Source organism: Ceratotherium simum, chromosome 34 (assembly GCF_057802395.1).
Source record: "Ceratotherium simum simum isolate JZ-2026a chromosome 34, ASM5780239v1, whole genome shotgun sequence".
NCBI lineage: Eukaryota > Metazoa > Chordata > Mammalia > Perissodactyla > Rhinocerotidae > Ceratotherium > Ceratotherium simum.
Window position 1 is genome coordinate 11,722,581 of NC_141933.1, and position 121,896 is coordinate 11,844,476.

The 121,896-nt window shown below is 57.6% G+C and overlaps 3 protein-coding genes across 7 annotated transcripts; 1 reads left to right on the top strand and 2 right to left on the bottom strand.

Moving 5' to 3' along the window:
- Positions 1 to 30,728: 30,728 nt before the first annotated feature.
- On the top strand, positions 30,729 to 89,806 carry SYT7 (synaptotagmin 7). Of its 4 annotated transcripts, XM_087422817.1 has the most exons (13): positions 30,729 to 31,102; positions 55,091 to 55,194; positions 59,393 to 59,472; positions 63,553 to 63,684; positions 64,572 to 64,796; positions 68,213 to 68,581; positions 72,527 to 72,649; positions 77,571 to 77,706; positions 81,880 to 82,150; positions 85,271 to 85,440; positions 85,853 to 85,967; positions 86,501 to 86,700; positions 88,980 to 89,806. In XM_087422817.1, exons 1-13 carry the CDS (start codon positions 31,072 to 31,074, stop codon positions 89,082 to 89,084), a joined length of 2,061 nt encoding a protein of 686 aa, XP_087278943.1. In that variant the 5' UTR covers positions 30,729 to 31,071; the 3' UTR covers positions 89,085 to 89,806. The 4 variants fall into 4 exon arrangements, with proteins under 4 accessions (XP_087278943.1, XP_087278940.1, XP_087278941.1 ...); XM_087422814.1 differs by lacking the exons at positions 68,213 to 68,581; positions 72,527 to 72,649 and having other exon boundaries at positions 30,735 to 31,102; XM_087422815.1 differs by lacking the exons at positions 64,572 to 64,796; positions 68,213 to 68,581; positions 72,527 to 72,649 and having other exon boundaries at positions 30,739 to 31,102.
- Positions 89,807 to 96,259: 6,453 nt separating this feature from the next.
- On the bottom strand, positions 96,260 to 98,456 carry LRRC10B (leucine rich repeat containing 10B). Its single transcript, XM_087422819.1, has one exon. It carries the CDS (start codon positions 98,265 to 98,267, stop codon positions 97,389 to 97,391), a length of 879 nt encoding a protein of 292 aa, XP_087278945.1. The 5' UTR covers positions 98,268 to 98,456; the 3' UTR covers positions 96,260 to 97,388.
- A 15,438-nt stretch (positions 98,457 to 113,894) lies between these two features.
- Positions 113,895 to 121,533, bottom strand: SAXO4 (stabilizer of axonemal microtubules 4). Of its 2 annotated transcripts, XM_004437456.3 has the most exons (12): positions 121,425 to 121,533; positions 120,853 to 120,970; positions 120,402 to 120,555; positions 118,806 to 118,934; positions 118,130 to 118,193; positions 117,560 to 117,672; positions 117,100 to 117,159; positions 116,895 to 116,981; positions 116,463 to 116,576; positions 116,288 to 116,382; positions 114,482 to 114,646; positions 113,895 to 113,964 (listed from the first exon to the last, which is right to left on the bottom strand). In XM_004437456.3, the coding sequence occupies exons 1-12, from the start codon at positions 121,531 to 121,533 to the stop codon at positions 113,895 to 113,897; spliced, it is 1,278 nt and encodes a 425-aa protein (XP_004437513.1). The 2 variants fall into 2 exon arrangements, with proteins under 2 accessions (XP_004437513.1, XP_087279359.1); XM_087423233.1 differs by lacking the exon at positions 117,100 to 117,159.
- Positions 121,534 to 121,896: the final 363 nt, after the last annotated feature.

A 121,896-nucleotide genomic window follows, 5' to 3' on the forward strand; every position in this document is an offset into this window, starting at 1 on the left:
TGGGAAGTGACAGCTAATGGGTGCAGGGCTTCTTTCGGGGGTGATGTAAATGTTCTGGCATAAGATGGTGGTGGTAGATGTATAACTTTATAAATATACTAAAAACCATGGAACTGTACACTTTAAAAGAGTGAACTTTATGGTATGTGAATTATATATCAATAAAGCTGTTATTAAAAAAAAATCTCTCTCTAATGCTTGCAAGAGCACAAATGGAGACCCACATACCATATGCCTAAATATTTAAAAATCAAGCAAACAAGCTGTTAAATAAAATATGTTCCCTTCTCTTACCTTGACAAATATACCTCCATCGTGGAAAAATTTAAAACTACATATAAAGCTATGGTTTTTACATGCTTGAAAGCTGGCGTGTTTGGGTATTCTGTTGATGGACCGGCTGTGTTTGGACAAGTGATAAAATAAAGACATACATAATTCATAAATTATTATAGTTTTATTCCATAAAAATGTTCATGCTTTCATTTCACCAAAATTACTAATTTGTGTTCTAGTAACAGGAGTGAGTGATCAAAAAGGCTCAAGAAATAAAATACAGTTTTCACCAAAAAGATAAACTATAGTAAAAGTAAAATTTTAAAAATATTTTTCGAAAAGGTGTATTTCCAAAATCTTCAAAATTATTTATTGACATTAAAAGGCAGAATACAAATTATAATTCATATAACATTTTAAATCAAATCTGAATTTTTATTAATTTTTTGAAATTTTTTAAAAATGTTATTAAACATTTTTAAAAGAATAGCACTATTAGCATTTCCAGCATTCAGCACCCATCTGGTTGGTAATGAAAAGGATTCCATGCCCGTTATATCTAAATTTTTATATACAAATTTAAGAGTAACATGAATTGTTCGAACATTGCAAGATAATGTTCCTCGGCCGCCGTGGACATCGTTGTGAATGTGGCATTAATTCACAAGAACTGCTGGAACCAAGAGTTAGTGTATGGGAAAAAAAAAAAAGCAGGAAAACAGATCCCTGAGCCCTAGTCTGAGGGTGAGACTGAGAGAAATTGCAGACCTTCCCTGGGGCACCCATTCCTGAGGGTTAATTCTCAGGACTGTTTCTACCCGGCTGGTACCCATTTTTGCATATTAGCTATGGCCTCAGAGACTCAGAACATTTTAGCTTGGAGAGACCTGAGGGATGCTCCGAATGCTGGCCCAATGCCTGTCCCCTCCTGGCTTGAACATTCGGAGTCTGTGTGGCCACTGCCCCCCCCCCCACATCCCCACACCTCCATGTCACACGATGTGGCTCCTCCAGTCCCAGGGACCAGCCCTTGCTTACCTCCCAGCCCCCTCTCTCTCCTCTGCCCCTCACTCTGAACCACTCTGCCTGCTGAGCCAGCCAGGCCTTTGCCCATGTGGGTGCCACTCCCTGGACACTCTTTCCCTTTCTCTTCCTTGGGCTCTTGCTCTCGCCTTCCCCTGGCCCTCCTCCTCTGGGATGGGGGCCCCTCCCGTGGGCTTCCTCGCCTCTCTGGGCTTACCTCTAGTACAAGCTCCTGGAGGGCAGGCACCTGCTGCCTCGCTCTCGGCTCCCCCCAGAACAGGGCCCTGGCCAAGTTCACTGGGCAAGGGAATGCCGCCATGTAAGCGGGCCAGGAGAGGGGCTGGGCCCGGCCTCTTCCACAGCCTTCTCCTCTATGGTGGCATCTCTGAGGAACAAGTGGGGTCCTCCCAGAGGAGTCTGGGGAGCAGTTGGGGCCAGTGGGTGGCACCTTGTGGTACCCTCATGATCTGATCACCCAGGCCAGAGGCCCTGGGGACAGACTCCTTGTTGCCTGGTCCACTGTAGGCCCTTTGACTCCCTCCTCCCAGGCCCCCTCTTTCAGCCTCCTCTGACTTCCAGCCCTCAGCTCCCCATGCTCAGCACAGCTGCACATGACAGCTGAGATTTGGGGGGCCCCAGGGCCACCCTGTCCAACTAGGCCACCCTCCCTCCCTATCTGTTCTTTGGCCGAAAGACAAAATGATCAAGCTGGTTCCCTCGACCTGAGGGTGTGAGGTGAGGGGAACAGAAGGTGCGTGTGGGAGCCCACACACCTGGGTCAAACTCCAGCACCTACCAGCTCTGTGACCCAGTCTGAGCCTCAGTTTTCTCGATCCATTAAATGGGGACAGTTAGGGTTCTACTTGTGTTCATAGTGTTGCTGTGAGGATTAAATGAGATAATGCTTCATATAGAGGGTATAGCAAGTCCTCAATACATGGGGTTATAATAATAATAATAATGTGACAAACATTATTATCATGAACTTGTATAAACTTGATCCTTACTACTCACTCAGAGTGTCAATCGGTCAGTCAGTCACTCAGCAGGTATGTAATACAGTAATGCCACCAAGCACAGGCTCCAAATATCCTAAAGTGGCCTAGAGCAATGGAGACATCCACAGACAGATTCTAATCTGCATCTGTGAGAACCCATTTGGTCTCAAGTCAAAGAAAACCTGGAAACTGTGGCTTAAACATTTCGGAGCTTCCTCTTCTCACATAACAAGGAATCTAGAAGTAAGCTGCCCAGGGCTGGTGCGCTGGCCTCATCATGTTTTCCACCAGCCTTAGATGTTGGCTTTCAACCTTATGGTGCCATAGTGGCTGCCACACTTCCAGACATCACGTCTAGGTTCCTGGAAAGAGAAAGGGAGTTTGGAGTCAAAAGGAACCCTATCAGTCTGGTCTGCCCCTTATTTAAAAAAGCAAACTCTCTCCTGAAACCCCACACAGTCAACTTCTGTTTATGCCTCATTGGTCAGCCATAGACTCAGGGGAAGCTGGGAAATTGGGGAGCATGATTAGCTCAGACTAGCCCTGATCCATCCATGGGGATGAGGGATCCCCAAGGCTCTGACACCCAGAATCCTTCAGGAGGAGGAGAGACATTGGCCACAGTGGGACATGAAGAAGTCCTCCCCCACTGTCACCAACCCCCAAGGGCAGAGCCAGCTCCTCGTGGTGGCTAGCTGGCAGGCAGCTAATTACCCTTGTCACCCACTCTTTTCTGGGAGACACAGCCATATAATCTGCCTGTCAGCTGAGGAGAGGGGTGGCCCCCTTCTCCACCCCCTGCTGAGGCTGACACTTGGCAGACGGGGGGTGAGGGAGGAGGTGATGGGGGGCCAGCTGGTAGGCAGATGGACAAGTGAGAGAAGACAGTGGGACCAGGGGCAGAGCCAGGATACCGCGTGCCACAGCACAGTCAGGATGGGTAAACTGAGGCAGGACAGGGTAGACGCCTGCCCCAGGGGTAGAGTGAACTGAGATGTAGGACTTCTCTTGTTGATGGATCTCCAGGCTCTCGGAGAGACGTCCCTGGTGGGGATCACCTACCCCAGGTTGGGGGGTGAGGGCAGGGCAGGGGATGCTCCAAGTTGGAAGAAGCCAAGAAGGGAGGGAAAGGCATCCCAGGCAGAGGGAACAGCAGGAGCATCCCACTTGTGTTTAAAACGATCCTTAATTCTCTTTCTAAACACCCCCCCCACCCCATATCCTTTATTTTCCTGTCTGCTTCCTTCAGAGGGGCATAGAGCGATGGTCAAGCGTGTGGGATCTGGAGCCAAGTGGCCTGGGTTCAAAGCCTTTCCCTGCCCTATACCAGCTGTGTGACCTCAGGCAAGTTACACTACTCTTCTGTACCTCAGCTTCTTCATCTGTAAAATGGACATTCCAAGAGTACCTAGTTCATAGTTTGGGTGTGAGGATTAAAAGAGTTATATATAAAGTCTTGTAACAGGGCCAGGCAGGTAGGGAACGCTCAGAAAGGTCAGCCAGGATTCCCAGAGTGCCTTGTTTTGTGATTATGTATTTATTTGTTTGTTACTTGCTTCAAGGTCTTGTCTTCTCTTGCTACACTGTAAGCTCCAGCCACCTAAGACATGTTACTGGTTGTGTTCATTTCCCAGGGCTGCTGTAACAAAGAACCACATACTGGGTGCCTTACGACCACAAAAATGTAACTTCTCACAGTTCTGAAGGCCAAAAGTCTGAAATCCAGGTGTCAGCAGGGCCCTGCTGCCCCTGAAACCTGTGGGGGAGAATCCCCCTTGCATCTTCCTAGCTTCTGGTGGTTGCTGGCAATCCTTTGTGTTCCGGGACTCGGAGCTGGATCCCTCCAGCCCCTGCCTCTGTCACATGGCGCTCTCTGCTTGTGTCTGCCTCTGCACATGGCCATCCTCCCTCTTCTTATAAGGACACCAGTCAAATTGGATTAAAGGTCACCCTACTTCATTCAGTATGGTCTCATCTTAACTTGATTACATCTGCAATGAACCTATTTCCAAACAAGATCATATTCTGAGGTCCTGGGGGTTAGGACTTGAGCATATCCTTTAGGGGGACACAGTTCAACACATAACATGCGTCAAAGCATCCCCAGCAGCTGACCTAAGAAATATTCGTGGGATGGACAATAAAAAGGAATAAATGGGGTCTTCTGATTGTGGGCCCCCCCGGGGCAGGGCTCAGTGTCCCCATCTCCGTGTTCCTGGGGCCCAGGACAGAGCCTGCTCTCCTGGAGGGCCTGTAGATGGATTTTAATTTAGATGCATCTTGGGGAATTTGCTCAGACAGCTGGCTGACCAAGCCACCTGTGACAAGAGTCCCCTGGGGCGGGGAGCGGGTAGCGGTGGGCTGGGGAGGGGTTTCCCCCCCTCAGAGAGTCAGGCCGGACTGCTGAGCCCAGAAAAGCTGACAGCGTGCTCAGCATTGCTGCCACTCAGCACAGATGGGGCAATCCCCAGGGAGACGTCACAGGCAGCCGAGGGTGACAGATATCCTGGTGACATTGCTAATCCGGGGGCCCAGGCTGCCGGTGCGTCAGGCAGTGACTCACAGAGGGGGACCGAGGGGATTCTGGCTTGGGGGGAGGCAGCTGATGCTGAGTCAGGAGACAGTGGGCTCCCCCTGCCTGGGTGAAGAGGGGAGGGCAAGCTGGTTTCTGCAGGGCCCACTTCCCAGGCCCCCTGCCCAGTGGACCCTGGTGCCCCAGCCCTGCACCTCTCTTGCTGTTCTACAAGGTTCCAGCATCCAATGGCCAGCCTGGCTGAGCTTGGAGGCCTGGAAAGGGAAGAAAGACCGAGAAGCCGCTGTAAATGTCAGCGGCTCTTGGGGCTGGGAGCATCCATGATGCAAATGTGGAATTTACACATCCGAGTGTCCGCTGGCCAGCCCGCCTGCCCGTATGCCAGCCAGCAGCCTGGGCAGCACAGGCACAGCAGATGTCCCGGACCCTGCCATGAAGCGGGTGGCTCTGGGACTCCCCACTGTTGCTGTACCTCCCAAGGGGGGCCCCGGTCTATGCATGGGGGGCTGGGCAGCACTGTTCTGGCTGGCCGGGTGGGGCGCCCGTCCTGCTGGACCCAGGCTGTCTGCCTGGTACTTCCACCATCGGCTCTCCTGGCTCCGTGGCTGAAAGATCCCAGGGGTCAGACATGGGAAGAACAACTGGACACCAACCAGTCTTGTCTATCTGGCTTCGCTCAAATTCTTTCCAGGGCCAAGTCCATTCAGCCAGACTTGGCTGATCTTCCCGTGTACCCGGGGTGAGGGGCAGGGAAGGCAGAATCGTGGAGCCCTGCTACGGGCCCGGGGCTTTCCTTTGAACTTCCTAACATCCTGCTGCCCCAGGAGGGGAAACTGAGGTTCGCAGAAGAAAGGCCCCTGACCAGATCACACAGCCGGAGAAGGGTGGACTCTCCATCATCTCCCACACGCAAGGAGCTGGGCTCTCATCTTTACTCAGCCTCCACTCTTCCTGGCTGCCTTCCCTCAAATTGCTTAGTCTAGCAGACCTGGAAAGGTGGCCTCCATACCTGGCACCAGGCACCGAGAGTGTGTGTGTGTGAGTGTGTGTGTGTGTGTGTGTGTGTGTGTCCCATTTAGCTGTGCAGTACGTGGTTCTGTGCAGTGAGCACTGGGCCAGGAGTCCAGGGTTCAGGACCAGATCTGTGCCTGGCTTGCTGAGTGACCTCGAGACCTTCACGTAGCCTCTCTGGGCCTCAGATTCATGAGCGACCCAAGGGCTTGGGTCAGGGATCTTTCTAAGTCGGCCCCTGCCTGCTCCTCCTTGTGTCTGGAACTCCCAGGGTTGAGTAACCTCTTTCTTTCTTTGCCTGCCAGCTCCCGCCTGCCCCCAGCAACCAGTGTGGAGTTTGACACCCCGTGGGTGCTTGATACAGCTTGTCCTTGCCCGAGTGACAAACCTGCTATTCTGAGTCCCTGGGAACCCCGTCCACAGCCTCCTCAGAAAGGTTCCCAGGGCAGAACGCTTCTCAGTGCTCCATCTTCGTTTGCAAACTTACTCATTCTCACTCGCGCACTCTCTGTCTCTCTCTCTCTCACACACACACACACACACACACACACACGCCCTCGCCTCAGGGAGCCCTTCTCCACTGTCCATCATATCACATCACGTCACACTCCACTACTGGACCATCAGAGCCTTTAATCCTATTGACATTCTGTTAAGGAGTTTCTGCTGCTGTTGACAGAACTCCCCGCCCCACCTGTGCTGCACAGGCTGGGATCAGAGTTCAGAATTGTTGTTGGGTCATTTGGGGCCTGGGCGGGAGGAGAGCAGGGAAAAAGCCCTAGTAGTGAAGAGTCCAAGAGCCGCTTGGTGGGTGGTACAGGGAGAATAGCCCTTCGTGGCTGGTGGAGCCACAGCCTCGCTTGGGACAGAGGCCAGCCCAGGAAGAGCTGGCAGATGGAGGAGGCACTTGACAGTTTGCAGGAGGCCGTGGGTGAGGCGAGGCCTGGGAGAGGCAGAGGGACGGGCCCAAGGCCACACAGTGAGGTGGGCTCCTGATTCTGGGCTCAGTACCCTCCTTCCTCCACCTCTGGGCTCAACAGGAGAATCCGGAAACACACACCATTTTGTTGTTAGTTGTGCCAGAGAGATCTGGGGTCATGGACGCAGAGGGGCCAGGCCTGAGGGACCCAGCACTAAATGTGGATGGGCCGCTGGGGCTGTGGGTTGCCTGGGGAGGGCTCCGGAAAGGGAGAGGCCTGGGGGAGCAGCCTGCGAAAGTGGCTGCTGGGAAACAAACCCCTGTGGGTGCCAGGGGAGCTGGTGTTGGCTCTGCCCTCCGGGATGTCAGCCTGCCTAGAGCTTAGGAGCAGCAGAACCCACCTCCCACTGAGCCTCTGCCCTGGGGGGCAGAACTGGGGCTCTGGGAGTCCTTCTCAGGGAGCCTCCAGCCCTAGGCGGGGCAGTGGGGACAAAGTCTTCATCTATCACCCACTCCTGGGGAGCAATGTCCCTGGGTGGGCCCAAAGCCTGGGTGGGGTTGAGGAGGGGAGGGGAGTGGTCCCCATACTTGGGGAATCTTTAGCAGCCCATCACTGAAAGGCAGCCAGAAATGAGGAAGGAGCATGGGCTCCAGGCAGACCATTTGGGTTCAAATCTCCACTCTGCCTCTTCAAGGCTGTGGGACCTTAGGGAAGTACTTAACCTCTCTGGGCTTCTCCTGTATAAAATGGGACAACTACTATTTGCTTCTAATGATTCTTTGTGAGAAATGAGCACAATGTCACGTGTGACGTGCTTGGCACGATGCCCTCCTGCTCAGTAAACAGCATTATTCAAATATCAGATTGGCAAAGCTCACAGAGGTTGATAAAACACTGTGCTGGCAAAACTATGGGAGAAAAGGCAAATGCAGACACAGCTCGTGGGAGTGTAGCACGTGCCACCTCGGGAAAGGCAACTGGACCCTCTCCATCCCTTTACGGCTGCACGTAGACACATCCGACGCAGCTGTTCCGCTCGTGGGAATTTCTCTGCAGGTTCGCTAGCACACATTTGAAGTGGCACACGTACAAGGTTACCTATTGCCACGTTTCATGTAATTGCCAAAGACTGAAAGCTAGCTAAATGTGCAACGATAGGAGATCAGTTAAATAATTTGTGGTCCCTCCATACAATGAAGGAAGATGCAGCGTTAAAATAAGAATGAGGAACAGTTTTTCATCTTCCATACAACAATAACCAAGATATATTTTTAAGGGAAGAAAGCCAAGGACAGAGCAGAATGTGTATGCATTTTAAAAGGGTAGCGAATGAGAACACGTATGAAGGTGACGGTTTATACATAGAACATCTCCGGAAGACGTGCAAGAACTCAGGACAATGCTTCTCTCTGGAGGGCGAGCTGGGTGGCCGGGCGGAGTGGAGGGACGACTTTGTATTGTATGTCCATTTTGAATTTTGAATTGTGAATCATGTGAATGCATTACCCATTCAAAATATAAATGGAAATTATTACTGATTGTTTTTATTTTATCTGGAATTATGAAATTATGAATGTGAAATTATTTTTTACATATCTATTTTATTCTTAGACCCTCCTGACTGAGACTGAGCTTCTCAGATGTGTGTTTGGCTTCAGATGTGTGTTTCCAGAGGTGGGAATGGCAACTAGGGAACCTCAGAAACTGGGCTCAGGGGTCGAGGCTGTGAGGTGGGACCCCCAGGAGTTGGATGGGCCAGGTCTGGGACCTCGAGCCCACCCCAAAGGCGGGGAAAGGTTGGGACTGAGGAGCCACATCAACACCTGCCGGATCATGGCCCCAAAGCCAGTCTGAAGTCCTTGAGGGCAGATCTGCCCTCATTACGTCCTGCCCTGTCCAGCCGAGGCTGGCACAGAACGGGCACGCCGAGGGGTTGTGGGTGGGTGTGAACGGGTGCAAGAGGGTCCTGGGGTTGAGGTCACCACTGCCCCTCATGTGAGGAAGGATTGAACATTCTACATCCTCCCAACAGCCTTGTCAAATGCCCACCCCTTCCCCCAGGGATTCTGGCCCTGCAGGGACCCACAGTGTTCAGAATCCCACGAAGGAAGGTTCTCCCCACTCACTGAGCGCCTGCTGTATATCTGCTATGCCAGATGCTTTCCCTCACAGTGGCACAGGCCCAGGGCAGCCAGGATGGCCCACACTCCCTGGGGGGTGTGCCATGCTGGCAACTGCCCCCCGGCCAGCGGGTATCTGGGGCTGGCCCTGTCTCCAGCCTCCCTGGCTGGGCCCCCTGCACACTCCCAGGGTCTATTCAGCACTGATGCTGAGTTCCTGCGGCCCCCGGGCGTGGCAGCATCGCAGATACCCGTATGGGGCGGGCGGGTGGAGCTCGGCTGCCAGGAGACCGTCTCCCTGGATTCTGACTCTTCAAGGCAGCAGCTATGTGGAGGAGGGAGGGTGCCGCCCACTCCTTCCGGGGCGGGGGGGGGGGGGTGGCTGGTGCTGGGCGCCCAGAGATGGGCGGAGGGCCCTCTGCCAGGACTGGTCACTGGGGCTGCCAGGTGCACAGAAACCCCTTCCCGGCCCTGTTGTTAGTGGTGGGACCAGAGCAGAGAGGCACTGAGGGTAGGTGGCTCCAGGACAATGGCCTCAGGTGATGGCTTTTCCTGCATTGCTAACACCAGAGGGTCTTCGATGGACTTCACAAATGGAGGAGGGGGTCTCCCCACACCTGTCACAACAGCTGGTTATGGACCTATCGTGTGCCAGGACCGTCACATCATTAAACCTCAGGAAAAGCTGGGATGGATGAATATTTCCATTTTGCAGAAACTGAGGGCCCAGAGAGATGGTGACTTGCCTGAAAGTCACATACCTGCCCCCAAAGCCCCCGATCTCTTTTCTGCCTGCCCTTACTGCCTCCTCTTGCCTCTGTAGGTGCTTCTATGTCCTGGGTCAGCTCAGAAACACAGGCCAGGTGGCATTGGAGCCACCTACAGGAATAAGCCACTTACAGGCACAGCCGACGCAAAAGCATAGGGGGGACCGTTCAGAAAGTGGACAAGAAGTGTGGGATGCAAGCCAAGTCTTGACAGTGTGGGGGACGAGCATCGGGAATGGAGGGAGGCTGGAAGGCTAGTTGGGAAGGATGGGGTTTGAATGCCAGGAAAGAAGCCTGTTCAGTGAGCAGGCTTCACTGGGGCACCATGGGAGGTGTCTGTTTGGGCGACAGGCATGATGAGAAGTGTCTTTCCAGAAGATGATTGCCAGAGGAGATGAGCAGGGTGACAGTGGGAAACCAGGCAGAGAGGCCCTGGGCAGGTGCAGTGACAAGCAGAACGTGGTAATTGAAAGAGAGGCTTCTGGAGTAAGGATGCTTGGACCGAAGCCCAGCTGTACTGCTCACCAGCTGTGTGACTTTGGGCCAGTTACTTAACCCCTCTGGGCCTAAGTCATCTCATCTATAAAACGGAGATGATGATAATGCACCTCATAGGGCTGTTGTGAAGACAAAGTGAATCACATCTGTCCAGAGCAGTGCCTGTTAGAACTCAGTACACACCAGGTCTCAGCTGTTATTTGTTATTATTACTGTCAACCTGGCACTCGGCCCTGAGCTCTGTGACATGTTGGTTCTGTGTTCCTGCTCTGAGGGTGAAGCAGATGGGAAGACATGAGGCCCAGTGGGAAAGGAGGAGCTGCCCTAACTGCAGAGCAAGGTGTCCCTGGCCGAGATCTAGGGGGCCCCCACTGTTTTCAGACCCCGGACAGGCAAGGACTGGCCCTGCTGGCTGGGTCCCTGCCACACCCTGTCCTTACCCCAGTGGACGGGGGGACTTTATGCCAGTTTCCCTGGGCAGGGATCACTGTGTCCACTGGTCAAGCCTCCATGTCGGGCTCTAGCCCCCGCCAAGTCCAGGAAAATGGGGGAGGGGCGATGTCTGGGCAGTAGGCAATGGGCACGTCCAGGAGGCTCTAATGAGACGTGTGAAGGCCGCAGAGCTGCCTAGGAGTCACGGCCCGTGCAAGGGCAGGGGCGAGGCGGGCCTGGCGTGACAGCCACGTGTGATCAGCTCTCCGCTGGCGGTTGCTGGGGTGAGCAAGTACACGCCGAGTCACTCGGCTGTAATAACTCTAATCCGCTCATTACCACGCTGGGGCTGACAGGTGACTCAGACCCAGGCTGCCAAGGGCTGCTGCCTTCCTACCCCCCGTTCCACCTCCCCCTCCGCTCACATCTGTGCAGCAGCTGGGCTCCGGGACAGCCGGTTCTGGGCGGGCTCGGCACCATCTGCTTCCCCTGGGGAGTCAGGCTCCGCAGAGTGTGTGCCCAGGGTGGTCAGGCCCCCTGGGTGGAGCTAAGGTACACCTGGCCCGTGTTAGGGAGCTCTGAGCCTCGTCTGCTCCCCGCAAATGGGGCAGGGGTCCAGGCTGGGGCTCAGGAGGCCTGGAGTCTCTCCCTGGCCCCTGATGGATGTTAAATGACTTGTTTCCACTGTTGAATGACAGTGTTTCCAGCCGCATGATGGAATGGCTGTCTGGCTCCCTCCCTGCTTCTCCAGACAACAAGGCCTAGTGGTGGAAGTGTTTTTCCGACAGGAGGCCTGGGGCTCCTGCGTGTGTGGGAGTCCATCAGGGGACAATTGAACTGCTGACTTTTTTGGGGTGTGGATGGGGCACAGCAGAGAGGGATGAAGGGCGTCGGCATCCCCTCCTACGACGTTTTAGCTCCATCCAACCCCAGGCTGCCTACCCGCTTTGGGGCCCTCAGTCCCCTCTCTCCCACCCCTGCCTGGATCAGCGGACTTTTTTTCCATGGCTGCCCCTTCCAAGAACTGGGAGGAGCCATCAGGATCCTCGTAACAACAACAGCAGCTCAGGCTGTTCGAGCACACACCACGCACCTTTGAAGGGCTTTATGCCAGGTGGTCTCACACGCAGGTGGGGTGGTCCCCCTCCTCCCCAGTCCACAGACAAGGGATCTGTGGCACAAAAGGTTATGTAAGATCACACGGCCAGCAAGTGATAGCACTGGGGTGTGAACCACAGTTTGTGGGACTCTGGAGCCTTCTCACAGAACTACAGAGCCATGCGTGGCCCCAGTGCAGGCTTGGGATTGGGGGCTGCCCTTCTAAAGAGGGAACTCATTGAGGCTGGAAAATCTGGCTGTCCCATTTGACTCTGTATCCACCAGGCAGGGAGCAGGCACTCAGCAACTGCTCAGCACAGGAAGGAATTATCAAGCAAAGTGTTACAGCAAAACGGCTCTGGCCAAAGCCATGACGGAGGTCCTGTTGGAAAATGGCTAATGTGCTCTCTCCCTGCCTCTCATTTTCAGAGAGTAAAACTGAAGTCAAGAGAAGGAAGGGATTGACCCAGGGTCACCCATCAAGTTGGTGGCAGAGCCAAGACTAGAACCCAGATGAGAGCGATTGGAGATGTCAGGAGCTCTCTCCCTCCTAGAGGGGTATGGCCATGCTCCCTGCCCCTTTCCTCAGGCTGAGCCAGAGCCAAGGGACAGGCCTTGGAGACCCAGCCTGAGCGGCGCTCCAAGCACCTCCATTAACAGGTGTGTTGGGTGTGTTGGGTGTGTTGGGTGTCTTGAGTGTGTTGGGTGTGTTGGGTGTATTGCGTGTGTTGAGTGTATTGGGTGTGTCGGGTGTATTGGGTGTGTTGGGTATATTGGGTGTCTTGGGTGTGTTAGGTGTCTTGGGTGTGTTGGGTGTTTGGGTGTCTTGGGTGTATTGGGTATATTGGGTGTGTTGAGTGTGTTGGGTGTGTTGAGTGTATCACCCATGGATTCCCACCAGCCAGCGCCCTGCACGATGCTCCCATGACTCGCTCCAGGGACAGCCCGTGTGTATGCAGTCCAGGGCCACCTCACTCCCCACTGTTGACACACCTGACTCCCTTATTCTGTCAGCAAACATTGGGCCCGGAGAGACAGTCTAATTGGCTGGTAGCGCCCCACTCCCAGATCCCCTCCTTGCCTAAACAGACAACCCTGTTTGTCCTGTCTGCCCAGCCACCAGGACCTCACTGTTGCCCAGATCCCTGCCCCATCGGCCACTCACCCCCCTCTCGCTCCCACAGAATCCCTGTCGGAGCAGGAGAGGCCCATGGAAAACTTTTAGGACTAGCCCTAAGCACCTACCCAAGCAATATCACCCCCACTTTTACAGATGAAGCAACCTGAGAGGGGAGGGCGTGGCTGGAAGGCACAGAGCTGGAGGGCGGGGCCGGCAGCCAACCACTCTCTGTTGTTTGAGCACAGCCTCTGTCTTTGCATATGCTGTTCCTTTTGCCAGGAAAGCCCTTCGTCCCTGAAGCCTCAGCCCACCGAATGAATGACTACCTCAGCTGCACCCTCACATCACCCCCATGGCTGCCTCCATTATAGCCCATTATACCCACTACCTTCTGCATCACTCTGTAGGCTCCTGAAGGCCGAGAGTTGGGCTAATTCATCCCAGGGCCCCCAGCTCCCAGCCCAGGGTGCCCAGAGTGAGGCCCTGATAAAGGGCTAGCAATGAGAGAATCAGCGGGCTTGAGCCAGAGCAGATCCTCTCAATCCTGGCCCAGCCCCGCTGATCCTTGGCCCACCCCAAATTCCTATGCCTGCTCCCCTGTGCCAGGGCTATTCTGGGAGGCCTTTCGCCCCCTCCCACACACACCTTGTTCCAGGATCCCAGTGGGGTTTTAAGACTGTGGTCTCCCTCACTTCCCTGTGCCTGGGCCCAGCCTGGGCAGAGCCTTCTCTGGGCTGCTATGGGTGAGTCACGGGCCGACTGTAAACAACTCACAGAGCACCGGCTGTACCACCGAGGCCCTGGCACTGGTCCTAGCCACACCAGGGGGATCTAAAAGAAGACACACTGGCTCCCACGCACCCACTATGGAAAGAAGAAGGTGGAATAGACACAGGGGAGGCTTCCAGATTTGCATATCAACACGTGCACAGCAGTCTGTAGGGACAGAACAGAAGCTGGGGGATGGAGGGGGCGTTAATCTGGAAGGGACCTGTCGCTGGGAGGTGGGGTGCCTGCTGGGCGTTGAAAAGCCACCAATATTTATTAAGCACCTACTATGAAGTAGGCAGAGCTGTACTCTGTTGGACCCCACAGTGATCAAACTAAAGACCCCTCTGCTGCCCAGAACAGGAAAAGCAGAGCAGGGTCAGAGAGGGGGCAGGGCGGTGGCTTGATCATCCTTTGTAAGATACAAATAGAAGGATGTACCTTAGAAGATAGAGATGTAGAAGGATGGGATCTTGGAGAGCTTTCCAGCCTCTTGAGAGATGGGGAAACTGAGGCTCAGGAGGGCTGAGGATTTGCCTGAGATGGCACAGGAGACAGAGCAGAGGCAGGACCTAAGGCCTGTGGAGCCTCATTTCCATGGTAGTGGTGGGGGGCGCTGGATGCTGGATGAGGGCAGGACCCCTCTACTCTGCCCTTGGGGAAGGGGTGCCCGGGCACTCAGCAGAAGCACAGGCTTATGGGTAGAACCAGGCTCTGAGGTCACTCAGCGCTGGGTTCCCACGGCTCGCCCCCTCCGCCTCCCCACATGTTAATGGGCAGCTCTGACTCCGTGCCCCTCTCCAAGACCAAACAAGATGTTTTTTTTACTCCCCGGGGAGCAGCCAGTGGGGCTGCCAGGTTGGTCTGGCGTCTGAAAACTCTCCCACCTACACCGCAGCCCGGGCACTGAGCCCTAGGAATGCTGAGTGACTCCCTGTCCGCGGCTTCCTCAGCCTTGGCTGCCGCAGGGTCAGACCGTGAGCGCCGTCATTTCGGAGGTGCACGCTCTGCTAAGTGAACATGAGACACAGATTACTTAGCCGCTGAAATCTAGGCTGCCTCCTACATGCTGTTTGATAGGCTTTTACTGTACCTCCCTCTGGTCCTGCATCCCTGGGGCCTGGGGCAGCTGGTTTCCCCAGAGCGGAGAGGCTGCCAGGTGGGAGGGCGGGGCAGTGGATGGTGCAGGGCCCTGGCTGGAAGCCGCTGCCCGGCTGTGTTACCTTGAGCCCAGTGCTTGCCCTTTCTGATCTCACCTCGAAGTGGCTCTCCATATGTGACCCAGCTTCCCTGTCCAGTCGTCCCTTCACTGATCTGCTCTTGTCCTGCGTGCTATCCCAGGTTTGGGACAAAGCAACCTATTCTTGGGTCACTAAGCCGGCCCACTGCCCCCCAAGTCCTAAGCCCTGACCCAAAGTATTTGTTGTTCCAGGCCCCTTGCATCTCTTCCCAAAGCTTCCTAGGATCCCTTGTCCAGTGCTACCCCTCCCTTCTCTGAGCTCACAGCACATCTTATCCAGGCTCACTCTGGACAATGCCCTGGACCACTGTGCACGTGGGTGCTCCATGGGGCTGGGTCTTATTAGCTTTTGGACCCCCTGCACAGGCCTGGGACATAGTTGATCTCTATAAATGTCCATTCAGTCATTCAACAAACATCTCTTAGGGCAAACTGTGTATCCCGCTCCGTGCTGGGTAGCGGGATATAGATGTTAGAGGCTAATAAGGCACAGCCTTACCCTCCAAGAGCTTCCAGACTAATGAGGAGAAATACAACTACATAGCAGGTGATTAGACCCCGCTGGGGGAGCCAGGGAGCAGCGGAGCACACGTCAGGGCTTCTTGGAAAAGCAGGGAGGGTTTCCTGGAGGAGGCAACATCTAAACTATGACTTGAAGGATCACTAGGAGTTAGCCAGGGGGAGGAAAGAGTTCCAGGAAGAGGGAACAGCCCAGGCAGTGGTCTGGAGTGTAGAGGACATGTGGTGCATTCTGGGAATGCTCAGTGGTTTGGCTGGCCTCTGTGCTCCTAATTACATTACTGCCTGGCTCTTTTTCACCCCTCTAATAAAAGAAGAGGAGATCATTCTCTCCCATTGGGTGAGCTTCCCAAACCGCTATCCTGCCTAAAGAGCCCAGAGAACTCCCAGGAGGCTGGCCACTTGCCCCAGGCCCCCGATCTGCCAGTCACTTCTCTGCTCTGAGCCTCAGTTGCCTCATCTGTTAAATGGGGTGGGGCTCTCAGGCCCACGGGATTAATATTAGGAGAGACCTGAAGGCAAGCAGAGCAGTCCCAGGCCTCCCCCTGCCCGGCCAGGGGGTGCAGCCTGGATAGGCGCCTGGGTCTGCAGGGGTGGGATTGGGGGAGACCCTGGGTGCTGGTGCCCACCGTCTGAGCCCAGGCTGTGGAGCCCTGTCTCCCATCTCGGGAGTCTGTCTTCCTGCCCACCCCCCAACTTCCAGCCACTTTGGACGGGGATAAAAAAAGAAAAGAAAGAAATGGTCCTCCCACCACCTGGCAGGCGCGCCCGCGATGTGAGATGCCTTTCTGCTGAGCGTGGTCTCCCTGGAGCCCTCGCTACCATCCGGCCCTACCTGACTTGATCTTCTGCCCACCCCATCATCTCCACCCCCGACTGATGGGGGAGGGGGTGGGGAAGACATCCCTCATGGAGTGGGCGAGGGGTGAGAGGGGAGCCCCAGGGCCCACTTGAGATGGTTCATTCTTCCCTTCCTGGTTGATAGGAAGAGTGTGGGGCGGGGGAGGGGGGCAGGAGTGGAGGCCACGACCAGGGGACACACTGAGCTTGGCTCGGTTCCCAGAAAGGGCCGGGCCCGGGCCCCCGTGAAGGGCTCAACAAGCTTAGGGAATCAGATTGGCAGAGTCAGGGGGGACTTCAGACATGGTCTCATCCAATAAACGTGAAAACTAAGGCCCAGAGAGGGTCCTGGGCTTCCCCAAGGTAACCCAGCAAGGTAGAGGAGGCGGAGGCAGAACTAGAACTCAGGGCTTCTGAGTCCAGGCCCAGGGCTGTGACTGTGGCAAAGCCAGGCCAGGCTGCTACTGGGTCAGGGTCAAGCCTGACCACAGCTTCTATCCCTCCCCTATGCTGCAAAGGTTGGTCCAGGGGTGGGCTGGCTTCCTGTCCCAACACCCAGGGTGCAGTGGCAGAGAGAAGAGGAATTCCTGCCTGGATCCTCCAGACTTCCAGGTCTTCTGACCTTTCAGAATTGCAGAAATGCTGGAAGGAACATTCTGGATCACCTATGGATGAGTGAGGCCTGGCGCTGGGGGGAAACTGACCTGAAGCCCAGACTCCAGTGAGTGGCCAGTGCATGTCTCCTGACCCCCAGTCCAGGCTCCTCTTGGTCTATAGAGTGGTTAGGGGCCGGGCTGTGGATGGAGTCTGACAGTCCTGGGCTCAAATCCCCGCTCTGCTGCTCCCTGGCTCTTGGGCCTCACTTCACTGTCTAGTCTCTCTGAGCCTCAGTTTCTCCATCTGTAAACTGGAGACAGCAACACCGACCACATAGTCCGTTATAAGGATTTAATGCAATAAAGGGGGCCCCACAAGGGTAGACTTGGCCTCATTCAGCACTGTGTTCCTAGCACCCAGAACACCTCCTGACACATGGCAGGCCCTCCATGAAAGGGAACAGTTATCATTACCCTGTACTATGCCATTTCTGGTTTGACGTCACTAGTGGAAGAAGCAAAGGGTAACTTCTTTAATTCCATAGTCCCTGACGGGAAGCAGAGGAGTCTGGCTGTTGAAAAGGGAGGCAGCCGCTATCCTAGAAAGAATGGCTGTGCATCCTTAGGCAAGCCCCATGCCCTTTCTGTGTGGTTTCTCCTCACAGTACAGGGAGGGCACGGCTAAGTGATGACGGAAGTCCCCCAGCTCCAGACCCGGCCCCTGGACCCTGTGCCATGGCCCTGCCTGCGGGCACTGACTCTTACCCTCTGGGGCACCCAGAGGGAGGGGCCGAGGGGCAGGGCTGGACATGAGGGGTGGAAAGCGCTCAGTGACCAGTCTCCGAGAGGCTCCCTGGAGCCGGGGCTCTATTAGGCTGGCTGCTTGCGGGACACATGAGTGATCAGGACAGTCAGGCATCAGCGCCAGCCTCCGCCAGGCCTGAGCACCAAGCTGACGGTGGATGCCGGCTAGTTCATTAAGGGGTGAGGGGGAGGGCCAGGGCCTCGCTGAGCACTTCATGGGCCCCCACCCCCACTCCAGCCTTAACACCACCTGGCACTTAGCAGCTCCCTCCCCAACCCTCCCTGCCAGGCATCTGGGAATGGTAAGGAACATTGTGGATCTCATAACAGCCTACAGAACCCATTCTGGCCATTAGCTCTTGCTCCTTGCAGGCTTCCCGTGACGGAGTCTTTATTGCTACCTCCAGGTTGCAGCGGGGAGGGAGAAGGAGTGAAGTTCTGGGGGCAAGATGCCCCAGCTGGGCACGGCAGAGCAGGTCCCACGCCAGGGCTGTGAGCCCCCTCCCAGATGCCAGCTTCTATCCCATAGTCTTTCCATGGTGTGTTGCCAGCCAGTTGGAGAGGGCAAGGCCCTGCCTACACACACACAGACACACACACACCCCCACACACACACACTCTTTCAGCAGAGCCCCCTGTATCACAGCCCCCGGGGGAGGGGCTCGCCAGTGGGCTATTTTCTAGATGGACCCAAAGGCCCAGATCTGGAAGTTTGCAAGTCCAGACAGCTCTGGGCTCTGGTGAGAGAAAGCTACATCCTGTCCTGACCTCTTGGAGGAAATGGCTTCAAGGGCCTGGGAGGAAAAACAGGAAGAGGCAGGCCTGGGAGGAAGTCCTGAGGGTGGGGGCCCGGGGAGAGGCCCCAACTCCAGCCCTTCTCTCCTTCCTTCACTGATGGGCTCTGCTGGCTGTGGGCTGAGTTAGGGACTATCCTGGACTGCACCGGTGGGTCTGTCCGCAGTTGGCCACTGCCCACCTGAGAGCTATGTTAGGGCCCCCAGCTCACACTCCGGGAGCTGAGCACTGGGGTTGGGGGCACAGAGTCCTCTGTCAGCGGGGCATAGATCTGACACCTGCCCTCTTCTCCCCACTCCTTGGCAGGCAGGGGCCCAGAGCAAACTCCCCTCCCCTCACTCACGCCTTCGCTCTTCATTTACTGAGCCCTCCTCCGTTCCAAGCAATGGGTACAACATTGCAACAACACAGACTACATACTCCTACCATTGTCCCTATTTCACAGATGAGAAAACTGAGGCATGGGTTCATTTAATACTTGCCCAAGGTTACAGAACAAGTGAGTGGTGGAGGAGAATTCAAACGCTGGCTGCCTGAGGGCACAGCCCTTGCCAGAACTGGAATGCCAAGGAAAGGGAGAGACCCTTTCCTGGAGAAAACAGAGCAGTGAGTACCTAAAATTCAGCGGAATGGGGAGCCTGGGAGCCCGGAGGTGGGCGCTGACCTGGGCCCCGGGTGGGGCAGGAGGGCTCACAGCTGCAGATCCCTTCACACCCACCACCTCTGCTGGTGGGTGACTGTTCCTCATGATCTCCTCTCCTCGCACCCCACCCCCGCCTCCCCTGCCCTCCCTCTCAGCTGTTGACCTTGTTTCCCACTCCCAGAAGAATCTCACAAGTGCTTCCAGATTCGCAAGGCACATCCGCCCCCACCAGCATCTGCACCCACACGCTCTGCCTCCCTGGTCCTAGGAGACACAACCACCCACGCGCCCACCGCCACTCGGGCACCGGAGCCCAGCCCTCTGCTCCGCTCAAGGACGTGGCTCCAGTAACTCCTCCCGCGGGCGGGTGCTCTCTCTACCTCCTGCATCGTCAATTCTGCCCTCTCCACCAGATCCTTTCCATCTGTGAACAGACTCGCCGTTCTTCTTCCCACCTTACACAAACCTGTCCCCATCCCACCTTCCCCACCAGCTACCACCCATTTCCCTGCTCCCCTCTGCAGGGAACCGCCTCGGAGTCGTCTGGATCCGCTATCATCCGTTCCTCTCCTCCTGTTTCTCTCAGACCCACTCCAATCTGGCTGTCACCCCACCACTCCATCAAAAGTGCTCCTGTCGGCCGGCCCCGTGGCTTGGTGGTTAAGTGCGCGCGCTCCAATGCTGATGGCCCGGGTTCGGATCCCGGGTGCGCACCGAGGCACCACTTCTCCGTCCATCCTGAGGCCGAGTCCCACATACAGCAACTAGAAGGATGTGCAGCTATGACATACAACTATCTACTGGGGCTTTGGGGGGAAAAAATAAATAAAATCTTTAAAAAAAAAAAAAAAAAAAAAGTGCTCCTGTCAGGATCTCCAGTGACCTCCTCGTGGCTAAGCCCAGCGGTCACTTCTCAGTCTTGCTGCCACTGGCCATCCCGCAGCGTGTGACAGTTTGGGACTCCCTCTCCGGAAGCACCCTTTCTCCTTGGCTTCCAGGCCGGCTGTTGGCTCACTTGGTTTTCTCCAATCTCCCTGACCCTTCCTTCTTGGTCTCCTCTGCTGCTTCCTCCTCTTCTCCCAGACATCTCAACGTGGGGGGCCCAAGCCCAGTCTCTGGTCCTGGTCTCTCTCTGTACTCACTCCCCAGCCATCTCACCCCGTCTCGCTGCTTTAAGCTCCATCTGTATGCCGATGACCCCCAAACCCATTCCTCCAGCCTGGACCTCGGATGCCCAGCTGCCTCCTCGACCCCTCCTCCCTGGAGTAGACAGCTTGAAGCCAACCTGTGCCAACCTGAGCTCCTGCTCTGCCTTGCATACAACTTGCTCTAACACACGCATCTCTGCCGGGGCGCCATCTCCCCCAAGGGGGCGAAAATTGGTTCTTGGGGGACAAAAACTCAGATATTGCAGTGGTTTGTGACTCTCAAAGGGCCAAAGCACATAAACATATATACGTTATAGCTGTGGTATTAAAATTTCATAGGGAGAGGGTGATTGGAGAAAAAGTCTAAAAAGGTTCCTTGGGGGTGGGTGATAAAGGAAAAAAGATTGAGAAACGGCGCGGCTCTAACACAAACTCCCCATTCCAACCAGTGGCAATCTTGTTCCACTGCTCAGGCCAAAACCATGGAGGTAAAGTCTCCTTCTCCCTTTTTCTCACAACCCACATCCAACCCATCAGGAAATCCTGTTGGTTCTGCCTTCAAAATAGATCCAGAATCCAACCACACCCCACCACCCCCATGGCGTCGACCCTGGTCTGAGCCGCCTTGTTTCCGGCCTGGATTATTGCAACAGCCTCCTAACTGGTCTCCCTGTCCCCACACCCTCAACACACAGCCAGAGTGATCCTTTTACAGGATAAGTCAGCTCATGTCCCTCCTCTTCACAAAACACTCCAGAAGCTTCCTACCTTTCCAAGTTCTTACAATGACCCGCCCTCCCCACTCACCCTTACTCTCCTGACCTCCCCTGCTATCCCTCTCTCCCTCCATCACTTTGCTGCAGCCCCACATGCCTCCTGGCTATTCCTCAAACCCTCCAAGCATAGTCCTACCTCAGGGCCTTTGCACTGGCTGTTCCCTATCTTGGTACACTGTTACCCAGATAACCACAGGGCTAAATCCCTCACTTCCCTTAAGTCCTTGCTCAGATGTCACTTTCTCAATGAGGCCTGCCCTGACTACCCTGTCTTAACATTGCACTCTGTCCCCAGCATTCCAGATAAGGCTTGCTTCTCCCTACCCTTTATTTTTCCACAACACTCATCACCTTCTAACGTATTATGATATTTACATATTTTGTTTATCACTCATTGCCTACCTCCCCCTGCTAGACGCCAGCTCCCCAAGGGAATCTTTGTTTTGGACACTGCTGTAGGCCCAGCATAAGAATAGTGCCTGGACCACAGAAAGTGTGTCTGATAACCCCTAGACACCCACCCCAGTCAGGTTTCTGACTTTTCCCACACCAGGCTCCAACACGTCTCCCCCGCTTTGTACACACCGTTCCCTCTCTCTGAGGTGCGCCCAACACCATCCTTTAGCAAGTGCTTCCTCACCCTCAGGACCCTCTCAAAGACCACCTCACCTCTCTGGATAGGTCAGGAAGGGGCCTGCCTGCCAGACAGGGAGTGAGCTTTTCCCCAAGAGCAAGGGGGTCCATGGAAGGGCTTTGAGCTGAAGAGTGACATGGTCGCACTTGTGCTTTGATGCCCGTAGGTCAGGGGATTGGGGGGAAGCCAGCTGGAGGCAGGGGAGGGGACCCAGGGAGGAAGCTGGTGAGAGATGAGAGCACCTGGGCTAGGGTAGTGGCTGCGGGGCAGGGGGAGGCTGAGAGGACAGGAGAGATAGCCAGGAAGGGGGGAAGGCCAGGCCTTGTCACCAATTAAATGTGCGCAGTAAGGGAAAGAGGGAGGTAGGGACACAGGCAATGTGTCTGATTCATACGGGGGTGGGGGGTGGCATGACACATCAGAGGGGGTAAGGAGGTTTATGGTAGAAGCTTCTGTCCCCCCACTACAGCCTCCATCCCCTTTCACTGGGGGCATCTTGTACCCCATCACTTCTGGCCATAAAGACAGAAGCCCATGGGGATTTGGAGAAGGATGGGGCTTCCCCAGGGGAACCTAGACCTTGGACCTGGGATGGAGGGGAGGGGCCCACAGAGGGGGCTTTTTCAGAATCCAGGCCTGAAGCCTGTGCCCCCAAATTTATAGGAGAACTTCCGGCCGAAAAGTCCACACTTGCCTCACTTTCTGCATGGCCTTGTTTGACCAGAAAGACAAACAGGACAGGGAGTGGCCTTCGTGACATCACGGCGACACCTGAGCTCAGCCCAGGGTGTGGTGGGCAGGCGAGGACAGAGGGTGTCTCCTGTGGTCAGACACAGCTGTCCCACAGAGCATCACCCTGGAGAAGCAGAGTCAGTCAGGACCATCTCATCCCACATCCTTATGATGAAAATGGAGAAACGGGCCCAGAGAGAGAACCAAGTTGTCATAGGGTACACCTGATTTTCCCAGGGGGAAACTGAGGCTTCCTGGAAAGAAGGACGCACTGGTCTGATGGGGATAGACTAATAATATCACCGGTACATATATATAGCTCCTTTCTTCTCGAGAGTTCAGAGCCCTGCACATCCATGATCTCATTTGTCCACAAGTCATTCCTCTGCCATGGGTGGCAGGACCACCAGGTGCAAATGTTGTGAAAATGCTCCGTCATTGTCCTCCCCTCCATCACCTTCCTTCTTCAGTCTCTATTATGTCCCCTTTCTTCCCTCCACCCAATTTAATTCAGCAAAGACTTAAGAGGCTCTCACTTTGTGCAAGGACTGGGCATTGGGATGCTTCTGGATTTCCCCAGGGCCAAAGTCATTGTTCTGTCTTCTATGGCTTCAGAGCACTGTGTTCCTCCCTCCATTTGTACACATATTATATTGTTTCTATATTTACAATCCTGGCGGGCAGAGCTGGGTCTTACTCAAGCTTGCATTCCCCCAGAGTGCCCAGGCCAGGGCCTGGCATTCGGGAGCCTGGAGAAATGCTTGCCCAGGGTGAAGCTACCCCCAAATGTGTCCTGAGCATCCCTCCATTAGTGCACTTGTCCAACTGTATGCAATTACCCAGAGCGGGAGCCCAGAGGAGGGATTCTGTATATATAGCAGCTAGCACATAGGAGCTACTCCATGTCTGCTAAATGGATCAATAAAAAAAATGAAGGAAGGAAGATGAAGATGGATAGTAATGGGAGAGCCTTGCCTTTAAAGAGCTACTGATCCATTGCATGGGTGGGGGAGGTGGGCAGAGAGCAGGATTGGAGAGGTGTACGAAATAGTATTGAAGTAGACAATTCCATCAGAGCAGTGCTGAGGAAGTACCGTGGGGCTACAGAGGGGTTAAACTCACCTGGGAGAATGAGGGAGGGCTCCCTGGAAGAAGCAGCATTTGAGGGGCTTCGAAGGGTGGAAACACATGGCACAGTTTTTAGCTGAAGGTAGGGCATTGGGCAAGACAAGGAGGGCGGGGTCCTCATACTGGGGAGGACTCCGTTTCAGGCAAAGTTTCTCATACCCGATTCCACAGGCAGTAGGGTGCCATCGAAGGCCTCGGAGCCGGGGAGCTGGGGAGCAGCACGATCAGATCTTGTCTCGGAACAGCACAGTGAGGGAGGGCACTAGATTGGAATGGAGGAGAGGCAACTGGTGAGGAGCTGCTGCTGAGGCCCAGGGTGAGAGGGCTGTGAGTGTGTGACTTAGGGAGGCAGCTGCCAAGTTTGCAATGAGGATGTGAGAGGCTCCACAAAGGGTCTGAAGGATCTGGAAACCAATTCGATGTGGGGGAAGAGCCCCAGGAGGCTTTGGGGAACTGATTTGGAGCTTGGGAGAGTAATGGGGTCTTAAGAGGCTTGGAGTGGTCCCAGGGAGGGGCTTCCAAGGATGGTAGTGAGTTCAGCCCACCTGGATGGAGATGCTTCATGAAGAAGGCAGGTGCCAGCTTTGGAGGAGGTCAGGGCCCCCCAGACAGAGTTGGGAGTCGGGCTGAAGCAAAGGCTGAGGCTGTGGGAGTGGATGAGCTCACACAGGAGAGAGTGTGGGATGAGAGAGAAGATGGTGGCTGAGGACAGAGCCCTGGGGATGCCCACAGTTGGAGGGGTGGGAGTAGGAAGACAGGGGATCCAGGAGGAAATGGAGCAGCCTGGAGAGGTGGGGGCTGGTCCCCCATCTTCTCCCTCTTTTCCGTGCTGCCCCACCTCTGCTCCCCCCTCATCTCCTATGAGCTGGGTCAGACTGGGCTGAAGAGCAGACCCTGGCACCTGCCCAGCCGCTAGAAAGCTCCAAGGTGAAAGGTAGCAAAGCCCAGTGGTTGAATGCTTGGGCTCTAGAACTGGTCAGAGCTAGGTGGGCTGCCAGCCCCCCCCCCCTCACCCTTCCTGGCTGTGTGACTTGAGGCAAGCCACACCCACTCTGATCCAATCCTCAGCCTCTTCACCTTCCCGAGGGGATCATAATGGGGCTTCTTCATAGGGCTGCTGTGACTATTAAGCGGGATAATGCGTGTTATGCACTTGGCACTCGGGCCTGGCAAGCCCTCAGAGCTCAATAAACGGTGGCTGCTGCTATTTTGTATTACAGGGTCGGGATTGGATTCTGGCGCTCGGTCTGGTCGGGCCAAAGAGCCCAGTAGCCCCCAGAGCCCTGAGCGAAGGAGGCGGCCTGGCGACCTGAACTCCCCCGTCTCCCGGAGTGCAAGGGCCCCTCCAGTGCTCCCAAGCGCAGAGCCAGGCACCGTGGAACTGGGGCAGTCCCAGCTCTCTCAGCCCTGATAACCCTTTCACCCACTGAGATGTGGGACCCCACCCCCCCTGCGGTCTTTAACTCCAGCTGCGGGGCGGGATGGAGCCTCAGACCCAGGGCGTGTCATGCCCCCAGGCCCGTGCACCGGCGGCGCCGCCTGCTCCGGGCCGACGTGTCCTCTCCAGGACGCAGTAATTCACCAGCTCACGCGGGCTCCGGGGCGCCCCCTTCGCGCACGCGCATCTCCGCCCCGGCCCCCGCCCGGCCCGAGACTCGGAGCGCTCTGGGTGGGTCCCTCCAAGTTGGCGAGAAGGGCGGCTGCGCCGGGTGCGCCCGTCGCTGGGCGGTGGCAGCCCTGAGCCGGATGCCTCGACCCCCGCCCCCCACGGATTCTGCGGCTGGGGGCCTTCTGCGCAGCCCTGGAGGAGCAGGAGCGCAGGGGGCGAGTGGCTCCGGCTGTGATGCGAGCTTGCGGAGCGGGCGATGGTCTTGAGTCGGTGGGTGCCGGCTCCTGTCCCTCACACCCCGAGGCCTGTACCCGGGACTTCTCAAACCCTCAGTTTCCCTTTCTCAGCCTCAGGCTAAGGGATCTTGTTACTGCACCCTGGAAACAGGGTAATGGATCCCGTGGGCCACATGCCCGTCTATGCAACCTCATTTGGGCGGGAAGAAGAGGCGTGTTGCGCCAGAATCTGGGGGACCTTTACTCCGACCCCATCCTACCCGGACTGGGCGGGGGCTCTCTGGGAGGAGCGAGGCTTGACCGAAAGCGGCCCTCTACCAGCTGGGCTCGGGTCTGGGGTCCCACAGTTGCAGGCGGGAACTGCCTAGCGCTTGGAGGCCCCCATAACTAGGCCACCGCTAGAGGCGGGCGGTGGCGGTGGCGGTCGGAGCGCTGACCGGCTTGGGCCCCCAGGGGAGGTGGCCGCAAGGGCCAAGGCTTTGAACAAACCACAGAAGGTTTCTGCAATATCAAAAGAGCTCTTAGTCACTAATATATGGGGGGAGGGGGGCCGTTGTGAAAGAGCCTCTGCTTGGTTTCCATCAGCGGAGGATCAAAAAGCACTTGGTCAAAGAACCTTTAAATACCTTGAAAGGCAGGTGAAGCCTGTTCAGTGGGCTCCAAGAGAGATTGAAACGCTGGTCTGAGCTGCCAGCAAGCTGGCCCCAGCCACAGCGAGCGCTGGAGGCTGGGAGGGCAATGAGGTAAGAGGGAGAAATGGTGGGGATAGACCACCAGCCCACGGCCACCGTGACCCAGGAATCACTGTGATGAGGGTGAGTAGGGCAGAGAACGTCTCAGACTGTCAGAGCTGGAAGCCACCTTGTAGGCCTCTGGGCTGGGGATTTTTATCTGGAGCCTGTAAGATTCCCCCCTCCCCCCCAATTATGGGAAAAATGTTGTGTCTATATTTGGATATGCATGTTTCTGGGGAGGAGAGGTCCATGGGGTTCATTAGATTCCCAAAGGAGTCCAAGGCCAAATCATGATTAAACACCACCATCCTTGCGGTACGGACTGGTAAACTGAGGCTTGAGATTGAGTGATTTACCCCAGGTCACTCAGCTGTAACGGACAAGCCAAGGCGCTTCCACAGTGCATCCTGACAAGGGTGTCTCACTGGTTCCTATGCTCTCAGTCAGTCTCAGGGTCCCAGAGTTGCCAAGAGAGGTAGGGGGTGTCTTGAAACAGAGGCCTAAGGCCAAGATTCTGACCAGGGCTGGGGCTGTGCTAAGCAGGGGCTGGCCGGGAGAAGGGGCACCAGCTTCATCTTTTGGGGTGGCAAAGGGTTTGAAGGGCTGAGCCAAGCACATGGTGGGTGTCAGGGTGACCCTGGGCCAGAATCTGGATGGGGAGGAGGTCACAGGGAGAAAAGACCGGGGTGGGTGGGGAGTGGGGAAGGGGTTTTTGGCAAGAGAATGCTTCTGGCCGTGCAACATGGCCTGAGGACATGGAATGGGGACCCAGGGCTACAGAAGGTCAGCTTGGGGCAGGATCTTTGGTGGCTGGGGTCACTCCCAGGGAGCCTAGAAAGACGCCAGCCCTTGCCTTGCCATCTCCATAGTGTATTCTCACGTACCTATGTAGTGCAATTATTAGCTTTATTTTATAGATGAGAAAATTGAGGCCCAGTGGCATCGAGTAACTGGCCAGGGCCAAACAGCTAGCTAGTGGCAGAGGCAGGACCGGAATTCAAGTCTAGGATGCTTCCCTGGATGCTGTGGGCCAGACCCTGCCTCTTTAGTATCAGGCCTTCAAAGCAGGGCCCAGCAGAAGTGTGACATGTGACCCGCAGTAGGCCTGCGAGAGTCGAGAGTCGGTGGTGACTGGGTCTGAAGAGAAGAAGTAATTGATCAGCAAGCATTGAGTCAGTCACCAGGGGGAAGAGGAGGACAGGGGAGGGGGAGCTGCAGGGACCAGTGGCAGAGCTGGTTCTTGCTCCCAGTCTGGCACATCAGCGAGCTCTGCTATTGCCCTTCACAGCGGCCTTCTGGCTGGTCTCTGAGCCTGTCCCTCTGGGATCAGGCCAATGCTCAGCTTGAGTCTCTTGCCACACGGATGGTGGCGAGGAGAGAGGTGTGTTTGTTCTGTCATGTGAGCTGCACAAACAGCTTCTTCAGCATTTTTATTAATAATTCAGCCGTGGCCAAGGGGGTAGGGTAGGGGGGACAGGAGCCGTGGGGAGACAGCAGCAATGGAGACTGTGCCAGGTGGAGGCCAGAGGCGAACCAGGAGCCCTGCCTCCCAGCCGTGGCCTAGCAACAGAGCCCGGCGGCCTCAGGGGCCCTGTTTAGGAGAGTGCAGGCCTGGCATCTGTTCCTGAGGGACAGAATGTCCCTCCCAAAGCCGACCCAGGACACCTGGCCCCTGATGACAGCACCAGATCTGAAACAGGCCTGAGGGGTCCACAGCACGCAGTGTGGCAGTCCTTGGGGGACCAGGTGCTGCCAGCATTTCCTGCCACATCACGGAACCCCGGACACAGGGCCCAGCAGCATCACAGAATGAGAGGGGAGAGGCAGGCCCTCACCTGCAAAGGGCAGGACGTGAGGGCGTGAGGGCCGGACAGGGTGATTCACACCCTCTGGTCACACCCTCTGAAGTCTGCTCACTCCCGAAGGCTTCACTTCCTGCCTGTGCCCAGTCCTCTGTGAGTGCTCAGAAGAGAGAAACTCACAGTTGGCTTGGCTCTCATTGATGCTCCAGCAGGAAAGAGTAGCCTTCAAATGCAGCAGAATGGTTCGAGGTTAGACATCTGGAAGAACTTCCCTGACAGGCAAAACATGGGAGTATGTAGTGTCTCTGTTAAGGATAAACAACAATAATGGCATTCAGTATCTATCAAGAATAAGTTCTATGCTCCAAGTATCATTTTAAGCACTTTAATTATATCATCTCATTTAATCTTTATACTAATAGAAGGAAATAGACACTATTATTATCTCCATTGTATGGATGAGGAAACTGAGGCCCAAATGTGTCAAGTAGTCTGCCCAGAGTCACACAGCTATGAATGATAGAATCACACAAATCTGTATTCTTTTCTCTTTCCAATGACTCTGCATCCCCTAGACAAAGTGACTGAGGCCCAGAGAAAGGGTGTCCTCAAAGCTTTTCCTGTGTCAATGATACAGGCAGGGACTAAAACCCACCCAAGGTTCCCAGTGCCCCAGAGCCTCAGTTTCCACAACTATATCTCATGGTGTTTGACCTAGTACATCTGAGGGGCTGTCCAGCTCTGACATTCTGGAACAATGGCTGTCTAAGACCTGCTGGGAGTGATTGAAGTTGGAATTTTTATTTGTAGGGGATGGGCTGTAAGCTCTCGGATGGAGCGAGCACCGAGTCTTCTCACGAATCCCACAGTGGTTCGAAAAAGGCTGGGACTCAGGATCAAGGCTTCTGCTCCTGGTTCTCTCTCCAGCTCCCTGGGCTGTCAGCTCTGGGGCCTTTAGCTCCCTGGGTCAGTTCCTTCCCCTCTAGAGGCCTTGTCTTCACCATCTGTCACCTGAGGGGTGGCCTGGGTCATCTCTCAGATGTCCTCTCCCTGCCAACTCTGAAAAACTCCATGATTTGAGATGCTCATGAAGACCTGTTGAGTTGCAGTGATGAATTCTCTGGACTCTCAGGTTGATGGGGGGGTGGGGGGAGATTCCTGGACGGGGAACCTTTCTGTGTGGTTCCCTGATGACAGGGGTGGGGGTGAGGGGGTGAAAGGGGTAGGGGTGGGAAGGGGTGCATTATTTGTTCTTTACTGGGGCAATGAGAGAGGCAGCTGAGGGAAGGAGCAGGAACAAACCGAGGCTGGAGACCCTGGAGTCCCAGCCCGTTGGTTCAGCTTTCTGTGGTTTGCCAAAAAGGGGCACATAGGTAGCTTCTGGATTCTTGGCTGCACGTGGGTCTATGAAACATAATGGCCCTTGACCAGAGGCTGAGGGCTGAGATTTTTGCCCCCTGAGGAATTATGAGCTAGAACCTACAGATGCCTTTTTTCCCTTCCATTTTTAATTAGAACATTTAATCCAAGGAAATCTGTTCTCCACCGGAACAGTCTTCATGGAGGTTTGCTTGGGGGAATTTCTTTATCTGTTTCTCAACCGGAAAAACTGTGGGTGGAGGTGTGTGCGTGTGTGTAATAGGCTCCATGTGAGTTCAAGGGGATGGTGTGTGTGCGTTGGGGGAGACTTGAGACGGAGGTTTGTCCCTACGGGTGCTGGCTGCCTACTGCACTGTGGGAAGGTAGAGGGGTGGCTGGGTGTCAACTGTGCAGTGTAAAGTCAGTTAAGTGGATTTCTTGGGGTGGGAGTGGGAATTCTTGACTCTGGAAAGCCTGGTTCACCCTCGAACTGCATTCTCAGTGGAGGAAAAGGCAGGATGTTGCGGCAGGCCTGGGGGTTTTGTCCTGCCTGCCCTCCTTCAGTTCAGGGTTGGTGCAGGCCCTATCCTGTGTGAAGCTGCAGTGTCTATCTTGTTGTGTGGGAGATGTGTTTGTGTGCTTGTGTGTGTTAGGCAGGTGGTGTAGCTGATTAGGTGTGTAGGTGCGTGCAGGGAGGTCTCTGTACCTGAAATCAATGGTTCTGTTCCAGGCCTTTCAAATCCTTGGGAGAAGGACCCCCTCTCCACGGCCCCCACCCCCAGTCAAACAGTTCCAACTCTGGAGAGAAAGGAGAACTAGAGTTCACCTGATTTGGACTATGCTGAGCTGACAGAGGGCAGAGAGGACCAAGACAGCCCCAGAGTTGGAAGAGGAAAGAGGGGTTTCCTTTCTACCCACTGAAGTGCTGGGATCAAGGAAAAGCGGGGGGCAGTGGAGGAGCGGTGCAGGACAGGGATGAGCAGAAGCTGAAAGGTCTGTTTCTTTCTTTTGTGCGGCTGGGTTAAGTGGGGAGGCTCAGTAGTCCTCGTCCCCAGCGAGGTGGCGATCCTAGACCTTGCCGCTCCAGCTGTGTGCAAGCTCCGCGGACGGCCAGAGTGGCGGACCCAGGCTCAGCGCCGGCACAATCTCCACTCCTGGTTTTTGCACACACCAGCCCGTCTTCCCGGGACCGCCGCTTGTGTCGAGCCCGGAGCTGACGCCCTCGAGCCGCCACTCAGCGGAAAACCAGGAGTGGATTTCCACACCTTTTGGAGCGGAGTCAAAGGGCACCTCGGAGGAGGTGGCCGGCTCCGCGGCCCTGCCAGGTTCCAAGCCGCTGCCATCGGGGGCGCACCGGCCGGGTCGGTCGCGCAGTGTGGCTCGCAAAGCCCAGCCGTAGGGCTCCGTGCCCTCCCCGCGGGCGGGCGGGGCGCGCGGGGCGGCGGCGGTGCCCTCGGGGCGGCTCCGGGCAGCGGCGGGCGCGGGCTGCAGTGCGGGGCGCGGCCGGCAGCGGGCAGCAGCGGGCGCAGGCGGTGGCGGTGGCGGTGGCCGCGGCGCTCGGCAGCGGGCGGGCGGGCGGCGCCGGCGGTGCCCTGGGCGCGCTCGCACACGCGCTCACACACACACATACACACGGCCTCGTACACACTCACACACGCTCCGGCGCGCACACGCGGCGCGCAGGCCGGAGGGAGGAGGCTCGGCGGCGGCGGCAGCGTGCTCGGCGGGCGGGCGGCAGGGCTGGCGGGCGGCCCCCGCTCCCCGGCTCGGCGGCTCGGTGCAGCCCGCGCGGCCCCCGCCCTCGGACCCGCCCCCGGGGGTCGCCCGGCCCCATGCCCTGCAGCGGCGGCGGAGCAGCGCGCGGCCGCGGGCGGCTCTGAGGAGCCCGGAGGGAGCCGGCGACGAGGGGACCATGTACCGGGACCCGGAGGCGGCCAGCCCAGGTAAGCGCGGCCCCGCGCGGGCTGGGGCGCCCCGCTCCGGCGGGCAGGACGGCGGCAGCGCCCGGCGCCGTCTCGGAGCCCCAGCCCGGGGCTGCTGTCCGCCGGAGCCGCACGGACTCCCCCCGCGGTCATCGCAGCCCCGGGGGCGCGGGCTGGAGCGGCAGCGGATCGGACCTCGGCCCCCTGCAGTCCGGGCACTGTCAGGCTTGATGCCGGGCGCCCGCTTCGCAGTGTCCCCACAAGGACCTCCCCGCCACCCCCAGCAGCCCAAGGACAACGTGTGTGGCGGAGCGAGGAGCCGCTGCCCCCCGCGGGAGCCGGGCATTGCCCTCAGAGGCACCCCCGGGTCCCCAGCACCAGAGCCCCGGGGGTGCCAGCGCTGGGGGACCCCAGGGCAAGGATCCCGGGCAGCTTTTGGCCAAGGTTGTGGGCACAGGGGAGCGGAGTGACATCGGCGGTGCCAACTGTGAATTGAGAGGGTGCCAGGGGGCAAGTGGGAATCTGGTGCAGCGGCAGGGGAGAGGGGCTTCTGGGAGGGTGGGGAGCTGCAGGAGCGGTGAGGAGGGAGGCAGGAGTATACTGAAGGGGAAGAGAGCAGAGACTGGTGAGAATAGGGGTGCCAGGGGAATGTTCTCCTGGGCTTGGGGAGGGGGGAAGCAAAGAACCCCAAACTCACTCCAGTCCTTTCGGGGGAGGGAGGGGGAGGGGCCGCACTCCTTTGCATTTCTCCCGAGCCCAGGGAGTGGCCTGGGAGCCCACGTCTGCTCGGCAGGCATCCTGGAAGCCAAGCCGAGGAATCTTTCCTCCTTCCTTGGGAAATTGCTCTGCCATTTCCTCCTTGGTTCCTGACGCCTCCTCACACAGTGCCCACCTGTAGGCAGGTCCCCCACAGCTCCTGCCCAGGCTCAGACTCAGCTCCCACAGGCGGTGCCCCACCCCAGACCCAGCACCCCCAGTCTGCTAGTTCTGGCATCAGGGTCTCCATTTCTGGGTTTCTCTCTGATGGTAAAAGCACGACACCCCAGCCTGAAGACTTGCTCCCAGATGAAGAGTCTCCGGGCTTACTGCCTGCCACCCTGACCTGGGGATGGGGGTGCTGGGGAGAGGGACACCTCTGAGACCCTCCACAGAAGGGGCCCAGAGCCCAAGGCTTTTGAGGGCAGACCAGTGGGCACCAACTTTGCCTGTTCCTGCCCCAGCCCCACGTTTACTCTTTCCCTCTAGGGGCAGCCTCAGCCTGTCTCTGCCTCCTGAAGAGTCGGCTCTCACCCCCAAAGTCACTGCAGCCCCAGTCCGCTAAGGAGGACCTACTGGGTGCCAGCCATTGCACTCACTGAGCACTCAGGTATCAGGGTGGAAGAGACTCAGTCTCCCTCTCTGGAACCTCACGCCCATCTATGAATGTCCTCTAGGTGATGGCTGAAGGGACATTGCGTTTGGAGACCCCCTCCCTTCATCTGTCTGTACCCAGGTCACCTACCCTGGCATCTTCCCCCAAGAGGCTGCCAGCCTCCAGCACTTGGAACGAGGGCAGAGGCATTCTCTTGTTGGGATCACCCTCTCAGGAGCCAAGAGCTTAGTTCAGAGCCCAGCTCTGGGGTATGAGGATGGAAGGGGGGAGGCGGTGAGGACACTTGCCTACCCTTGCCCTGCCAGGCTAGCAGCATCCCCCTTCCTGTTAGGCCAGTGGCCTGGGGCCCTGCCCTCATCCCTTCTCCCTCTCTCCCCTTCCCTCCCACGCCTGGGCACCATGACATCAGCACACTCCAAGCCCCTCTGCCCTCTCCGCGGAGGCCAACTTGACGTGCTTGGCATCTTCTGGGCAAAGGGCCTGGAACCCAGTGCTGCTGGCCCCCAGACCTTTTCCTCTGCCCCTCCTCGAATGGGCCTCCCCATCTGGGATGGAGACCTGTCTTGCCCACTCCAGCTGCAGCTGCGGGGCCCACCAGTGCCTGTGGCAGGGGCAGCTCTGACTGCGAAACAGGCCGGCTTGAGGTTCCCTTCTCTCTGGTGTGGGCACTGGGCTGGGTGGGGTCAGAAATAGGCTGGAGAGAGCAGAGTCCGCTTTTGATCCTGGTCCCCTGGGGATCTCTGAGGGGCCAGAGACCTCAGTCTGGCCTTGGTGCCCCATGGCATCCCCACCCACCTGCTAGAATCCCTACAGCTCCAGGCCAGACTTCCCCTTTCCCCACCTAGCTCACCCCAGGCCCTCCAGACTCTGCTCCCCCAGTCAGGGCTGGGTGTCCTCCAGTTTCTTTCCCCCATCTCCCTCTTGGCTGGCACCAGGTGGGAGTGAGATATGCAAATTAACTTCTGTGTGATTCAGGCCGTCCCTCTGTTCCCCCAGGGGCCAGTACCTTTTACATCCTGATCCCCTCATCCCACTCCCAGGAACACCTGCGGCCCAATCCTTTAAAAAATTTTTAATCTCCTGTCGTGTCCTGCTCCTCCATGTCCCAGGCTGATTCCAGAGGGTCCCTGTGGTACCCCCTCCCTCATCCCACTCACTCTGTGAGTCCCCACAGGGCTCAGCCTACTGTTAAGACCCTTACTCAACAGGTGCAGTTCCCTCCCCACTTGGGGCCCTGACATCCCACCCTCCACAGGCAGCTGTCTTCCTGCTCTATCCTGGCTGAGGAAAGGGACAAGACCAGCTCTCCTCCCACACCCCCTCATCGGCTTCTGCTCCCAATTCTGCCCAGCCTCCCTCAGCCATGCCTGCAGCTTCCCCTCTGCCCCCTCCCATAGACATGCAGCCCTCTCCTTGCCCTCAGCCTTCATCCTCTGTCCGTCCCAAAGCTCGCCTGGCCAGGCCTGTCTGTGTCCCTTGGACCACTTGTCCCCAGGCCGGGCAGGGCCTCAGCAGGCCTGCAGGGGTCAGCGTTGCAGTGGCAGGCAGGATGGCAGCAGGGAGGGAGGGAGGGAGAGAGAGGTGACCTTGCGGTGAGCGAGTGTGCAAGGCCAGAGAGGGAAAGTCGGCCGGTGCAGCCGTGCCTGGGAGAGAGGTCAGGTCCTGAGGCTGCCTGCCCTGCCCCCAGCCTTCTTTGAGCTTGTCCCTGGGGGTGGCAGTGCTTGAAGTCTCGTCTGTCCCACCTGTTAGTAGGCTCTGCCCCCTACAGCAACTTTCCCGGGCAGGGCATTCTTAGGGAGGGTGGGGGCACATGGCATGGGACAGAGGTCCTTGGTGCAGTGGGTCTCCTCTTTCAAGGCAGAAGGACCCATGAGATTGTCCAGGCCAACCCTCCACCCGCTGGGCACAAGTTAGGGGCAGAGGCTCTTGGGTGATGTGTGGGTAGGAATTAGGGGTATGCTATGAGGGCCATCAGGGTTAGGGACCTGGGCTGGGGGTGGGGCAGTCCAAGGAGGCCTGACTCTGTCAGACCACTTTACTGACAAACTCTCCCCCAACCCCATCTACCCCTCTGCCCCCCGCGCCCCCTTGCCCCGTCTGTACAGGCCCAGGCCTCCCTGGCCTGCATCCTGGGCTCAGGTCAGAGTCTGGAACTGAAGATCAATGATCTTCCAACAGGCCATGGCCAGGAGGGGGACCTGGGCTGAGCAGGGCGGGAGGGATGGCTTCTGTGGGGCATGGATCAAGGTAGCTAGTGCCCCCAAGCTGTAGTGTTTCCCTGGAGACAGGACCTCTCCTTGGCCTTGGGTCATGCTGTTCTGTGGCCTTGTGGGGACAGCTTGACCAACCAGCTGGGCGCTCAAGGACTGGGGGATGTGGGGAGGGAGACAGCCTTAGAGCCCCTCCTGGTTGGGGAAGGAGGGCTAGAGCAGGCTGGATTGGGGTGGGACATACACGCCAGCAGGTGACAGGTGAAGGACAGCTGGAAGGCAGGGGAACAGGTGGGTGTTAGGTGAGCAAAGACAGGCCCTGCTCCTGGCTGACCCCAAGCTCAGCCCCAAGGGGCTGAAGGCAGCATAGCGTGCCAGTGGAGGGCCATCCCTGTCCCTGTCTCACCCCTCCGGCCGTGCTGTTGCAGGAGGTCTGGAGGGACCTGCAGAGGAGGAGTGGCTGGTTCCCTCCTCCCCCCACCCTCCCTCACTCCCCGCCCACCCACCCCCTATTCTCTCAGGAACTTTGAATCCTCATTGAATCTGATGGACCGTTTTCAATAACTGCTGCCCCCAGGGAGTGAGGCTGGAACAGCAGGGAGAGGAGTGGGGAGGGGAACCCCATGGGGGGCGGGAGGCCCCGTCCTGAGCTGAGGACTGGGCTGGAAGAACAGTTGCTGCACAGGCTCCTCAGAGGCACCGAGGCATCCTGGGTAGGCTAGGGCAGCCCCACATGGAGCCAGACCCCTGTTCCATGGGCAGTGCCTGGCAGGTGGCACATGCAGCTGCGGAGGTCAGCTCTCTGTTGGGGCGGTCACTGGTCTGGCCAGGTGCCAGAGCTAGCTTGTGCCAGGCCCAGCCCGGGTGCCCGCCTGCCTTGCCAGGGAACCCTAGCCGGTGGTGCCAGGCGGATTGTGCCAGTTGCCTAGACATGGAGGTTCCTGACCTTCCAGGCATCAGGGGCAGCCTTGCTGGGCCCCATCCAGCTTGTGTCTAGAGGGCAGGGCTTTGGTCTCACCCAGCAGAATTCCCCAAGGGTTGGAACGGAGTTGGCAGACAGCATGGGACCTGTGGAAGGGGCTGGATGGCGCCCAGAGCCGGCACCTGGAATTCGGGACCCAGTGGGTTGGAAGGTGGGATGGCATGCCGGGCCTGCTCTAGGGGGGGCTCTGCAGCATCCACCTGGAAGGGGCTCTTGGCAGAAGTGTGTCGCCTGTGGGGCTGGGCAGGGAGCTGACTTGTATCGAGAGCTGGGATGTTTGGGGAATTGATGTATTCGCGGGATGGAGTGTGTGGGGCCAAGGACCGGTGGAGAGGGAGGGCGGGGCCGGTGGGGAGAAGCGCTGTGCTGTGTGTGTACCTCCGTGCGCGGGCGGGCGGCAGGTGGACGGCCGTAATAGCTGCGCTCATCTGAGTGCCGTGCCCGCTGTAAACAGCAGCTAATGAGTGTGTTTGTAGCGAGGTGCGTCGAGGTGCGCAGGGAGCTGTGATGGAAAACGTTGGGGAGGGCGCCTCCCCTGGCCCTGTACCCAGCCAGGCAGGGCCTGTGTCCTCCAGGGACCCCATCTGCCCCCTGCCACACCCTCCTACCTGCCGGCGTGGCTGCCTCCAAGGCCTCCATCTGCTGGGAGCAGGGCCTCACCTGGCTGTGCAGCATCCATGGGTGGGGACGGGGGTGCTAGAGCTTTGGTGTGTATGGATACGGGCATTTCCACGACATCGTGTGCATCTGTTAGCGTGCATGTGTTTGTATGTGTGTGTCTGGGTCGAGCTGGGCACGTCTGTGTGTTTGTGACTATGTCTGATTCTGTGCATGCGTGTGTGTGTGTGTATGCACACACCCCTTCCCTGGAGTCCTGAGAGAACTGCACCCCGCCCCCCATCTTGGTAGTGGTCCTGCTCCTTTGATGCCCTTCCTGGAGTGCCGGAAGCTGGGGGCTCTCGGGCTGGCTGGGGGAGAGAAGGAGGTGACCCGTTTTGCCCATCAGTGGAGACAGGAGGGAGAGGTCTGACCCCCACCCCAGGGGGCTCCCATAGTTGTTGCTTGGGTCAGAGAAAGGGGAGAAGTTGGGGCCTGCAGAACCCAGCCAGCCTTCTGGTTTGAGAGCCCCAGGAGCCCCCGGAATGAGAGAGGAGGGGTGCTGAGGGGTTGGTCCCAGCAGGTGGGGGCCTCACGGTGCTAGCTGGGGAGGCCTGCACCTGCCCCCAGCCAGGGCAGGGTGGCATGGGGCGTGGGAGGCCACGAGGGGCGCCTGCGTGAAGCCTTGCACAAGGGGAGTGGAGGAGAGAGCTGTGTGGCTAATGTGTCCAATTAAATTACTTCAAACCCTGCCGCGGCAGCTGCTCCCGGTGGGGCCCTGGGTACAAATTGGATCCGTCTCATTACCAGAGGGTGGTGGCAGCGGGGCCGGAGAGCAGTGGCCAGCTCAGCCAGCACAGGGCAGGCCCTCTCCCCCTCTGCTCAACCTGGGCCTGCGACAGCCCCTCAGAGCATTTGTTCACTCCAGCATCCCTCAGGTTCCCCAGGTCCACTGGGTCCAGATACTGGGTTTTCCCTGCACACCTCTCTGCCATCCTGAACCCCATCCCTGGCATTCCAAAGGCCCCTCTGAGCCCTCTCTTTCTCCAGGAATGGAGGTCTCATGCTTTTTAGGGGGTCCAGCCTAAGGTTGTCCCTCCCAGGTCACTCCACACACCCCATCCCCTCCCCTGATAATAACAATAGCACAATAACAGCCAGTTCTTACTTGTGGAGCACTCAGTATATACTAAGCACTTATGTGCAGCAGAGGATGGCTGTCTTAAGCTAGGTCTCTGGAGTTGAACAGCTGTCTGTTTGAATTCTGGCAGAGATGCTGCTGTGTCCCTGGAGCAAGTTATGCCACCACTGGCCTCAGTTTCCTCCTCTGTTAAATGGGTATGATGATGATTTCACCTCCCAGGGGGTTGGAGGATGAGGCGAGATATGGCGGGAAGCATCTTTAGCAGAGAGCTCAGCACATAGTAAACACTAGCCAAAGGCAGCTGTCATCTACATCATCCTGCACTGAGTGATTGACATGTGGGATGAAGGGGCTGGAAGCGTCGAGGAAGACATGCCTGCTGCAGCCCTGGTGGATGGGAGTTGGGGAGGGCTTCACCGAGGCGGCTTCCATCAGTTACCATCAGAACAGCAAAGATGAGCTGAGTGTCACTGTGTGCTAGGTGCTGTTCCGAGCACAGAACGGATGTCAGCTCGTCCGTCCTCAGACCACCCCGGGAAGGGGGGACTCGCAGTTAAGAGTCAGTTTGGAATTCCAGCCACACCGCCAGCATCCACCTGGAAGGGGCTCTTGGCAGAGGTGTGTCGCCTGTGGGGCTTTGGGTCCAGGGCCTTGGGTCTTGAAGGCAGAATAAGAGCTTGCCATGTGAGCAGGCAGGGGTGAGGCATTCGGGGTGGTGGGGACAGAGCACACGGTGGCCTGGAGGTGTGATGGGTCTCAGCCAGTTGAGGCCACAGTGGGTGTTTGACTGTGGCGGGAAGGGAGGCTTTTGGGGGGCAGTAGCAGGAGTTGAGGCTTGGGAAAGGTAGGTTGAGCCAGATTATGAAGGTCCTGGCATTCCGATAGGAAAACTGGATTTTTTTTTTTTTTAATTAGGGCAATGGAGAGCCATGGATGACTTTCATGGATCTCTGTAAACAACTTTAACTCTGCAGCAGAGTGGAGAGTGGGAAGCCTGGAGGCTGGCAGGTATATGGACCCAGAGTCCCAGCTGTTAACGTACCTGTCCCCACCTCTGCCTAGCTCCTCCTTGGTCTCTTATGTGCCCAGGGCTGAATCCACCCACACCAGGAGGTCTGCAGCGTCCAGCTGGACTGGGGCCTGCCCTTGGAAAGCTCGTGGTGGGTAATGGACAGTCAAGAGTCAGCGTGGTGCAGATGGGCATGAATGGACACCCCCAGGGGGCTTACCTAGGGGGCTGGGGTATCAGAGAAAGCTTTCCAGGGAGGGATGTAGAGCCAAGGTGGGCAGGCCCAGGGCTCAGTGGACACAGTTAATGCTCCTAAGGATTGGATCTGCAGTGGACACAGTTAATGCTCCTAAGGATTGGATCTGCACCCCACTCCCCACCGTGGGCATCAGGGCTGGCCCTGGGGGAGCCACACGGCTCACATTCCAGCTGCCAGGCCTGAGCTCCAGAGCCCCACCAGAGCCAACCTGTCTCCACGGCAACCCGCCCCCCTCTCTGTGCCCACGGCCCCTGGCACAGGGGCCCATTCACAGCAGGGCCTAGGTACGCCTGCCCACTTCCCACAGGGGTCATCCCAGGGCAAACACCCTCACACCCAGGCGCTAGCAGCACACATGCGTGGTGGTATTTGGGTTCATGTGCACACATATTGTGTGTGTGTGCCCTGCAGCAGGAAGTAGGGGGGCGAGGATGGTCTCCATTGCCTACCCACCTTAGCGGGGGACTTGTTCCTCTGGGGGGAGGGTCAGGCAGGCACCAAAGACCCTGATGCCTGGCTGAACTGTAGCCCCACCTCAAAGATCATGGTAAGAAAGGCAGCCCTGAGAAGGAGCAATTAGGAAGATTTGCAGGTTAGGGCAGCAAGGGAGAAGCTCCTAGCAGTGCCTGGACGGTCCACAGACCACCTTGTTCTTCACATACATCATTTCATTTAATCTTCACAGCAGTCCCACAGGGAGAGATCATTATCACTTGTACAGATGAGGAAACTGAGGCTCTGAGAGGTGGAGTGTCTCACCAGGTCACTCAGTAGAGCAGGGATGAGATTTCAAGTCAGCCTCACTGCAAAGCCTAGGTCTTAACCACTGGGATACCCTGCCCAGTGCCTCCTGTATCCCACTAGGATCCAAGCCAGCCTGTCTCTCAGCCCGTCGCTCAGAAGGGAGTGCTGGCTGCAGAGCTGGACTCAAGGGTGTCCCCAGTGCCTCATTTAGTGCTCGAGGAGTCCCCCAAAGGCTTTATTCTCAAGTCCCTGGAGCGGGGTAGTGCCTCCTTCCCACCCTGTCTCCTCTCCCTCTCTACAGGCACTATGGAAGGATCCTCTCACTCGAGGGGAGGCACCCCTCACTCCCTGCTTGGCACCTGACGGCCCTGGAGGAGCCTGATGAATTGGCTTGTGTGCCCCTCCCCAACCCCATTCCTCCTTCTCCAGCCCCCGCCTGGTTGGGGAGGTGCGAAGGGAGTGATTTCACAGCCTGTCAGCTGAGGCCTAAAAATACCCAGAACTCTGAGATGCTTGGGCAGGGGGAGGAGAGAGCAGGGACCAGGGAGAGGGTTGGGGGGGGTGCAGTGGTAACTTGGCCAGAGAAGCCCTCCTGGTACCACAGTCCTGCTTGGGAGTGATGGGCAGACCCTCTGTCCCCAGGTCCCCCATCTGGCCCCATATCTGGCAATGAGAAAGAGGGGCTGGCATCTCTAGCGTCTTGAGAGCTCAGCTCTGGCACTCAGACCTAAGGGAGGGCTTAGTCTCAGACAAGAACCGTGGACCCCAGGCCCCCCAGAGCCTCTGGTCCATGCCTCTTTCTCCCTCTCCACCCCCGGGTTGGCTGGCATCTTCAGACCGTGGGAGCCAGGCTGGGCCTGTGCCTGCTTCCTGCCTGGAGAAGGTGCCCGCTTCTGTTCGGGGAGAGGCGTGAGGAAGGCAACGTGGATGGGGGTGCCGACAGGTGTGCGATGTGACGTGTGAGCCACCCAGGCACTAGAGGGGGGCAGAGGAGAAGGGGTGTGGTGGCTCACATCACCGCCACGTGGCTATGTGCTGAAGCATAGCGCAGGGCCCCCATAAGTCAGCCAGCTCCCGCAAAGGGGGACATGTGTGTGCGTGTGTGTGGACCTGATGGAGTTGGCCTGTTCTTGGGTGCCAGAATGCACTAAGGTGGAAATGTATGTCCGAGTGTGGCCATTTGAGACAGAAATGGGGTGAAAGCATAGGAGGGGGGATGGAAGCATGAGCAAGCATGTCATGTCATACAGACACATGACAGTGTGTGTACCTCCATGTGGAAACTTGATGGCCTGTGTGCCTGTGCAGAGGGATATAGGCAGACCTCTCTGGGGCACCATTAGAGAAATAATGCAGAGTGGCAGCCAGAGCATGGGCTCTGGATCAAAAGTAATGGGTTCAAATCCCAGATCTGCCATGTATTGATCAGCTCTGTGACCTTGGGCAAGTTGCTTAACCCTTCATTGCCTCATTTCCCCATCTGTAAGATGGAGACAATAATGCACCTACTTCAGGGCGCTGCTGGGAGGATGCGATGAGTGATGTATGTAAACTGCTAGAACCGGGCCTGCCACAGAGTTAGCACCATGTGTGTACTCACTCTTATTGTTGGTTCTGCCTTTGATAATATAGATGGGAGCACCAAGCCCAGAGAGGGCAAATGATCTGCCCAAAGTCACACAGTAAGTTCGTGGCAGAGCCAGGACTAGAACCCAGACTGTAGTGCCTTAAGACAGGGCTTGTTCAAGTCTAGGACCTCATGACACTGCCCTCCGCCCTTCAGCCACAAGAGGCCCCCGCAATGCAAGACTGTAACCACATTGGCCTCTGGGGCCTAGATTCTGCCAGGGCTGGGCTGGGATCTTGGGAACTTGGGGGTCTCAGCATCTTCGGATAATGCTGGGGTGGAGGGGTCCTCAGCACAGTGGCCAGCCGCCTGAATTAGAACCATGCCACTTGTTAGCCTGCGGACTTGGCCAGTTACTCAACCCCGCAAGTCTCAGTTTCTCCCCCATAATGGAATAACAGTAACACATACTTATAGGGTTATCGTAGGGATTAAGTGAGGTCCTGCATGCAATGTCTTAAGTGGCTGGAACACTGTACCTAGTAAGTGCTCAATAATGTTAGCTGCAATTATAACCCATGCAGAACCCTCCCACCCAGTGCTCCATAAATGGTGACTTCCTTTGCTTCTCTGGCTACCCTGGCTCCCTTCCACCTGCCACCCCACACTCCACAGGGCTTAGACTGATCAGGGACTGACTTGCTGGCAACAAAGACCTGTCTTTGTCTCCTGTTATTGGCTTTGCCCAGGAGGGAACAGGACGCACCACTGGGACTTAGCCCCCGAGCCCTCTGCATCTGGCCTCATCATTCATTTGCTATATGACCTTGGACGTGCACCATTTCCTCTCTGGACCTTGATCCTCCCTCTGTAAAGTGGAGAGGGTGGACCACACACAGTCCCAGAGCCTCCTGGTCTTGTTGCTCTGTGACCCAGGAGGGTCCCTGGCTCACCCCCTGGAGGGGTGGCAGGTTGGTAGGAAGAGAGGTGGGCCGGCTGCCCTGGGTGAGTGGAGCATCTGGGGCCTGAGCCGGCTGGTGGCCTGCCATCATGCCCGCCCGCACCTGTGGCTGCGTAGGAGGGTGTGCAGGCCCAACTGGCTGGGCACTGACATTGGGGAGGCTCAAGGACAATGACGAAGAAAGAGCCCTTCTTGGGGCCCTGGGAGCTGCCACTCCAGCCATCCTCCCCCGCTCTCCTCCCCTTCTCCTCGGGGCTTTCCTTCAGCAGTTCCTCCTTCCTCCCTGTCCTTCCTCTCTCCTTCCCCTTCCTGGAGTCTCCCAGGATCTCCCCCTCTCTGCCTCTTCCACTTCTGTAGTCTTGACCATTTTCCAGGGTGCCTTCTTCCTTCCTCTCCCCCCTGGAGAGGGGAGATATCTCCCCCCTCCTCTGTCTCTGCTTCCTGAGATTCCTCCTTTTTCCTTCCTACGACATGTCTCTGTTTCTCTGGATCTTCCTGGCTCCTCCTGCTGCTCCGAAGCTTAGGTCTCTCTCTTACTCGGCACGTCTAGGCTCCTTCCAGCTTCTTGTTCCCTGGCTGTCTCCCACTTCAAAGTCACCCTCACCCCACCTCCCTGCTTCCAGCTCCTTGGGGCTCCTTACTCCTCCACCAGCCCCCCTGCCCTCAAAAGTTTTCTGGCCTCCTTCAGCCGACCGACCCAGGCAGTTTCTGTGGCTGGTGCTGCTACACAGTACCTCAAAAACCTCCCACCCCTGTGAGTTGAGAAAAGGGGTCAGCCCAGGGCCCAGGGACTGGCAGCCTTGCCTCCTAATTAGCAGGAAGTAATTGCCTGGGAAAATAAAATTCATTTAGAATGAGACTCCCGGACTCCAAGTTAGAGCTGAGCCAACTGACAGCCCCTAGGAAGCAGGAAGAGGGAAACAGCCCAGGTCAGGGCCTCAGGAAGCCCCTCAGGAGATGAAGGCCCTTAGGACCCCCTCCCTGGCTTGCCCCCAAAACCCTAGCCTTGTGGATGTGGGGAGAGAGCACTTGGCTGAGAGTCCCACCATCTTCATCTGAGTTCTGGCTCCACTACTCACTGTGTGAATTGGGGCAAGCGACTTATCCCTTTGAGCCCTAGTTCTCTCTCTTGTAAAATCAGAAGAGGGCCTCAGTATCATGAGGGTTGATTCAGACAGTGACTATAAAAGCACTTTGCAGGCTGTAAAGTGATGTGAGAGTGTGAGGTGTTACTGGCTTCCTCCATGTGGCTCTCAGCAGAGACTCGAGGATGATGGAGGGGTGGGTTGGTCTTGGAAACACCTAAGGGGCAGTGAGGCTTCCAGAACATTGAAAGATGGTGATGTGGATCCAGCCGAGCTGCAAGATTAAGGGCACATAGATGTGGTTTCCCATGCCAGCCTCAACACTCGCCAGCTGCACCACCCCGAGTGGTCACCTCACTTCTCTGAACCCCACTTTCCTCATCTGTAGGATGCTGATCATGCTTCCTCCCGAGGGGGTTGTAAGGCTAAATAAGATAATGTTTGCTGGACTCTAAGCGCAGTGCTTGGTGTCTAGTAATTGCTCAATAAAAAGATATTAGCTATATCTACTTTAATTAAAGGCTATCATCTTTACTGCCCGCTTGGATCCAGAGAAGCTATGATTTTGGGTGTTGTCTTCGGGTGGTTTTGTTTGTTTTGCTGTTTGTTTTTGGAAGGAGGGGAATTTCTACCCCCAGTGAGGCTAATATCAAGCAGTCCCTGGAAAGACCAGGCAGATCTGCTTCTCAGAGAGCCCCCACCTGTGGAGTAGGGGAATAGGAGTGGGCTGCAGCTGTGGCCCTCTCCGCCGACCTGGGGGTCTTATGGAGAGGCTGTGGGCAAATTTATTTGGGTGGGTGTGAGGTAGGGAGCCTCTGTCCTGGGGGAGGTGTATTACAGGCCTTTGTGTTCATCTTAATAGGAAAGGCCCCGCAGCACGAGGAAAGGTTGCATTTGTTTAAACAGGTCTACTCCACCCACCTTGGAGGAGGGAGCAGGAAGTTTCGCCTAGTCAGTCCGACCACCAGGGTTGCGTCTTTGCTGTGAAGCGGCAGCATGGCGCCCCAAGGCGGCGGGAACACAGTCGGACAGCCTGGAGCGTGCGGGTGTTGGGCAGCGCTGCAAGCTCAGAGCGCCAGATTGCCCCGGGAGAGGTGAGGGGGCGGCGGGGGCGGGCCGTCTGCCGCTCCTTCCCCACCCGCCCAGCACCACCTCTGGGGACCTTCTGTGTTCCTGCCCTGAGCGCAGTACCCGCGCCAGCCGCCAGGAGGCAGTACAGCGGGCTCACTTTGAGGGGTTGGGATGTGGCACTTACATTAGCGGGGAGGCTCTTTTTGTCCCAAGTCGGGCTGCTGACTGGGTTGCTTGGCATCTGAGGCCCTCACCAGAGAAAGAGGACTCTTGAGGTCAGCTAGTCGCTGTCCTGGCTTCAGCTCGGGGCTGATCAGGGTGGAATTGGCAGAGGAAGGTGGGACCACTAAGCTGCAGTCCCTGAAAAAGGTTCCGGTGGCTTGGATCCCGCTCGGCGCGGGCAATGCACAGGGCGGCCTAAAGGAGAGCGCACTGAGTCCTGTTTCAGAACCAAGGACAGAGGCGGCGGGCTGATCGCGGTTTCAGCACCATGGACAGAGTTCAGGGCGGCGCGCTCACTGGCTCCCTCCTATTTTTGGTGCAAATGGTACCCGAGTATGGTAGAATGGCACCTCCGAGAGGGACTCTCAGACACCCTATTTCTAACGAGGAGACTTAGGACTGAGAGTTGAGTTAGTTGCCTAAGGTCACACAGCCACAGTGACACTGGGTGGCAGAACCGGATTCAGATCCCCAGTGGTCTCCATCCATCTCTCTCACACCTGGATTCCCAGTAATCTCCCTTCTTCCTAAGCATCTCTGAGAGCAGCTTCACATTATGTTGCGTGTCTGAGAGCCCTTGAGCTGGCAAAGATTAAGTGCACCCCCTGTCCCTCTCAAAAGCCCAGGTCAAGAATCTGAATCCCAGGATGGAATATTCCTAGTTCCTGTTGCTTTCATGGCTCCAGGCCTCAGGTAGGAGGGTGTCAGAGCAGGACAGGTGCCCTAGCCTGTAAGGAAGCCTGTGACTTGGGGAAGTAGAGTTGAGTCATCAGCATGAGGAACTCTTAAGTGCTCTGAGATCTTCGAATAAAATATAGCTCACCATTCCAACCCCAGCTTCTTTGCAGCCGTGTATTATTAATAACAATAAGATGCTGATTTAGGCCAAGGCACAACAATGCATTATTCATAGGAGTAACTGGTGGTCAAGGCCTGCACTTAATCATCACACGTCCCTGATCCTGCCCCCGCTCCACACTCCTGGAGAAGAGGCCCTCCATCTGAGCTCCTCTTTTCCTGGGCTCCTGCTGCTGTGACAGACGTGATCGTTTTCATGGCTGCCCAGGCGGCTCATCAGCTTTGGGATAAGGGTGGGTGGGGAGGGTGGCAGGTTCTGGGCTAAATCCTGGCTGGACACCTTTCAGCCTGGGCTTCCTGCTCAGAGCCAGCACCTGGCCCTGTCCATCCCGAATGGCTTTGACTCTGGTGACTTCTGTATTCGGCAGCTCTCTGGGGTCTGCAGATGGCCTGTCTCCCCCTCCCCCTCCTTTGAGGCTGAAGACTGAAGCCAGGTGCAGCAGACTTCCCTAAGCCAGGAATTGTGGGAGGTGGGGGGTGGCTGTGGTGAGGGGAGGGGATCACTAAGCAGAAAGTACTCCCTTCACCTCCATTAAATACAACAATGGATTTGAAACCCTTGGTAAACTCTGGAATACTTTGTAAACTGTTCTGCACTGAACAAATGTGAGCCATTATTACAAAGGCCATGTCTCTGCTGATGGAGGGTGGGTGCCTGGGGCTGGACAGAGTAGGAGCAGGAAGAGGAGGTGGGTGGGCTGCCCGAGCACATGCCCAGGGCCCTATCTCTGGTGCTGACTAGCGTGCAACCACTATTCCAGAGATAAAGCGAGTGATGTTGGGGGTGGTTGGGGCTACCCAACCAAGAGACAGCAGAGGTAGAGAAGGCTCACCAGGCCCCACTCCCTGATGAGGAGTCGGAGTGCTTGCGGATCCTGACATGTCCCCGTCCAATTTCTTGCTGGAATGGCTCCTGGCCCATCCGGATAATCCTTCATTCGCTGTTTACTCACTTGGCATCTCCCCTGAATTCTAAACCGTCTGCATCCAGCCGGCCTCTGTGGCCCTGCCAGCACTCTCTCCTAGCTCACTCACGCATTATCTGTTTTTATTACAGTCAAGGTTGAGGAGGCTTGCTCGTGCTAAGCCCCTATTTTGAGCTACACATAACTTTCCAAAACAATTCCCCTCGGGCCTCCTCTTTTGCCAGCCTTGTTCCTGCCCCCGGTTGAGGCCAGAGGGATTGTGGGCGCCTCCAGGCGGCCTTCTGAAGGACACTCAGAGAGACTGTCCGAGGGCATGGGGCTGGGCCAAGGCCCAGCTTTCCTGGGAACTGAGTGCCTGGCTCTGTTTCCTCCTTTTTATTTTTTCCTTCTATCCACCCGTCTCTTTTCTGTTTCCTATTGCAAGGGATGAGCTGCCTATTCCCAAGGTGGGTGGCCTGGAGGGGGTAGTTTTAGAGTGGAGAGAGGGCAGAACATGGAGCATGACAGGAGGCTTGGAGCTTTGCCTGGCTGTCTGGGGTTCAGAGTTTAGCTCGTAGGTTTCCTGTTGCTTTTTCCCCAACTCTGCCTTTTTCTGGCTTTTTTGTGAATGTAGTGTCAGGAGGAGGAAGGGAGGTGGGATAGGCACCAAAAATGTCCCCCCTCCCCGTGTCTAAATCGCCCTGTGGCTGGTAGGCTCTGCACTTGTAAATACCCTCCCACTTTCCCCCATTTCCATCTGCTCAGCATGCACGTGGAGGGGTGCCTCCTATGGAAACCTGTGACTCCAGCTTTCATTGCCGTCCGCCTTGAACGTCATCCTGCAGCCGCCAAAGGATGAGGGGAGGTGCTGGGGCATGGTACGTCCTGGTGCAGAATCAGGTGGGAGGAGGCGGGATCAGGATGGGAACACGCTGGCAGAGGTAGCCCCAACCACCCCCAACATCACTCGCTTTATCTCTGGAATAGTGGTTGCACGCTAGTCAGCACCAGAGATAGGGCCCTGGGCATGTGCTCGGGCAGCCCACCCACCTCCTCTTCCTGCTCCTACTCTGTCCAGCCCCAGGCACCCACCCTCCAACCTGTTCTGAGACCTTTAGGTGGATTGAACCTCTAGCTAATGAAGGTGATTTACTGAGGCCAAGAGCTGGGCCAGTGGAGGGAGGAAGGAGCTCCCAGAAAGCTGTGCGTGGGAGAGGGGTCTCTGACGTGCTTGGAGTAACGCGGGTTTGGCTCTCTTTGGTAAAACTCTTGGGGAAGTGGCAGCCCTTTCCCTGGCTGCTCCTTATTTTGGTTTCACTTGGTTTCTTTCTTTTCTTGCCTCTGTCCTCGGAGCCACTTGTTTCAAGGCTCCACCCACACCGGGGGTGGGGGTGGTGTGAAACAAGAGTGAGAGCTACAGGGTTTGAGGTCCAATCCTGGCTTTACCTCTCTTCTGCTGTGTGCTCTTGGGCGAGTATTTAACCCTTCTGAGCCTCGGTTTCCTTCTTTGTAAAATGAGCTTAAGAGTGTTTATCTTCAGAGGGGTGCTGAGGGCTGTGAACATGATTCAATGTTGAGCATTGCTTAGTTACTGTGATTAAAGGCACTTGGTAAGGAGAGCCAGACCCTGGGATCTGGGGGTGCCCGAAAGAGGAGAGCAGGCTAGATTGGGAGGGTGTGGGGGTGATGGGACAACTTGGAAAGGGTTGGATATGGGGAGTGTGAAATCTGAGTGTGAAAGAGCAAGTGAATTCTAAGGGAAAGAGCCTATGCACAGAGATTACCAGCGTGTCCAACAGCTTCTTGGTATCGTGTTCTGGGCTATGGGCTGCGAGAAACCCCGAGCAATGGGGAAACAGGATCTTACCCCATTGGCCCTGCTTGGCGGACAGGCCTACCCCCAAGAAAAGGGGATTAGACAGAGGGTCAGTTAATTCACATTTGGAGAAGGAAGAGACTGCTGTGAGTGCTTGTCATCAGGGAGGCCTTCCTGCAAGAGGTGGGCTTCCCTGGGGCCTTGAATAATTTCATGCACTTACTTATCTAGCCTCTCCTATGTGCCAGACTTTGGGCTACAGAGATGAGTGATCTGGTGTCTCAGTCCTCCAGGTGCTCCCAGTGGGGGAAAGACATAGAAAGTGCAAATGATTAACCTACAGTGAAGAAATGCCGCAGTTACAGGAGAAGCAGAAAGAAATGTGAGAGGGAATGAAGACCATCTTGTCTAGGGATCTTGAGGGTAGACAGTAGAAGGAAGGGCATTCCAGGCAGAGGGAACAGCTTATGCAAAGCGTCATGTGTGCAAGAGGTTGGCCTTCTGGAAGGAAGGAGAAAAGTTAGGTGTGGCTCGGGCATGCAGTATAGCACATTCCAGAATGCTGACCCATCCCTCGGCTCAGAGGGAGGCGGCTGCAGCTGTGGTAAAGGACAGGCTCAAGTTGCCTTAATTCTCCATGCCCCTTTCTTCCTCTGTGAAGTGAAAATAATGGTACAAGGTTGTGGGGACCCCATGAGATGGTGCATATAATCTTCTGGGCACAGTGTCTGCCACAAACGGTGCGTGCGCAGTTAATGTTAGCTGTTATTTGCTTCTGACAGGATGCCAGCAGGGGAGGTCAGGGGTTATGATCATCATTTGAAGGTAAAGCACTGAGGCCCAGGATGGGCTTGCCCAGGGTCACTGGCCAGAGGCAGGGGTGGGACTTGAATCCAGGTCATTTGTCTCTAAGTCTACTTCCTGTCCTGCTGCTCTGCCTCCAGGGACAGACAGAATTTGAGTAGACGAATAATGGGCAGAGGGAGAGAATTCCAGGCCAGAGGAAGTGCATGAATGCCTAGACCTCGTGGACGGCAGAGTGGGCTGGGCATCTGCTCCGGGCGATGGCCATGGGTGTAGGTGTGTGTGTGTGTGTGTGTGTGTGTGTGTGTGAGCACGGGTATCTGTGCAAGAGGTGAGTCTCTGTGGCTTGTGTGTGTTTTTTTGCATGCGTGGGTGTCTGTGCGTGTGTGTGTGTGTGAGTGTGAGCACAGGTGTCCGTGCAAGGGGTGAATCTCCGTGCAGTGTGTGTGTGAGCCATGAGTGTCCGTGTCTGTGGCCTGTGTGTGTGTACCTCCTCCCCCTCTGGCTCCCCTCCCATTCCCCCCTGGGCAGCTGGTGCGCTTGCCCTCAGAAGTCCATTCCCTCTCCGGCAGCTCCCCAGGGCATCTCAGCAGCCAGCGGCCCTGTTTGATTTTGCTCATCCATAAATCATGGCTTGCTGAGGAGATGAGAAGGAGTTGGGAGTGGGGGCAGAACCCTGGCAAGGGACGGGGTCAGGTCTGCAGTTCACACCTGAAGCCCAGCCTGGCTTCCAGCTGTCACCCCCTCCCCCTAACACCCCCATGTCTCCGCCCTCCCCGTTCCTTGCCTTAGGCGTTCACTGGTGCTTACTCTTGGTCAAGCCTTGGGCCAGGTCCTGGGGCAGGATTGGGGGTGCACAGAATTGAGTAAGGCATGACTTCTGCTGTCCTGTGGGGAAAACTCGATGTGTATCTAGTTCAGTATTTCATTCAACACTCGTTGAGTGCCAACTCCATGTCCCAGATGTCTCTAATACAGGGCGCAATGTGGTGATGCCAGGATAATAGCCAGCATTTATTGCCTCTTATTCTGTCAGCCACTGCGCTAAGCGTATTATATGCGCTAATTCCTTTAAACCTCACAGTAGTTTTATGAGGCCTGTACCATTATTAGCCCCGGTTTATAGATGGGGAAACCAAGGCACGCAGAAATTAGGTCACACAGCTTAGAAGAATAAGAGTCAGAATTTAAGCCTGGAAAGCCTGGCTCCAGAGCCCTGGTACTTAATCACTGCCTCCTAAAAGAAGGGTGCAGGCACAGTGTGATGGGAGCTCAGAGGCAGGAGACATTAATTCCCACTGGGGAGATTATGGAAGGCTTCCTGGAGGAGGTGCTTTTCATCTGGGTCAAGAAAAATCAAGAATTGTCAGGCAAAGATGGGCATGGAGGAAGAAGGGAGTGGTCCTGGGGTGTGCGTGTGTGTGTGTGTGTGTGTGTAAAAGATAGAGGCTCTCAAACTCTATCATGCAGCCACTCCCATCTCTTCTCTCCCATCTTGTTTGGGAGACAAGTGAGATAACATATGCAAGCATTGAACATTCATCGAATATTTACTGAGCCCCTCCTGTGTGTCAGCCTGTCACAGAGAATACCAGAATGAGCAAAGCAGATACAGCCCCTGCCTTAGTGGACCCTGTAGTCCGGTACGCAGTAGCTGCTTAATAGTGGTAGCCTCTATTATTATGATTATTCCTAGAGGCTAGGATTCCTTCTCAATCATTCTTTCAACAAGCATTTATCTAGCACCTGCTATATGCCCGGCTCTGTCCTTGGTGCTGGGAAGACAGTGGTGAGCCTGAGAGCGAGCCCTGACCACAGGGAGCTAACATTCTAGAAGAGATGACTGTGTGTGGGTATCTTGTCCACCCTCAGAGGTGGGCTGGCTCCCCGGGCACACAGGCTTTATCCTGGGAGCTCTTTGCAGGTGGAGGGGTGGTGTGATCAGAAGCACAGGCTCTGCCCACAGGACTTTGCTGGGTCATCATTAATCCTGGGCTCTTTAATCAGCTGACATGCCTGCCACAGGCCTGGGCAGAGGGGCAGCGACATGTCAGAGCCCACACCTCATTCCCAGGACCCCCTGGGATGGGACCCAGGAGGCCTGGCTCTCCTCATTCCCGGATCACCCTAGCTCCCAGGTCTCCCAATGTCATGTGTCTGCCCTTGTCTGTGTCTCCCCCGCTGGGGCCCAGGATGTCTCCTCTGCCCAAGGATAGGTCGTGGAACTCAGCTCTGTCAGAAGGCCGACTAGAGCTGCAATATTTTCTTTCCCCAGTGTTAATATGCTGACGCTAAGGGGACTTGAAACCATGTATGTCATCAGAGGAAGGGTTAGAAGGGCCGGGCGGCTTTGCCTGGAGAAGACTGGGAGGGGACATGAGAGCTGTCAACAAGGATTTGGAGGCCTGTCATGTGGCAGAGGGAGCCGACTTGTTCCCGGCAGCCCCAGAGGGCAAGCTTAGGACCAGGGGGAACATTCTAGGGAGAAAGATCCAGCCCAGGGCAAGGCACAGCAGCCCTCCCTAATGATGCCTGTTCATGGAGGGCCTGCCTCCTGCAGAAGCAGCTTCCTGTCACCAACAGGGCTGCCCAGGGGGGTTGCGCATTGATGGGCCCTGACTCCATGACTTCCGAGGTCCCTTCCAGCCTGAGACACGGTGACTGCAAGCTCCTGGAATGGTTCCCCTCTGGCTGGCAGACGAGAACGTGCTGGTACCCCTGGATGGCAGCATGACGTGCTGGCCGATGCCATCATGTCACTTGTTCATGGCACCAGTGCAATTTGCAATGGCAAGTGTTTGTGTCATCCTGGCTTCAAGGGCTGTCCGAGGGATGCTGGGGAGCCTGGGGGATCTTGGGGAGGAGGGGTCAGCTGCCTGGAGGATGATAGCATCTACCCATGCTGCAGGGGGTCCCAGGGTCACCAATCCCAGGGGGTTCCACTTTCCTTAGCCGCACATCCCTTTCTTCAAATGGAATTTTCTGCGAAAGCCCAAGATGTGAAACAGAGAAATGATGCTTTGGTTGAGGAGGACTTGAGGACCACAGCCTCATCTATTCAGCATCCATCTCTGTAGCCCCTGAGAAATTCCTGAGAACCCTAGGGGTTCCAAAGAGCACATAAAGAGTGTAGACTGTGAGCCAGACTGCCTGGGTTTGAACCCTGGCTTCACCACCTACTAGCTGAATGACCTTGGACAAGGTACTTGACCCCTCTATTCCTAGTTTTCCCCATCTGTAAAATGGGGACATTCGTAATGCTTACCTCAGTTCTTGTTGTGAGGACTAAGTTACTTCATGTGGAACACCTAGAACATCTGCTCTTCTTCAGAGCAGGGAATGGTCAGCTCTTCCACAGTTGAAGGCACTGACGTCCGAGAGGTTGCGAGCCTTGCCCACAGCCATACAGCTGGTTAGTGGCCAAAATAGGGCCTCAGCCTAGTTCTCCTAGACTCCAAGCCCAGTGCTCATTCTGCATGCCCACAGAATGATAATAGCTAAAGATGGGCATTCCCTGGGTCTCTAGAGACCGTTCAGAGTGTGACCACTGGCTTCTGGGATTGACAAGCCCTGTCCTCAGGGGCTCTCCAGCCTACAGCAGGGATTGAGGAGAAGTTTTTGAGAAGAACCTTGTTTGGCAAAGAGGAGTTTGCTCAGGGGAGGTGACCCCTTGGAGAATTGCCCCGTTGCTAAGAGGTGCATGGGGGAGAGGGCACATGGAGAGGGTACCAGGGCAGAGGAACCCACCTGGACCTCCAACTGGCCCCCTCCCACAGCTACCAGATCACAACCCTAACACCCTCTCTGATCCTGCCCCTACCCTCCTCAAAAACCTTCCATGGCCTACAGAACACAACAAGACCCTCAGTCTGATAGACAAGCCTCTTCCCTATTAGGCCTTACTCTCATTCCCAGGCCCTACATCTCCCATAACCTAGTCCAGCTCCTCAAACAACATGCCTGACCCTTCTTCCCCCTCCTTGCCTTTACTCTTGCTCTTCCCTCTGCCCAGAATGTCCTACCCTCTCCTCACCCCCGTCTTCCAAATATCACCTCCTCAGGGAAGCCTTCCCAGATAGCTCCCTAGTCCAGCAGTCACCTCTTCATTTGTGCTCAGAGCCCTCTGTTTACTCCTGAGAGCAAACTAACACCAACAGCCCTAATAATCATGTCTGTCTATTGAGTGCTAACAACAACCCCATGGGGTGGCTCATTATTATCTTCACTTTATAAAGGAGAAAATGGAGACACTGAATAGTTAAGACACTTGTCCAAGGCCACACAGCTATTCAGAGGCAGAGGCTGTACTCACACTTGGGTCTTTTCTTGGGTATTTTGGAGTCTGGAGCCCCAGGCTGGGTGTCCTGCCGCTCGCTGGTTCTGGGGCACCTGACATGCTAAGAAATAATTTGTGCCTGTCCCCTGTCCCTCATGATAGATGCTCAAAAGATAGCGGTTGAAGAAAGCTCGGCCCAAGAATGGAATGTACTTTATTTAAAAGTGAGTTCAACAAAGGAAGGTGTGGATCGCCTGCTTTCCCAAGCCTCACAGCACCCCCAGACCCTTCCAGCAGGCCAGGGCAGTTCCTGTGGGAGCCCTGGAGGAAATGCAGGCCCCCTTCCCGGGAGGCACATCGCCCATCTCTTGACCAGAGGCCTGAGTCTTGGGGCCCTGGTGGTGTGCCCTGTGGTATTTTGGCCATCACTCTGCCCACTCTTCTTGCCCCCCTCTCCCTCGGAAGCCTGGAGGTTAAAGATAGAGGCCTCCCATTTGGCCTGGGAACTTTGGCAAATGTGACCCCTCCAGCCTTGCAGAGCTGTGCTCCTCTGCCCCGGGGAGGGAGGGGCAGGACCAGTTCCTTGGTGTCTGTAGGTTGGCCAGGTCTGGGTGCTGTGGACCCTGAGGTTGACAGTGAACTGGGTGCAGGAGCTTCCTGGCGGCCGAGGCTGTGAACTCAGGACAGGAGGAAACTTAGCAGGCCTGGTAGGTGGACAGGTGGGGGCCGGGCGAGGGGGGCCGTTTCCCGGAGCTGGGAGGCTCAGGAAGTTGGGAGGGAGAGCCGGGGCCCCAGCGATTCTAGGGAAAGCAGATAGCAAACCAGCTGCCCAGGGCGCTGGAGTGGTGGTGGGAGGGAGCCCAGGGGCCCTGAGAGCTGGGGCTGACCGCTGAGCCCTCCTCCGTGAGGCCCCGCGGCAGAGCAAGAGAGATGGGGATCGCAGAAGCTAAAACGGCAGGAACCAGGACCAGACAGATATTGTCAACTCTTAATTACCGCCATCACTGGCACTGAAAAGCCCACGCAGGCTCTTCTGTAAACAAACAGTGGCTCCTTGACTTCAGGATGCATCCGATGCACACATATTTACAGAGCGTGCGGGATCCACGCCGTTCTCTCCTGACTCACTCCCCCACATGATCATTGCTGGTCAAGTGTTGCCTTCCTTATGTCTGGCTTGGGCTCCTGTTTACAACCACCTGTGAGAAGGGAGGGAGGAGGTTTAATCCACTTTTACAGGGGGAGGAAACTGAGTCGTTATGTGACTCGTCCAAAGCCACACAGCTAGCCAGTGGCAGGATTTGCACAGACACCTGGGGTTTTCCTCCCAGGACAGGTCTGTCAAGGTACAGGACCCAGAGCTCTTGGAATGGAAACTGGGGTTGCTGCTGTGAGCATTTAGGACATTGTAAACCATGTAGGTGAGGCCAGAGCTGATGGGATGGGAGGACTACAGGCGAGCTCAGGGGCTAAGGGGTGGTAGGGCAAGGTGTGCCGAGGACAGCTGAGTGGACATCCTGCCCCAGGACAGCTGAGCTAAAGGGAGCGAGGGCTGGTCAGTGGGTTTCAGAGATCCCCTCTCTGATGACACAAGTGGCTGTTGAGTCTTGGCCAGACACTCAAGAGGGTCTGTTAGTGCCCATGGGACAGATGTGCTCAGAGGGACTGTAGGAATAATAATAACCCTTTGGGCAAATTTGGCTGGAGTACTGGCTCAGAGTATGTGTGTGGAGGGGATGCAGCTGGAAGAATGCTGGACAGGAAGGCTGTGCAGAAGCAGTGGCTCTTTTAGAGGGACTCGAAGGGCCCGCTGAGGCCTGGCTGGGCTAGGGGCACACTTGGCCTCTCCCCTTGAGGGTGTCAAGTTTGGAGGATGGTGCGGATCCCATGGACTCATACAGGGCCCATTCAGGGATGGACTGGGAGAAACATCAACCTGCACAATTCCCCCATTATACAGATGAGAAAACTGAGGGAAGAGAAGGGAAGAGAGTTCCCAAGGTCAGCCAGCAAGCCAGGCTGGGGGCCAGATGGAAGGGTAGGGAGGTGGTTCTGCCGGGGCTCTGGGCTCAAGAAGGGTGGCTGGCCCTAGCCAATGAAGGTCTGACCTGTGCCTGTCCTCCCCAGGGGCACCCACCCGCGATGTCCTGCTGGTCTCTGCCATCATCACCGTCAGCCTTAGCGTCACTGTCGTCCTCTGCGGCCTCTGCCATTGGTGTCAGCGCAAACTGGTGAGGCTCCTGAGGGCCCCCGGGGCGGGGCCTGGCCCTGCACTCTGCCCGCCACAATTACAGGCTCGTGACCGCTCTCGAGGGCGCGGGCAGATGACCCACCTGCCCACGTAGTGAGGCACGCTTCTGTGGAAATTCACACCGCACGCGTGCACGCACTGTATTTGCCTCGGTGTTGGCCCCCATGTCTGTGCGTGCCCAGAGGCACACCCCTAGGGACACATTTGTGGACAGACGTGGGTCCCACAGGCATTCGCACGCTTGCAACTACACGCACACACGCCCCACCTCCTGCAGAAAGAACCGCAGGCACACACGCGCAGACACGGAATCCGAGCCCCCGCAAACCCAGCGCCGCGCGCCCCCTCCCCTCCGCCCGCTCTCCCCCCAGGGCTGGGCGTGGCCGAGCCCGGCCTCCCGGCCAATGAGGAGACGCTGCCCACCCCGCCCCACCCCCAGCGCCCACACATCCATCCTGGTTCTCCGGGTTTGTACAAGCACAAACGGCTTCTTTTCATTTTTAACGAGGGCTGGGGAATTAACGAGCAGGATTAGGCCATTAATAAGTAACGAGACCATCAGGAGGGACATTCGTCACCTGAGGGCGCGGGGAGGAGGACCCGAGCTGAGCAGCCCGCCCCACCCGCAGCCCGCAGCTCCACGAAGCCCTCCCTTACCCCGTCCTGCTGCCCCAGCCCAGAAGAGCGGTGGGGACTTTCGGGGGCACCCCCAAAAGTGGGCCTGGAGGTGTCCCAGGCGTGGGGCCTTCCCCGGGGTTAGGTGGTGAAGGGTCCCTGGCAGGCACCTTCCATCCCCGAGATTGAGCTCCATTCTTCTCCCTGCCCAGCCACAGAGGGCCTTCAGGACAAGGCGGGGGGGGGGGGGGGGGGGGGGAGGCTTGTATGGTGGGGGCTTCACCATACAGGGGACACATGCCTCTGGGGAGCACCGAAAAAGCCCATAACCCAGCATGCCTCCTTCGAGAAAGGCAAACTCAGGAATTGGGAGCATGACACTCCGTCCTGGGATGTTCAGCTCCAGGCAGCTCCTTCCCCTGGGGAGGAGCCACGGAGAAGGCCAGCTCTGCCCCACGTGTGTGTGTGTGAGTGTGTGCTAGTGTGTGCATGACCCGGGCCCGCTCCTTACGCACAGGTGTGTGGAGCCAGCCTGGCTGCCCTGCATTGTTCCCGGATCTCCTGTGTCTGTGTCTGTCTCAGAATTTCAGGGGCGGTGGAGAGGGGGCTTGGCCACGTGCCTGTGTGCACGAGTGTCCTTAGAAGCCGTGGGAGTGGCTGAGCACACACTGCAGCCCTGTGCGTCTTGCTGCAGGCCCCGTTAGGCTGTCTATCTGTATTTGAAGGCAGGGGAGGGTTGTATGAGCAGGCGCTGCTGGTGGTCTTGAATGGGGGGTCTTTTGTGCTGAGTGTGTGGACTTTGAGGGTATTGGTGCAGTGTATGTGTGTCTGTTGGCCCTTGCCTGGTGGGATGTGGATCATCTCATCAGATCCCCGTGTGAGCTGATGCTTATGTCTGCCCCACTGTCCTGGCCTCCCCTGGTAAGTGCTGCAGTGTGTGTGTGTGTGTGTGTGTGTGTGTGTGTGTGTGTGTGGTGAGAGCCTCACCCCCACCCCCACTCACCTGGGGACAGCAGGTCAAAGATGACAGCTTTTGTAGCAGGTGGGGGGCCGTCAGTGCAGGAAGTGCCTTGAGCAGCTGAGAGGTGCAGAGTCTTCCTGGCCCCAGCCCCTCCTCCCAACCTCCAGCCAGGAACTTCCCCAGGGGTCCAGACCACAGTCTGTCCCTCTCTACTTGCTCCCCTGAGCTGCTGATAGACAGTTGCTTTGCCCAGCCCCACAACCCTGCCACCACCCCTCCCCCACGCCCCAGGTTTCAGAAGCCAGGGAGCTTTCTGCCAGAGCTGTCTCCGTGCTCCACGGAAGGGGCTTTAAAATGCCCCCTGCACAGTTCTCTCCTTGCAGCAGTGACATGACACCTGACAGCCCAGATCCCATTTCCAAACATTAATAACTTCTTTAATCTCCAGCTGGCTTTTTCCAGATCAGCCTGGCCAGCCCCCTCCCTGATGAGCAGGCTGGTGGGATTTGGAGCCGCCTGATGTCTCCTGGACCCCCCCTGGGGTTCCTATCATTGCCCCCTTAACTTTCCCCTGCCCCCCAAATCAAGTCCTGCCCTGGTCCCTGCCCCTATAGCACCCCAGCGCCTGCTGCAGAGTGATCGTGGCAGCCAGAGGGGAAGGCTCTCTGAGCTGTGGAAGGAAGAAGGGCTGGCAGAAACTCCCAGAATGCCCTGGGTGAACTAGGGGCCCAGTCTTGGGGAAGGGGCAGCTGACCAAGACTAGGAAGAAAGAGGAGAGGGGGTGAGGGGTGGCGATGGGGGCCCTCCTTGCCCCACTGCCTGAAGTGCTGGAGAACACTTAGGGTGGGGCTCCTGCCTGAGGGTCCTGTCCAAGAAGGGCCCTTGGCCACAATGGAGGGGCTCCAGGCCCCTGATCTTCCCAGTCAGAACTGGGAATTGTTGGGGATTTGAACTTCTGGGTAGCGATGGGAGGGATCAGAGAGGCAGCTGAGAGAGGGCTCTGTTTTTTAACTCTTCAAGGTCTAGTTCAGAGGCAACAGCCCAGGGCTCGGACCCCAGGGTGGGTGGGGCACCAGAGGGGCGCTTGCACTGGATGGTTTTTGAGAACTGCGGGGTACCAGGTTCCACACAAAGTCAAACCAGACAGTCCCTGCCATTTCTGGCTACATTCCTGGGGGTGGGAGCTGAAGTAAGAAAGGAGAGGATAGTGTCTCTGATGAGAGCCTTGAAGGATGAGGGACCTGGGGCTCATCCCGTGACACCATACCATTTCAGAAAGGAGGCCAGAGAGGGCAAGGGACTTCACCAGGGTGACCCGGGGAACATGGGGCACAGCTGGGACCAAGAGCCTGGTGCCTCTGAGAGGTAGGGGCAGTGGAGATGGAATGAGTGCCCTCCACCCCCTCCAAACCCCTCCAGGGAGCCCTGCTGCTGTTCTCCCTAAACACGCGTCTCTCGTGCTGCGAAGGGGCTGCAGCTGGCAGGAGCATCGGGGAACGTGGCTGTGCGGCTTTTATTTTGCTTTAGGGAGAATGGAATAATTGACTGTTGTGGCTGTGGCGTTGGTGCACATGACGGCTGTTGGGGAAATGTGTGTGTGTGTGTGTGTGTGTGTGTGTCTGTCTGTCTGTCTGTCTGTCTGTCCCCACTGGGCTGGGTAGGGGTAGGCCAGTGCCCAGTGGGAGAATGGGCTGTGGGGGCAGCCCCAGCCCCGCACCGCCTGCATCAGCCCTGGGCGTGGCCCATGGGTGTGCGTGAGGATGCTTGGTGGCAGCCAGGAATGTTAATGGTGCTGGGCTCTGCATAAGCTAAATTTAGAAACCCAAACCGAGAAGGTGAATGGTGCTCACCTTCCCGGCAGCAGGCCCAGTTGCCTCTGCAGCCGGGGCTCTTCCCCTAGCCAGGGGACCTGGCCTGGCGTGCCCACCCTGTCCTGCCCTGCCCCTTCCCCCACTCATGCTGGTGTGAGGAACTCTGGGGGGCTGGCCCAGGCTGCCCTCCAGCCTCAGAGTCAGTGGGCAGCCTCCCTTCCTACAAAGGAGAATGCTCAGGCCTGGCCCTACCTCCTATCCCCAGAGCAGGAGGACCCCAGGGAGCCCCCAAACAGTGATGGACACAGCTCTGGGCAGGACTGGGCAAGGGGCCCTCTCTCCACCCCCGCCACTCGTGTCACTGGCTGCTGCCAATCTTGCCCTGCAGGATGCCACCCCCACCATCTGGGGGCGGTGACGTGGCCACTGTGACGTGGCCAGGCTCCTGAGAGCTGTCTGCCCATGGCAGAGGGAGATGTGTTTCTGGGAGCTGGGCCAGAGCCCCAGGAGACAGGAGGACAGGAGGGGCCCCATCCCTGGGGGTCAGGGATGAGGGGCAGGTCAACGGGGTGGGGCAGATCCAGAGCCCAGTGGGGCCCAGGAGTTGCCAACCAGGGAGCAGGTATCGGTGGGGCTGGCACCCCACAGTGGTGACACCCTCACAGGTTGGCCCCAGACCTTGTTGCCAAGGCTGGGCTCCAGTGTACACCCCTCCCGCCGGGGCCCCACTCTGGGGAGGCAGGGAGGGTGCAGCCCTGTCTCCCAGGAGTGACCCTGTGCTGTCTCCACAGGGCAAACGCTACAAGAACTCCTTGGAGACCGTGGGCACACCAGACTCAGGGCGTGGGCGCAGTGAGAAGAAGGCCATCAAGTAGGTGCCAGGCTTTGAGTTGGGGGTGGGGGCCCACAGGCCGCCCAAGTGGGAAGAGCCCCTCTCCTCCCCAGATCTGGCCACACACACAGCCAGTTCCCCCTCACATCCCGGGGCCATGCTGTCTCTCCCCACACACACTCCCAGCACCCTGGGGTAGCTCTGGGGCTCCACATTTCCTCCCTGTGGCCCGCAGACCCTCACAATGTTCCAGGGCCCCCACCCCCATTTTCTGGCTGCTCTCACTCCCAGCACTGTCTGCCTCCCCCCTCCCCCCCAATTCTGGTTCCTCCATCCAACCTGCATGTCACATACACAGTCTCCAACCCCCTCCCCGCTCCCCTGTACTTCTAATCTTCTCCCCCAGCCCCTGCGCTGGAGAGCCCCTCTCCAGGGGGCTCATGCTCTTTTCTGAGACCCCACCAAAATGTTCTGAGGGTGACCTGGAAGTGGGGGCAGACCCTGGTCTGGGCCATTCAGAGGAAGTGGAGTGATCAGGAGAGAGACTTCCCTCCCTGTCACCCCGGGTCCCCATTGCATGTCTTGTGGCCTCTGACTAGCCCCAGTTGCCCCGTTTTGCTCGGAGAGCCCCCTTCAAGTAGGCAGATCTGCCTTCCACTGCAGACCACCTTGGCCAGCCAATTTCTGAGCGTTGCTGGGAGACACCAGGGGAAGCCTCCCTGCCCCACCTGGCAGGAGGCTCTGGGAATGGGGGGCGCTCTCTCGAGGGTTCTGTGCCCTCTGGCCAATGGCCATGGCCCCTCCCTCTCTGCTGAGCGCAGGCTTCACTGGAGGCTGGCAGGCCGAGGTAGGGCTGGGCACTCCTCCATCTTAGCCCGCCAGGGCCGAGCCTGCCAGCCAAGAGGCCCTGCGCGAAGCAGAGCCTCCCCCAGCCCTTCCTTCCTTCCTTCCCTCAGGCCCCAACGCCCAGCCCGCGCCCCTCCCCTGGTCCATCTTTCTCCCTTCTTCTCTTCCTACTTCCCTTCTTCCTCTCCCTGCTCCTGAGGGCTCCCTTCCTGCCCCTCCTTGGCCCCCTCCTCTTTTTTCATCTCTTGCTCTGACCCTGTTTGGGGCCCTCACAGTAGCTGCGGGTGTGTGTCTGTGGGGGGTGGGTAAGTGGAGGGGTGGGCCAGGCTGAGGTTGCGGGTGGGGACGAGGCTGGGAAGGAGGCCGCTGGGAGCCTTTGAAGCTGGATTTGCTTGCCCACTCTCCAGTCTTCAAAGCTGAAAGCTGGCAGGTCTCGGGGGCTGTTGCAGAGCCCAGGCCCCAGCTTTCTGAAGGTGGAGGGACCGCGTGGGGGCAGCGCAGGGCCAGCCAAGCCCAGCCCAGCCCAGCCCCTGTGCTGCCTCCAGGCCAGGCCTCTCACTGAGTTTGCAGCCATGGTCCGGGCCAGAGGGCCTGTCTCTGCCAGGTGACCGTAACCTTCCTGGATAGGGGTATGCGTGTCCTGGATGGTCCTGGACAGGGCCCAGGAGAGGAGGCGGGATTCCCAACAAGAGGAGAGGGCGGACAGCAGAGTGGGCAGCCGGCTCTGCAGGCTGGGACAGTGCCCGTGAGGGCTCTCTAAGACAAGATGGGGGCGACAGTGGGCTGTCCCCCACATTTCTGTGGCCCTGCAGCCTCTGCCTCCCAACGCTGCTTAGCTGCAGACCCTCTGCCCCAGGGGAAGGAAGCCACCGTTCACATCTTCATGCCCCCAGGTTCCTAGGCCTTTGTCTCTTGCCACCACCAAAAAGCCAGTGAAGTGGCTTACCCACTGCACAGTCTCCACAGGGGCTTAGGCCTTCCTCCAAAGGGGTCGTCTTGTCAAGGATTCTGGGACGCTGCATTCTTCTGCCGTGCTTCCCAAACTGTGTTCCTCAGAGCACTCGTGCCCCATAAATGATTAATAGTTATTTCATGAATCAAGGGTTCCATGACCAACGAAATTTGGGAAACACTGCACACCATATATCCTTGGAAATACTGATATTCATTGGCCCAGTAAAGGCTCTGAGAAGTCCTGCAGTAAAGGAACCAGTGTTTTGCAAACTTGTTTAATTAAAGATCCTCTTTCCTGGTACTGCAGCAGACCACCTGAGGGACCCTGGAGCTCCTTGGAACACAGGATGGGAGACCAGCCAGGCAATGATGACCCTGGGTGGATCTTTCTCTCCAGGACCTAGGGTTGGATGGCCCTCGTTTTTGGAGACCTGGAGGGGGCAACAGGAGGGAGGCCTTCCAGCTGCTCCATCTATCCGTTACACTGGGGGAAGGGGACCAAAGGATGTCTCTGGTGGGAATAGGGTCTTCTGTGGAAGGAGCCTCCCCAGGGAGAGGCCTCCCACTACTGAGGGCCTGTCCTGCCTCCCATCCCTAGTCCCCACTGCCCCTGTGAGCTGGCTCAGGGCTTTGAACCCTGTGCACCGAGTCCTCTTTGAGACATTTACAGGGTGCATTCTGGACAGACAGAGACTCTGTCCACACCAGGAAGGCCCAAGGAGGCCATGTCCATCCTCAGGCCGGGGCCACCATCTCCTCTGGGCCTGTGCTGGCAGCTCAGCCTCTCTGTTTTTCTGTTCTTTGTTCTTGAGTCTGAGGTTGAGAACCAAGGTCAAGGTCAAACTCTTAGGGGGAGAGAAGCAGGTACCCTAAGAACATGTTTGCTCAGTCATCAGGGGGCTGTTTCCCTCACCGTGCCCTTCCCCCCACAGAGCCCTCACCTTGGCCTTGAGCAGTGGCACAGCCTCAGCACACGCGGCCCACCCTCAACACTCCTCCCTGGAGCCCCTTTTCCCTAGATGCATTCCTGAGGGCTCAGGCATGGCTCTCTTCTGGAATGTTCCTTTGGCCTGGGAGCTGTCTCTTCTTTCCCTGTGCTCTTAGGCCTGCTTCTAGGGGTCCCAGGAGCCTGACAAGCTGGTGGAGCCCCTTGTCCTCAGCTGCCAGGCTTTCCAGGCCATGCCTTCTAACAGCTGAGTCTTCTGCCACCCGCCTCCCATGGAAATCCCCACATTCTCTGTGCTTCCAGCATATCTGCTACTTCGGTAGGACATGTCACAGAGCAGGAGGGGATGGAGAGACTGGAGCAGAGGGTCCTTCCAGACCCAGCAGCTCCACCTTGGAAAGGGATGGGGCACAGAGAGAGGCTGCCCCAGCCAGCAGGCCAGATACATGCCAAGGGCCCAGGGCAGAGTCTGCCCATCGTCCCCCCCCAAGAGAAGGGCAGACCTGTGCCTCCACACAGGCCCCAGAACAGAGGACCTGAAGGGCCTCTGGTGACCCTGGTCACACCCTCAGCAAGGTCAGAGGCGTGGAGATGCTTTCCTTTTCTGGGGGGTGACCCAACCACCACGTTTACAATGAGTGGAGGGGGTGTCTAGTTCAACTGAGATCCTGCTAATCTTATGGGAAGGCTACATCCCAGCCTTTTTTGAAGGGGGGAGACAGCAGAGGAGGCTGGGGGACCTCAGGCCAACGGGAGGAGGAAAAAGACAAGCAGGGAGCTGGGCCTGCCCCAGGAGCAGTTCAGTGGAGGTGATGGAAGAGAGGAGAACCTCGGGTCTTCCAGAACTGGGGCCTCCACCCCTCCGTGGGAGAGCTGACGGCTTAGCGGGTACAGCCAACCTTCAGGTTTGACAAGCAGGGAGACTGAGGCCGGGAGAGGTGGGGCCCAGCCAGCTGACCTACCTTTCAGCTCTTTCCCGCCGGAAACCACCACCCTCTCCTCCTCCCACTCCCCACGCCATCTCACCCACGGCCTTGTCCTGACCCCCTCTCCCCTCCCCTCCTCTCTCACCATCTTTCTCTCTCCCACCAGCTTCCTGGGTGCGAGGCTCCCGTCTGCCTGCCTGCGGCTCGCCTCCTCTCTGCGTGGCCTCTCCGGGCCCTGGAGTGTGTGCGCGTGGGTGTGCGTGTGCATGTGCGTGTGCCGGCCCGGCTGCCTCACCGCCGGCCTCTCTTCCTCCCGCAGGAGCCGGCCTGCCCTGCCCGCCACGTGCCCCGCCCCCGGGGCCCCCACCCCTCTGCCCCCACAGGACTTGAAGTTCTTGTTTCTTCTTGTATCTTCCTGTTTTCTCCCCTCTCTCTCTGCCCCTCCAGCGATCTAGACAGAGACTTTTGGAATAACAATGAGAGCACAGTGCAACAGAAATGGAGTTCCTACCCTCCCAAGGAGTTTATTCTAAACATTTCACCCTACGCCCCTTATGGCGACCCACGACTGTCCCTCAAGTGAGTGACTTTACTGGTTTGATCATGTGTACCGAGTATCCGCGCACGCCCTCCTTCCCCCTCCCGGCCCCTCACTTCTCCTGCTCCTCTCCCCCCACTTCCCCACCCATGCACCCCATGGGCAGGCTGACCATGGAGACGAGCAACCCCTCCTGCCCCCCCTCGCCTGCCTGCCCCTCTCCGGTCCCCTCCCCCAGGGCCAGCCATGCAGAAGAGCCCCCTCCACAGCCACACCCGGCCCCCCAGCTGGTCCCACCCCCCTCTGTGCAGTCAGGATGGGGTTGCCCGTTTTGGTCCCTCCCTCTGGTGTGGCTCGCTTTTTCCTCCCTGCTGTGCACTCCTGCCCTGGCTGCTCGGTGGTGGTGGTCGGTGGTCGGTGGTCGTGGCGGTGGTGGCGGTGATAGAGGTGATAGTGGTGGTGAACTCTGACTAACATGGCTTTCTCTCTCTCCCTGCCTTGGGGCCTCCTGGCCTGGACAGCCCGCTCTTCCTCCGTCGTTAACCCTTCGTTGTCCTGTGGGATAGAGTTGGAGGTGGCTGCCCTCCCCCCACCCCCGCCGCCCCTGCCCCAGGCGGTGGGGAGGGGCCCCCCCTCCGTTGTCGTGGTGCGTTGTTCTCTGACCCCATAGCCCACCCGGTCCCCCTCTCTCCTCTCTGCAGGCTCCGCTGTTAACCCATTTGCCGTGCTGATGTCTCTCTTTCTCTCTCTGTCTGTCTCTTGTCCGTCTGTCTCTCTCCTCCTCCTCTCTCACTGTCTCTTTCTTCCTTTTATCTGTCATTGTTTTTCCTCCTCTTCCACCCCCCGACCCCCACGTGTGGCCTGCCCTCTCTCCCCCACCGCCACCCCCGGTGCCCCTCTGGCCCGGGTGCCTCGTGCGTGCCTCCAGTGGCACTCTCCTGTCGGGCGCCAAAGTGGCCGCCGCGGCGGGGCTGGCGGTGGAGCGGGAAGGCCGGCTGGGGGAGAAGCCGGCGCCGGTGCCGCCACCCGGAGAGGACGCCTTGAGAAGCGGCGGGGCTGCCCTCAGCGAGCCGGGCAGCGGTGGCAAGGCTGGGAGAGGCCGCTGGCGGACGGTGCAGAGCCACCTGGCCGCAGGGAAGCTCAACTTGTCCAAGTGAGTGATGGCCCCATGGCCGCCGGAGCCAAGAGCTTGGGCCTGCCCCCGCCAGGGTGGACAGCGGGACCCCTGGCATGCCCGCTGCTGCCCCCAGAGGTGCCGTCCTCGGCCCCTGGCTCATTTCATCCCTTCACGAGACTCCCATCGTCCTTGCCATCGGGCACGACCAACAGCCATGCAGTGTCGCACCTCAGCCTCCGGCTGCTGCCCCCATCAGTCTCTTTCTTTGCCAGTGACCAGGTCATTCCATTTTCTGCCCTCAGGGCAGCTTCATTTCAGTCCTTGGGTCATCCCATCCTCTTTGATTGGCTGCCCCATCTCAGCTGTCAGGTCACCCCTCCGTGGGCAGCAGGCCCGTGGTTGTTCAGCCATTGGACCATCCCATCCTTGGGGAGCTGGCCCACCCTCAGCCTGTGTTTTATGCCACTCATCTGCCACCGGCCCTTATGTCTTACAGCCAGCAGATGGCTCTAGACCCAGAGGTTGAGCCATTCCATTTTTGACCATCAGGTGCCTCCATTGGCTTCTCCCAGTCTTGCTTGCACCATAACACCATCTGTTACGCAGGCCCACCGTGAGCAGCCGGGCTGTCCCCATTGATTCATCCTCACCCAGCCATCCCCACTGGCTGTCCCAGTCTTGGTCAACGAGCTGTCCCACTGTCAGCTGCTGGGATTGTGTGTTCTTAGAGGTTGGGTTGTTGAACCCCAGCTAGCTTCTCTTCTCTGACGAGGGTGGTCTGGACATCAGATAGAACTGTTTCCTTTTTAATAGCTATCTGAGCTTGCCAAGCAGACATTTGGTCCCTCTCTTGGGCCATGGATGTAGGGTTAAGCCCCTGTTCTCAGCAGATAGTATGTTCCCCCCTCCCCGCCATGGGGCACCTTTATTCTCATCTTGGCTTTTAGAACCTTTTTAGAACCTTCCATTTCCCCGCAGCTGAGCTCTTCCAGGCTCTAAATCCTTTGAACTATGACCATTCTCACCCATTGGGACATAGGTTCCATTTTCAGCTTTTAGAGCTGCCTCGTTCCCAGCTAATGGAGCAGCCTCTCACTTAGAAGGCTGACAGCCCTGACCCCTTCTTAGCTGTTGGGCTGTCCTGCTGTCTCAATTCAGGGCCCTCCTGGGTCTTTTCAGAAGGCCCATGGTTCCCACCATTGGGACCACTGAGAGCCACCATGCTGAGACCTCATTTGCCTCTTGGCCTGAGGGAACACAGGCCGATTCCTCCCTTGACATGGAGCCTCAGGAGGGACCCGGAGGGAAGCCCCACACCCCCTCAGAGAGCCAGGCCCAGCGCCCCGCCTGCCCCAAGCTGCCCCAGCCACAGACTCCAGGCCGGCTGAGGCCTCCATGCCATCAACTGGCTCCAGGCCTGGAGGAACCAATTTTAGTTTCCTGTGACTGAGAGGTTGTAAATTGGACTAATTTTGGATGTGATAGGAAACCAAATTGAGGTCAGCAAGGAGGCGGCGGCCGCACAAGTGCTGTCCTCCCCCTGCCTCGCCTGCCCCCAGGGAGCTATGAGCCTACTCGGCCGGCCAGGCCTGGACTTGCTCCTGGTGATAGCTCTTATTCCAGGCCCGAGCCCGGCAAGGCTGCTGCCCCCTCCAGGACCCCAGCTTAAGCCACGTTTTGCTTTTCTCTCTCTCTCTTTCTTTCTTTCATTCTCTCTTTACTATTCTCTGACTTTCTTTTGCTCTCTCCTCTCTCTCTCTTTCTCTCTCAGCCCACAGGGGCAGCCTAACTGTTGTCCTTTGGTTCCCAGGGTAGGCTCAGGGTGTGAGCAAAGCTGAGGTCTGGTTGCAGTGGTGAAAGCAGCTCCAAGGGCCCTGGGGCCCCTCCCTCGGGCAGCTCCAGGGTACCTAGCTACCCTGTGGCCCTAGACCAGGAGTTGGCAAGCTTTCTTTATAAAGGGCCAGATAGGAACTATTTAGGCTTTACGAGTCACATAGTCTGTTTTATGACTACTCATCCCTGCCTTTGTAGCCCCAAAGCAGCCATAGACAGGATATAAACTAATGACTGTGTGGCTGCATTCCAATACAACTTTATTTACAAAAACAAGTGGTGGGCCGGATTTGGCCCACAGGCTATAGTTTGCCAACGCCTGCCCTAGACCACTGGATTGGGAGACGGAGGGAAGGGACAGAAGAGGAAGAGGTTGGGACCTCTGAGGCCCTGGCCCTGCATGTATCTCTGGCCAGGGGATGAAGCAGGCAGGTTGTCTGGGGGAAGCCAGGGGTCTCCACTCCTTCTGCCTCTATCTCCTGGGACATGTGTAACTACCACTGGCTTGAGGAGACTGAGCGATACCACACATCCCTGGGCCCAACCTCATTAGGTCCTCGTGGCAACCTGGTGATGGAGGCAGCTCAGGGGTTATTTTTTACCCCCATTTTACAGATGAAGAAACTGAGAGGTGGACTCACCTTTCCAAAGTCCCAGTTAAGAAGCAGCAGAGATGGGATTTGAACCCAGTCTCTCTGACCCCACAGCGCCTCTGATCAGCCATGTCCTGTTTCCTCTCTGCCCCGTCCCTGTTCCCAGCATTTGTCATAGATGCTGGCGGGCCCATGAGGCACGTGCCCCCTTGCAATTGCATAGAGGACAGCACAGTCGCCCTGTTTTCCATCAGAATTGTGGCAAAGTGGTCAGACAGGTGGCTCCGGGAGCTCCCACCTCATCAGCCCCTTTCCTGGGTGCCCTCTTCTGACTGGGAGTCATTCCCAAGATACCAGGAGAGGACACTGAACCTCAGAAACAGGGAACTCTGGGAGGAGGGTGAAGATCTGCACCAGAGCCTGAATCCTGAGGCAGCCGTGTCCCAAGGGCAGAGGTCTGGGAGCCTGAGAACATTCCCCAGCCTGTGTGGACAAAGCATTAGAATTGCTGCCTCCCCCCCCCACTCACCAAGCATTACTAGGCCAGCTCTGCACTGGCCTGGATTTCCTCGTGTCTCCAAAGGCCGGTAGTACTCAGAACACAGAGGCAGACTTTCCTGGGGTCCCCCGGTGAGGCAGCGGGAGGGGGTGGCAGCGGCTCCCTCCACCCCCTCCCATTCCAACACGACAGGCAGCCGCAGGGCCCCGGGACCGCCTTCACCACGCAGCCCCCGAGGCCCACTCAGGCTCAGACAGGAGGTATTCAGGCACTAGCTGAGCCAAGGCCAGAGGGTGGGCTGGGCAGGGCCGACCTGGGGACCTCAGGGTGGGCGCGGGAGGTTGTGGCCTCCTGGGTGAGGTGGTGGCGGCGACGGCAGCGGCGACAACTCCGATGGAGGCGTGGCGAGGTCCGGCAGAGCGCGCCCTCCACTGGGGCCTCCTAGTGCTGGCCCTGGGCTCCTTTCTCCTCCACTGTGATCCCTTCATCTGCTTCTCCTTTCTCTCCTCTCCTCCACCCGCCCCAAGTTTCGAGGACTCCACCCTGTCCACGGCCACTACCCTTGAGTCTATCCCCAGCTCCACGGGAGAGCCGAAATGCCAGCGACCCCGCACCCTGATGCGGCAGCAGAGCCTGCAGCAGCCGCTGAGCCAGCAGCAGCGGGGCCGGCAGCCCAGCCAGCCCACCACCAGCCAGAGCCTGGGCCAGCTGCAGGCCCATGTGGCCTCGGCGCCGGGCTCCAACCCCCGGACCACTGGCCGGGGCCAGGGTCGGCAGGGCGCCTCGGCCGGCTCCAAGTACCGGGCGGCCGGCGGCCGCAGCCGCTCCAACCCGGGCAGCTGGGACCACGTGGTGGGGCAGATTCGAAACCGAGGCTTGGACATGAAATCCTTCCTGTAAGTCCCCCCCTTGAGCGGCCCGGCCCTCCACCTCCCCGACCCAGCCTCTTTCCCTGACATCTCCTCGGGAGCAGCTGGTCCTGTCTCAGCCCTCCATCTCTATGGCAGGGTGCCTAGCAGACTTGGCCACCCCCTCTCCAGCCTCTTGTGGCTCGTGGCTTGTCCCTGAAGCCCCCAGGGAAGGATTCGTATCTGAGCCACCTCTCTGACGACCCCAGCCCCCTCAGTGCCTTTGGGGCTCAGAGAAGGTCCCCCCTAAAAGTCAGTGGAGACACTAGAGGATGCTGCTGAGGTCCCCAGATCTGTCTCCTCCTCCTGGTCCCAGGCTGCTCCTGGTCACCCTGCCAGCCTCGCCCTCTGCTCCCTGTGCTCCTGTGACCTCTCTCCTCCCATCCAAACCTGGTCTCCTTTCACTCCATCTCCCAGGCCCTGCCTCCTCCTCGTCTGCAGTTGACTTCTTCCCCGTAACCCGACTCTGCTCACCTTCCTGCCCCCACTTCCTCCCTCCCTCTCACTTCCCCTGTCCCTGCCATCGGCCCTGTCCTCTGCCTCTCTGACCTTCCACGGCCACCTGTCCTCCAGCTCCCGCCCTGGCTCCCGTTGTGACCCGTCCCCAGAGGACAAACCTCGGATGTTCCCCTAAAGCTTTAGAAAATGTTGTTTCTAAAATAACAACACACCATCGATGTCTAGCCTCAGCCATTCCCCTGCGCTGTGGGTCCCCCCTACCCTCGCTGGTAGGGACCCCACCCAGGGCACCCTCTCCCCAGCATCCCTCTCTATATCTGCACTCGCTCTCAGAGCCCAGGGCAGGCCTGGGCTTCAGTCTCTGACATCTCCCACCTCCTCTGGCCTAACATGACCTTCCTTCCAGGCTCTGGGGATTATTCCTCTCACCCAGGTCTTCCCTGGGAGCACTTTTCACGGAGCAGGAGACCAGCACAGTAAGCCTGGGAGAGACAGGGAGGAGGAAGGGGAAGGCCAAGGTCAGGCCCAGTGCATTGGCACAATGCGGGGATTCTGAAGGCAAAGTCCCACGGAGCATCCTGCCTTTCTGGTTGAGACCCCAGCCCGAGCTTCCAGGGCGGACAGGAGTGCTGCCCCTGGAGGAGGCACCCCAGCCGAAGAGGCCCTGCCATGCCAGCTCCCTACACCTGTGCAAGTGGCCTGTGGCCCTGGCCCAGCAGGACATGCTACCTGTGACTCTACTTGGCAACTCGGGCAGTGCATTCTCTGGGGCTCTCCCCAACGCAGGGACCCTCGGGGATCCAGCTGGACGCCTGCACGAGACAAGATGCCCAGCAGACCCTCTTGGCTTCCAGGTGGTGGTTTGTTTTGGGACGGATGCTGTGGCACTGGCGTGGATTAGGAGAGTGGAAGGAATTGGTTCTGCCGTGGCTTGAACAGAACTGAGGACCCGCCGGGCCCCTGCACCCCTCTACCCCTCCTGACCTCAGGCTGCTGTTTGCACAGCCGTCACCCTGCCTCCTGTTCTAGCAGCCGTCACACTGGTGCAGGGGCCGTCCCCAGGCTCTGGGAAGAAAGGAGCTAGCTGCAGGAAAGCCCCGTGCACCAGCTCTTTCCTGCCCACCGCCTCTTTTCGTCAACCAGGATTTGATGAGTGGCATCACCTGTCAGCACCTTGTCCACTCTGCTTCTGCCCACTTTCGTGCCCCTCACCTGCCGGCCACCTCCAGAGCTCACCCCACCCCCACCTCCTCTGCCTGTGGTTCCTCACAGCAGGGGTCGGCAAACTTTTCCTGTAAAGGGCCAGATTATAAATATTTTAGGCTCTGCGGGACACATGTGGTCTCGATCACATTTAAAAATGTACCAACCATTCTTAGCTTGTGGGTTGTATAAAAACAGGCCACCAGCTGTAGTTTGCCGACCCCTGATCCCTGCCTTTGGTTTAGCTGGCGTGCTTCTGAGTCCCTTCTCTTGCCCCAAGATCTGGTGGCCCAGGTAGAGAGTCAGGGTGGGAGGGTTAGCCAGGCCCCCCAAGATCCTACCCCCTTGCAAAGAGTAGGGAAGCATTGCCTCTGCTTAATGGGTGTGTCCTCCCCACACTGCCAGCTTCTCCCCTAAATCTCCCCCTCTTGCCCCCCATTCTCGCCCCTGCAGCCTGCCATGCCAGAGAGAATGACAAATTGAGAATTTATGCAGAGGAGCCCTTTGTTTTTAAGGAGAGCAAAAGGAGTATCTGAAAAATGCATTAACTGGGGAAAAACATGTTGTTTTCGTTGGGTTCGCCTTCCCCCAGCTCAACCGGCTCCCAAGCAGCCAAATGGAATTTTACCAACTCCACGACAGTACCGGTGGGCAGAGAACAAAGAAAATGGGATTTGTCCTGAGGGAAGGGGGTAGTTTTTTCCTAAAAGTTAGATGCTGGCGCAAGTGTCAGCCTGGAGTGACTGCACCTAGGACAAAGATACAAAGACAGAGAAGGCAGTGTGGCCACTTAGCATCCTCCCCTCCCTCGACCCCACTGCCCTCTCCCATTTTCCAAGAACCCTGTGCCCCCACCCCTCCCCTCGCATGCCATTTCTCATCTGCTAGAGTTCCCTTTTTGACAACCTCTCTGGGAAATAGCCATAGCCAGCCAATTCCTCTATAAACCTTGCCCTCCTGGATCGTGGTTGAAGTGGTAGACTTCCTGACCCAGGATCCCCTCATGCACACATTCCAGAACGTTCCGTCGGGCTTACCATCTTTCCCTTGGCCCTTCTTGAGACATGCTTTCATGCCTGCTCTATCCGAGAATCCTCTCTTTGTTTGGGTGAGAGACCCAACGCTGGATGAGCTCCATGAAGCACCCAGAAAATGCCCTGAAACTCAGATGGTGTTGAGGGGCAGCAGGTCACTTTTCGTCCCTGGAAAATGCCGGTGACCCTGCAGCTGTCCAGTGGTTCTCTGAGAATGCTCCATTCTAAAGATGTCACAGCTTGACCTCTGGCCCCACGCTGCTGTCCACCTGTCAACTCCAAGAGGTTCTCGCCTTCTCCTTGTCTGCCTGGACTGTGCAGCCTCCTCCAGATGGTCCTCACTGTGGACACAGGCTCCCTTGAGTCCTGTCAGCATTCCTCCAAACCTTGCCAAGTGCCTGCACTTTCTCTCTCTCCACCTTTGCTTTTTGGTGTCTTCTGGACTACTTCTCCAAGGAAGGGCTACTGAACTGGACCCAAAAGCCTAGATGGTTATTCCCTGGATCTCCAGGAAGGGGAACACAGGAGAAGGCCCATGATGGCTGCACACCATATGCCAGAAGGGACTTCCATTCTCCTTTGAAAGGCCCGTGTGTCCAGGGACCTGGGCAGGGAGCTCCTAAGACCCCTCGTGCCATCAAGGACATCTGGCTGACCACGGCCCAGAGATGTGTTTACAAGGGGCTTCCATAAGCACAGGGTGCAGTGCCCATGGGATTTCCAAACTTTCCAAGAACCTCCCACCTGGAAGCCCCAACCTATCTGCACATTCCCGAAGCAAGATGGCGGCAGAGCCCCGCCTTCCTCTCCCAGGGGCCCAAATGGTCAGAGCAGAGATGAATTAGCTTTGGAAATCAGCCACGTCCCAGGGCCCCCCAGCCTTCCCCACGTGTTTCCTCGGGACCGTCCCATTCACACACCATCTCAGCAGGCCTCTGCCCAGCCCCTGCCCGTTTCTCTCTGGAATATCTCGCCCTGGCCCCAGGCGAGCTGGGTCTCAGGCTATGGACACCGCCCCTCCATTCCCTCCCTCCCTGCCTCTACCCTGCTCTGCTCTACACTGTTGACAGTGCTGAAGTTTGGTTTCTCTCCTGCAGGGCCAGTTTCTTACACTTTTTTCTTCTCTCTCTTTGTCTCTGTCTCTGTCTCTGTCTCTCTCTCTCTCCTTCCCCTCCCTGCCCCGACCCGTGGGGCCTCCTCGTGTCACCCCGGCTGGTGGGCTGCCCACGCCGGGCAGGGAAGGCCGGATGGTGGTGCTATCCTTGGTCTTAGGGCTTTCGGAACAGGATGACTTTGCCAATATCCCTGACCTGCAAAACCCAGGAACCCAGCAGAACCAGAACGCTCAGGGGGACAAGAGGTACGAGCACAGGCGAGGGCCTGCGGCGGCGGCGGCAGCGGCAGAGAAGGAGGCACGGAGGGGCCGCCTGCCTTGGCCGCCCGGCTGCTGGACGAGGTGGCGGTGCCTTCAGCGGATGCTGAGCGGGAGGACAGCCCCTCCCCAGCCGGTGCCCTCACACACGCCACCCCAGTGGCGTCCCGTGGGTCCGAGGCCATGCGGCTGTCCTGGGACCATTCTGGATCGAGCCTGCTCCTGGGCGTGCTTGCCTTGGCCTGGAGCAAGCCAGCCTGTCTGCCCCATCTTCCTGCTTGGCCCTCCTCTGCTGCCCCCTCATCTTTCATCTCTGCCCCAACCCCGACCCAGAAATCCCAGTTTCTCTGGTGGTTGGTGGGTGGGGGGGATGTTAGGGAAGGGGCGCCAGCCTGTTCTCCCTCATCCCCGCCACCTCAACCTCCCTCGTGCCTGAAAGTCCTGCTGGGGTGATGGTCACACACCCCGCTGCAAGGGTGTGACCCGGCTGCTGGGCTGATGGAAAAGGAGCCCCTGGTGGGGAGGGTGCGGGCTGTGGGAGAGGCCTGGTGACCAGAAAGAACCAGAAAGGCAGCCCCTGAGCCCGAGGTACCGGGAGGACAGAACGGAGTGAGGGGCTAAGAGCAGCTGGGAGCCCCATTGCTGGCCCTCTGGGCCCCGTGGGGACCAGGAGTAGCCCGCGTGGCCACAGCACAGGCTGAGAGAGGGCTGCATTTAGCACCATAGCCCCGGCCATCAGGAACTCGGGGAAGCATATCTTGATGCCCACCCACCCCCCCCCGCCCGTCTCAGGGAGGGCGTGGAGCACTCGGGAAGGAGACCTGGAAAGGTTGGAGGCCCCGGGGCCCCAGCGGCATCACAAGGGCGGCGTGACCCTGCACCTGGCCTGGCTGCCTCCTCTCTCCTGGCCTTGGGCCACACACCTGTAGTCATGGGACGACACCTCATCACCTAGGTCAGGTCTGCTTCTCGTCAGACCAAAGGCCTCCAGGAGAGCACGTGGCCCAGCAGCCAGGCCGCCGGCCTTCTAGCTCTGGTTCTGCCAGGGCGTCGCTCTGCTACCTTGGGCAAGTCACAGCCCCTCTCTGGGCCTCTGCTTCCTCGGCTATCAAATGAAGGATTGAACAGGGTGAACCCTTCCGGCTCAGACATGCTAAACTTCTAATGAGGGAACAGGCCATTGGGCTGGGGCACTTGTCGGGGACCCTGACTTTCCTTAAGAGGCCCTTAGGGGCAGGAAGGGACTGTCCCAGGCTGCTGGCAGGGGCCTGTGTGTTAGGGAGGGTTAGGTGGAGAGTTAGACAGCTGAGTTACCTGTCCCTCTGGTGGCTCCTGGAGACCAGCCCTCTCATTTCCTTCCCGTCTCAAGTCCACAGTTGCATGTCTATGGTGGGCAAATCCTCAAGTCCCCGGAGAGTGGGAGGGGAGAGCGGGACTCAGTGGCACAGGTGGTGTCACACCCTGAGTCCAAGTCCTGGGGTAGGGGAGGAACAGAGCCCATCACCTCCAGCCCACCTGATGCTACAGGAGTCCCAGCTTCCTGGGCTGAGGCCTCAGAGTTGGGCTGCAGGCAGGCCAGAGGCCCACGGGGCAAGGGCCGGGGGCCACAGACGAGATGCTGCAGGAGGAGGGCCGGAGCCCTCTGAAAGCCTGCTAAGAACCCAAGCCCTTGACGGGAAAGGTGTGAAGTGTGAGGGAGCAGATGCAGGCTGGAAACGAGATTTCACATCACCCCTGTGTTAATTAACTGGCTCCATTTTCACCCACAGCCTATATTTACCTCCTTGCCACTTAGATCTCACTCCATATTTTAACACACCCATCCCCTCTGATCATTACATCAGCTGGCCCCTGCCTTCCTGGGAAAGATGGGTGTGGAGGTGGAGGCCGCAGGCCCTTGCCGCCACCTGGCCTGACTTTCCGAGTAGACACGTGCCATGCCCACCTGGTCATACCCACCCCATCCCCATCTCACCCCATGAGAAACTCATTTCTCATGGCCACTGGGGTGTTTCCCGGGAGACTGGCCGCCGCGAGGGTGTCCAGAATCCAGCACTTCCTTCCCAACGGTCTCCCATCCCATGCTTGGCATTGGCCCACCCACAGGGCGGCGGGCACCTCAGGGCTCCACCCCTCTGGATTCCTGGCTCCTTGGACCTTGGAATAGTGGCTTGGGTCTGCTGTCCCTTCCTCTTCAGCTGCCTCCAGACCCAGGGTCTGCCTTTCTGCCCCAGTCCCCTCTTCTCCACCCAGTGGATCCCTCTGCCACATGTCTCTAGAGTAAGGGGTGGGTGGCCATTGGCTGTTGGGGAGGATATTCAGCTCCCGAGGTGTGTTAGCAGCAGGCTCCTGGGAGCAGCCACTCCAGGTCCCGAGCGAGGTGGGGCTGTGGCTAGCAAGCCACATGGACATGGGAAGTCTGGTCACTGTCCCCCACTCCCAGGATTCTTGGTGGCACTGAAGACCCCCATCTAGGATCCCCTGGCCCCTGGGCCTCAGCCCAGTGGGCCCCAAGAACTTGAGAATGCTCCTGGGCCAGGGAGGGAGGGAAGGAGGCCAAGGCCGCCCTGGGTCCCATGCCATGCTGTGCCCATTCCACCCTGCACCCATCCCCACCTCATGCTCTCAGCCACCCCTTTCACCATTACTCCTTGGGATCCAAATGGTTTCCACCGTGGCCCGACCCCCACCCGAGTGGGGTGCTGGGCAGGGCGGGGACCTGGCCACCCCATCGCTCTCCTTGCCCCAAAGCCACCACGTTTCTTCTGTCCTGGTGTGTGTCCCTCGCCTCCTCTCTGCCTCTCCTCTTGGCCGCCTCGCTCCTGCTGTCCCCCTGTCCACCCTGCAGCCTTCTTCACTTGTCTCCAACTAACCCTTCTTGGCCTCTCTCTCTCTCACCCCTCCTTCCTCCCATCTGCTCCTCACAGGGATGTTCCCAGGCCGGTGACGGGCCCCTCCGCCTCTCCCTCTGCCTCTCTGTGCACTTGTCTCTCTGTCTCTCTCTGTCCTGTGACCTCCGGTAGCTTCAGTGGTGCTGACCATCTTTTCCCAGGCTGCTTTGCAGCTGTGCTGACGCTGTGGTGTGGCCAAAATAACTCCGACTTTCTCATACCTTCAGCAGTCAATCTCGCGCTCTCTCCTCTCCCACTCTATTTTTAACCTGACTTTACCTCTCCAGCTATTTGTCTCCTCTTCCTCCCCGTGCCTGCCTGCGTGAGCACGTGTCCTCATGTGCGTGTGTCCGTGTGTGTGTGTGTACTGTATGTGCGTGCTCTGCTGTGTATCCGTGTGTGGGTACTGTGTGTGCCCGCTCTGCTGTGGCCGCGCCTCTGGGAGGGACGCCCCTCGTGTCCCGGGCAGGGTCACGTTTCCGTGTTGTCCAGGCAAGGCCGGCTTCTCACAGCAGGTGCGTCGTGCATCTGATTCTCAGGGTGTCTCTGGAACTGCTCCCTGCTTTTTCTATTTCAGTTTATCCCAATTCACATGCACACCTGGGCATGCCTGGGCCCCCCGAAATGTTTCCTCTTGGGATCTAAGTGTGTGCATTGCTGTATCTGTGTCATCTCGCTGCTCTGGTGACCTGCCTGGTTGCCCCTGCCATTCTCTCCCTGTTGCCCTGGGTGTCTGTCAGGCTTGTGTGCACTCGTGTGTATGTGTGTGTGTGTGCACGCCCTGCTGTTGGGTCCTGGCGTCTCCCCTCCAGGGCCTGGTATACTCTGTGCATGTCTGTCTGCCTGTCGTGGCCCACTGTGTGCTGGCGGCTGGTCCATACCGAGGCCATGGCTTGTGTCCAGCCTGTGTGTGTCTCCGAATCTGTGGCTCTGGTTCTCTCAAAGCTGTTTTGTTGTAGCCTGTCTCAAGCCCTGTGCTGCCAGTCTCCCTGTCTCTTCCTAGCTGCCTGCCCCCACCTCTCCTCCTCATGGGATGTTCCAGCCTGGTCCCTGGGCAGGTTTTCGTGCCCTCTTCCTGAGCCCCAGCTGGATGGAGCCTGGGCTCACCACCCAGCTGCTGGGCCAGAGAGCCCGGCTTCCCGGGAACAGCCTGGAGTCGGGGTGCAGACAGGGCCTCACGTGGAACAGTCAGATCCAGGGCTTCATGGTGGCACCCCGTCTTTCTCTGACCCTGAGTGAGACCCTTATCAAATGTGCAGTCATCACAGTGGGAGAAGCGTGAGGGCTGGGGAGCCAGGAGGTGTAGACTTGCCCTATCCAATAGATGACTATTTAAATCTAAATTGAGTCAAACAAAATTAACAATTCAGTCCTCAGTTGCACTGGCCACATTTCAAATGCTCAGTAGCCACATGTGGACAGCGCAGATATAGAACACTTCTGTCATTGTAGGAAGTTCTACTGGACAGAGCTGTGGGGCAGTGGTCTTGAGCTCACCTGGTCAGTCTTGTCTCTGAAGGGCACCTGTGTTCTCGCTGAGCCTGAACAAACACAGGTGGGGCCTTTAGTAGACAGCACTCTGGGCGTGTTTGCAGAGGGTAATGATGCGCGGAGAGGTGACCTAGACACGCCACGTGGGGAGCCTCCCCTCCTGGGCTGGGGCGAGCAGGGATGGGGGTGTCTCTGGGGATGGAGGCATGCTCAGAGACCACCATGCAAGCAGTGACTGGACTGTGGGGGATTTTCTGGGGAACAAGAGGCGTGGGTGCACCCACAGGGACAGTCAAGCCAGATTACTCTGGGCAGAGGCAAGGGGGATGGGCCCTGAGCACTGGTCTCCAGGGAAATCTAGGCCTCCCTGAGGACAAGAGCATAGCTCCTCCTGGCCCGCAGGAGATGGCAGCTGCTTCTCTGAGACCGCAGGGTCTCAGAGAAGGTCCTGATGCCACCAGGCCCGTGGTGCCCAGCCCAGCCCACCTCCCCACCATGCTCATTTGGATCCCCCGCCCCTCCCCCAGGTTGCCTCCAGGAGGGAAGGCAGTGAACACAGCGCCAGTGCCGGGCCAGACGCCCCACGATGAGTCTGACCGCCGGACAGAGCCACGCTCCTCAGTCTCGGACCTTGTCAACTCCCTCACCAGCGAGATGCTCATGGTGAGAAGGGCAGGGGCTGGGCTGGGAGGCCCGGTGGGGGTGGGGGGGGCGTGTATGGAAATTGGTGACAGCATGGGCGTCGTCCACTCAGGAAGGGGAAGCAGCACGGTGACTGAGTGAGCGAGGCCTGGGGTCTTTCCCCAGCTCTTTCACCAAAACAGCCTCTCTCTGCCTCAGTTTCCTCATTTGTGAGTGAGAATAAGAATGCCCATCCTCCTCCCGTCTCCTGTGTGGAGCAGGGTCTAAGGAAACCTACTCATGTGAGATATTATTTACGATCTAGAAGGAAAGGCTAGTGGGCAGAGGACTTGGGGCAGAAGGTGTCCCCTCTCTCAGAGTGGCGTCCCATTGAATGGAGGTCTGAGGGGTTGTTCCTAGGGGAGGGGTCTCATATCCGCATCCCAGGGACCTCCCCCAACCCCCATTGCTGGGGAGCCAGCTGAGCCCCAAAGAGAACAGAAGAGCAGGAGCTGTGAGGAGACAGCTGTGCTGGGCTTCTCCTGTCCATACCCCAGCCCACCAGGATGCCAGCCTGGTGGTTCTGGGGCGTTTTCACCAGGAGAGAGGTTGTGGCTTCACGTGGCGCCCCCTGGTGGCAGCAGTGAGTCACAGCCATTTGCCCCACCTGTGCTTTCCAAAGAGACCCTGGAGGGGCGGGGCCCCAGGATGAGGTCACTGTGATTGGGCAGCCAGAGGTTTGCAGGCAGGAGTCACTCAAAGGTTTGGCAGCTGATAAGCCCCCAGAAGGCTTGGAGAGGAAGGGAGGCTGGGAACCCGGCGCCTGCTGTGTTCCTACTGGACATGACCTGGGATAAGTCATTTCCCCTCCCTGGACCTGAGTTCCCCTCCCTCCCCTCTCCCTTCCATAAAGAGGGAAATGGAAACGGGCTTGGTGGGCTCTCAGGCCCTCGCCAGTCCTGACAGCATTCAATTCCCAGTGCTCTTGCTCTGGTACCACAGCCCCCACCCACCCTGAGGCCCCTAGGCCCCACCCTTTGCCCTTTAGGGTTCCAGCCGGCTCTAACCATCCACCCTCACTGCCCTTTTCCAGCCCAGTTCTTCTCACGTTGTGATATGCACACGAATCACCAGGGGAATCTAGTTAAAAATGCCAGAGGTGGGGGCCAAGAGTCTGCATTTCTCTTGGATGTAGATTAGAGCATCAGACTTTCCCTGTTCCAGGTCTGGTCTCTCTTGGGCCTCCCCACTTTCCCCTTCTCCCCGCCCTCCAGGCCTGGCCCTCTGCTGCCCTCCTGTCCGTCTTCCCCCACCCATGTGGATGGGCCTGGCCATGCTTTCATCTGGGTGGGCCATTGCTACGGTCCATCCAGCCTCCCTGCACTGTCTCTTAACTGGTTACAGCTTCCTGGTAGCCAGGTTCCCAGAAGGGACGGCCCTTTCCCAGCCAGCTTGCCTGCCCCTTGCTGCCCCCAGGGAGGAGCCGACAGCCACAGGCACAGGGAGGAAGTGCAGGCCCCGGCGGATGCTCAGAGAGGGGCAGGCAGGGTCTGGGCCAAAGCCAGGTCATTGGCTTTAATAGTAACGATGAAGATGAGCAGGGCAGAATTAAACCGCTGTCTGATCGCCAGGCCCCAGGCTGCAAGAAGCTGGGGGTCAGGAGACAGGAGTCGGGCACCCACAGCTAGCCAGAGGAAGGGACCCAGAGGGGATCTGAGAGGAGGCTGGGCCACACCCCCATCCTAGTCACCCCGCCCTGGCATGGCTGGCTGGATGCTTTTCGATGCTTACTTCAGCTGGAGCAAGGGGCTTAAGCAGCACCTCCCCCGGGGCCGTGGTGGGGGTGGCCAGCTCAGTTGCTGTGGAAACATGTTCTCAAGCTGCCCCGGCTGGTTAATTAGGGCTCAGGGCTGTGGTTTGGGAAGCCTGGGAGCAGGCACAAAGCTGCTGCCCCCTTTTGAGGTGAAGCCCACTTGGCCCAGCTTGAGCCTCCCCGCCACCTCCCCACGAGCACCTCGTTGGGGAGCCAAGAGCCAAGTGACCAGAGGGGCCTCAGGTGGGGCTGGGGCCACCTGGACTCCACCTCAACTTTAGAAGGAATGGGGAGGGGCAGATGGTCTGCAGGCACTGTCTGCTCACGCATGCCCCAGGCTCTCGGTCCACGGCAGCAGTGGCAGCCATGGGCCAGGCTGCAGAGTAAGACTGTGGAAGGGACGTGGACCCTCCCAGGAACCCAGCAAGATAGGTCTCACGGTCCCATTCTGTTGCAGAAACAGGTTCAAAGGGAGTGGGGCTGGTACAAGGAGAGGGAAGGAACGCCAGGGGAAAAGTGGATCTGGGGAGGGAAGCCACATGCTCAGTGGGCCTGCAGTGGAGTGTGCAGGGTTGCCTGGATCCAGCCACAGGCGGGGGCTGGAGGGACCCTCTTCTACTGCGAGGAAGAGCCAGGGAGGCAGCTGAGCCCCTTCCATCTCCAGTGGGACCAGCGGTGCAGCTGGTGAAGCCCCCGACACTGGATCTGAGTGTGCGAGTGACGGCAGCTGGAAAGGCGCTCATGACGGCTGGGCGCTGACTCGGGTTCGAGTTCCGACTCACCACTTAGTCACAGGCGACTTGCAGCAATCATCTCTGAGCGCCCCAAACCAAACTGGAACATGGTAGTGCCTGCCTCGTCTGGATGTTTCAGAATAAATGAGGGCAAAGCACATAGCACAGGGCAGGACCAGGAGCGTGGTCGTTACTGTTAGTGTAATATGGATGCTTCTCATGGGGCAGATGAGTCCTTGCTAGCTCGGGGGGAAGTCTGAAAATTGCCCTGGGATGTGAGCCTGCTTTGGTAGAAAGAGTGGGCTTTCAAGTCAGAGAGGGTCCACACTGCTGATGCGTGACTTAACCTCTCTGAGCCGGTCTCCTCAGCTAGAGAGTGGTGATAACTGCCTGGCTGTTGTCAGGATTCAGTAAGAAGGTGATATAAGATTCTTCCTCCATGGTAGGTGCACACTATACGTATTCTTATCATCTGTATTATTTAGTATTTCAGAGCCTGGGGCCACCTCTCCAGGAGGGAGGAGAGGGCACAGAGAAGGCTCCTGCAGGGGAAGTGGAGAAAGAAACAGGTGCCAGTGGTTGTGTCTTAAATGTGGTAGCCTGGTTCACACCCTGGCTCTCATCCAGTCACCTGAGGAGCTTTTAGAGACAGGGATGCCTGAGCCATGTGGACCTTCTGGGTCTGGGGTGGGGTCTGGGGCGGGACCAGGTGGCTGGGGAGTGGGCTGGATTCTAAAACCTCCCCAGGTTTTTCCAATGAGCAGCCACAGCTGAGAACACTTGGCTGGTGGACCCTCCCCCGGTTATCTCCTGTTTTTTCAATGTCAGCCTGGGAATGGGACACCCACGTCACCCTCCACATGTCTGTCCATCACTGGGTCGGCCCAGGTGCCCACCCCCAGGGGATAGGGACTGAATACAGGTGTAGCCCTCCTTGCCAGGGATCCTCAGCCCTCATGTGCAGTACTGCCCTCTGAGGCTCCTTTTAAACAATTCTGCTCCCCAGCCCCATCAAATCAGGCTCCTGGGGGTGGGGCCTGGGAATCTGTATTTTTAGTGTCCCTGCCTTACACAAATAGACAAGTTGCTCCTGAAAACTTACTTCTCTCATTTTGTAAATTACATTATCCTCAGAAACCCAGAGGACCACTTTCCAAAGAAATAGCGTGGAAACTCTGGAGATGTGAACAATCTCCCACGTCTGTTTTGTAGCCTGGGTTTCTGCGCTGGTGTATTTCACAGTGGGCCCCGCGGGGGGGGGAAGGGTGGAAAGCTGGAGGAGGGAGCTCGGGGGCCCAGCGTGCACCAGCGCAGCTGTGACCAGCGGGGGCGAAGGCAGCCTGGGGTGGGGCGGGGGCAGGAGTGGTGGCCGACCCGGGGCTTCCAGGAGAGGCTCGGGAGTGGCGTTCAGGAGACGGGGCCTGTCCTGGTTCTGCCCTCCCTTCCTGTGTGACCCTGGCCAAGGCACTTGCCCTCTGCCTGAGCATCCTCGCCCAGGTGGGAATGTGGGACGGGCCGCCACCAGCCCCACATTGCGACCAGAGGGAGAGCGCAGCTCTCAGCAGCTGGACTGGCCTCGGACACAGGGAGGCCTCCTGACTGTGCTGGGCTCTTTGGGGAAGGAGGATCCTCTCCCCCTAACCCTGCCGGCGTCTCTCCCACCCCCAGCTCTCCCCAGGCTCCGAGGAGGACGAGGCCCACGAGGGCTGCAGCCGAGAGAACCTGGGCCGGATCCAGTTCAGTGTCGGCTACAATTTCCAGGAGTCCACGCTCACCGTGAAGATCATGAAGGCCCAGGAGCTGCCCGCCAAGGACTTCAGCGGCACCAGCGACCCCTTTGTCAAGATCTACCTGCTGCCAGACAAGAAGCACAAGCTAGAGACCAAGGTGAAACGCAAGAACCTGAACCCGCACTGGAATGAGACCTTCCTCTTTGAAGGTGAGGCTGGTGCCCCCACCCCTCCCGGAGTCCCTCTTCCCCACCCCCCTCCCCACCCAACATGCACACAACGCACATGCAATCACACACACGTGCACAGATGCACACAGGAGTGTGCTGCCCTTCACGTCTTGGCCCAGTTAACGTGATGCATTTTCTGTCTTGCTGGGATCAGGTTACAGGGCCCAGTGGAGACGGCATCACAGCCAGAGGCCAAGGAGGAAAGCTGGGCCACCGCCCAGGGCTTCAGCCCAGACACAGGAGTCATCCTGAGGAGGGCAAGAAGGAAGGGAGGCACCCACAGGATGCAGAGGTGGAGCATCTGGGGCCACCATAGTGTAGTGGTTAAGCGAACAGCTGTGGCCCAGGCTGCCTGAATTTGAATCCCAACTTTGCCACTTATTAGCTCTGTGACCTGGGGCAAGTTCCGGAACCTCTCTGAGCCTCGGTTTCAAATCAGTACATCAGCAAATTGTAAAAGCACTTACAACAGTGCCTGACACCTAGTGTTTGTTAAATACACTCCCTCTGTTCCCAGTCTCTGCCCCTCCCTGCAACGGGACAGGCCCCTCCAGATGCACAGGAACATGGCCCCTGCAGAGGCAAATGTCCTTCTCTCCTGTAGGCCCTTCTTTCTTCTCTTTAGGAGCAAATTCTGCCCTTTGGGTGCCTGGACCCCCTTAGAGAGGCCGTAACCATTTCCCAGCAGCCCTGTTCAACCAGTGAGAACAGATCCCCATGGCTCCAGCTGCCAATGCCCTGGCTTTCCAGAACCTTCAGTGTGTGCCCCAGGGACTCTTCCCCATCTGGTGTCCCAGCCAGCTCACTCACTAAATCAATTGTCTTGGGTGAGACAGTGGCTGCTCCTATGTGTTTCTGGATCCTCCTCCTCTCCAAGTCAGCATGGGGGGCCAGTTTAGACGTGGCACAACCAGCAAGAGGCTCAGCCCTCTGGAGGTGTATGTAGCCAGCTGGTGGGTGGGGGGGAGGTTTATGGGCAGGGCCCTAATCCACTGGTCCCTTCTGCAAATGTTTATCTAGCATGAACTATGAGCTGGGCACTGTCCTGAGTCCTGGGGGTGCAGAAAAGAATTATGGCCCTCAAGGCATTCCTGGTCTAATGGAGGACAGAGATGTGTAGATAATTAAGCCACACACTGCATGAGCTCCCCTTGGTGGTGCTGGAGAACATTTCCCAGAAGAGGGGCCATTCAGGATGGATTCTGATGGATGCATAGGAGTTTGCCAGCTAGGAGCCTGCCTCCTCTGGTGTTAAAGGAGCTGACTCAGGTACAGGGACCTCTTGGAGTCTCAAACATTTCCAGAACTCTTGTCCTCATGCATTTCACCTGAATTGATGCTAAGGGTCACCTGGGCAAGGTCCCTGAGGGACTCCAAGATGAGCAAGACATAGCCCTCCTCAATATGAGGAAGGAGACCTGAAGGAATTCAGAGGCTGGGGATTTAGGGAACATAGGATTTCCTCTTCCGGCGAACCTGCTCCTATCAGAAGCTCCTCTGTGCTTCTAGCGTGTTCTTCATCTTCTCCATCGGTGGGGCTGAGGTGTTGTCTCCTCTCTCCTTCCTGCTCACACCTGGTTCAGGATCTCATCCCCTCGGGCCCCCAGGCTGCCTGCACCCCTTGGACCTCCCAGACTGGCCTCTCCTCCAGCTAAGCCACCAAAGGTCCAAAGACTCCCGGCTTCAGAGCTTCCCCTAGCTCCCTAGTACCTTTCCATCCCATCCAAGCTGCTTCCCCTGGCTCTCCCTCCAGTCTTAGTTCCTGCTCTTCCTCGGCACACCCCTGCTGCTCCCTCTGGCCACTTCTCTGGCATGTATCCATTCGTTCAATTATTGATTCACTTAACATATTTATCGGGTGCCTACTACGTGCCAGAAACAGTGTTAGATGCTGGGATCCGGTGGTGAGGACAGAGATCCCCTCCTGGAAGTCCTGGCCTAGGGGGAGAGTCAGACTCAAGGAAACCGATATTTATCAAGGAAACCGATAAATCTCTATTACAGCCTGTGATTCGTGCTGTGAGAGGAAATTGCTAGAGTGTAGACCAGGGGATCAGACCCCGTATGGGATATCAGGAAGGAAAGCTGAGACCCGAAGGAAGAGAATAGGCTGGGAGGGGGCGTGGTGGGGGCCGGCTTGTGCCGCAGAGGCAGGAAAAGCCGGGCACTGAAGGGCAGGGAAGAAGGCCGGTGTGGTCGGAGCGCAGTCATTGAGCAAAGCGCGGTCACAAGACGAGCAGAGAGAGGACAGCGGGCCGAGTTGTGGAAGGACTCGAAACCAAGGCAGGGCACACGGCTTTTATCCTAAGTGCACTGGGAGCCATTGAAAGGCTTCAAGCAAGAGAGTATCATGGTGTGATTTCTATTTTTAAAAGATGCCTCTGGCTGCTGCGTTGAGAATGGACCGTAGGAGAAAGTGTGCAAGCGACGAGGGCAGTTTGGAAACTCTTCAACTGTCTAGACAAGAGGTGCCGGTGGCCTGGACGAGGGAGGTGGCAGTGGAGAAGGGGGCAGCTGCAGGAGCTGTTGGGGAAGGACGGGCTGATGCGTTGGAAGGAGGTGAAGGGGACGCGTGGAGTCCTAGGACATGGGTCCACTCCTGTTTCTCTGCCTTGACCATCTCCCTCTGCCCTGAGCCCTGCTGGGGCTTGCTTTCTGGCAGCCATGGCCATCCCAGGCAGGGCCACTTGCCCAGACTTGCTTCAGGACGACTGGCAGTGGCAGGGCTGCTCAGAGAGCAAGGGGGCCACAGCCCGCCACCGAGATGGACACATGAAGAGTGAGTGAATGAATGGTCCCAGTTCTGCTCTTGATTAGCTGTGGGGCTTTGGGCCGGTAATTTAAGCCATCTGAGCCTCAGTCTGCTCATCTGTAAAATGGACAAGATACCGTCCACCTCGGAGAATTGTCGAGGGAGACACTTGAGACGGTGACAGTTCTTGCTAATGCTTCAGGAAGATCTTAATGCAGGTGTGGCATGCTGGGCCTAAGGGCCAGCCCTGCTCCTCCTCACGGGGCCTTCCTGCCCAGGAGCCTCACCCTGCCCAGCTCTGTGTGGCCCCTCTGCCCCGCCCGTCACCTGCACTGTCTGTCCCCCAGGTTTCCCCTACGAGAAGGTGGTGCAGAGGGTCCTCTACCTCCAGGTCTTGGACTACGACCGCTTCAGCCGCAATGACCCCATCGGGGAAGTGTCCATCCCCCTCAACAAGGTGGACCTGACCCAGATGCAGACCTTCTGGAAGGATCTGAAGCCATGCAGCGATGGGAGTGTAAGGCTCCCCCTGTGGGCCCCTGTCTGGGGGGCTGGCAGATCTGGTCCTAGTCCCCCCTCAACCTTAGGAATGTCAAGGGGGTTGTGGGGAGGGGGTGCAGATGGGCCACCTCGATGGAGCAGAGTTTCCACCAGCAGTCTCAGCACTTGGGGGACTCGCCTGAGCTGTGACAAAGAACCAGGGCTCTGTTCAGGGGCCCTGTGGGGGGCGGCACATAGACCTGCCAGATGTAGGGACACCACGTGTGACAGAGGTGATAGCAGAGAGGGGTGCGGGGTAAGCACCCAGGTCAGGGTGGAGGGGGCCTGGGGCAGTGGGGCCAGCCAGAGGGCTAGATCACCATTCCCTCCTCCTAGTCCCCACACCCCTCCCCACGGCCCAGCCTCACCCCTCCGCTTGTCCCTCCCAGGGGAGCCGAGGGGAGCTGCTCTTGTCTCTCTGCTACAACCCCTCTGCCAACTCCATCATCGTGAACATCATCAAAGCCCGGAACCTCAAAGCCATGGACATCGGGGGCACGTCAGGTGCTGGCCCTTCTCGCAGCAAAGGGTGGACGGGCCGGGGAGTTTCTGGTGACATGGGGGTCACACTGGATGTGGAGAGCAGGGCCCACGCTGTGGCCCTCACCCCTGACCCCCACACCCCAACTCGGGTCCCAACTCCTCTACCCTAGAGCCCTGGGTGGTGGCCCCCCTTTGGAGCATCCTCGGGGTCAGTGTCATCTTGGGCTGTCCTTCCCAGAATCAGGAAGAAAGGGACCACAGTTGCGGAGACCTGGGTTCTAGCCCCAGCTCTGACATCACTTGTCTGTGGCCTCAGGCAAGACCTGGCCTCTCTGGGGCAGTTTCCTTGTTCATGTCCACAGGAGGGCACCAGGAATGGCTCAAGTCCCTTCCAGCTCCTCCATCCACTGGTCCCTCAGATCCCCTTATTCTTGCTTGGGGCTTTCCTCACGCTCTGGGGAAAGCACACAGCCCCTCCTGCCCCAGCTGCCACACCTGGAAGGCGAAGGGGATCCCCTACTGCCCCTCTGACCCTTCCCTGACCTGTCCCCCAGACCCCTACGTGAAGGTGTGGCTGATGTACAAGGACAAGCGTGTGGAGAAGAAGAAGACGGTGACGATGAAGAGGAACCTGAACCCCATCTTCAACGAGTCGTTTGCCTTTGATATCCCCACGGAGAAGCTGAGGGAGACGACCATCGTCATCACCGTCATGGACAAGGACAGACTCAGCCGCAATGACGTCATCGGCAAGGTAGGGGGCAAGGCAGGTGGGGGCCGCACACAGCTGGCACCTGGCAAGGGTCTGTCCCGAAAAGAAGCAGCGGGGGTGGTGGGCGAGCGCAGGGCTGCGCAGTGGGAGACAGAGTCAGTCCCTTCGCCTCTCTGAGCTTCCATTTCTTTTCTTTTTTTTTTTTTTTTTTTGGTGAGGAAGACCAGCCCTGAGCTAACATCTGATGCCAATCCTCCTCTTTTTTGCTGAGGAAGATTGGCCCTGGGCTAACCTCCATGCCCATCTTCCTCTACTTTATATGGGACGCTGCCACAGCATGGCTTGACAAGCGATGCATTGGTGCGCGCCCAGGATCCAAACCTGTGAACCTCGGGCCACCGAAGCGGAGTGCGCGCACTTAACCACTGCGCCACCGGGCCAGCCCTGAGCTTCCATTTCTGAAATGAGGGGATTGGACGAGATCCTCACTAGGTGTCCTTCTGTGGGTCGATCAGTTCAGGACAGACCACTGGAAGGGCAGGGAAAGCAGGAGGTAGGAAAAAGATGTGCCCTGGATCCAAAAAGAGGTTTTCAGGACAGGACCCTCAGACAGGGTAAGGACCTCAGAGCAGTGTCACCCGGGTCCCACCTGCAGAGGGCAAGCTGTGTGGGCAGCGTCAAGAGCTACAGTCAGACTCCGAACACCTGGCTTCTCTTCCCACCTCATCTGCTGCCAAACAGCTGTGTGATGTTGGGCACATCACTTTTCTCTCTGATCTCCAGTGTTCTCATTCATAAATGGAGCTACTAATACAGACCCTACAGCCTTCACAGGGTGGTGTAAGAATGGCCTGAGATATGTGGACGTTCTCCTTGAAGAAAATGACCTCTCCTCATCGTATGAACAAAATATCTATGCCTGGCTTTGAGCTTTTCTAGGATGTGATTCTGTGACATCGACCCTTCTGTTTTTCTACTTTGAAATATCTGTTCCTGTGTTTGTTTATGGTTTAGTGTTGTGAATGTGGGCTTGGGAGTCAGACCACCTGGGTCCAGGCCCCAGTCCTACCTCTTAACAGTCATGACCTTTCTCAGCCTCATCTCCTCCTCTTAAAATGAGAGTAAGACAGTCCCAACTTCACAGTGTGCTGGGAGGATTAAATAAGATAACACAGGTGAGCCGCTTAGCACCATACTTGGCACGTATATGTTAATTACTATTATAATAAAAGTTATTTTTGAGATGTTCCTACTAAGGGCATGTGCGTCCATTCAGACGTGGAGGTTTGACCAGGAACAGTGCAGGAAGCCAGTGATCAGGGCGGGCGGAGAGGAAGGGTAGATGCCAGGAGCAAGTGAGGGGAGATGATGGATCACTGGGGCATGGGTCTGTATGGGGGAAACAGGAAAGGGCCCCCACAGGGAAGGGGGCTGAGGTGGAGGCACCCACAGACAGATGGGAATGGAGAACTTAGCTATTGGGGGTGAGGGAAGTAGCTGGTCTCAAAGAGAGCTGCCTGCCATGTAGCTAGGTCCTAGGAGCATGGCTGGCCTACCTGTGGTCACAGGTGGGATGGTTCCCCAGGATGGCGTCGTCCATAACCCAGCAAGACCATGTGTTCTGAGCAGGGCTCGGAGCCTGCTGAGTCCCCTCCTTGACCAGCTCAGGCCAAGGATCAAGTAACCATATCTACTCCTAAGCTCTTCTGAAGCTTAGCCTTAGATCTCAATTATAGCTCCTTTAAAACAGTCCTACTTTCTGCTGGGTAAACCAAGCTGAAGGTGGATTTGTTCTCACTTTGGGCCAGGGAGCTTAGGGAGCCCTAGCTCTTAGCTAGCCACCAGTCACAAGGCTTGGGGCAGCTGGGGGATCCTGCCCACAGCCCCACAAGGCTGGAAAGCCCCTAACACAGAGGCCAGCTGGGTCAAGCTGGTAGGATAGAGCCCAAAAGACCTGGATTTGCATCCCTCTGCACCACTTATAAATTCTGTGACTGTGGGGAAGTCTCTTAACTCCCTGTACCTTAGTTTCTCCATCTGTAAAATGGGGATAATAATATACCTACCTCAAACACAACGGGTCAAGGGTCTAATTTGGAAGGGCCAGGCATGCCCAGGCTCCCAGGGGAGGCCCAGCAAGGAAAATGGGTCACACTGGCAGAAGGGAGGGAGGAGAGGGCCTCTGTGGTTGTCACTGCGGGTGGAGGCCTCTTCTCTCCATGATCATGTCTTTGTGGAAATGGAGTGTCACCCCCTGGTGGGGGTAGGGGACGATGCCTCGAGGAGTGCCACTAACGCCGTCCTCTTTCCTTTCTCCCCAGATCTATCTGTCCTGGAAGAGCGGGCCCGGGGAAGTGAAACACTGGAAGGACATGATTGCCCGTCCCCGGCAGCCTGTGGCCCAGTGGCACCAGCTGAAGGCCTGAGTGGGGCCAAGGAAGGCCCAGGGGGCTGAGGGCCTGGGTCCCATCATGACCACACCACTTTATGCACAACGCCCGGCCTGGCCCCCCTGCCATGGGTGAGGGGAGGACCCTGAGGGCTCGGCCAGGGAGGGGTCCCAGGAATCTATTGGGCCTCATTTCTAGGAAGTACCAGCCCCATCCCCCACCGGTCCAGCTCTGGGGGAGGGGCTCTGGGAGCCATTTTCCTGCTTTGCCCCTTCCCTTCCTGACTTGCTGATACTAAAGAAGTGGGGGAGAGCGCGAGAGCCAGACGGGCAGATGGGCAGATCCCTCCAGAGGCCCGCCAGGTGGGCACGGTCCCCCGTTTTCTTTAAGGCAGTGCCTGGAGTGGAGAGAAGCCGCCCCCTCCCCAGCCCACGATGTGGGCCCAGGAAGAGGGGAGGCCGAGGCGTTTGGCCCCGGCCTGGCCAGGAGAGGCCCGTCCCAGGGCAGTTTCAGGTGCCGGCTGGGCCCTGAATGCCGAGGATAGTATATAGCCTGCTCCGGGGTCCTGGAGCCGCAGCTCTGTGTACTTGTGTTGTGTCCACCACATGTGTGTGCGTGTGTGTGTGTGTGTGTATGGGGGTGGGGGCACTTGCTCCCTGTCCTCCTGGGGCCGGCAGTGCTGAAGACTGCAGAGAGGGCAGGGTTTCATGAAGTGAGGTAGGGCTGGAGGCTGGGAGGGGTCAATGCACAGAGCCAGGGGGTGGGAGAGGAGAGGCAGGTGAGGGGTGAGTGGGGCGGGGAGGGAGAAGTGTGGTGGGGAGAGGGGCAGACACTGGAGCTGGGCTGAGAACTGGGCTGCCTTCTGCCATCCTTCCCCCCAGTGCCCTTCTCTGCTCAGAGTTCCCCAGTAGCTTCCCCAGCGATTTCATCTCTTGAACATTGCTTCACATCTTTCAGGTACCTGTTGTATGCATCACATTCCACCAGGAGTCACCTGCTCCCTTTCCTTCTCAGGGGTCTTGAGCCCCCACTAGGTCTCTTCCCTAACACCCTCATCCAAAGACACCCTCCGCCTTCCCAGATCTCATATCCCAGCCACGCTGGCGATATTCTCCACGTTTGCTCGCTTCCTTCCCCTTCCTCGTCTCTCTGTGCACACCTCCCCATCTGCACACTCCACCCCTCCATCCCCTGGTTTCTGATCTTCCATCACCCGACCTTCCCCGGAATGTCTTCTCACCTTCCCTACTGCGCCTGGTCCCTCAGAGCAGCTCCTTCTGCCCCTCTTAGTTCAGGCCAAGGAAGCAGGGAAAATTCCAGGATTCTATGAGTTCTGAGATAGCCCCACACAAAGAAGCTGTGGTGTCTCCGCCTCAGCTGCTGCAGAGACTAGAACTGGCTTCCCCTTGGAGACAGCAGATTTCGGGATGATCCTTGCTTAAGCCCGCGCATCCCCAGGCGAGTCCTGGTATTGATAACAAGACAGCTGGTGACAGCCTCGAATGCAGGGTCCCGCGAGCCAGGCCTGACGTTCTGGCACGCACCGCCAGGGGGAGCCCGGACACCACAGTCTGCGGCCGTGGTCTGGGACCACAGCTCTACCCCAGACGGGCCTGACGCCCCAGGAAAGGACACTCTGGATAGGGTCCCCACTTACAGAGCACGGCAAGAGCATAGGCATTTGAGAACCATTTTCCTACAGTAGGCTTCCCCTTGAGCTGAGCATTCTGCTCTGTGCAGTAGACGGGTCGCGTTTGTGCCCAGGTCAAAATTTTCTTACAGTGAATTTCACACACCCCACCCCACCCCTCCCCCAGGATCTGGAGGACTATCGTACAAAGTAGGCGAATCATTTTGTAGAGTGAAGAGTGCTCACGTAAAGCAAATAGTTACCCACATTCCTTGTAAATCCAGATTTTTCTCTATTGTAGCTTTGCTTAAAATGGGGGTCTGCCCCCACTGCACGATCCTTATTGGGAGAGCCGGGGGCCCAGCCCCCAGCGTGGATGGGAGGGCAGCGACTCCGGAGGCTGTGTGCTGCCGGAAGCCTTGAGAGGCAGAGGAGATCTGTCATCCTCCATCCCTCTCTCAGATCCTGTGCCCCTCCACCCCGCAGGAGGCGGGCGAGGGAGCGGGCCCCGCGCCACCGCCCCAGGTCCCTACGCCTGCAGCAGAGAACCTCGGTGACTGAACCAACTTGCGTTGAGTGGGCGGGGCAGCTGCACCCTCCGAGCCCCGCCCACGGAGCTCTTAGCCAATCATAGACAGAGAGCATCTCCGGGCGGAGTCTGTTCCCAATCTGACCCCAGCCAGGCACATCGTGAACCGGGCTTGGGGTTCCCCAACCCCTGACGCCCAGTCGGAGCTCCCAGACGCGGGGGAGGGGCGGCAAGTGGTGGGCCAAGGGCCTGGCGGGCTAGCTCTGGAGGAGGCGGGTGGAATGGGATGAGGGCGGGGGCGGTCTGGGGCTGTAAGAGAACAGAGAATGGGGGAACTTGAGGGTGGGGGGAGGGCACCGCAGCCCTGCCACCGTCCCAGGACGGTGGGCAACTCACCCCCCACTCCCGGAGCCTCAGTTTCCCCATCCGTAAAATGATGGTAATAATACTTCACCTACCTCATAAAGGAGGTTGTGAGGCCGCCGTCACCTGACCTGGGGGTGGAAGCGGGAGGGCTCTGAAGGTGCTACCCGCGAGCAAAGTATTATTACCGTAGCCTGAAAGCAAGGCCCAGCCGCCCCTCCCCCCACGGCCTCCAGGGCTAGCCAGGCCACCTGGGCCCATCTGTCCTCACTGTGTCCCAGGTCCCTTCATGAGCGTCGTCCGCCATCTTCGTGGGCACCCTAGACTTGGTCGTTTCCTTGTTCAGGTATCTTTTCTTGTGACCATCTCCCCACATAACTGCTGTACAAATTCCACCTACCCCAGGACCCCACACCTGCCCACTGGCGCCAGACGCCAGGAAAGGGACAAGGAAAACAGCCACATAAAAGCCAAGGGGAGCCCCCCAGAGCCCCCAGCTTGGCTGGGGCCCCAGGGGTGGGGATTGGTGGCCGCTGTCTGTATTGTGTTTGAGTCCTTGAGCGCAAGTGTTTTATATAAAAAAACAAAAACAAAAACCCACTCGCACAAAAAAATTTGCAGCGAAGAGAAATGAAGAAAAATTGAAGAAAAAAAAAAAGGAAAAAAGAACCATACACAATTTTTTCCACCACACGCACCCTCTAAGCCAGCAAGATTTCCTCTTTGCAAAATCATATTTTTGTGGGAATGGGCCCTGCTTTTTGTGGCAGGGCCCGTTCTGATTAATAAAGGATCGTGAAAATGTAGGGCCTTGGCTGTTTCCTCCGTGGGTCCCAGCAGTCCCTCACCCCCCAGGGGAAGAGGCAGTGGGGTGAGGGGGATGGGGAGCCTGGGGCTGAGTTTTCCCTCGTCACCTTTGGGATTTGGCTTCACTGGTGGTGAGGCCCTTCCGGCCCATCAGATCTAGAATGTGAACCCACCCAGAAGGCAGGGGAGCAGCTACATCTGCCGGATCAGGCCTGAAGCAACGCTTGTTGGGAGTGGGGTCTCCTCGAGGTCTGAGGGGTGCCCCTCTAGCTCACCCAGCCTGACATCCCCTCCCTCAGTTCCTAGGGGACTCTCATCACTCTCCAAGGCAAGTTAGACAAACCAAAGAGGACCCTCCACCTTCCCCACCACCACCTGAACTCCGGCTGGGCCACTGTGGTTTCAGGCCAGTGTCTCCTCCTCCTTCCTGGTCCCTGTGGGGACAAGGAAAGGGCTCCGGGTCTGCTCGCTGGACCTGTGGCTTCTCTCCACCCTTTTCTGGTTTAAGCCTTTAGGATTAGAAAAGTCTCTCCAATTCAAAAGAGACCATGGCCATTCCTAGTGTGAGGACCTGGGAAGCTGGGCCGGAGGGTCTTCCTTCTCCAGCCACTGTGGCCCCTGGCAAGCCATTTCCTTCCTCCCCGTCTCAGTTCTCTGGGTCCACAAAAGAGCAATTAACCATCCCACCCTGTCCCCTTCTCTCTTCATGCACAGCCCAGGGGAAGCTGAGGCCAGGCAGCTCTCAGGGTCCTTCAGAAGGAAGGACATCTGTTACAGGCACGGAAGGAACGGGTACCCCTCCGTTGTCATGTGCCCACCCACTGGCCTCTGCCCCACCCTGGAGTGAAGGGGGCCATTGCGCCTCCTGCTCCCCAGCACATGGGGCTGGCAGCTCCTGCTTGTGCTGCAGGAACTACACCCACCTGAAGCCGCCCGCACTCTCCCTTCCTGCCCCCATCAATTCCTGACAACCTGGTTTAAATGTCCCATTCAAAGGTGGTTCTTTCTTTTGGCTTCTGATCTCTGGCCCAGAGACTGGAGGGAACCCTAGGGTCAGGTAAGTAGCCTCAAGAGCACTGCTTGCCAGAACTTCTGTTCAGGCTTTCTCTGGGAAAACAGCTCTGGAAAACTGGACCTGAAAACAGGGACAGCTCGGCCTGGCAGAGGTGGCAGCCCCTTGCTGTGGGTTTAGGGCCTCCTCCTGGACTTTGTGCCTCGTTCTCCTGCCTCCACTTCATTGGGTCTCTCTTCACCCATGCTACACCGAGAGACTCGCCATCCAGCCCTGTGCCTGGGACCACTGCCCTCTGGTGTCTCTTTCTCCTGCAAATCCCTCCTGGATTCCACTGCTTTCTGGAAGGCCATCCTGGGCTATGTGCTGCTCTCCTCTGCCTCCCTCACAAAGACAACCAGAAGGACACAGCTTGAACACACTGTATGCCCCAGCCCGTGGCACCCCAGACCATCTGTGTCCCTTGAAGATGCCCTGCTCCCTGTGTCTGTCCTTTGTGTATATGTGTGGTGTCTCATTTAGATTGTGCGCCCCGGTGGGCAGGGACCCCTGTCTGAATACACGTTCTGTGTGGCACACCTGGGTGTGTTAATAAACGTCCATCCTCTGAACAAGAGTGCCCCAGTGTCTTAAGGAAGCTCTGGGACAGATGGCTGAGTGAGCCCATGTGGTGGCATTGGAGGCAGGGAGGTGCTTCTGGGCAGGGCCCCCAGTCCCCCAGCACCCTGTTCTGCTTTCCCAAGCCCCTGAGGGTGGGCAGGAAGAGGGGGATCTTGGTAACAAAGCTAGGAAAGGATCCAACCCTCCCGCCCCCATCGCTGCTGTTCTGCAGGCCAGGAGATCTGGCTGTCGGGAGGCTCCGCGAGGAAGAACAGGTTACAACTCCCACCATTCCACACCCAGACCTGACCACCAGCCAAGGACAGAGGGGGTCTCTGTGGTGTGGACTGAGCACTGGGTTAGGAGGCCTAACACCCATTTATGGGCAAGTCACTTCCCTCCCTGGGTCTGTTCTGACGTCTCTGCTTTTCCCATCACAGTCCCCACAGCCTGCCTTCCTGCTCAAATCTGCCAACTCCCTTGGCCTCTGCCCTGCATCTCTGGCACAAACAAAACCCTTCCAGGGCTTTCCTGCCCTACTTCCCCATAGCCCACCCACTGCTGACCGCCCCTGACAACGCGGGGACCAACAGGCATGGCCGTTGTTACAGGTGCCCCTTCAAAACTTGTCTCACCTTCTCCCTGCTCCCCCGAGGCCAAGCAAGAAGTCACAGGCAGTTAGGTGGAGGGGTGGGCTAGGACTCCTAATGCCGTGCTCTCTCCATCACAGACGGGAGCTGTGATGCCCAGCTGTCCCTGGCAATAGCCCCTTTTCTATCCTGGTCTCCCCTGTTTCCATGTGGAGTCAGAGACACTCAATAGTGCTCTCAAACCGGGCATTGGCACTCACTTTAACCAAACTTCCTGGGAGTAACTGGCTCCCAATGGTGAAGGGCAAGTGAGTAGCAAAGCCAGGACCAGGCCTCAGGATGGCCCAGGAGGGACTCATCACAGGGCCTTCGCCCCGACCTAGGTGAGTGCAGCAGAGGGAAAGGTAAAGAGAAAAAGACCAGAGAGAGGAAAGAAACCTGGGCGGTTATTCCCGGGTGACTGTGGCTTGCCTCACAATCCCCCTTCCCCTACATCTAAGATTTGCCTGCAGGGAAGGTAGACAAACACCAGGCTGCATGGAGCACTGAGCTGCAGCCTCAGATCTAAATAAACCCAATTCCTTGTGTGCAGATGGAGACACTGAGGCCCAGGGGGGCCACAACTTGCTCAGGTCACTTGGTCAATAGCAGAACCAGGACTGAAACCCATGCCTTCTGATTCCAGGCCCAGGGCTATTTCCCCTATGCCATGATATGAGTCACAGGGCAAGACGACAGTCTCTAGGGGGCCACAGCTCCTACCCGCCTGAGTGATCTGAGATCTCAAATTTTTCCTTCAAGTTCCCAGACCCCAGGAAGGTCCACTGGCCCTGATGGAGCCTCGACAGGGGGTGCAGGGGCATCCTGAGGAGCCCTGGGAGGGACAAGGTTTGCAGCCAACTCCAGACCCCTCTTCTTCCTTGAGAAGGAGGCAGCCTCCAAACTTCCCCACCCCGCCAGCTCTTTCCACCCATTCAAGGCCTTCACGCTGGCAAGTGACTGCTCCAGATCCATCCCCAGACTCTTCCTCACCCAGGCCCCGCCCAGTGGCCAGCAGAGCTGCTGGGCAGGGCTTGACCTTTTGGACTCCTATGACATCAGCCCTGTTGCTATGGTGATGGGGGGCCTGGGAGCAAATTCTCCTGGGACATGGGCCTCCAGGCTTGCACTTTTACAATTTTCTTCCTTTCTTTAAATCTTTTTCTTCCCAACAATGAGGAGAGAAAGTAATACCATGACTGAGTCAAAAAGAGACTAAGACAGGGAGGGAGAGAGGAAAATGGAGCGAGGGAGATAGAAGGAGGGAAGAAGAGTCACAGAGGGGGAGGAAGGGGGTTGGTCCTAGTGAAAGAATAGAGAAAGGTCAGCTCAGCTTGAGGGAGATTCAAAAACATTTTGAGTCTGGAACCTGAGAATTAAGCCGAAGGAGCCCGAGGGAGCGGGGTGGGGCACTGGGAGGCAGAGAGTAAGACTCAGCAAGACCAGAGATCAGCCTCGAGCAGCCAAAGCCATTTGTGACTGAGGATAATTACTTGTTCCCGAGACAGGACACGACAGTTGGCCGGGGCCAGCCTGGGCACGTGGACAGAGGGCAATGCCAGAGAGAGCCCAGGGTCCCCACAGCGATGGGACCCAGCGCTCCCAGGGCTTATAAATAAACAGCCATGTGGGAAACGCACATTCTTTCTCCAAGAAATATAATTTATGTTTACAGCCAGTTTTTTTTGTCTTCCTAAAGAAAACATTACCAAGTGGGGCCCCTGCCCCTGACAGTGTCCCTGAGTGTCCCTGGCTCTGGCCCCCTCCTCCCATTATTGCTTAGATGGGAAAGATCTGGCGCTGGGAATTGCAAAGCGAGGCCCCACTCATCACCCCCTTGGGGCTGTCCCTGGTGACGGAGTAGAGGCACACAATGCTCGTCCCATGCCCCACGCCGTGCCAGCCACCCTGACGGTGCCCATTTAAGGGAATGGAGAGTGCAGGCAGTGGGAGAGGTGCTGGAGCAGCCTCTCAGAGCAGAGAGCCTCTCTCTTGGGTGCAGGAGGCCCTAGAGGCACAGTGGCTTCTTTTCAAACTTGACAGCTGGAAGGCTCAGGCTGTAGGGAAGGGAGGGAGTTCTCTTCTCCCAGCAAGTTTCCAGGCACAAGCTGGGAGAAGAGAACAGAATAAAAGGCAGTAGTGGAGACCTTGCCTTCTAAGCTCTCGCTTCCCCGTACAAATTTTAGGGGCCCTAGAGAGGGAGGTATGTACGGTAAGTCCTGGCGGAGGGGCAAGGGCAGCTGTGGTGTTAGGACCCCAGCCTCAGTTTACCATTTCTGTCCTGGGCACGGGCCCCGACTCCAAGCCCCTGCCCCTGGGCCGGGCCCTCCTCCAAGGGCAGTTCTGCCTCCTGCAGACATTCGGTCCCCCCAGAGGCAGTGGCTCCTGCACCAGAAAGTGTGGGTCTAGGAGACCCAAACTCCAGGAGGGAGGTTGGTGGGTGCCCCGGGCGTCCGGACTCAGCCGAGGTGGTGATTCGTGGACAGCGGTGACCCTGGTTCCGGGAGGAAGCTGGCACCTCTGTTGTACTGTCCATGACTCTATCAGAGACTGGACAGGGCCAGGACTTCTTGCTCGGAGGGACTGTCCAGAGATTGGCCACGAGGCAGTCTTCTTACTACCCAAGAAGATGGCCCCCAGGCCTACCTGTCCCCGACAGCTGGCCCAAAGTGGTCCCTCCTCTGCCCCAAGTAGGGGCCCACCGGTCCCACAGACCTTCCCAGAGCCCATCCTCCCACAGTGGCCGAAGTCCAACACTCAGAGCATAGGCTCAGGTGCCCAGTCCTGGAGCGGCTTCCAGGGCGCGGAGGCTGCCCCTGGGGGGCCCCAGAGGCCGAGAGCCCCCACCGCCTATAAGCAAGTCTTCTTCCTCCTCATCCTCGAAGGCCCGCGCTGGGCGCCGGGGTGGCGGCCGGGGCGTGGGCTCGTCGCGCTCGGCCATGCGCTCGACGGCGCCCTCGCCCACGAGGAAGACGGTGTCAGCGACGCGCGGGGGCCCGGTGACCGGGTTGTGGTCGTAGGAGAAGACGCGCAGGGCGCGCAGCGGGTGCAGGTCCGGGAAGCCGCCCAGGCGGTTGCGGTCCAGGTCGAGGATGTGCAGGCGGCCCATGCGCAGCAGCGCGGGCGGGAACTCCTCGAAGCGGTTGCCGTAGAGCCAGAGGCCGCGCAAGCCGGTCATGCGCGGCAGCTCGGCGGGCAGCGCGCGCAGCCGGTTGTCGCCCATCTGCAGCGACTGCAGCGCCACCAGGCGCAGCAGCGGCCGCGGGAAACGCCGCAGGAAGTTGCCTTCGATCCAGAGGCAGCGCAGGCTCTGCAGCTGCGCGAAGTCGGCGGGCAGCGCCAGCAGCCTGTTACCGCCCAGGTAGAGGCGCGTGAGGCTCGGCAGGCGACACAGGCCGTCGGGCAGGCGCTCGAGCTTGTTGAAGTCGAGCGCCAGGATGCGCAGCTCGCGCAGCTCCTCGATCTCCTCGGGCAGCTCGCGCAGCCCCGTGCCGCTCACGTACAGCTTCTGCAGGCGGCTCAGCGCGCACACGGCGCTGGGCAGCCGCCGCAGCCGCCTCCCGCTCAGCTCCAGCTGCTGCTCGCCGCTGCGCAGCTGCTCCTCCGCGTCCGACGGCAGCTCGTCCGGCGTGGACTCGGCGATGCCCATGGTCACCGGCCCCGGCCGGGGCCGCCGCCGCCCGGCATATCCCCGCCCTGGCCGACCCCCGGCCTCCCCGACGGGGCCCAGGCCGCACCGGCTCCGGGGCCCCCCGCCCCGGCCTGCCCCTGCGCCGGGAGGGGGGCCGTGCTGGGCCGGGAGGAGGCGCCCGCTTGGGGCCCCGCCGCCGCGCGCCGCGCTCGGCCTCCCGCCCTCCGGCCTCCCCCGCTCTCTCCGCCGGAGGCCGACTGGCTCGGGTTGGCGCTGACTCGCCACTTAGCGACTCGTCGCCCTGGCAACCCCCGACGCGCGCGCGGCTGCCAATGAGGCGGAGGGAAGGCGGGGCGGGGCGGAGCCAAGGTGCCGCCCGATCGGGGTCCCTGCTCCCGGGCCCGCCCCCCACCGGCCCATCCGACCCGCCCGGGAGCCAACGCGCGCCAAAGAAACCCAAGGTCCACCTCCGCAAGCCTGGCACTGTGCCAACACAGACCCGACGTCCGGTGCTGTCTACACTTCCAGCCACAGCGAGCCGTTTGGCGTGCGGTTGTGTGCGCTCAGAGCGGCAAATCAAAGAAGAAGGAACCGAGGACCGAGGAAATGCCGGCGCGCGACCCAGGACTCTGGACAAGTAGATGTCGAGGAGGGACCGAGGAGGCCGATCACTGCCAACCATTCATGTCCAGCGGCATGCGACCAGCCTCCCCGGAGACTGGGTCACTTTAGTAACTCGCAACAGCGTTGCTTTCTGTTTTCAGGGTGAGTCACATCTGAGGATTTGCGGGGACCCAGGGCTTGGCTCCGCCCCCGTCCCCTCCTCAGACACCCTGATTGCACAGCAGGTTCCTCCTTAGTGCAGTCACACCCCTATCTCCTGCCATGTCCCTCTAGCTATGCTCGAGGTCTGTGTGTGGCTGCCGCGGGCAGAGCGCTGGGACACCTGAGCGCCTTTGAGCCCCACCAACGATGACCACTCTCGTTCTGTGACCCTTCCTCCTGCGCATGCTCCCACCAACATCGTTAGCCCCTGCTTTCTCCCCTCCGATTCAGAGCTCTCCAGCCAGAGCTCCCGGCACAAACACTCCCCTAGGTATCGTGAGCCTGCCCTGTGCCCAGCACTGTGCTAAGAGCATCGCACTGAATTCTTGCAACACACCTGTAAGGTAGGTACCCTCATTACTCTAATTTTAAAGATGGAGAAACTGAGGCTCTGAGAGGTTTGATTGAGCTGGGTGACTCACCCAAGGTCACCCCCTCCAGCCTGTGCTCTTTAACCATGTACCACACCAATAAATGGAAACACTGGTTACTCCACCTGTGGCAATGAATTTTCTCACAACGGAGCCTCTAACTCTCATGACAAAACTATACGGAAGGCATTATTAATCCCATGTGACAGATGAGGAAAGTGGTCCCAGAGGGATTAGGCAAATTGCTGAAGGTCACAGAGTGAGTAGAGGTTACAGCCAGGCAGTGGAGTATACAGGCTCAGTGCCTCCCCCTTGACCTGTGTAACTGGTGTGACCTGTGTAACTGACTGGACAGACAGACCTCCGGGCAGCATCCTGCCCTCTGACCTGCCCTCATGCCCATCCCCACTGCAGGCAGAGAGGGAGGCCAGCCCGATGGCAGAGAGCAGTGGCCAGTGGAATCAGAGGATGAGAACCACACCCCCTGTAATGTAAGCTCTGCAGGGCAGGCAGGTTTGTCTCCTTCCTCTCTGGCACAGGCGCAGGCACATAGTAGATTCAAGAGAAATTTTTAACATTTTTTTAAATGGAGGCAAACTTCACATGCAGTGAAATACATAGATCGTTGGGTACAGTTTGGCAAGTTTTGACAACTGTAAACACCCCTGTGATATTTCCATCACTCAGAGAGTTCCCTTGTGTGCCTCTTCCAGTCGATCCCCACCTCCCGGAGACAACCATGATCCTGACGTAGATCGTCATGGGTCACTTTTGCCTGTTCTCAAATTTCATACAAATGAAATTATTCCGTGCCTACTTTTTTTGCTCCTGGCTTCTTTTGCTCAGATACTCCATAAATATGTGTTGGATAAGGGAACGGAAGGGCAGAGCCATAGCAGTTGTGATGGGGCAAGGGGTGTCAGGGGGTGAGCAGGGGATGGGGGACCCAGAGGCCGGTATTGCTCTGAGCCAGGAACGAGCCTCAGATCCCTGTCCTGGGAGGGAGACTGACAAGAGGCAGGTGGCTCTCCAGGCTGAGGTAGGGGACCCAGGCAGAGAGTAAGTGGAGGCCAGATCTGGGGTGTAGGAGGCTTCTGAGCCCCAGCCAGAGGGGCTTCAATCTCCTTCCAGAACTCACTTAAGCCCTGGTCCAGCTCTCTCCCTTCTACTCATCTGGGAGAACTTTTTAGAAGAGGTGATGCCTCTGAGACCAGTAAGCTGAGGAAAACCCAGCCAGGCTGATAGGATGAGGATAAGCACCTCCCCACCCCCACCCCCTGCCGCCCCCCTAGCAGTTACCCCGAGGGAACATTCGCTGTGGAGGAGGAAGCCCAACCAGCCCTGCTTTCCACATGCTTGGAGCTGATGCTCCAGCACCAGGCAGCCCTCCTGGGCTCTGCCTGCCCAGCCCCTGCTACTCCAGCACCAGCCTGGCAGAGCTTCCTGGGTTCAAGGGCACAGAGGACCAGCCCTCTTCTTTCTCCGAGTCTTTTCCTTGCTCTCCCGGTAGATCCTGTACCTTCGCCTCCCACCAGGCCCTTCTCAGTGGGTAACGGCAAAATGTGCCAGCGTTCCGGGCCCACGCAGGCTGGCAGCGGGGCAATCGTGCTGATGAATCACGCTGGCACCGCGGGCGCCCAGTCCTTGTCGAGGCGTCACTAATGAATTAGCTTCACCCCCAGCATGGGGCCTCTCAGCCTTTCCCTCCTCCCAAGGAAAGCAGGAAACTGAGACCTGGGAGTGGGGAGCAGGGAGAAGAGGCGGCTCCCACAGCCCCAGGGATGGGCCCACACCCCGCCATCCCCTCTGCCCCCCTTCACGGAAAAATGCCCCCAGTACAGGTCCCTTGGGCCCCTAGAAGTGGCCTCTCCATTCCTAATCAAGAGCTATAACCGTCCCGCCCACCTCCAAATCTGTATTTTTTAAGGAAATTTTTGAAATACAGAAAAAGTACAAAGATCTCTGTGATAAACACCCCTGTCCCCAGTCTCCAGCATTGACAATTGCTCACATTTGTCATACTTGCTTTGAATCTATTTTCTTTTAAATAAAAGGAAGGAAACAGCACATGGAATAGAGAAGTCTCCTTTGTCTCCACTCCTGTGTCCCCATAGGCAGCCCTGCCCCCGCCACACTGACCCCCCCCAAGGTCCCCTCTGGTTCCCCCTCCCCTTTTGGGGCCAGGACCACTGTGGCCGCTGAGACTTGAATGAGATCATGGAATGTTAGCATCATAGGTTCTTAGAAAGCAAGGATTTGAGCCTATTAGAGCCAACCACGAAATATCAGAGCAGGGTGGGTACTTAGCTTCTCTGGGGGAGATCACAGGCTCTGTTAAATGTCTGCAAGAAGCTAGGGACCCCTGTTGCAGAAAAACGCATGGAGGCCGGAACTCACCCAAAGATGGGCACAATTCCCATGGGTTCATGCTCCCCCCCGGGGTCTAGTCCAGCTCCTTCATTTGGCAAAAAAGGAAAGTGATGATGTCCTTCATGCCACGGCCCGCGCCCCTTACCTGCACCAGTCCTCGCCTTCACTCAGTTATTCATTCAACAAACATTAAACCCCTACTTGTAACATAACAGACAAAACACTCCTGCCTTTGTGGAACTGATATTCCTGCGAGTGGAGATAATCAACAAAATGCATTTCACAGTGTGTCAGGCGATGATCAGGCAATGGGGGAAATACAGCAAGGAAGAGGGAAGGAGGAAGGAGGGGTCCATTGAAAGCAGAGTGGCTGGGGAGGCCTCATGGACATGGACGGGACAGCTTTCGAGGAAAGATGGGGAGGAGGAGAGGGAGCGAGCCCTGAAGACACATGTCTGGGGGAAGTGTGTTCCTGGCAGAGCGGTTGGCAGTGCCAAGCCCTTGGGGCGGGAGTGTGCCCGGCGTTCTGGAGCAGCCGGGAGCGAGGCACAGGGGCAGGGTGACAGAGGAGGTCAGAGAGACAGACAGTGAGGAGGGGGCGGACCACTAAGGGGCATGGCCTTTGAGCAGAAGCATGACACGATCTGACACACATTTTAAGGGATCCTTTGGCTGCAGCAGCAAGAAAGGTGTGTGTGTGTTTGGGTGTGTGTGTGTATCGTGTGTGTTGGGCGCAAGGAATTTGTGCAACTTGTACACCTCTCAACTTGGTTCTCTTCCACAAGATGGTGATGGTCATTGTTCATTGAGCACCTACAGGTATCTGATCTACTTTCACCACAGCTCTGCCAGGCCGGTACTAAATCTCCCTGCTTTACAGATGAGGAAACAAGTTCAGAGAAGTTAAGCAGCTTGATCAAGGTCACACAGCTGGTAAGGGGCAAAGCCAGGATTCAAACCCTGCCCATCTTATTGCCAAGCCTAGGCTTATCTTACTATGTCTCATTGCCTCTCTTGGTTGCAGGAAATTAGAGAGACCACTCAGAATGCCCAAATGCTTGCCCCCATCTTGCAAACAGCAAAAAGATTTCCAGGACTGCTCGACTGGGAGATTTTGATCCCAGGCCCCAGAGCTCAGTGTGTTTGCCCAACTGGGGGCATCATAGAACCCGCAGGGCAAGCCTGGGAACGCCACTACGGGCTCCAGAGGACAGAGCAAGGAGGCCCCCAAGCCAGGGGCATCCTAGGGCTGTGGTCTAGGCTCAGGGTTTGCCTGTTAGCGTATTCCAGGCAGTGTCTGGCCCACGGTCGCCCCAGTGCCCTTCACTAAAGAACCGAACTCATGAGGCTAGCTCAGCTGCTGCCAACCTGCTCCCAGACCCCCCCTAGAAACCGGAGCCCAGACATACCCTGTGGATCACATTCCCGCAGAACCCGAGCTCAGAAAGTGACCTGCCTGGTCTGTCGAAAGCTGAGCATCCTCCCCGCCCCTCCCAGGGACACCAGAGCTGGGGCAACAGAGGTAAAGGGAAGGAATCTGACTGGTGCCCAGGGCCACGCCTCCATGCTGTGGACAGGAACCGGACTATCCTAATGGGTTCTGGGAGGCCTCCACATTCCCAAGCAGGTTCCGGGCATGATGGCTCCTTCCTCCCAGGACGATGCCACAGTGGTCAGGGCTGGCAGCTGCCCTTATGTTAATACCTTCCTAGATCTGTGGGCAAGCGCAGGTTGGATCTTCTGCTCCGAGACTACAGACTCAAGTCCCCACTATGACCTCCAAAGACTTGTCTGGCTCGGTCCCCCTCCCTGTGGCACAGGCTGCCGAGGGTCATCAACTTCCGCTTTCTCCCTCTTCTTCCTGAGCACTCAGCAGGCTGATGGGGTGGGGCTCTGGAATGAGCACCGGGCTGATGGATGTGGGCAGAAGTGATACACGCCACATCCATGCACAATCCTCCACTCTCTTTTATTTTCTGCAGTGTTAAATGTAGAAAGGGACTGGATCCCTGAGTCACCACTTGGAGACAAGCTAACTGACCCACATTAGACTGTGAAGCAAATGAGAAATAAATTTTTAGCCATGTAATGTAAAAGGACTGTTTGTTACAGAAACAACCTGGACTGACTAACACACTTCCTCTTAGTTTCTCAACCACAGCAGCTTTTTTTCTACCCCAGGACCTTTGTGCATGATGGTCCCTCTTCTTCCCACTCTACTTGGCTCACATTGCTTATCCTTAAGGTTTCAGCTAATACCTCCCTCTCTTAGAGAATCCTTCCAGAGCACATCAAGACCCCATGTTATAGATTCTTGAACTCCCACGATCCTCCTTCAAAGTACTTATTCCAATCATAATTAAATAAATAATGGGCTACGAATTATTTGAAGTCTGTGTCCTCTGTACTAAGATATAAGCTGCCTGAGGGTAGGGACCTTGCTCACTGACGTTCCCTAGTGGTTGACTGGGTGCCTGCTGCATTGTACCTGCTCTAAAAACATGTGCTGAATGAATGAATGGGGAGAATGCTCTCCTACAGGTTCCCCTGGGGCCACTTGAGCTACTCAACCTCTCTGAACCTTGATACTCACATTTGGAGAATGATGTCCAACCGGGGCTAGGGTGAGGTGAGTAGGGCACTTGCCCCAGAAACAAAATTTGAGGGGCACCAAAAAACTTAGTACAGACCTGCATCGCTTAACGACGGGGATACATTCTGAGAAGCCCATCATCGTTGTGCGAACATCACAAAGCGTACTTACACAAACCTAGATGGTGTAGCCTACTACACACCTTGGCTACATGGTACTAATCTTATGGGACCACTGTTGTATATGCAGTCCATTGTTGACGGAAACCTCGTTATGCGGTGCATGACTGTAACCAAGATAATAGTTTAATGCAATAAAGACATGATCTGGGGGGGCTGGCCGGGTGGTGCAAGCGGTTAAGTGCGCACGCTCTGCTTCGGCAGCCCGAGGTTTGTGGGTTCAGATCCCGGGCGTGCACCGATGCACCGCTTGTCAAGCCATGCTGTGGCGGCGTCCCATATAAAGTACAGGAAGACGGGCACGATGTTGGCTCAGGGCCAATCTTCCTTGGCAAAAGGGAGGAGGATTAGCATCGGATGTTAGCTCAGGGCTGATCTTCCTCACAAAAAAAAAAAAAAAAAAAGACAGGATCTGTACCGGTGCTGTGATGAGAGCCATATTGGAGCCTGCGGCAAAAGGAAAAATCAGTAGCTCTAATCCTGTCTTTGTTTGAAATTTTGATATTTTGTTCATGGTGGATTTTTTGGCATTAATTGTGATTTTTTAAATGGTTGTATTAAACTATTATTTATCCTGATAACTTAGTTTTTTGGCCCTTACTTAAATTTTGTGCCTGGGAACGTGCCTCGCTCACCTCCCCCTGGTCCTCGGCCTGGGAGTGGTGCTGTCCCCTGGAATAATAATCCTCCCGGAAGGATTATGATGAAGCCTCAGTGAGAGAATATGGGAGCTGGGTATTATCGTTTTGTGATATTAACTGATGCTTCGCTGTAGACAATTTCCGGGTATCCATTCCCCTCCTTTCAGATGCTAAATTGGCTTTCTGTATTCCCCCGCTCTCCAAGGGAAACTCAGAACAAAGAGTCAAATCCTCGGCTTTGAGTTGCAAAAGAGGCTTTGAAACCCAGAGCTGAGACGATAGCCTTGTGAGACCCGGGTTTTGAGAGAGAAATATTTTTTGTAGGTCTGAAAGCTCGGCTTTGAACTTGGAGAGCAGGGAGCTGATGCTGTAAGCCGTGGAGTGGGGAGGCAGGTGGCATCACAGAAGCCAAGGCCCCACCCAAAAGGAGACAAAGGCTCCACAGGCAGCAGGGAGAGAAGCAGCAGAGCAGCACCCCTAATTGGGGATGCCGGCCCGTAAAGGCCCCGGCCCCACCTGCTCTGAGCTGAGTCTGAGGGTGGCATGAAAAAAGTCCCGGGTACATTTGGCGGACACCAGGGCAGAGCGACCTGCACTTCCCTTACCAGGTTGGCCTGAGACCAGAAGCCCCCCTACCTGTATGGAGAAGCCTCAGGAGAGTAGAAATGGAGGCGAGCCAGCTTCACCCCTGAATCTTCTATACACCCGTGTCATGGGGACAGCATCCAGAAGTTTCTGCACCTCCAAGATGGACTTGGTGTGGCTGAGAGCAGGCTGATGGACCTGGAGGGGCTGCTTGCGTGGTCCAGGCAAGGCAGCTGAAGGGGTGGCTGTGTGAACCTGGCAACCAGAGGTCAGAGTATCACAGTTGCTTCCCGTCAGGTGCGGGGAGGACAGGTGTGGATGACCAAACCCAAGGAGATCAGTATCTCAGGGGGCGTCAACATGGCTGGATGCCTCTCCCCCAAGAGTGAGCTCCAGGAATGGGCACATCCTCAAGGAGGGGCAGAATTCCTGACCTGATTGGATTTGAGTCTGAAATGGACAGAGCTTAGATTCAGAGGGGACTGAGTTGGACTGGGAGCAGCTAGATGAATGTCTTTGCTGAGTTCTGGTACAAACAGACCAAGGTGCACTTCTAAGCAAGCTCCTGAGTCTGTGCCTGTGAAATCCACACCCGCCGCCTGCACAGCTGAGCAGGTGGTGCCAAGCCCAACAGGCCCACGTCCGAGGGACCCCGTTTGCATCAGGGACCTCATAGATTGGTATCCTATTCGGGCAACTGAGGTAGGACATCTCTTTCCATGTCTCACAAAGGGTCCGTAAGGGGCAGCAGCCTCCCTGCCAGGTGTGTAAGGCACCCTGCTCACAGGAGACGCTCTGCAAATGCTCATTTCCTTCTGATGGCAACCCACGCGTAAAGGATATTCGAATTCTTTGGGCGTGCCTGCATTATCCTATGTTGGAGAATCCCAATGTACCCACGGGCCCGTTTAGAGCCAATTCGAACAGACCCCATCTCTTATCAACAAAGTGATGAAGGATTGTCTTTCAGAAAAACCGCAAAGTCACGCAGCCAGGGCATGCGCAAAAGAAAAATCGTGACCTAAAACAACTTCGGAACCAAAGATCCTCCTTCTACGGAACTCAAGGACCGGGACGCGACCGGAACTTGAAAGCCAGACTCGTATCAGAAGTGAGGGGTCCCTCGCTCAGGATAATCTGGTGTTAAAATTCCTTCCCAATTTCATCATAAATGTTTAGAACCTCATCATAAATGTTTAAAACCTTACCATAAATACCTGAAGCCCACCAATTGAAACCTGCCCCACCAGCGTTTCCACGTGACAACCTGTTCTCCCTAACCTCTTAAATTTTGCCCCAAATCCTGAATTGGGGAGACAGATCTGAGGACACACACCCCCTGTCTCCCTGGAGATTGATCTCGCAGAATAAAAGCTGATTTCTCCCCTCAAAGGCTGGTGCCATAATTAATTGGCTTGTTTATGCGCATCGACAGAGAACCCCAATCTTGTGCGGTAACGCCAACTGCCTTGCAAAACAGAACCCACACATCCTACTGTGGAAGCTGAAAACTCTGGAAACTTTCCTTGCAAGTTGGATGCAGGCATGTGACCTGGGAACCATCCATCAGAAGCATTCATCCCAGATTCTGAATCAGAAATGCGAGACGGTAGAGCAGAAGGGACTGTGGGGAATCTCTTCTGAGCACGGGTGGGGGCAGTGGCAGCAGGAGCAGTCCAGTGCCCAGCAGTGAGGGGGTGGGGGGCATACTGTCATCACAGGCCCGGGTCCATGGGGCAATTTTGGCCATGGTTCTCGGCTGAGTAGCCTCTAAGCTGTGTTCTCAGGTCCACCTGAACATTCTGTGAGCTCCAAAATCCTTTTAATAAATTTCTTTTCTGCTTTAATTAGCCAAAGTTTGTTTCTGCTGCTCGTAAAGAGCTCTGACTGTACCCTACAGGGTCAGACTTTAGCCTGTGATCACTAAGGGAGTCACGTGGTCACAGTGGAGGGATCACTGTCCCATGTCCCCAGGGCCTTCACTGTCACACCCAGGAGTCCCCACGCTGCCAGATGCCTTGTATATGCTCAGGAATACGTTCTTCAATGCCAGCTCCTTGCTCCCAGTGCCAGAGCCCACCAGGAGAACGCGGCTCTGCTGCAAGACTGTCCTATCATAGGGCCCTGTAGGAAGCATAGGGACCACACCTTGTCATTGGCCCGTAGTGAGGCTGCTTGGGCCCAGAGCCTCACAAAGTCTTTCCTGAACATGGCTCCTTCAGCACCTTGCACAGTATCTCTCTTAGGATAAGTGGACCAGACAGATGCCTTTCTGACTTGTCTCTTTACTTGAGGACATCTGAAGACACATGAGCGCACACACACACACACACGCCTTCTTCAACAAAAGAAGACAAAGCCCCATGCTTATCACTGGCTGCAAATGTGATGCTGGCTCTCCTAGGATGCTTCCAGGCCCCTTCTGCCCACTCGAGACCCCCAGTTCAGTGACATGTTGGGAAAGGCCTTGTATTCAGAGCAGAGAGAGTAGAGCATGTGCTCACTAAGCCGTGCGCACATGCTCTGGCTTGGTGCTTCATTGCTCTGGCTCAGGTTGACCTGGTTATCACAAAGGTCCTTCCAGGGGTGAAGTTTTATGACTCAAAGATCTTTCTTAGCAAAGCCCTGTCTGAAGCAGCATCTTGAGAGGCAAGGTCCCCAGAGGCCCCAGCCGTGGCATCCATGCAAGTAGTGCGGGGGGTGGCACAGCAGGGTCTCAACCTCCAGGCCACGCAGATGTAGGGAGCCCGGGTGACCAACCTCCTGGCATCAGGGCCGGTCACACCCAGAGGCCCACATCTGATGCTCCTGCTGGCAGGCAGAGCTCATTCACTCATCTAATATTTACTGGCACCTACAAATATGACAGCACTGTCCTTGGCTTTGGAGGTTCAGCTGTGAACAAGACAGGCATGGTCTGTGCCCTTGTCGACCCTCATAACTGAGGAGGGTACAGAGGAGGGCTCCATAGCATGGCCCGCCCTGAGTAACTCCATGGGGGGCAATAGTCAGCAAGCGGGTTGACCTGGAATCGACACATGCCCCCACTGGCTGCCCCCAATCTGGGCTCCAGCCCCACTCCTTACCAGCAGGCACCCACCCACAGTCCTCGCTGGCCGTGTGACCTGGGGCCAGTGGTTCCACCTCTCCACATCTGTCTCCTCATCTGGGAGATGGGGAAACCCATGCCCTGCACCAGGCAGGGCTCCAGACCCACCCAGGCTTGGCCTTGGCCCCTCTTGGACCCCCTTCCTGCCACCTGATGCCCTGGGCCACCTTGTCCTCACACAGCCCCTTGGGCTGGGGCTCACGACCCCAACAGGGAGGCTGGGATGAGCTGCCCAAGGAGAGGTTGCAGGAGGAGAAGGCAGGGGCTGAGGGAAGCACAGAGTGCTGCTCAGTGCCCTCCCCTTGGGTGGGGTCTACGGCTCCAGCTCAGGAAACATCATGAGGATGCCTCCTCTGACCTTGAATGGAAGCCCCAGGTGGGGGTTACCTGGATCTGATCCCTCCTCTGTCCTTGCACGTTTAGCTGTTTGGGGAACATTTCCGCGGGGATGGGTGGCCCTCCAGATGGTCAGAGAGGAGATTAGGGATCAGATTCCGAGTTTCACGGCTTCCATCTGTCTGCATGTAACATACCCTCTGTCCTCCCCACGCAGAGCTTCCCGCCACCCCCCGGGCCTCCAGTTCCCACGGGCAGATGCCTTTTCCCAGCTGGCCAGCTGTCAAGGAATGAGCTGGTGGCTCCACGTGTCACCACGTGACCCAGGCCAGATGGTACCTGTCGATATCAGCGGCCACAGTGCCGTGACGGGCAGCAGCCTCACACGCGTCTGCATGCGTCAGGAGTGGGGCCCGATCGCGTGGCACCCGGCATCTGTCGCCATCCTGCCGTCCCATCAGCGCTCCAGGCTCCACACCCCCACACCAGCGCTGTCAGCACAGCACCCACCTGTGTCCCCAAACCTCCCCCAGAGGGCGGCCCCTCTGTGTTCCTGCTGAAAAGGCCCACGGAATATTCCTGGCACCCGCAGGCTGTGGGGGCTTAATGAGGGTAATCGTCGTCATCGCACACCTCAGCACAGTTTCTAAGAGGCCCGTGGGAGGGGCAGGAAGGTTTTTTGATAGCAGCGACAATAGGCACCTGCTGGCAGGAATGAGTCTCCTGGATGCCCCAAGCTGGTTACCAGGTGAGGGGAGGCAGGCAGCTTCCAGGAGGGTCTGGCAGAAGCTGGCCTCAGGGACAGGGCGGGGCCTGGCCCCCTCGAGGGCAGCCTACGCCTCCAGGTAAGGCCGCACAGCTAGATCTCACACCCATGCTCTCCCAGACAAGACGGGGTCTGCTCCCAGAGAAGGGTCCTGGGGCAGTCTGTCCAGGGCCCGCAGGAACAGACAAAGGCCACAGGCCACACAGACACTGTGACTCTGCAGTGTGGCCTTGCTCAGGCCTCCATACCACCCAGGCCTCTGTGTCCTCTGCTTCAGCGTCAGGGCGGCTACTATTTGCCGGCTGGGCACTTTACACATGTTGTCTCATTTACCCCACGAGGTGGGTACTGCCGTTACCTGCAGCTCAGAACGGTTAGGTGGCCTCCACAGCTGGTGGCAGGAGGCAGCCTCCGGGTGGAGAGCTGGGATTTGAACCTAGGCAGGCCGACTCCAGAACTCAGGCCTGGACAGCTACCCCCTGCTGACTGCCTGAGCCCCGGAGAGGAAAAGGTGCCAGGCCAATGCTGGCCGGGGCCAGGCCGAAGGCTCAAGTCTCAGAGGCGTAAGGGGACAGGGCCTCCGAAAATGAAGCCACAGTGTTGGTGCCCACACCTCTCTGATAGCACAGAAGGGGAGTGACGTGGCGAAGGCCGGTCCCTCCAATGGGGTTTCAGTAACCTGAGTAGCCGAAGGGTGGAAAGTGTCCACCCCTTCTGCTCTGGCAACGGAGAGAGGATTGCTCAGCACTGACCCTGGTCTTGGGGCCTACTGGGGGTCAAGGTGGGAATGTGGGGCCCTTCAGGCCACTACTGGGGAGCTTAGTTGAGGGTGGTCAGAGACTGGGCCTGGCGTGAGAGGAGAGCAAGGGGCACATGCAGAGAGAGAAGGGGCGGCCTGGGGAGCAAAGCACAGCGGTCCCCAGGGGCCCCAGCCATGGCATCCAGACAAGTGGGGGCCGGTGGCACAGCAGGGTCTCAGCCATCAGGCCACAGAGATGCAGGGAGCCTGGGTGACTGACCTCCTGGCATCAGGGACGGTCACACCCAGAGGTCCACATCTGACGCCCTTGCTGGCAGGCAGAGTTCATTCATTCATTCACTCATCTAATATTTACTGGCACCTACAGATATGACAGCACTGTCCTCGGCTTTGGAGGTTCAGCGTGAGCAAGACAGGCACGGTCTGTGCCCTTGTTGAGCATCATAACTGAGGAGGGGACAGAGAAGGGCTCCGTAGCATGGCCTGCACTGAGTAACTCCATGGGGGGCAATGATCAGGAAGTGGGTTGATCTGGAATCAACTCATGCCCCCACTGGCTGCCCCCAATCTGGGCTCCAGCCCCACTCCTTACCAGCAAACACCCACCCACAGTCCTTGCTGGCTGTGTGACCTGGGGCCAGTGGTTCCACCTCTCCAGATCTGTCTCCTCATCTGGTAGATGGGGAAACCATGCCCTGCACCAGGCAGGGTCCAGACCCACCTAGGCTTGGCCTTGACCCTCCTGGACCCCCTTCCTGCCACCTGATGCCCTGGGCCACCTTGTCCTCACACAGCCCCTTGGGCTGGGGCTCACGACCCCAAAAGGGAGGCCGGGATGGGCTGCCTGAAGAGAGGCTGCAGGAGGAGAAGGCAGGGGAGCACAGGGGTGCTGCTTGGCGCCCTCCCGTTGGGTGGGGTCTACAGCTCCAGCTCAGGAAACATCATGGGGAGGCCCTAGCTCACATGTCCTCAAACTTGGCGCAGGACAATGGGAGAGGGGAAGCGATGGTGAGAGGGTGTAATCAGACTCCAGTGTCCCCGACACCTTATCCCCCGTTGAGCCAGGGAGAGGTAAGTGAGCAGGAAACATGAGCTAACGAAGGACACTGGAGGGAAGAAGGAAATGGAGACGGGAAATGGGGTGGGGTGGGGTGGGCTATGTGTGTCCGGTTGTAGGTCTCTGCACGTCTGTTTTTGTGTGTCTGTGTGTCTGTGTCTATGCGTGTTGATGTGTCTGTATGTCTGCCTCCGTGTGTGTATGTCTGCGTGTACAAGCATCTTCGGTGTTTATGTGAAGACCTGTGTGTACACATTTGTTTGCGTCTCCATATGTTCCAGTGTGTGGTTGTGTTAGTGAGTCTGTGTGTCCTTGTCTGTCAGCACTTATGTGCCTGTGTGTGTTTGTATGTGCATGTCCTCAGGGGTCTGTGTGCATCTTGACTTGTATTTGTGTGTGCTTCTGTGTGTGTGTGACTGTGGGCGGGAGGGCCTGGTAGAATCTCTCCCCTACCTCACCCTGGCCAGGCCATGGATGGGGCCCAGCCCAGTTGCCAAGAGTCTGGTTTGATGACTCACCCCCAATATTGGGGGCCATGGACTGGCAGGCCCCCACCCACAGTCTGTGGGGCTGTCACTGGGGCTTGAGTCTGCTGGGTTTGTAGCTGAGAAACTCTGTGTCCCTGCTTCCCCTCCTCCCATGCCGGAGCCAGCTGGAGCCACCCACTTCCCACATGGAGCCCCCGCCAGGCCGTGGACAGCCCCCGGGCCTGCCGCTCAAGACTTCTGGGTACAGCCAGGCTCCAGGGCCTGCAGAGCTGCTCCACAGACACCCACTAAGTATAAGGGGTGGAGGTGGGGGTGGGGGACCAGCTGTTGGACCACTCAGTCCTCCCCATTGCCTGCCTGGCTGGGCTGCCTGGGACTGCTGCTGCCTTCCTGACCTGTTATGACCTCGAGCAGCTTGTGCACCCTCTCTGGTTCCAGGTGCCTCATTTATAAAATAAGGAGCTGGTGCTAGCAGGGCCACAGCCTACAGTTGTACAGTTGTGCACTGTAGAAACGCACCTACTGAAGGTGACAGAAGGCCCTGAGAGGCAGCCCCGATTCTGCCTTGCAGGCTGAGGGCCCTGGTGTCAGGCTGCAGCTCCTGAAGGAAGGGATGGTTCCCTATTTCCTCCCACAAGAAGTTGGCTCTTTTGGTCCTGTGCTCAGGTGGGGCGTCCACTAGGGCACGCCTTGTTCTAATTCTCACAAAGGGGCTGCCCTGAGGCACCAGCCTTTTGCACCAGCCCCCACCCCTCCCTGTGATGGTGGCCAGGTGTCCATCCACTGCGGACTCTCCTCCATCTGTCTCTGGAACAGATCTCTGTGACTCTTCCTGCCCTGCTATCCTCCTCTCTCCCTTAACCATCCAATGTGGGACCCAGCAGGGCCCCAGAAGTCCTGCCCTGATCCCCTGCCCCATTTTATAGACCAGGTAACTGAGGCCTCTCAACCCACCTCCCGCCCACCTCTGTCTCCCCCTTCCTCTCTGGCCCCCCTCCCCCCTCCCTGGGGCTTCCTCCCTTCCACACTTGACAGAGCACTTAGCACAGGCCGAGGAGAGCCCTTGACAGGAGAGGAAACTGAGTCTCAACAGGGAAGTGTCTCGTCTAGTGTCACAGTGAGTCCAGCTGGGCCTCCCTGACTCCGAGTCTGGCCCTGGCCCCTCCACCCCTGCACCCCGACCCTCACCCCTCCTTTTCCCAGCCACCGCTGACAGTCACGGATGCGGCTCTGCTTCAGTGCTCTTTATTTCATCAGGAAAGTAGCTGGGGAGTCCCAGCAGGGGGTGGGGTGGGAACAGGGACAGTAGCTGGCTCCTGTCCCATTAGGTTGGCCAACCTGTGGGGAACGTAGAAGAGGAGGCCTCAGGGGCTCCGGGGTGGTCTCTGCAGTCTCCTGCCCCTGAGAAGCCCCTGATCTCCCACCCCCCTATCTGGGGCTGGGGTCCCCAAGACAGGGCTTGCTTGACCCAGGGCTTGGGAGGTGGGGCTGGCCCACGATGGCTACCCCTACACGGGAAGCAGATGTGGGTGGGGGTCCCCCAGCCCCTTACCCAGGCCTCAGGCTCAGCTGGGCGCGGTGAAGCGGCTGCTGTGAGGTGCAGCTCGGTAGAAGGGGTCGGCTGAGATCAGGGTTCTGCAGGGAGGGAGGGGGCGCAGGTGAGGGTGGGGTGGGCAGCAAGCCCTCTCCAGTCTGCCTTCTCCAGCCGCCAGCTCTCCGTCAGGGCCGCCAGGCCACAAACATTCTTTGCCTGCCAACTCTGGGCCATCATGGGTATGAATGTGATTTTTGAGGAACTGAATTGAGCAGAAAGGAGTCAGAGCGAGGCAGAACCACAGTCCATTCAGCTTTGGTCCCCACCCCACCCGTGCAGCCTGGCAGGGAGCAGGCGTGGAGCTGGCCTCTGGGAAGGTTTGCCAAACACCTGGGAACAATGTGCAGGGGGGAGGGCAGCCATGCAAAGGGAGAGGTCTCTGGGGAGAAGAAGGAGGAGCCCATGAGGGCAGGAGAAGCACTAACCAAGCCAGAGAGAGGAAGTGGGCCTCTCAGAGGGACAGACACACGGAGGGAGGGAGGAGACGCTGGGGAAAGACGCTGGGGAAAGGCCTGGATGCGGCAGATGAGAGAGCAGAGCCGGGGGGTGGCCGGCTACCTTCCCACGTGAGGGTGCAGGTGCCGCAGGCTCTCCGTGGGGTTGGGCGTGGCCTCCATGCGAGTGACCGGCTGGTTGAGGGCGTAGCCTCCTGGCTTCTGGGGCTGGATGCCACCTCGAGTCCAGCCTTCACGGTCTAGACCCTTGGGGATGTTCTCAAAGTACCTGTAGCACGGGAGGGGCTGTTGGCCGAAAGCTGGCCTCTGCCCACCTCTGCAGCCTCTCGCTTTTCTCCAGCAGGAATCTTGGCTCCAGCAGAGCACAGCCTCCTTGCCTTTGCCTGGGCTGTTCCCTCTGCCTGGCACTTCCCAAGCCTCCGTCCACTTGGGGAGCTCTGACTCAGGGAGCCTGCCCTCTCTCTGCCCCTGAGCTGGAGGCACCTCCTTGTGCTGCCTCCAGCATCCTGATGCTGAGACAGCACTTCAGAGTGGACAGGACTGTTTAAGTGATGTCTCCGTCCCCGGCCTGTGAGCCTCTTGGGGTTGGGGACCCCGTCTTATCCATTTCTCTCTAGGCATCCAACTTTTCTTCCATTTTGCCCATATTCATTGAGCCCTGGGCCAGGTTCTAAAGGTACCAAGATGAGTAAGATGTGGGCCCCGCCCTTGAGCTCATGAAGAGGGGGTATGGATAGATGAATGTGGAAATCAATGATTCCAGCCCCGGGGGGCTCTGGGTGCACCAGGCAGGGGCAGCATGCCTGACACCTGGCAGAAGCACAGGAAATGCTGGCAGGTGGGCCGGCAGTGGAAGGACCCAGCAGAGATGGCTGGGCGTGGGGGTCTGCTGGAGCCACAGGAGGAGGGCGCCTGCCTAGGAAGGGGCAGGGACACAGTGGTCCCCCTCGGACCAGAGTGAGCCTCTGCCCTTCCCTCTCGCCCTCCATGGGGACTGGAGCAGCCACAGGTGTCATGGATCTGCTGTGCCGCCAGGAACAACATCTCCTCTCTGAGCCTCAGGGTCCCTTGAGGACGGGGCAGGGGGGCACCATGGGAGACTGAGGAGTTGGGGGGATGGTGTGGGCACAGATGACTCAGGCTGACACACAGAGGATAGATGCTGTGAGGGGAGGTTTTGTCCTAAGAGTTACACCTCCTTTATCCCACTCCTGTAAAGCCCTCCCCATCCAGTCCCGGCCCTGGGAGCCTTCCCCATGGCTCTAGGGCCACTTCCTCCTGGAAGCCCTCCCTGAAGCTCAGGACACTCTCTGCCCAGGGTTCACACAACACATACCACGGACTGGAAGTAGTGTCTTAGCAGATGCCCAAGTGGCTCCACCCAGACCACCTCGGACCCCCTCATTCTTCCCCTGCCCACCAGCCTGGCCACCAATGGCCTGCACTGCATCCCAGGGAAGGCTGCCCTCGGGCTGCAGGAGCCTGCTCTGCCTGAGCAAGGAGGTACCTGGGATTTATATTGCCCCTGTGACAGCCCTTAACCAATGGCCAATGAATGTGGGGGTATGAATACCTCAGCTCTCTCACTCCTTGGTTGGGATAATTCTGAGTTGCATGTTTTGCAGTTTCTGGAGTCTCCCTAGGGGTATCTGGCTTAATAATACACCTGTTATTGGCTGTCTCCCCATCCCCATCCCGCCTCCCAACTCCTCCACACCCCCCAACCCAATAAAGGGCTCTCACTCAAATCCTTAGCTCAGGGTCTGCTTCTTGGGGAACCCATATTAATTCAGTGTTGGCCTTCTTCCCAAGGCTGTGAGCTCATTGCTTATCCCAGTTTCAGTCTCCCTGTCTGTAAAATGGGCACCAGCATCACAGCCCTGGATTTGGGCAGGGAAGGGGGGCTCACCCTTGGTTGTAGGTGGTCAGGTAGTGATTATCCATGTCACGGTCATAGGGGCTGCGGACATAGCTCGGGTTGTTAAGGCTGAATCCTGTGGGCTCCTGCACGAGAGAGAGGGGGGACCTGTCAGGTCAGAGAGGGTGGGGATTTGGGGGTGGGGGCTGGGAACCCCAGGTCTCACCTTGTTCCCCACGGTCTCCCGGCCCAGCAGGGCAACATTTGTCTGTTGCATCCGCTGGGGGGGCTGGAACTCATGGTGGGTCGTGCTGCTGGGTTCTGGGCCAGGAGGGGGCACCTGCAGGGGACAGAGCCACAAGAAGGGTGGCTGGGTGGCCAGGGTGAGAAAACAGGGGGAGAGGGAGGGCGGGCAGAAGTGCACACAACCCCAACCTGCCCCCAGCCCCAGGAGCCTGTCCTTCTGCCTCCAGCCACTCCGAACTTGCTGTTTGGAACACACGCCCCAGTTTCCAGCCCCTAGGCCTTTACCCTCCACTGAAAGGAGTCCCCAAATACCCCGATTCTTCCCATCCTCCAGTGCCTGCCCAAATGCCACCACATTCGAGAAACCTCCCTGTCTCCTCCCTTGTCTGAGGGAGCCCCCAAGGCCACTCACTCTGGGGTTCAGAATCCGTTCATTCACTCGGCTGAAGCCCGTCTCCCGCTCGGAGCCTCTGGCCAGCACAGGCAGGAACTCGTCCCCCTGAGGCAGCCAAGCAGCCACTGTCACCACAGCATGGCTGCCCGCAGCAGCCTTCCAGCGCACTGTCCGAACGGCCCCGCAGGAGGACCCCAGCCCTCCCCACCCCCGCTCAGCTTACATGAGGGTGGGTCATGGGAAGAAAGTCCAACTTGGTGACAGTCCGGCTGGGGAGGAGGACCTGGAACGAGGCCGGTAGAGGAGCGTCAGCTGGCAGAGGCAGCTGCCCCCCTGCCCTGAACACAGCGGGGGGCTCAGCACAACTGGGTGTAATCGGGGTAACGAGGAAAGGGAAGAGTTTGGGGAGGAAAGAGGGGAGGGCATGACACTGAATGGGAGCCAGCAGGCCAGGGGTCATGTCTGAACTCAGTGATCTTCGCTATGCCGCTTCTCCTCTTCGGACCTCAGTCTTCTCATCCATAAAGTGGGGGAGCTGGACCAAAGCAGGAGTTGTCACCCAAGCTCTTTCATCTTGCGTTAGAACAAAGGGTTCTGCAGCTCATTTTTTTAAAAAGCTAGAAACCCCCAGACTGGAGGGCTTCAATGACCCTGAGATTCCAGTGGGACCCAGCCTGACTTACTGGGTCCCCAGGGAGGGCCTGGGAGGGCGGCTGGAAGACGATGGGGTTCTTGGTGGACTCTTTGGTGAAGCCAGTCTCCTCCTTGGCGCCGATGGATTTCTTCTGTAAGAGATCTGCAAAAGACAGCCCCCGTGCGCTGCCCCCTGGGCCACCTGGCCCCACCCACGTGGCCCCCAGAGGCTCAGGGTCCCAGGAGGGAAGGAGGGAGCTGGCACCAAGGATCTGGAGGCCTGAGCCACCAGGATCGTGGGCACCAGGAGGAGGACACCAGAGTGCAGGACAGAGAAGGAGAGAGGAGAGCAGAAGGAAGGGCTGGGCCCACAGGCCAGGAGGCGGCTGTGGTCTGACTCAAGGAGGCTCCTAAGTAAGCGAGCTGTCCTTTAGGGGGTGGGCAGGCCTAAGATACTGAGGTCAACCAGGGGGAGGCAGTTCCCCCAAGCTGTCTGTGTGTCCTCCTTTCTTCCACTGGTGCCTTCTTAGTCCTGTGCCAGGTTCCCCGGGGGTCTCTCCCAGGGGTCGGGGGTGGGGAGGTGCAGTGGGAGAGAGGCATGAGCTCAGACAAGCACCTACCTGGCTGGTTTGAAGGCTCCTTGAGATACTTGGAATTATACTCAGAAGTCATGAAGCGCGGGCCCTGGAACACAGAGGGCGGAGCAGTGGGGACACACGGGAGACCAGAGCCCAGAAGGCGTCGGTGGTGGTGGCTCTGGCTTCTGTGCTGAGTGGAGCTGTGTGGTGTCTTCTGAGAAGGGAGGCCAGTGCAGCACCCCTGACACACATCTCTCTCTGACCGAGCACCACGGTGCCAGAAATTCCACCTTGAGAGCACAGCTCTCTTGCGACCATGAAAACTAAGTCGCATCCCACACTGGACTCCTAGTAACGAACAACGGGCCCAGAGCCCCCGGGGCCCAGACCAGGAGGGGGCCCGAAGAGAGGAGAGAGGCTGATGGGAGAAAGTGGGTGCTCACTTCACTGCTCGGGCTCAGGGCCTCTGGGTGGGGTTGGGAGAGAAGGGAGCACAAATTTAAAATCCTAAGACCTGTGTGAGGAAGCCCGTGAGGACCAGTTGGATGCTGTCTTGGAAATACCAATCCCAAAGCCTTTGCTCCATGCAGCTTTTCTTGGTGCCCTGAGCCCACATTTAGCCGGTTTCTTGGCTGAGTCAGCACAGTACCTGTCTCCAGGAGGGAGAAGGAGGGGGTCTGGCCCTCCGCCCAGCCCTTACTGGGGGCCATCCACTCACGTATCTGGCATTCTCCCACTCCGGCGAGCCCTTGCCCTGCTGCTGGTGGAGCAGGGGCACGTCCTTGGGCTCCAGCCCCGTGATGGCGTCAGGCCCGTAGTCCTGGGTGTCAAAATGGACCTTCCTCACCTGGGAGGAGGGAGCGGCCAATTACCCCTCCCGGTGAGGGATGGCAGTCACTTCTGACTCTGACTCTGCCCTTGACCCCTACATAGTGTCTGCACAGCAGCCTGAGGGGTCCCTTTACGATGAAGTCCCGTTGTGTCCCTCCTCTGCCCCGAGCCTTGCAGTATTCCCATTGCACTCAGAGTAGAATCCCACGTCCTGACAGCCGCCCACAAGAACCTCAGCTCCTCAGTCGGTGCCAGCCACCTGCCTCCTTGCTGTCCCTCCACACATCACACACTCCCGCCTCAGGGCCTTTGCACTTGCTGTCAGCACCACCTGGAACACTTTTCCCTCATATACCTGCATTTGGAGGAACACTAACCTCCCTCAAGTCTTTGTCTAATGTCTCCACAACAAGCTATTTTCTGGCCCTCCTGATTTGCATTGGCAACCCCTTCACTTCTGCTTCACCCCCTGCCTCTTCCCTGCTGTATTTTTTCCCAGCACTTTTCACCTTAAAATATAGAAAAGACGTTCAGAACATATTGGTTGAATGAATGAATGAACGAATGACTTAGTATCCATTCTGGTGGTGGCAATGGCGATGAGGATGATGGTCATAACGATGACAGAAATGAAGATGGTGTGATGATGACAAAAGAGAACATGACAGTGGTGGTGAGGAGGGTGATGAGGGCTTGGACGTGTGGATGGGATGGTGGGGACCATGGGGACGGGGATGGGGTTGGGGTCAGGATGGAGTGGGAAGGGGACTGGAGATGGGGATGGTGGAGATGGGATGGTGATAGGGATGGGAATAGAAATGGAGAGGGAGGTGATGGTTGGGATGGAGATGGGATGGTGTGATGGCGGGGATGGTGGTGGGGATGGTGTGATGGCGGGATGGTGGTGGGGATGGTGGTGCTGGCGGGATGGTGGTGGGGATGGTGGTGGGGATGGTGTGATGGCGGGATGGTGGTGGGGATGGTGTGATGGCGGGATGGTGGTGGGGATGGTGGTGGGGATGGTGTGATGGCGGGATGGTGGTGGGGATGGTGTGATGGCGGGATGGTGGTGGGGATGGTGTGATGGCGGGATGGTGGTGGGGATGGTGTGATGGCGGGATGGTGGTGGGGATGGTGTGATGGCGGGATGGTGGTGGGGATGGTGGTGATGGCGGGGATGGTGGTAATGGCAGAGATGGGGATGGAAAGGGGTTGGGAATGGTGGAGATAATGATGGTGACAGAGATGAGGATGGAAATGGAGGGCGAGGTGATGGTGGGGACAGGGATGAGGACAAAGGTGATAAAGGTGTGTGTACCCCCAGCCCACGTTGTGGCTCCTCCATGTCCAGTCATCGCAGCCTTGACCGACTCTTGGCAGGGCAGTCCCACTCTGCTGGAGGGACCCCCGCCCTTTCCACCCCTAGCCCTTCCTCCAGCCCAGCCTAGGGCTCCCCCTCTCCTGGCCCTGGCCCAGCACCGACCTCCTTGGTGGGCGGCGCCGCATTGACCTTCTCCCGAGAATACCCAGAGCTGGTCTGGTGCGTGCTCCAGGGCAGTGGATGTCGGCCATCGGGCACCTCCAGGGGGCGGTAACTCTGACTGGTCACTGTCTGGAAATTGTGCCGGACTTGTTCCCTGAGGAGGAGCAGGAGCAGGAGCTATTACCACCAGGGCCACCTGCCTCTGTCCTCTGGAGGCTGCAATGCTTATCTCCAGAAGCTTCCCACCTCCCTCAAACCTCACACAGATGCCTCAGGAGTCCGCCTGCCTTTGGGCCCCCGGCTGGGCGCCATGCCCTGAGTCCCCTGAGACCCTAGACCCAGGCCAGCCAGGGTCATGGTCCCCATGCATGGAAGGGTCTGAGGAGCTCCATTGGCCCTGAGAGCTGGGCCCTAGCAGGGCAGGGGTGAGAAGGGGTGGTACAGACGGTACCCCATGGCTGGGTTGTCCAGGGCATCGAGACTGGCTTGATATGAGACCATTGGCCGGTAATTCGATCTGTAGCCTGTGCCTTCGTGACTGCCCATGCGGGGCCTGAACTCCTCCCGACCTGCCAGAGGGGAAGCGGGCAGATGGGACCAGGGGTCAGCACAGTGGGAGAGCAGGGAGCGGGGCCTCCCAGGCAGGGCCAGCAGCCCCCTCGGGGCCCAGGGGGCCCTGGGATGGAGAAGGCACAGAGCCAGGGGCAGGAACAAGTGTGATAGGAGCCATGAAAGCCTGACCTTTTGGGACTGTGACAGCAGGAAATGGAGTGGACATGATGGGGACAAAGTCAGTGTGGTAGAATCACAGGATGGATTTGGGAGAGGGTAGCAGGGCAGGGCTAGCCCGACAGCACGGGTGTGGACATGGTCCTTGGGGGGCTCAGGGGATGGATCAGTTCAGCGTGCTGAGGTCGCTCTGAGTGTGTAATGGGCCAGAGGAGCTGCTCCTCTCCCGGTGGGAGGTCCTCCCCTGTCCTGCCCCGTGTCCTGGAGGTGGCTCCTACACAAACGTGCTCTCACCATAGGCTGTGCAGTAGCTGGTGGCGTAGAACTTCAGTGGATCCGTGCAGCCCCCCGAACTCATCTTCACATAAGGAGAGACAACTCCCAGGGGGAGTTTCCCCATCATGATGCTGTGGGGTAGGGCCCCAGGGGGCCTAGGAAGGAAGCACAAGGGGCCCCATCAGCCCAGCAGCCCTAGGACCCCGAGCCTGCCCCAGGCCCAGGCTGCGGAGACCACAGAGGTGGCAATGGAACCCCACCCAGCCTGCCCCTTCCCCCAGGCCTGTCCCTCCCCACCGATGCCTACTTCTCAAACTGAAGAAAGGAGTATAACTGTCAACACGTATCTCGTGTACACTTGTGTCTCATTTCACCTTCCTGCACCTCGTTATTAACTCCAATTTTATAGCCAGGAAACTGAGGTTCCAAGCGATGGATTAGCTCATAATAGGTGGTGGAACTGGGATTCAGACCCAGGGATTCTGACTCC

What these genes read in the sequence shown, in the direction of transcription:
- SYT7 (XM_087422817.1), top strand. Translation starts at nt 31,072, where the DNA reads ATGTACCGGGACCCGGAGGCGGCCAGCCCAG. An exon ending in TGAGACCTTCCTCTTTGAAG is followed by an intron (nt 82,151 to 85,270) that starts GTGAGGCTGGTG and finishes TCTGTCCCCCAG; the next exon opens with GTTTCCCCTACGAGAAGGTG. An exon ending in GCAATGACGTCATCGGCAAG is followed by an intron (nt 86,701 to 88,979) that starts GTAGGGGGCAAG and finishes CTTTCTCCCCAG; the next exon opens with ATCTATCTGTCCTGGAAGAG.
- LRRC10B (XM_087422819.1), bottom strand. Translation starts at nt 98,267, where the DNA reads ATGGGCATCGCCGAGTCCACGCCGGACGAGCTGCCGTCGGACGCGGAG.
- SAXO4 (XM_004437456.3), bottom strand. Translation starts at nt 121,533, where the DNA reads ATGATGGGGAAACTCCCCCTGGGAGTTGTCTCTCCTTATGTGAAGATG. An exon ending in CGGCGCCGCCCACCAAGGAG is followed by an intron (nt 118,935 to 120,401) that starts GTCGGTGCTGGG and finishes CCCTCCTCCCAG; the next exon opens with GTGAGGAAGGTCCATTTTGA. An exon ending in CTGCACCCTCACGTGGGAAG is followed by an intron (nt 113,965 to 114,481) that starts GTAGCCGGCCAC and finishes CCCTCCCTGCAG; the next exon opens with AACCCTGATCTCAGCCGACC.